Raw genomic sequence first — 144179 nt, 5'->3', positions numbered from 1 at the left:
ATTCTTTTAACTTGCCAGTCCTGGCAGTAGGCTGAGAAGAGGAACACTCTGAACTGACAAAATAATTTTCTTCTTTTTATTATATTTTAAAGACTTAAAAAGCCCTTTTGAATGCAGTAGACTATTCAGAACATATTAGGTTACATGTGTTTGTGGCTGCATATCTGGATATGAACTTGTATATTATATTATTAAATATATCAATCTATATATCAAGTATATAGGATGGGAGTGTACAGCCATACACAACCATATAGTAGCAATTTTATAGAATAAATTTCCTGGAAGCTGAGCACAGTCATTTCTTGAACTCCTTATGTTTGCATGGAAATCTTACAGTACACAGCAGAATATTTTTTAGAGATGCAAAACAAGCATTAGTTAGCAAAAGCACCCATGTGGATATTCAAGTCAGTGTATGACAAACGTATGTGATGGCACTGCATTTTTTATTCTTGTGTATTTCAAATGCAAGTAAAGCCTGTGAACCTCATTCTTCCGCTTCATTGTTTTTGTAAGTAAAATGACCCAACACATACAAAGTTTGCATTTGTAGTTGTTATAGTCCATCCTGGGGTAGTAAAGAGACCTAGGAAGTTTCCTACTCAAAACATGAACTTCACAAATCTGACTTGTGCTTCACACCCTTTTTGCTGTTAGATCTTCAACTTCCACATTTGGAGAGTGGTGTCAAAGACTCTCCTGTCCTGTGACCCCGAGTACCTGGTGTGCAGCATCACAGCTGAGCTACTGCTGGGGATGTGCATGAGCGAGGAGGCTCAAAGTGCCTCTTGAAGGAACCCACTTCTTGGCTTTAGTCTAATGCCCCAGTCCCTCCCATCATGGGCTAAGGTGGTTACCTCCATCGTGCTTCCAGAGATACTGTTGGGATCACATGATCCCAAACAGAGCTGTCTTATGTTTTGGGAAGATAACCTAAAGCTGTGTGCTCTGATAGCTCTATGAAAGACATTATCCCAAGCTATCTTTATGCCAGTGAAGTTCAATGGGAAGACAGCACACCCCAAAATACAAGTTGGATATCATGGACTTCTGGAGTCCCACAGAGTTTGTCAGAGCCCTGAACTTCAACTCTTGCAGTTTGTGGGAAATACCTGCCTATGAAAGGACAAATTTGCAAGATGTCTAGAATTTCTTAAAGAACAGTCCAGTACTTTTTGAACATTTGAAGAACACACACAGTAGCCAATGCCCTCTAGCATTGTGTGGAGGGTGAGGTACACTAGGTTTCTTTCCATACGTGAGATGATACTTTTGTGACAGTATAAATGCTTACTGGCAGCCATTCAAAATATTCTTTGTCCCCCTGTAAGAAATGGAATAATCTTAGTCAAACTTTATTCTCCTTGTAGTGCTACTGTAGGTACATAAACTCCTCTCAGTGTGTTGCCTTCCACTGTACCTATTACAGACATACCGGGAACGTGCTGTTTTAAGAGGAGGGAGTCTGCGTAAGAGCTGGCCACCTTTGACTCCCTTTGTAGTCAGTGGGGAGAAACAGATACCTGCAGGGAGGTTTTCATCTGACTTACTTCATAAGTCCTTAAAATGAAATAAATCCCACCAGAAGTGCCTGTCTGGTGCTGCAGAGAATCCCTAAATCCCTAACCCAGACGCATGTGTCGAGGTGAAGCCCACTCGTGCTGTTGCTCTGTACTGCTCTGTCTCAACTGTTGCCTTTTCTCATGGATGGAGGCTGAAACTCTTTGGAGCGTGAACTCTCCAGAAGCCATGGTGTTGCACAGCGTTGTAGCCAGGAGCAGGCTGTGAGGAGCACCTCTACTCCATGGCTTCTCCCACTTTTGACTTCTACACTTGAATCATTGCTCTTCTGATACCTCTGGCAGCTTGTATAGCTGAGGTCAGAGCCCTTTAACTCCACTTCTGACACAGAGTATGGAAACTAGAACGTTATGTGTTAAAAAATGTGTCCCGGGAGACTGCAGTGATTCATTAGATCTTAACCAGACATTCCCCTTTACTCTGTATTTCATAAATTTTCCCTCCAGTTTTCCAACTTCACTCTTTCTTTGGATGGTCTCCTTACTTTTCCTCCACTTCTTCAGAGTGACTATAATTTTCTCCATCACCATCTTCACTCTCTGTCTTTGTTGCCTTGTCTTCAGCCAGATCGCTATCTCAGTAAATGGAGCAATTCTTCTAATAACTTTTCCTGTAGAAGTGTAAGAGAAGAGGTCTGAGTCTGGCTGAATGAAGGGTTCCAATTAGCCCCACCAAAAGATCAAACTAGGAGGGAGGACAAACTAGGAGGGATGATAGTATCTTCTCCAAATTTTTCACATTGCCCAGACACATGACTAGGGCAAAAAAAAAAAAAAGAATATGCCATAAAAGGACAGCATTTTTTCTGCCGCAGATTAGGAGACTACTTTCTTGATCACAGATTGAAATGGTAAATTAATCTTGCCGTAAAGAACAGGCTGGGGGAAAATCAGTGTTGTAATCAAGTGAGACGAGGAGAGAAAATTCAGAAATTTATCCAGATGTCAGGAGACTAATTGTGACCAGAGACGAATTCAACCCCATCTTCAGCACAAATTGAAAAAAACTCAGCAGTTGCACAAACCATCCCTTTTTCTTCCTGAGAGATTTCAACCAAACTTTCAGTTGTTCTTTTTTCATACCCAAGCTTGGATCAAATATTGAAATAATTTATTTCATGGTTAAAAACAGCTGGAAAGGGACTGGAAGCAGGGAGGGTGTCAGAACCCTCCACACTCAAGCTGGCCTTTGCTGTGTTCACTTAATGTGTGCTCAACAGCACCTAGGAGGTCTTTGCTAGATAGTATCCTGGCCAGGTCGCTTAAGGAAAAGCAGGGGACTCTCTGTAGGTGGAACGTAGCTATTATGGCAGTGTCTGAAGGGTAAAACTAAGGCCAATACATGTCCTCCAGCTGTTTTGTCGTTAAAATAGCCACAGCTCAAACATCTTGGCAAATGCTCACCAATGTTGTCATCACATGGCACCCTCCCCTGCCACCCCTGGGCCTGGCAGGAGGGATGCAGTGCAGAGCCCTCTCTGCAGCCTTGCTGGTACCCACAAAGACTCTTCAGCACTGGTGAAGGCAGAGCAAGGAAAAGTGGCAGTAAACATCCTACCTGTGTTTTCAGTTTTGCCCCCTTTAACAGATGAGCTGTCCTACAGCAAGAAAAATAGACTGGAGCACATCTGTCACAAATTTCTGTCTTATTCCTCCAGTGGGCACTCACTGTCTTTCATTTAATCAAATCCCTTCCTTTCCAGCAGTATAATCAACCTCCTGTCAGGAAAGATCCTCCTCCCTTCAGAAGGGATGGGAGTTTTTTTACCACCGATGGCCTTAAAACTGCATCTTCCATTTTGGAGCTGAGACAGTGCAGGAAGGCTCCGGAGCCCAATTCACTTTGCTGTTCTGGGCAGGATCCTGCAGCATCTCTCAGTATAGGAAGCACCTTGCTCTTAAGTAAAGGTCACAGCACTTTGGAGGAGTTTGTGTCCAGCCTGGGTACGGCTGGGCTTCTCTCTTTGGTGCAGCAGTCATTTTGGTAGCTGTAGCTCACAAGTCTTGGCCTTACCATCATCCTCTTCATGAAGCTGCAGTGGCCTCTCTTCCATTTGCCCGGGGTACTTGCCTGGGCTGATCTGTTTTAGGATACCAGCTTTTTCATCTGCTGGTCCATCTGCGCTTTGGTCAGAGTGCTATTTTTGGTCTAGGAAAGCTCGGCTTCTCTCAGCAGAGATAACAACCAAATCATCTGCAACCCTGAGTGCTTCCACAGGGAGAAAGCAATCCTACAGCCCTCCCTTATTTTAGACATTTTGGGGCAGCTAATTTTAGGCTTGATTACTAATCATTTTGCTTGCACATACCTTTTGGCTTTACTATGGTACTTAATGTGAAAAGCTACTTTAACATACAGGATTAGCAGAACTTCCATGAGGCACAGCTGTTCAGCATCCCATTAGGTACAGTTCATGGCTTTTATAATTTTTTATATACACACAGAGATACAGAGGCAGAGAGTGAATACAAATATGTGTCTGCAAAGCTTCAGGACTCATTTCTCACAGGCTTTGGGGCTTAGGTTCTGCTTCCCAGGCGTGTCAGGACTGGAGAGGACCTGCAGGTGAATCCAGCTGCAGGCTGTCACTCCCCTGGACAGGGGACATGGCCTCCTGGGGCTCTGGAACCCACGTTGTCCCTGCTCCAGGGCCACCACTCCTGCTTCTGCACAGCCCGGGGTGGCTGGGTTAGCCCTCCTTTTGCAAGCTCATCAAAGTTGGATTTTAAAAGCAAGAGGAAGTATCTGACAGGTTTACCCTGTGTTATTTAAGCAATAGATTCATCAGGGCAGAGATGTGTTTCTTAGGGGAAATGAAAAAGGGTCAGGAAGGAAGAGGACAGCACTATCATAAGGAGGCGCAAGTGCAGGCCTTCTGCTGTCCTGTGCCATGCTGTTGCATGAGAGAGTGGACTGGTTGTTCACTTCCCTGGTGGGGTGGGTGACCCAGCAGAAACACATTTTTCTGAAGGATCTGACTGTCCCCTTTTTGGAAACATGAGTTTTCTTTCAGGGTCTGGGGCTGTGGCCCGTGGGGAGGGCAGTGCACAGCTCGGTGGGACCATCCGAGGGCTCATCATGGTCAGCAGGCAGCAGAGGGGCCCCATCCCAGCCTGGGGTCCCCAGAGCTGAGCAGCCCCATGGCCAGGCTCCCTCCCACACGGGCCAGACAGGATACCATGCCCACAGTGGCTGGAGAGGACTCCGGGAGTCCCTGCCGCCTTTTCCCAAGCCATCTCTGGAGGGATCAGCAATCCCAGAGCCAAGGCCGGGGTCAGAGTCGCTTGTTTCTCCCCAGCAAGTTTGCAAAGAACAAGCATTGTGCATGGTGTCCCCCCCGGCCCCGCGCTCGGCTGGGGGGTGCAGCCCTCTCGTTGCCCCTTGGCCTCTCCTGCTGACCTTTTCAGTGCACACAGGGGTTTTTGTGTGTGGCTGTGAAAGGGGGCTGCCTGTTGGTCCCATGGCCATTGCCATGCTGCACATGCCAAAAAGAGCTGTGGCAAGGTGAGGGCATCACTCGGGGACAGTCCCAGTGGCTTTGCCGTGCTTGCCAGCTGTGTTTTGGCCATAGCCGGGAGCCCTCAAGCTCAGAGTCCGTGGTGGCAACAGCTCCACAACTTCTGTGTTGCTGCGCATTTCAGAAAGGGTCCTCTGCCTCCTCATAGAGTAACACAGCTCAGATCAACATTAAAATCTCCCTATGAAGGCAGGAGACCTTAGAGCGGATTATTGTATTGGTTGCACGTGGTAGGGAAAAAGAGCACAAGAGTGTGTGTGTGTCTGTGCCTGTATTCAGGCCTGTCCCAAGCTTGACTGTAAGTGAGATGCTCCTTTGAGGCAGGTGTTTGCAATCTAAATTAGATGTCAAAAATACTTTGCAGCCATGACAGTTTCTCAAACGGAAAGCATGTCCAGAAATAGACTGAATACCTGGTGAAGGATGTTAATAGAGACAAAGTCATGACAAACGTTTCCCTCTCCCTGAAAAACAAAGTCAAAGAAATACCAAAGATGCCTGTAAAACATTTAAAAAAATCCAAACCACAAACACACATGCTGAAAGATGCAATGCCTGAAGATGAAAATCACCATTGTGGGCCTCGTGAAGCCTATCAGCATGCAGAATATAATTCAGATCTTATATTATTTCAGATTATTTGTCAGGGGTGAATACAACACTCAAGTGCTCTTCTGAGACCGACTCATTCTGCAGACCCCTGGTTGCTCCAGAAGCTGCTGTCGGTGGGCTCTACCTGGGAAGCATTGCGGGTCCTGTCCCACCTCTACCACAGCTTGTCGTTTAGCTCTCCTCCCTCCTCATACATTACTAGGATCATGAAATAAATCTTGTCTGGTCTGCATTTCTGACACTGATCCTCGTGTCCTGTGAGTTGAATTTTTCAGATTTTTATTCACACTGATGCATATGATGAGGACTACAAAGAGGTAGTGAAGCTATGTAGGGAAAAAATCAGGAGGGCCAAAGCCCAGCTAGAACTAAACCTGGCTTCTGTTGTCAAGGACAACAAAAAAAGTTTCTATAAATATATTAGCAATAGGAAGAGGACTAAGGATTATCTCTGTCCTCTAGTAGATGGGGCCAGCAACATAGTGACCAAGGATGAGGAAAAGGCTGAGGTACTTAATGAAGTCTTTGCCTCAGTCTTCAGCAGTAGAACCAGTTGTTCCCTGAGTACCCAGCCCCCTGAACTAGAAGACAGGGATGGGGAGCAGAATGAAGCCCCTGTAATACAAAGCCCCTGTAATACCCTGAAACGGTGAGGGACCTGCTTCAGCACCTGGAGGTGCACAAATCTATGGGGCTGGATGGGATCCACCCAAGGGTATTGAAAGAGCTGGCAGAAGTGCTCGCCAGGCCACTTTGCATCATTTCTGAGCAGTCCTGGACAACCGGGGAGGTCCCAGCTGACTGGAGGTTAGCAAATGTGACACCCATCCACAAGAAGGGCCGGAAGGAGGATCTGGGGAACTACAGGCCAGTCAGTCTGATCTCGGTGCCTGGGAAGGTCATGGAACAGATCCTCCTCAGTGCCATTACACGGCACATGTAGGAGAACAGGGTGATCAGGCCCAGTCAGCATGGGTTTGTGAAGGGCAGGTCATGCCTATCAAACCTAATATCCTTCTATGATAAGGTGACCCACTTAGTGGATGAGGGAAAAGCTGTGGATGTTATCTACTTGGATTTTTGCAAAGCTTTTGACACTGTTTCCCACAGCATTCTCCTGGAGAAACTGGCTGCTCATGGCCTGGACAGGTGTACTCTTCGCTGGGTAAAAAACTGGCTGGATGGCCGTGCCCAGAGAGTGGTGGTAAATGGAGTTAAATCCAGTTGGTGTCCAGTCACAAGTGGTGTCCCCCAGGGTTCGGTGCTGGGGCCGGCTCTCTTTAATATCTTTATCAATGATCTGGATGAAGGGATCGAATGCACCCTCAGTAAGTTCGCAAATGACACTAAACTGGGCGGGCGTGTTGATCTGCTTGAGGGGAGGTTGGCTCTGCAGAGGGATCTGGACAGGCTGGACCGATGGGCTGAGACCAATGGTATGAGGTTCAACAAGGCCAAGTGCCGGGTCCTGCACTTGGGACACAACAACCCCATGCAGCGCTACTGGATTGGGGCAGAGTGGCTTGAAAGCAGCCCGACAGAAAAGGACTTGGGAGTGTTGGTTGACAGCCGGCTGAATATGAGCCAGCAGTGTGCCCAGGTGGCCAAGAAGGCCAACAGCATCCTAGCCTGTATCAGGAACAGTGTGGTGAGCCGGACTAGGGAAGTGATCATCCCCCTGTACTCGGCACTGGTGAGGCCCCACCTCGAGTACTGTGTTCAGTTTTGGGCCCCTCGCTACAGGAGGGACATTGAGGTGTTGGAGCGTGTCCAGAGAAGGGCTACAAAGCTGGTGAGGGGCCTGGAGGACAAACCTTGTGAAGAACGACTGAGGGAGCTGGGGTTGTTTAGCCTGGAGAAGAGGAGGCTGAGGGGAGACCTTATCACCCTCTACAACTACCTGAAAGCAGGTTGTAGAGAGATGGGGGCTGACCTCTTCTCCCTGGTGACAAGTGATAGGACGAGGGGAAACGGGTTCAAGTTACGTCAGGGGAGGTTTAGATTGGATATTAGGAGACATTTTTTCACTGAAAGGGTTATTAAACATTGGAATAGGCTGCCCAGGGAGGTGGTGGATTCACCATCTCTGGAGGTGTTTAAAAAAAGGGTAGATGGGGCACTTAGGGACATGGTTTAGAAGTGGCTTTTGTGAGGGTAGGTTAAAGGTTGGACTCGATGATCTTAAAGGTCCCTTCCAACCTCAGCAATTCTATGATTCTATGATTCTATATTTAACAGAAGAAGAGGTGCAGTGTTTTAGAATCATAGAATCACAGAATGGTTCGGGTTGGAAGGGACCTTAAAGACCATTTAGTTCCAACCCCCTGCCATGGGCAGGGACACCTCCCACTAGACCAGGTTGCTCAAAGCCCCATCCAGCCTGGCCTTGAACACTTCGAGGGATGGGGCATCCACAACTTTTCTGCGCGAAAAAAAAGAAAGATGCTCAAATAGTGACTGATATCTATAGCAGCTGATAAAGGCATTTTTTCAGAAAAATCTATGTGGAAAGTTTGCTGAGGATTTGAAGAATAGTTTGTTGTTGTCTGTGTTTCTTTTACATTCAGATCTTATTTCTCCTGGTTATATGGGCTTGTTCAACACAGGCGATGGGGGCAAAGCAGCAGAAGTTCAACACCTCTTGCACATGTCCCTTTGGTGTCCTCTCCAGCTACACTCACAAGTGAGAAACAAGGGAGTGTTACCTCTGCTGCAGCTCCCATGAGAGGGGGGGAAGGCAGCCAAGATGTGAGTGTGGGCAAAGGGAAGAGCTCTGCCACCACCACACCAGGGCATGTGTGACACTGGGTGGGGGAGACCAAATAGGGAAAGAAAAAGACCAGTTGCTCTCCTTTCCCTCAGTACCCAGGTAAAACCATGCTTGCATAAACCCCCATTAAAATCCCACTAAGCTGGCTGGGTGCACACAGCTATTGTCCCATCCGCCTCCCCTACACATTCCTCCCCACCACCAGCTGCTTTCTAACAAGTTCCTCGGCTCTGCATTTTCAGCATGTGATTTTTACAGGGTAATGCCCATTTCTGCTGAAAAGCACCTCAAATTCGTGTTGAGTACCATGAGGAATAGTGTAGGGTACTCGAGTGGGGTATCTCCCTAGGTTTAAAAGTGTAAAATTCTCATCTGTCTGCTCCTTAACTAACATGTACCAGAAGGCTAAAGTGTTGAGTATTGCAATGCCAAAGAAACCTGCTCAATGGCAGCACAGCGCGGTGGGGTTCAGACACGTACCAGCAGCAATAGCACACTGCAGACTTGCTGTGCTGGTTTCACTTGGCCAAGTTACATATTGTCACACTTGGAATTAAGAGACTTGGAACAGACCCTCCTCAGGAAACAGCAGTGTTGTGTGCATGGGTTTGAGTTGATTTTTTTGTTGTTTCGCTGTTGACTTGGCCACCCGGAAAGCCGTGTCTGAGGACAAGGCTGAGTTTGCACCTCCCTCCTGCGCAGACAGAGCTCACTCAACGAGGTTGCTGGAGCAGTAAATGAAAAGGAAGGGAAAGCCACCTTTATGGTATTGCTAGCTGGATGGCGAGAAAAACGTATGTTTAACTCTGCCCAAATTAGATGTGAAAACTGTTTCCCAGTCTTGAAACTTCACCTCTGCTCACGCACACGTGTGTGTTTGCAGGTGTTTTGGTACCATAACAATGTCAATTTAAACTTTTCCCTGAAGTCATGGAGTTACGAAAAAGCGGTGTGAGACATAAGTGAGACCCTCAGAATACATTTATTTTCCTATTACTTCCTGCTGTTTAAGTCCCTGAAGTGTTGAACCATGTAAATAAAAATGCCACTAATAAAGTTTTGACTTTTCTTGGAGCACGGGGTTCTTTATGTACCGTTTCACCACTAGTAGCAGCCTAGTTCACATTTTTGGTCAAAACAAGCAGAGAAAAGTGTGTAATGCCACAACATTTTGAAATGCAACCCCTCCTGCATGCACACTGCCCTTCAGTCTGTGGTTCAATGTGCATCCTCAGGCTCATCCTTAGGCTCCTCAGGGCACCTTCGGACTGAGTGTTTGTACAGCACCAGGCTCCCCCATGGTCAGCCCCCAAAGCCTTCTATTTCCATAAGCTGACCCCAAACCAAGGGTGCGGAAGCCCAAGCTGTCAGAGTGACACATCATCACAGCATTTTGCAGCTCTTCTTTCCTGTTCAGTGATCCTGGAGCAGCTCAGACATCATATGTAAATCAAAGTGGAGATAGTGTTACTATTCTCCAGCCTAGAGGAGGGGAGAAATTAGGTCCTTCCTGAAATGCCATTCAAAAAGAGTGTTTTTTTTCAATCCAGCATCCTTCCTTTCTGCAGATTGGAGAGATGAGTCCAAGAAAAGCACATATTTGCATTATTTTGTGCACTCTGTCTTAATTCAGAATGACGGAGACTGAGACGTTTTTAGCTTTGAATGCTTGTGGCAGCATTTTAGACATTAAGGCAAATGATTCCTCCTACATGGGAAGCTTGTTTGAAGCAACTTATCTGTTATGTCATGATCTCTCACATATTTTAGTACACGCTTGCTCAGAAATATACTTATGGTAGAGATACGAAATACAGCAAATTAGGAAGAAGCAAAAGCCACAGAAAGGTGTTCTGGTTAGCATGGGATCCAAAAAAATTATAAAATGAATAGTGAAGAGGATGGAGAACACCAAAACAGATAGAGCAATTCTTTTACCATAAGATACTTAGGTGTGTTAAAATACAAGGTAAAAATATGGAGCTCGGGGGATCAGAGGAGAAGCCTGACTCCTTTTGGTTGCGTTAGTCTCAAATCTCTGAGTGCGCCCGTGTCACCTGTCCCTAGGAAGGTGGCAATGCAGCTCCACTCATCACTTTTAGCATCTTGCTAAAGGCACCATGGTGTGAGAGCTGGAAGAATACGGTCAAAGCAAGGCTTTAGGAGACACGCTGCTGCACTCTAAATTATTGGGTTTTCACTTCAGTGCTGAAGGTCTTCACCCCAGCACCCCCCTAGACCAGCTGAAGGCAGACTGTGCTGTTGAGCGGTCTGAGGTGGGACAGTCCCCTGTAAATGGGATATTTCCAGTGGAGAGATACTTGAAGTCACAGTAAAACTGTTAGAAAACTAGAAAGCTCACTGCAAGAAAAAATAGGAATCTCTGGTGTTTGCAAAAGTAACAGTGAACGTATCCTTGTTAGTGCTGGGGGCTGGACAGAAGTGGTTGGTGGCCGAATGTTTCATGTATCACTATCTCACTGTTCTTCCCCTCATGGCAATGAAGAAAAGAAGGAAAAAGCAGCTCCTCCGTGCCCCTGCGAGGGACAAGCACAGACGCTGTGTAAAGGTGGGCGGAGGGAATGGGTGAGCAATGCCATTCCGGAGGATGTGTGTACCTGCCTGCCTGAGCACAACTGCTCCCTGCTGAGTCACCTGCAGGATGGGTTGAGGTCCCAGGTGGTGGCTTTCTTGGCACTTTAAGAAAAAGAGAGCTTGAGACTCCACCAATTCACTTCATGGCAACATTTGGTCAGTAAGATATTAGCTCATAAGCTCATAAAGCTCATAAAAATTAGGGACTAGCAAAATCAGGAGGTCAGTACTGGGCGCGTTCCTGTGCAAACTGCTCTAGGTGAACCTGCTTTGGCAGCGGGGTTGGACTCAGAGGCCCCTTCCAACCCCTACCTTTCTGTGATTCTGTGATTCTGTACTACTAATGGAAATGTAACACGGAAACCAAACGCCATATATTTCTGAGGCTTCCCTCGTAGTTTTTCATTGCTTCAAGTCGGCAGTGTTAGACAGCTTCACAACTAGAAGGGAAAACTGCCAAAGGTTGTTTTTCTAGTGTTTTCATGTCTTAAAGTTTCTTTTTCAGTATACCTTTACAATATCGCACCGCAAAAAAAAAACACCACCCAACCAATACAAACCTCCCTTTTTCAAGCTGGCCTTTGCTTACCAGCATTCTCTACGTGCTCATCATCGCTTTCAAATGAAAACCGGCACCTCTGTAAATTGGACAGAGTGAGCAAAGAACAACTGTCAGTTTTATCCAGTTGTCATTTACGGATTATGCTCTCCTGCAGAAAAAACCCCAACTTCTGAAGAGTTTAGTGGCATCTGAAAATCCTAGATATTTAAATTATCATGTTGTCCACAGTTTCAACAAATACTATTTTTACTATTTAAAATTTTCCGGTAAAAATGAAGTCGTAATCAAGAGAAATTCTCCCTTAGTCATGGAAAAATGTCCCCCCAAGAATAGCTCAGGAGAGAGAGGCAGATCTTTCATTAGAATTAAAAACTAACAAAGGACACAGAAACACGAGAAACATGAAACAAAAACATAACCCTTCATTTGATGTTTTTTAAAAATGGTGAATCTGGAAAAAAGTGAAAAGTTTTCATAAAAATATTGCTGTTCACAATACATATCCTTTTTTTTTTTTTATTTTATCAGACCAACATATTGTACCTGCTCTTACACTGCTCTTCTCTGTTGCTTCACATCAGGCTCTGGGCAGTTGGGCACGGTGGATGGCTCCTGGCATTTGTCCACTCCTTGGCATCCAAACGGGACCAGTGCTGAGAGACTGGGGTGCTTACAAGGGGAAAAACCACTACATCTGTGCTTTTTTGCCTCAAATTAAACTTCATTTCTTAAATATTGCCACACCTTCAGGTTCCTGGTCAAATGTGCTTTGAAGTCAATGGAAGAACGGCCATTGCTTCCAATGGCTTCTGAATAACTATCACCTTGGAATGCTTTCCTATGTTTGTTGTTGTCCACTTTTCAATGGATTTGTTTCGTGCTGTTTTCCACACCAGCAGGATGAGTAAGGCTCAGAAGTCTCTGATCCTCCCTCCCCTTCCTGATTTATCTTCACAAAGCTTTATTTCCCATTCTGACATCTGGGGGTCCCTGAAGCACGGTCCAGCCATCCTACCCACTTCCTGAAGGTGCCAATAGCAACAGCAGCAGCTGCTGAGCACTGTAGGTGGCCTCTGGACAAGGGGAATTCTTGTGTGACTAAACCCAAGGTAGGAGCTCATGTCAGGCAATATTTTACATCAGCTCTTTCGTGGGGAGCAATAGCATGATTTTGAAGCGACTCCACAACCATCTCTTCATACCACACTTGCGTTTGGTCCACAGAACAGTTTGAGCGTGTGTGAACCAGGTGCTTTCTGTAGAAAAGCAAAATGGGAAGCTCTGTCCAAGAGGCACATCAAGTGGGGTCCAACCCATAAATGTAGACATGAGGGTCTGAACCAATTACTGGCCCCTCAAGAAGCAACAAATCAGAGGCACAGTGGAAATGTTTGATCCGGGGGACCACTTCAAAGCTCATTCAGAAGATAGTTCCTCATCTGGAAATGAAAGTAGAAGAAGCGATTACAGCACTGGAGGCTTCAGGCTATACACCTGCCCCTGCTGCACTGTGCTGCTGCTGGGGTGGATGCAGCCCCAGAAGGTGAAGGGCACCCACCCATGGCGACAATCGTCTCCCTTGCCAGGCCATCCAAATTCACCATGCTGAGTCTGTGACTTTGTTTCCAAGTTATCAAGTGGATGGAAAACTGAGCTACAATGGACAAACAGTACATCTAAAACTGTTTTTTCTACTCCTAATGACTGTTCAGGTTTTGATGATTTTGATGAAGAAATAACAAGGATTCGGCATCATAAACTCAGCTTTCTCATGCTGGGAAATCACCGATAATCATGAGTGTGACTTGCACAATTCACACATCAGTCCTGGAGCAAAGGAAGCCACCGTTGGTGTTCTCCACTCATGGTCTGTCCCTCTCTGTCTCCATTTCTGTGGCTATTTCTCAGAAGGTCACTTTTCTGAAGATTCATCTCCAGAAAAAGAGCGTGCAGCAGAGTACACGCTGGCTGCTATTTGCCACAGCTTCTCCTAGAGGACAATTGCCCCACAAGCTGCGCACAATAGAGTGTTTCTTCCAACACAGGAGGCTAAATCCAACCTGAGTCACATTCACTACCCCTCATCCATGAGAGAGCAGTGCACCCAGAAGTAGGAAAGCACTGAAGAACAAGGGTGTTAAAGCACGGAAACAACTGAAGACCCATTTCCATGTTAAGTCCAGTACAACACATCCATCTTACTATACAGACTTGGTAACAACCAATGGTATTTTTACATGTGACGACACTAGGAGTAGGAGACATGAATTTACATATCTTACATTGTCTGACACTTCTAACCATTTTACAGGTTTTGCTTATTAGTATTAACGTCACAATAAAATGAACAGATTTGTGAGAGGTAAGGAGATAAGTGCAATGCAATGAATTAATGCAATTAATAAAAGGGAAGACACTTGTCTTTCTGTAGCAGAAGAAGAAAACCAGACACAAACATATTCCCCAGCTTTTTTTCTGCTTATAAAACTATTTCAGAGGTTCCTTTGTCCACTTCCTAGATTGCTCGTAGAAATGCTTTTCTCAAGCAGCGATTATTCATGGTTTCACAATGGACATGGAGGTCACTGTTAGAATCAAAAAATTAAAACCTCCAAATTTTTCTTTTACCATTAACTTCAAATATGGAACAAAACCAGTCTTTATTTCGATCAATAATAGATAAGGGTCAAAGGCTACACATTAAAATCCCCTCCATTAGGCACAGTCAATTGAATTTTGAAGTTTGGTTTTCTATTCTGGAGTCTTGGTTGGGAACTAAATGTAAGAAGAAGTCACATTTCCTGGAAAAAGAAAAAAGGTTGAGGACAAAGGGACCTGCTGATGAGTGTTCACACGACTCTGGGCTATGGCAGCAATACAGACCAGGTTCTGACTCCCAGCTCTAAGGAGGCAGTGATGGATGATGTCCCAGTGTGAAGGCTGAGCAATGATAAATGAGGCAGCCACGCTGAGCACACTCAGGGTAGCATGGTAGTTTTACAACACATCATAAAACAACACTGGCTGCTGCTTTGATGGATAAAACTTGTGGAGACTGGAGAGGAAATATCAGCTGTCTGTGATAAGGCATTGGGAAGGTCTGGCTGGCAACCAAACACAAACAAGAGCACCTTTGCTGGTGCCTCTGCTGGGAGAGCAAGAACAGCCATTTGGTGGGTAAATACAGCTCATGCCTTTGCTCTGTGGATGGCCATTGAGGGGCCAACATTGAGTGAGCAACAAGGGAAAGAAAGCCCCTGAGGTATTTTGAGCTTTGGTCTCAGACACACAGGTACGGTGGGACATTTGAGACCTTGCTCCTGGACTTTGGAAAGAGACAGGTGTCAAAACTGGGTGGTACAAAATTCAGAGAGATTAACTGAGTCTGGGTTCATGTCTGCATTGGTCCTTTGAGTGGATTTTCCATATTGAAGATGTGGCCTCTAAATCCTGGGTGAGAGGAGAGTGTCCAACCGGCACATCTCTGGTCACAGGGGACCCGTCTCTGCAACCTGCAGGTCTGCAAAAGCAACCAGGGCTGGAGCTGGGTCTTGCTGAGATGGGGGAGGTGATGCAGGTAGTGGAGGGGGAGAGAGATGTTGAAGAGCATTGAGGTGAAATCAAAGCAACAGCCCTTTGCTAATGTCCATTCCATTGTCTCAGCTGTTGGCCATGGATGGCACAGAGTGGCGGGGTAAGTGAGGGTGCAGTGAAAGCACCTCAGTGAGTGGGAGTTCAAGGCACAGGCCTAGCAGAACAAACGCTGACTAGGTTTGTGGTGGACTATAACGCCAAACATGCAACCTCCAACACACAGAGACTGGAAAGGGGAAGCGGGAGGAAGGGGAAGGCTGGCTGGCCCTCACTGCCAAGTGGGAACCAGCAGGGGTAGATACCCTTTGAAGGTGGCCCAAGCCATTCCCTAGAAGTACAGGTGCATTCCCCTCTGCCTGACAGCTACATAAACACAGCAGGTTCCAGACCTCCTCCACAGGCCTCCAGAACCCCCTGGTGCGCTCACTGACTACCTGAGGATGAGAGTCATCACATCCACCCTTGGCTGCCGAAAATGTTCGAGTCAAGAGGAAGCGAGTCAGATGGGCTCCTGCTGCAGCTCATGGAGGGAGGTGGGCATCTCCAGCTGGCAACTCATCCCCTGGCAGGGCAACCTCATTTCCCTAGGACCCCACCCCAAAACTCAACCACATATATCGTCTGTCAGAGTCACACTCCACCTCTGTAACCTCTCTGCAGTTACATTACCCAAGGCTGCAGACTCTCCTGTACATGCCTGGCTTTCCGTATGTGAGCAGTCCCTTTGAAAGAAGTGAATTCAAGAACATGCATCAGGTTCTGCATTATCAATGACTAAACTGATAATACGGATCCTGAATTATTAGTACAGATCCTATATAAAAATATGGAAATAAATAGGTTCATGCAATACTAAGGCCGTATGCTGAACACTAACAAAATCTTAAGCTGATTCATTTTTGTATTAACAGAATTATTTTTAAAATTTTGGTACCCATGACAATTTGCATACATTGCACAATCCAGCGGGTAGGCCCTATACCATCTTCAGATTGTGAGTAAATGTGTGGATCAGTGAAACCAACAAAATGGGCCAAGTTTGGAGGAGGAGAGAAATAAAACTTATTTGTTTATAAATGTTTGTTCATTTTATTTGATCCAGAATTGCCAATTCAGCAGCAGTTCTCAGTGGGAAGACCGAAGACAGAGTCTATAAGGCGACTTCCAGTTCCTTGTGCCCTCCACAGTGTCAGAGTGCCTTTAAAAAGGACTCATCCTTTATTCAATTGAATTATTCAGTTTCTCTTATATGATTAAATTTATCCTGTGTGATGGGCTAGATAGATGACCTACAGTATCCCTAGAATATTGGCTTTTTTTTTTAATCCCTAATTTCCTTGATTCTGTAAATGTATGTATCATTGGTGTCCAGGTCCAACCTGAAAACAGCAAATAGCTCAACTGAAATGCAAAGATCTTCACCAAAAGAAGTAAATGCCATGGGACGCCGAGCTCATGGGGAGATACCCACATGGAGATATCTGACCCTCCTGTCCAGTCCTACTCAGCCACCTACAGCAGTGTGGTTTTATGAAATGTATAGAAAGATTATGAAGTCAGATCATAAATGGGAGAAAACACAGTGGTGAAATGTATTACAAACCCAACAGATTAAAATAAGTGTGCTGTCCTGTACGCAGTCTGCAGTGCCTGATAGCAGGAAGGTTCACAGGCAGGCATGTCCACATGGCAGATTGCTTGGCACCTCTCCTTTGAGAACCCCTGATCCCAGCTCTTGTCAACCCGCTGCCCTGTAACCCTGAAGTTTGGACTATGCCGTCAAGGTGCTCCTTGCACAACACATGGTCAGATAATAGCAAGTTAGACATTTCTGAGTAAAATACATCTTTCTGCACACGTTCGATGCAGCATTTTTATTCACTGTGAAGCTGTACCATGTGCTTTGGAGAAAGGACTGGAAATTTGTCACAGAGGAAGAAAAAAAAAGGGGCATTACTATGCCTTTGCTCTTTCTATTTCCCTGGCTCTTAAGGAAAAAATTTTGGACATACTCAGTAGACTTTGCAGGGCTGAACAACTCTTACTTATTGAACTTAATCCATCTCAGGGCCAGACAGGGCCAGACAGGGCCATCCTGAGATACAGGTTCAAAGAGACTCAGTTGTGTCTGTGGACATCCTGCTGCATCCAAAGAGGACCAGGTGGAGAATGGATGGGGTAAGAGCTGGGCAGGAGGGGACGGCTGGGAGGAGTACGCAGGGCCAGCGATGCCAAGGAGGTAGGACTGGGTGTACAGTGGAGATGTGAGGGCTGTGAGATGGTACATGGGACTGCGCGGGCAGTGACAGAGTCTGGGTCAGAGTCCAGGACTTAGCCAGCAAGGCTGGAGAAAAGCCTGTGACAGAAACACCATCACTGGCCTGTGACAATGACTGACAAGAGGCTTGAAAGGAGAGAAAATGGGAAAAAAATGGGAGAAATATGAATTGTGGTGGTAAGGAGAAATGGAATGAGGAGGATGGTCAGAAAGAGTCAGACAAGGGCAGAAGAGCTGTAACATAATACCACAGAAGGGAATTTGTGCCTAAGGCACACATTGAAGGGTAAAGCTTCCACGAGCTCTGAGCATGGCCTGATACCCTGCATTGCAGAGCACTCTGTGCAAAGCAAGGGAAAAAAGGGAAAAAGAAGCACACTTCAGATCCATGAATTGCTAAATTGCAATTCATTGCGAATGTTGCCCTACGGCTGCCAAAGCTGAATGCAGAGGAATAAGAAAACTGGACCCCGTCCCAGTCAGGGTATGTTTCGTCTGATGCAAACAAACATGTTTGCATTGATCTGGACTTCAAAAACACAGCAGGAAATAAAAACAGTTCCCAAGCACGAGGACGTTAGCCCTCCCGATTCAAGACCAAGATGTAAGAAATGCCATTGAGGCATTTATAGCAACAGCTTTGCAAGGCCACAGGACCTCAGAGCTGCTGCTGTTGGCCACTGCCTGTACCCCATTCTGCTGTGGATGTCTCGACCTGCCTCTACTGCTGCTCTGTGTGGCTCTACAATGTCCTCCATCAAGCTGGGTGTTGTTCCCCAGGATACTCAAAGACTGGCTTTGTAGTTTTCCTTTGGTTTTCCCTCAGATTTTGAGAGGCATTAAGGTCTTCTCTTGCATGTTTCCTTTTGATCGCTGCAGTGATGTATACACCTGCAAACTCCCTTTTTTGTATTCTGGGGAGTTAATTCAGGTTTCCTGACAAGACAGTGTCTGACGGTTCAGGATGCTCTTCGGGTTCAGAATGAGGGTAGAAATCATTGCTGCATCTCATCTCCAAGATAAGCAATATAGAGAGCTCCGGACCTTCGTGAATAACATGTCCAGCTCCCAGAAATTATGTCTGTAGTAATAAATCTAACTTTGTCTTTGTTGTTTCTGCTCTGTTTAGCCAGTAGCAGCCACCTTTTCAAACTCTTCTCTACAATTAGGACACGATGCAACATGTTATGGTAGTTTCTTAGCCCAAGCTGAGAACATCATAGAACTTAGAACTGTAGGAACTGGGACTGATTAAAAATAGAAATCATGAGATGTTCATCAAAACTCCTAAACTTGGCAAATGATGAATCTCACTGTTCGGGTTTTTTTGCTGCTGCTGTCAGATCAGTCAGTTCCATTTGCTGTGCTGATCTGGCAGAAAGCAGTCCAGATGAGGACCTTCTGTCCCTTTGCAGACTCCCCGTACAGGGCTCTTTCCCCAGTCTTGTGTCTCCAGGTCTTTTCCCTCTCTGCTCCTTTTCATGTGGTCCCTCCGTTCTGTTGGCTTGTACTCAAGGCTTGCGGTCCTACCTGCTTGGCTTCTCATTTACGGGACAAGTCCAGGTGCAACTATCTATCTATCTGAATGAAGTTTAACTTTTCCTCCACTTTTCTTTCTTTACTCTTCATTTTATTTTTACTGCTGGGCTCTAAAAAGTAATATTTGGCTCTTGTTTCATAAAGAAATAAACTGACACATAAAAGACAAAAGCACGACTATCACTGCTTCCACCTTCCCAAGTGAAACAACCCCCAAACTCCCATATTCTGCTGAATGGATAACAGTGACAACTGAACCTGGATGAAAACTCCTAATGACAATTTTCTATCATGAAGACATATTTGTCAAAATCAAAATGTGTCCAAGGAAGATACCAAACCTGAAAAAATTTCATTTAGAATAAGTTGCAGTGGTTTGTCCAGATTTTGTTATTCTATACTAATAACATTGTAAAATATTCCATTTTGATAAAGTCAAAATACAATGTCAATAGAAAGTCAAATATAAAGTCATTAAATACAATTTGATATTTTTATTCCAGTACTGGTGTTACTGTAGCACATATATTTTATCATTACCTAACATTTTACGATAATGCTTTCACTTTATTGAAGTTAAATGAATTGTAAACGGAAAACATTCTGAATTACCAAAGCAAAATGTTTCAAAGATCCTAAATCACACTTTTTTTTAATTCAAATGTGTATTCGGCAGGAAATTTAAAGTGCTGGCTTTGCCTCTGGATATAGTTCAATAGGAAATGCCAACCAGTGAGGTGTATCCACAGCATTCTTCTCCCTTCCTCCAGCTTCCTTGGAACGGAGCAGTCGGCTCCTGGCTGCTCTGAGTCACGGGACTTCTCGTACAGGTAGTGGTTATCATAACTTTTTCTTTAAAAATACACTTCATAAGCTGCCACTAACATTATAGGCCGGCTTTAAAGTTGATGTGGCTGATAACAAAACACATCAAGCACAAACCATGTTATAAGTGTTGATGGAAAAGACACCGGTTCCCAGGAGATTTTAGCTGCTAAAAAAACCATATCAGTTCAAATGAAAACCCAGATGCAAATAAGGTTCACATCAGTGCAGAGTAGGTAAAAAGGTAGTTCTTTGCTTCTTTTTCAAATTCTTTTTACTTCTGAAAAGCAGAATTTCATGAAACTCGCCTAATAAAACACCAAAGCGTTCAAACTCATCTGCTTGCACCAGGGCAGGGTGCACGGAAGGCACTCTCACTACAGCTTAAGCTTTTGGTTTCAATGTAATAACATTGATTCCTCATAAACTGCAGTTAAAATGGGATGTGCATTTAAAACAATCAAGGATGTTCACAAGGCCTTCCCACCAGTTTGACAAAACCAGTTCAAACTCCCAATTTCAGGCAAGCCTTAGCCATGTTCTGCCACTGATCAGGCTGAAGTAATACATGGAAGGGAGATGTCTCCAAGAGCCCACAAAGCTGAAACAGGAGTGGTCAAAAGAGACCATGCTCCCACTGCTCTGCTGCATGTTCATCTTCTTGACTTTCAGGTAGAAGCCTTTAAAGTCAAGCCTTTGTTTGCGTGCCCCTAATCGAAGAACATTCTTGAAGAACACATATGGGAGTGACCATACACTTGAGCAGTTTTCATCTATCCTGCAAAACACTTACCTGGAGCAACAGGGAAGCCAAGTGCTGAGATGTTTGTTCAGTTGGTGTCTACCACCTCATGTGGAGCTGTGGCAACAGTAAAATAAGCCAAACTAACAAGGAATATAATCAAAACCCTATGGAAATTAAGACAATATCTCTGACTTCAATAAGAGTATGAGAAATGGTCCAAAATATCATTTTAATATTCAGAATAGCTTGTGGCTCAGTGGTAAGATGTTAATGTACCACAAGCTTTAAAAAATGAATTTTCCTGCATAAGCATTGCATGTCACTTCTTAGATCAAGGCAGCACTTGTCCAAGTCTGTGTGTATGAAACAAAGTGAACTCATTACCTGATGAGGAGGAAAGACTAGGGAGGAGCCATAGGCAAATTACTGTTGAATTTCTTCTTCATCAGACAACCAAACAGAGATCACCTTCAATATTCTCTGCTCTCTGTGACCTTTGAATGGAGTAGTGATGATGTAATATTTTTACTGTCTTTTTTTTCTCACAGCCTGCAATAACAGTCTGTGTTCTGCACTGACTTTGCCTTTTAACCCTGCACAGGTATAAACCACTTCGATGAGATGCTCACAGCCCTGTAATCTCTTCTTGCGACCTCATCCAAAGACTCCATTTCTGATTGACTTCCCGACGTTTGCTCACCTGTATCTGTCTTGGCACAGTGGAAGAGAAAAAAACTCTTTTCCATAACAAAAAAAGTGCACATCCTCTCCTTCCCAATGAAATCTTAAAATACCTTGTAGGAGTCTTGGCAGTGGTCCAGTGAATGCTCTCCTGTCCTCTTTCTCCAGTCCAGCTACCATGAGCAGAAATAGTTGAAACTGAGGCGTTGACTCCAGGGGTGCACCGCTGTCAGGGTTGGACCCTCCCTGACTCTTGTTTGCAGTTTGGGAGCCCCATAAGAGAGCTGTTAGTCTTTACTGTGCACACCCTGAAGACCCATATGGTAGAGAGAGCATGAGCATTTGGCTTTTCCTTTCCAAAAACTGCAGTAGCTGTTATTCCTTTCCATGCCTCCTGGAAACAGCCCGTCTACTTTAGTTCCCACCTGGCCTTCAAGCATTTCAGCAGAGAAAACGCGCTGCCCACCAGAGCTGCCCACCCTAGAGCTTTAGCAGCAGTGTCTTCTCTATGCAATCGCTGTCATCCAACTAGGATGCTAGTTATGGTGCTTAAGACAAAGATGAAAGGATCATCATCATTATTATGCTCATTTCCACCAGGCTTTGGTTCCGCAGTATTTCCCTTTCTTCAATGTAGAGCTGTGACGAGACATGAAATAGTGGGCAGCTGGAAGGTGTATTTCTCTCCGTTGTCCAGCTGTGACTCTCAGAGCACTATAAATTGCTGAAGATGTTGCCTTCTTGAGTCTTATATCCTTCTCCTTGCTGATGGATGTGAGGATAAGTATAATACCCCGTTGTCTGCAGTCCTACGTGATACAGGCACTCGCTTGCTACTGTACTCTGTCTGGATTGTCTCCTCACATGCAGGAGTTTAATATACAGTGACATCATCAGAACTAAACTTGTGTATACTTTTAACATTTTAAACTACTAAGTTGTTAAAACCTTTGGGTTTTAGGTTTTTTAATGGAACTTAAACTTGTGAATCTAACATTTTTGGAGAAAGCTCAGATTGTTAAGGAATCAGCAGGACACATCACCGAGCTACAATAGGTTCACTTTCATGTGGATGCTGTAGCAGGCAAGCCTTCATGGAAAAACTCTGAATGTGAATTTAGCTAGTTTTGGATAAAGACGCCTTTCAGCGTCAATAAACACCATGAATGCAGCCACGGTAGAGTTACAACTTAATGAGATGAGGGGAAGTGCACAGGGTCAGGCCTCATCTCCCGGCCTCTGTCATGCTAATCAGCTGGGCAGCCTGCAGCTGAAAAACTGCTGGAATTTTTATTTGCATTTCATTTAGTTGGAAGGAAATTGACCCAGATGGTCCACAAAGGCAATAGAAGGCTGGCAAGCAGTCTAGTGCTGCACACTTTTCGGAGGGGCTGCACTTGTCCGCCCGTCCCTCTTGGAGCCCAAAACATAAAAGATTAAAACAGCGTAAGGGAATTGATTTCATGATTTTTAGATAATTTCCCTAAGATTTCAGAAAAGACCTAAAAAACCTAATTTAATCAGCCAGGAGCTCAATAGTAATTAAAGGGAAGAAAAGCTGAGATAATGAAAGAGGTGGTGGGGATTTTTGCTGTTGCTGGTGGGAACCTTTCTTAATTAGAAAAAGTCTAAAATCTAAACGATGTTAATGGCGACAAGCATGAACATTTATTGCAAAGACACAGTATCCTTGATCAACTTAGATGATTGATTTCCAAATCTGATAAACTTCCTTAGAAAAAGCTAAAATGATTTGCTATGCATTTGTCCAAGTCCCGTATTTCCATGTGTTTGCTCAAATGCACAATATCGGTGCCACTGTTATTCGTTTGGACAAAGCTTAAATATTTGTGCAAGTGATGTGTGCACACCATCTGCTCGTGGTTTCACCTATTTTGCTTTGAAATCTTCGTTGAAACTCTAATAAAAATAAGGGTACTTCAGATTCCACCTACTTTTGCATTGCAATATGAGAGACTGCAACATTTCAGAGCAAGTGCAGCAGCCTCATGGAGGGCCAGCTGATGGCAAATCTACTTAATTTGATGATATAAAACATAACTGTAATCACATTACATAAAGTATTTCATAAGGACAAACTTTCAGCCATAAATTGTCATGACAGCCCACAAGTGCATGGAACTGAAGGAAATGTCTGGGAATCACTTATTTTCCAGCTTCACCAGTGGAGGTGCTGCCTTTACCTCCACCCTGCCCTGAAAGGGTGGAACCGACTGGTCTTTTGTTTCTACCAGCATTACTCTAGTCAGGGTAAATCTTCATCTCCTTGTACAAGCTGTCTTTTAGATGGGTATGTTGCCTCAAACAGCAGTGTATTAGCCCCTCTGGTCTGGATGGTTACTGAATGCTTGCAAAGGAGTCTTCCCAGTGCAAGTTCTGGCTAATCAAACCCAGCAGCTTCAATGGAATTACTTCTGATTTCCACCTGTATAAAAGTGTGTGTAAATCTGGACTAACTCTCTTGGGTTACTGGGCTCACACAGGCTTTTGTTTTCATCCTGTCTTTGGGGAAATATGATAAAAAGACCTTGAGGTAGCAACAAAACCATGTGATGGTGTGAACAATGTGACAGCTCATGCAGGAACAGAAAAATCTGGGATTTTTCAGCTCCTTCTGGTTCTCTGGGGATTTACAGTTGGTTCAACTTGTGGCAGCTCAACTGTTAAGCAGCTGCATGAGTGCACCACCAAGGTGACCTGAACATACTGCCTGCTACGAGCCAGACAGAGACCTGGTCTTTGTCTTCCAAGGCATCAGTGTCTCAGCCATGAGTTATCTCAAGGACTGTTCCTTCCCGTGGTTATGGCAGTCACACTTGAGCTTTTGATTTTATAAAGCTTACATAAAGCACTTCTTCATGGCCGTCTATGGGAGGCATGTTGGGATAATTTACATTTCCAGCACAGTCAGAAGTCCCAAACTGCTCCTAATGTCCCTGTTAACAGTTCAGTAGCTAAGAAAGAATGGAAGAACAATAGGAGGTTATTAGCTCCATTTCTTGATCTGCCAGTGGCCTCTTTAATAATCCAGGACAATTTATAGGGCAAATATTTATAAGGGAGCCAAGATTTATGTGGTTCTGAAGACCAAATACTCAAGATATAACACCTTAAAATCATACCCGAGAACCATAAGGCAGCATGCACAGTTGCTGTTCACACCGCAGGTGGATGAAAGAGCTTCTGGCACTGCAAGTCCTTGAATCATCATCTCTGAAAGACAGGAAGAGATCAGTACTTTCGATGTAGCTTCCAATACACCAGTTTGTCCTCCACTGTAGAAGGGAAGGATGCTGACTGTGGGCAATGTCTGTCTCACAGGGGCTGAGCACACTATGTAGGAGTGGTCTTGACTTGCTTGAATGAACAAGCTGGTGAAGAAACATTTTTATTTGCATGATCCTCCTATCTGCTTAGGACCCTGGAAGTGAGAGGACTTGACAGAAAATATGGAAGGCTGAAGCACTAATTGCATTAACCCTAAAGCACATGAGAGGCCCCTGAGGAAGTTTAAAACAGCTCTTCCCAGTAAGGGTAGCAATGGCTTCACTGCAGGATGCTCCCCTGGAAATAGCCATGGGCTCAGAAATGAAGCAGAGTGAAGGACTTAGAAAGGTCTGGATGGACCTTTAACATCACTTGGACAAACTTACTCGGAGACATCGATGTTTCTGTCTCCTCTGGAGTCTTTTCAGTGCAGATACAATCCAACTTTGCAGCTGAATAGGGGCTCAGTGCTAGAACTGAGCGTGGCAGGCCCCGGTGCCAAGGCAGTGCTTGAGCTACATTTTGACTGGTGCCTGAAACCCAGATGTAAAACCAAAATTGCCTCCTCTTCATACTTACAAGGCAGAAGAAAAAAGTTTGAGGTAAACTTGGAGCTTTTTAATTGTAGCTGTACTATTGCTGACCCCGGGCTGTCCCACCTGCAGCGTGGGTGAGATGCTCACTGCCAAGTGCCTGTTTCACATTTTGACGTTGTATGAAATCACCCTGTTGTTCGCAACTGTCTGGGGTAGCTGTTGCATGTAGAGGGACGGAATTCAACGTACCATACGTGAGGGCAGCAGCAACCTGGGCCTTGTGAATCCCACTCATAAACCCTGCAGGATGCCCACAGACACATCAGGGCAGATGATGGACACAGCTTGCCTGTCTGGCCCATCGTGCTTATGAAGCTCATGCTAAATGAGTTTGGATGAATAGAGTGGAAATGGAAGTTAAAATCTGATAAAAATGAAGACACCTGTGAAAACCAGAATTTCAGAGTGATAGGGTGAGGGGTAACGGTTTTAAACTGAAAGAGGGGAGATTTAGATTAGATATTAGGAATAAATTCTTTCCTGTGAGGGTGGTGAGGCACTGGAACAGGTTGCCCAGAGAAGCTGTGGATGCCCCATCCCTGGAAGTGTTCAAGGCCAGGCTGGATGGGGCTTTGAGCAGCCTGGTCTAGTGGGAGGTGTCCCTGCCCATGGCAGGGGGTTGGAACTGGATGATCTTTAAGGTCCCTTCCAACTCTAACCATTCTATGATTCTATGATTATTTAGTATGGTTAAAGAGGCTCGCCGTCTCCTTGGCATGCTCTTCAGCAGCTATCACTAACAAAGTTCACCAGAGCACAAGCCGTAGCTGCCAGAGGAAATGGAAAGACTCAGTTCAAAGTATGAAGTGTGGCCATCAGAAGAACAGATAGGAATAAAACTAAAAGCTGTCAAATAAACTAAATGCCATTCTGGGACTGGTGCGTCCAGTCGGCTCTCACTGCGGGACCCTGAGCACTGCTGGTTTCTCAGATAGTTTGTTTCAAAGCTTTTTAGTGTCTTCACCACATTTCCCTTGAAGACTGCAAAAGTCAAAATTTGTTGTTTATGCTGAAATCCTGAGAAGGTCTCAGGCAAAGCAGGGAATGTTTATTCAAACTTCTGGCGAGGAGACCTACAGGCTGAACTGGACCCTGGCTAACTCTCCTGCCCTGCTTAGTGCTGCGCCGGGACTCAGTTGGGGACCTGCACGTCTGGGGAGCTGCAGGCAAAAGAGAGAGCCCAGAGGGAGGATGAGGAGAGTGACACTAAGTCCAGAGAGTGGGATAAACAGTGAAAGAACTGGGGTTGCTCTACTGTATGCCAGGGATTTCATGATAATATTTTTTGAATATGCCAAGAGCTGCTGCAAAGGAGTGAAATCCTCTTTGTGCACATATAGGACAAGAAATTATATACTTAGGTGCAGCGAGGAGGTTCCAGTAAGACACTAGGAACTTTTGCTAATGGTATGGATAATGAAGGAGTGAAGTTGTGCTGGAGAGGCGTGTGCTGTCCATCACAGGAAATCTTTAAGAACAGCTTGGACAAACTTCCATCTGAAAGGTTAAGGGTGATTGTGTCTTGTGGCAATGGTCAGGACTAAAGGACTGCTTGAAAACCCTTCCAGCATTATTCTGAGATGGCTTTTTTCTCATCTTTTAGAGTGAATTTACTTTGATCACTTCAGCTCTCTGGATACTTTTGGTTTGATTATGCAGAGTCACCTTACACCGTGCATAAGGATGTCTGCACTGGTTCATCTCTAAAAAACAAAATAATGTCAAATACAGGGCTACAGTACATGGATACAACTCAGCTAAATATAACAGGCTTACAAATTCTTGTCCTGAGTCTGAATTTGATCTCTGTGAACCCAATAGGAAAAGTGTCATAGAACTAGTATATTAAAGGGAAATAATTACAAAAAGCTAAATGATTTTAACAGAAATTGTGCTACAGAATTCCGTAGATTAGTTTAAAATTCAACAGAAAGTTAATTAATTAGTAAAGTCACTCAAGCTTGACTAATAACAGTCTGAGCCAGAAAATCTAGCAATTTAGAGTAAACCTTTAGTCGCCAGCATAACTTGATGCATATGATGCCAGCTGCAGAAATTGCCATTTCAAACCTCGCTCTGGTTGGCACAATGGGAACAAATAGCTCTCAGCTGCAGGTGAAGCCTACCAGACCTTTCTCCTCAATCTTTGTATAGTGTCAGTTCTTCTTAAAAAACAGCCATTAAATTATCACCATTGTCTTGGGGGAATGGTGATTGATGCCTCTTCTTTTATGCTAACTCGGCTTGTCTCTCTGCTCTAAATGGGCTTGTCTTTGGCGTGGATGTTGGTAGTACATCATTAGGTTTTGGTACGCTTCGTGCCTCTCGCTCGCTCACTCGCAGCTTGGCAAACGGGGCTGTCAGACGACGTGGCCGTTCAGTGGATTAATACAACTCTCCTGAACCCCTCAATACAAAAAAGCCACAGGCCTCCACCTGTTGGGGCTCTTTGCGGGGAGCTCCTTCCCCTTGTGAATGCTGAGGTGACAAGGTAAAATAACCCGGCTCTGCGTGTGGCTGGTATCTGTTGGGCTCCATCCCAGCTGCCGCAGGCGGCCTGGGAGGATGCGCACGGGGGAGCGGAGCTGCGGGAACCCCCTACAATGGCAGCAGAGCCCAAAACAACCCTCTCAGGTGCTTATGTTCGCATTCAAGCACAGTTGCTTTGTTGTTGCGCTGCAAATGTGAGATACTCCCTCATGTGTTGGTACACGGCAGAGGAGGGCTCATTTTGTACACAGCCCATTGCTGTTTGTAAAAATACAGCCATATACCTTTGAAGAGGGACCAAAAAGAGAAATGAAACCAAGGAGAAAGAGAAAGCTCTAAGGGTCTGTAAAGAGCTAAAAGTCTGTTCTGCTAACACCAGTACAAGCCCACAGCAGACCCAGAGTCACTGGCAGGGCAGTTATTGCTGTGACTGCGGCCACTACGGCCCTGTGTGCTGCTTGGCATGCCGGGTCCCCTGGGAAGAGCAGAGGGGTGGCTGCTGTGGCCAAGAGCCACTTCCCTGCTGCAGCACCATGCTGGCCTGCACTGGGACGGTGACTGACCCCGGTGAGCCAGGAATTGGATCTGACAGCGCTGCATTTTTGGATGAAGGGGGTCAGCAGTCTGCACTATGCTTCCCCCCGAGAGAGTCGTTTCGTTGGGTGTTTCTGCAGAGCGGGAATAAGAGCTGTGGGATGCTCACCAGGTGACTTCTGAGAGCAAATGAGCATTTCTGAAAAGCTGTGAGACACTTTGACAAGGAGATCAATGGGACAAGGAGGAAAAAGGTAGGAGTGTTTGAAGATACTGTTCCTGTGTGAAAAACCTTTCTTCTCAAGACTATAAACCTGGAAAGAAAAGAGCCAGGTTTTACATCTTTCTGGTCCCCCCATGTAGCATCACCCTTCACCTCGCTAGTCCTGTTCCCCCTCTTCCTCCCTTGCCCATTTTATTTGCAAGTTCTTCGAGCACGGAAAGTTTCCTGCCACATGTTTGAATCAACACAACATGCCTCTAGTGCTGACTGTGGTTTGTCAGAGCAAAATGAACCTTAAATGCTTTATTTTTCCCTTTCTGCCCCTCGAACAGCCATAGTTTGAATTAGCTGTAATCTTCACAGCCTGTAGACTTCAAACTTCCAAATAAAGACAGCGAGCACTAAAATAAATAGACACAGCAAAATTGCTATCTTAAATGGATAAAAAAGCTTAGCCTATCAGCTATACATCCTACCTGGGGAGTGTGAGAGGCTTACTCAGGCATCTCTACTTCAGCGGTGGGCAACCTGAGCTCAGCGGTTGTTATTCAGGGTCACATATTTAAGCAGCCTCTGCCTCAGGAGGGGGCCTATGTGTGCTGCAGCCACCAGAACACCTGGCAGACTTCACATGGACAACATCTCTCCCACGGGGAACCTGGTTTGAACCAAGGCTACTCACAGGACACTAGTGAGATTACTACCATGTTCATGGTATAACATAATCCTCTTTAATAAGTGCACAATGTGGTTTACATTTAACTCAAGTTTTGCATTCTTTTTTTTTGTATTGTTTTTAGAGTGAAGGGAAGCCAAAACCCTTATTTCTCCCATACGTTGAGCATGGGGTGCATTTCGGGCCTCTGCATCTCAAGAAGGTTGCAGTGAAGTCAGAAGATATAGAAAAAGACAATGAAAACTACTGGGGGGTGGAGTGTCCACTTTATGTGGAGAGACTGAAAACACTCCTTAGTTTAGAGGAGAGAAGGCTGAGGAGATATGTACAAAGTTCACAAAACCGTGAAGGGGATGGGTAAGGTGAACATGGAGCTGCTGTTTGCTAAATCCCTTTGTGCAAGCACCAGAGAGCGCTCAGGGAAACTCGGGGAGATCCGTTTAAAACAGGCACAGACCAGCACATGGCTGGTAGCAAACGTCTGGAAATCATGTCCATAGAAGGCCGCAAACGTGAATGGTATCAGCAGGTTCACAAGGGGATTAAACACAGCTGTGGACAGCAGGTCCATGAGATGGTACTCAGAAGCCTATGCAGGTACCTCCCACTAACACCCCATCACCTCTGGGGCTGGGGGCTACCAGCAGTGCAAATGGACCATAGCAAGCGGTGAAACTCTTGTGCTCTCCCTCAGAGCAACCACTGCCACCAACAGAGACAGAGTAGAGGGGTAGGGGACCACTGCTCTGACCCAGCAGGGTGTTTCTCAAGCTCACCTTCTGCAGTGTCTCCTCCAACTGCTTCTTGCTCTCCCCAGAGCCCAAAGAAAGCTCTCACTACAAAGGGACCACCATGGGCTGGCAGGAAGGGGGAGCGTGCCATGGACTAGATGGTTCCCACACCTCTGAATGTGGTCCTGGAGTTACTTTTATTCTGCTTTGGTGGCCGGGAACAATATCCCTTTAGTAGAGACACTTTAAGAGTGACTCTGTTTACAGCCGACTCCAAACAGATTTTTGCAAATGTTTTCACAAATACAAAATAATCAGTCTGCTTTGGTGGCATTCAACTCCTTCCTCATCTCATTCCTTTCCAGAGATGTGAGGGGAATATGGTTTGCTAGGATGTTCATGGACATAGACCCTCTGGCAAACATGCTCCTCCACGAAGAGTCACAGTAGGAAAGGGTCATCTGGTAAATCTTCAAAGCTCCAGGAATTGCCCAATTGGACATCAGAATAAAAAGTGTCTCTAACTTAACAATTATGGCCCAGTCACAAAATATAAAAAAAAGCATCTTAGGAATGCACAAAGCAATAGACAAAGAGTCTGCAGACAACCCAGAGACTGCCCAAATGCTGAGCAAATCACTACAGGTGAATAATAAGACAAACAAAATCCTTATACAGATAATTTTGCAAACACGAAAATGTCAAATAAACTAGCCTTGCTTTGGAGTCCTGTTCTAGCTTTTAGAATCTTGATTTTGTACAAAATTGGAATCACAGAAAATAATGGCTCAAAGGGCCGTTTTAGATCTGGGTTGGGTTTTTTCCTTAAGTTTGCAATTGTTTCTTTTGAATGAACATTACGCCCTTGTAAGACTGACCTTTCTGGGAAGTAGAAAATTCACCCAAAAGCTAAAGAAACCTTTATTTCCCCCATTTTTCCAGCCAGTTGACATCCTGCCACTACCCAACACCAAAGGTTTTCCATATGTTGTTTCTGCTGCTTCCTTTCCTCTACATCTTTCAGGTGGTGAGATCTGTAAAACCATAATTACGTGAACCTAGAAATAGAAGTAGAATTTACTCTTTTAGAGACCTACTGCTAGATGAAGAGGATTTTATTTGTTCCTGGACTTTCTTTTGAACATTTAAACTCATCAGCGACCCCCATGTGAGCTGCCATGTTTACTGAGTTCATTTGTTTTAATGGATTAAAGCACTCTGTCCTGGTTCTGCATCAGCTCAGAGCTGGATGCAGTCTGCTGGAAGCACCTCAGAAAGCATTTTAACCATTTCAAAGCTCCTGAGAGCATTGCTGCTCCAAGGGGACTGAGAGCTGCCAGCTGTGTTTGGGAAGGAAGAGGAAAAAGGGTGGGATGGACAAACTTTTGCTGAGCAGGAATCCAGACATAGCACTGGCCCACACCTCTCCTCTCCACTTATTCCTTCTGCTGTCTTCCTGCCGCCGCATCTCTGGACTCTGCACTGCCTTAGCATCTCTTAAATTCATAGTTGCTCATGCCTGTAAACAGCTCTCAAGATTCAAGCGGGTGAGACGTGAAAAATGAATGGTCAAGTCTCTGGAAAAGAACACCAGCTTCTCCTCCAGATCCTGCAGAGACATACTCCGAGCGCCACCCTCTTCAGGCTCCCGCTGATTTCTTCAGCAGTAAGGATGACCCACGTTTCTGCGAGGCGTTCATGCCATGCCCACCCTGCCTGTAAGTCACTCTGTGTGCAGGGTGCTGTGCGAGCTGGATGTGTGAGCCACCCTGGCTCCCAGGAGCGGAAATGTCGGCGAAACACTCGACCGGCTGCAAGGAGGAGATTTGCATCCAGCATTTGGCATAACACTCAGGTAGCTAAAAGGCTTTATCCAGGTGCCTAACTCCGGTGTGTAGGAGTATCTGGGAGGCCGCCGCAGTTGCTAGCACAAGTGGGGCTCACAGCTCTGCTCTGGTTGCTGGTGCTCAGGCCTCCATGCACACTCAGGCACACAAAGCCCCTGTGCACAGGAAAGTAGCTAGAAAGGGAGTTTAATGAGAAGATGAGACAGCCCGTGGTGATCAGGCACATGACAGCCAGTAGCTTCATTACACACAATCATCCCTTTTTACTCTCCCTTTGTTTTCCCACACTTGTTTCCCCAAAGCACCTTCATCCCTTTCTGTCCCCACCTTTAGTCTTTCCCTTACAGGTCTTGCAGCAAGTTTTGTACAATCCCAAAATGTTCTTTCCCTTCTTCCCATACTGAGTCCCACACTCCCATAGGCACTAACCCCCTCGGTCTGTAAGGCGAGCAGGGAGCCTCTCACTCAGGGGCTGGTACCCCCAGACCATGGGGCTGCTGTCTTGTCTGCGACAGCCCTGGGAAGGGCAGGTTTCTCAATTAGACTATCTTGGTTTTTTCCAATTAGGTTATGGGGGTTCCTGCTCTGTCATCTCTGTTCCTCTGGCCTTCTTTGTGATCACGGAGACAAGCCTTTAGTCAAATAACCTAACATCTCTAGGCAACTGAATCCCACTCCTAATGTCAGTCATGAAAATACTAGTTTCTGTAAAGCTGTACCAAATACTTGGATGATGCATGACCCTTTTTATTGAAATTATAAGCTTGCAGATCTTCTCAAGGCAAGTTGTTGTTTTTGAAGGTCTGTGGGGCCTGTCATTTGGCTGAGGTTTACTTTCATATTTGTAATTTATTTTTCTTTCATGCCAGTCTTCCTGGTGTAAATAAGCCATGAATCTCAGCTGTAGGTGTTTGCAAGACAAGGTGACCAGCCCACTCCAGCCTTGCGCAAGTGCACCCAAGAGGCCAGCCAGGGCCCTTGGTGTCTCCTGTTGTTCACATCCCCACAGGGCAGAACCTGCATCCCTGGTCAACCTGGACCGCCCCTGTCAGTTTACAAGCAACCTCTTCCTTCTCAGACCCACAACATCGGCTGGGTCAGCCACATGCAGAAACATCTCTTGGTCCAAGGCTCTACTCTGTACTAGGGACGAATGAAAGCCCCAGGTTTCACGCTTTTTGATGTTTGAGTCCTAGCTGAAAAATAAATTAAGACTTAAACCTATGCTTTCTCTCTAAAGGCCTTGGGTTTTATGTTGTATTCCCAGGAAGAGTAAATACTAGTTCTGACATTTGGCCTCCAAACACAGATGAGGGTTTATTTCTTGACATGTAAAAGCTGATCTCTTCTTTTTACCTGATAGTGCAGTTGACCATGAGCATGTCAAGAGTCTAATGTAAAGTGACAAACCTCTTCCCTGCCTGTCCGTGTGCTAAAGAGATTTAAATAATATTTATCTACCCCTGAACTTTGCTATGCCCTGTTGAACAGATGACTCGGAGCAAGAGAAAACCGTCAGTGGGACTGTCTGCAAGCTTCAACTTTTTTGTCCTCATTTAAGAGAGAGAAAGCTCTGATGAATCCCTTCAATGCTCTTGAAAAAAGTGGACAAAACTGCCACTCCAGCTATAGCCCACACTTCAAATGGCCGTGAGATGGCCTTTTTTGAATGTTACATAGTTCAAGGAGGCAGTGAAGTGCTCGGTGGAAGATTTTGTATGGGAACTTTAACTTCCCATTCCATTTGACTTTTGGTCTTTAAAATACAGGTCAAATCAATGAATTTAATGAAGGCCGTGGAACACAAAGGCTTTGCCTTGCATTTTGACCTAGATAAAGGAGAGTCAGTCCAGGTCAAAAGGCTTTAGCAGCACTTTAAGTGGTTAGTACACAAATGTGACAGAGTGTTTAGACTCTCGGAGACTTGCAAGACCCAGTGACAAGCCGTTAAAAGTATTTGAAATAGCTGCTTGAATGAACTTTGATAAGGTACTGCTATTGTCTTCTATTGTCTCTTTCTTTTCATACCAAAACACCCCCAAAAGAACAAGAGTCAATGAATGTATAATGCAGTCCCACTTTTACTGGATTTGGGGCTTCTTTCGGCCCTTTGGACTTTTTTTTGTGAACTGTTTATGCCATTTTCATTCATTTCCCCACATTAAGCCTTTCTCAGCCTCTAGTGATTAATGTGACTTGTCAGTAGGAGCTTTTAAAGTGCAATGATACTTTCAGAATCTATAACATGTCAATCGAACCTAAGATTAAGAACAAATTAAGAGTAAATTTACTCTTCTGAATCTTCTTGCGAGATGGACCCAACGTACGTGGAGGTGGTGGTGGCACTTTCCAGCTCCCACACCACAGATCCAGGCGTCTGAGGCAAAACTAGCAGCGAGCAGCAGACCTGGATACTAAATTCTGGATTCATACCTTTCTTCTCGCTGGGATTAAATAGCCCAGTGAGACCATCAGGCACTAACACACGTTCACATACTCTATGCAGGCATCTAAATTAGACAGTTGAAATCAGCTTGTTGGTAAAGGTAAGTTTTTATTATTAACAATAAATATATTTTAATAGTGAAAGCGTACTATCAGAAAGCACACGATCGTAAGATCTGCCAGAAAGCAAATCTCCATTTAAATACATAATTATTCTCCATTACTAGAAAGCATTTGTCCAAGGAAAACTGGTAAAATGTGTAACAGTTCATTATGCAGGACCAAATTTGTCTAGAAAGACCAAAATCCTAGTTAATTTGTCTAAAGCAGAAAGGTTCGGTTTTGTTTTGCTTTTCAATTTTGTTGTAAAAAGTCTGCTTCTTGAAAGCTTTCCAGGCCAGAGATCAGGTTCCCCCTTTATAATGGGAGCTATTAATGCCTCAAATGGGCCGCTCTAAAGAACCACATGTCCGTTTCACATGGTTTGATAGCTCCAAGATTTTGCTCACTGTGCTTTTGGGACTTTTCTCAGTATTCTCTATAGCAAGATTTTTATTGTATTTTACTCTTTTGTCTGGTTTTTGTGTTCGAAAATTTTCCCTTATTCATTGACCAGCAACTTTCTGTCACCCATCTTTGACTTTTCTTCTTACATCTGCATTAAAGCTGTCATTTACTTCTGCTTTTTCCCCTCTCTCCATATTTGACAGCAAAAGCCTTCATCAGCTTTTATCCCTTTTTGTTCACATTATGACATAACCTGCGCAAAGTGGCACAGCTCCCCAATTCTTGTATATAAAATTTGCAACATTTTTTGAGACGGGTCAATGCCCATTTTTGGGATCCTTTTCTTTATCTGAGTACCGTGTTAAAACTTTTTGCAGATGTGAGCTATTCAGGAGCAGCCTGCGGCTGCATGCAGAGATGGGGAAAAGAAGAAAAGGCCTTCCTATTTTGCGATTGCCATAGTAACTCAAACATTGCCAGGGTGTTTGTCGGTTTGGTAGGGCACAGCCAGGGAATTTTATTTCCTGTGCAATCAAGCCCTCTACTGGAGATCATGGCTTGTATGACACAGGGTTACAGAGAGGACAGTGGGCTTGTTAGGCCTGGGATTAAGCATTTCGCTTTAAAATAATACCCATTTGTATCCATTTTGTTCAACATAACAACAGCTGCTGGCCTTGGGATGACAGGCTTGCCTTTTTAACCAAAGTCTCGTATGACATTTATGAATGAGGCAGACTCCATTCATTTTCGCTTTGAATTCACACTGGTTATTTTTGGTCATTTCATTCTTTTTTTTTAAGCTTGTGGTGATAGTTAACGTTGCTCCTGCAATTATATTCATGGTTTATGAGAGGGGAAAATTCAGCTTTATTTGGGATTTCAGATCATTACTTTCATTTGGGGGCAAACAGGTTAAAAAAGAAAGGAGAAAGACGCAAAAAAAGCATCTTACGTCAGTATAGTGGAAGCTTGTTATTAGACCCTTAGATAGAGATGAAGTAACAAACTTTCAGGTGTAGGAGCTTTTCTTCAGACCTGAAACAGGAGCCAAAACCTTCAGGTTGAGAAGGTTTCTGCCTCCTTTACAGGTCAGAAGAGCTTCCTGTATTTCCAGGCTGTGGCAGACACCACCTCTCCCTGCAAACAGTGCTTTCCAGGCACAGCCCCAGGCCATCCCTTAGCCATGGCTGCTGTTGCTCCAAAGCACCCCAGCTTTCACTTGCCCGTGGCTTAACTGAGCAGCAATGACTCTGCTGCCCTCGGCTCCTGGCCACCTGCTGCGAACAGGTCCTAGCAGAGGACTGGAGACAGATGCACTGACGCAGTCATGAGAAGGGAATTAATAGCTTATGTGGAAGGTCCTCAATTTATCCATTTCAAAGGGAGTTCAGAGTTCTGCTAGTTTACAGTCATGCTTTCTGCTAACCTCAGGGCTACAGTGAAAGGACCGAACCACCCGAGCAATAGTGATGAGACTGAGAGACACCCTTCATCCCTCATTCCTTCATCCCCCCAAAAAGGGCTTGCTGTATTAGTTCTCATTTTTAACCTAAAGCAAGTAAAAATGTGAGGACTGTGTGGACCCTGGCAGCAAGTTTTCCACCTGGAGGATGTGGGGAGCTCTGCAGCTGCGGGTCTCGTGGCCTTTGGCCCTGGTGAGCCTTCACGCTGGTGTCAGGTAAGCACAGGACATTGCTGGTTGAGTCAGGCAACAGCTGCGTTCCTGCCTGAGATAATGCAAAAGAGCAAGGCCAGTGTGAATTGTGCCCGAAACTGCAGTTTGCCACGAGCGTTAGCTCTCCTTTCCCATCCCCACCATCACACAGCCAGTCCCAAGGCCAGGGCTGCCCTGAAGACTCCGAGGAACTTGGGACACAAGTCCTACCAGCTCCCCTCCCGACTTCCTTGCTTCTGCAGCAGGGCTGCAAGAGATTCCTGGACTTTTCTTGACGCACCCCTCCAACCTAGGACTCCACATTCACTAAAGACTTTCAGCTCCATTTAAACACCAGCCAAAGTACTTAAAATCTGGCACATTGGGAAGGCTGTAAGAGAAGCCTCCCTTCTATGAAGCCAGAAGTGAAATGGCTTTTTTTCCCCCTGAAATATTTCCTAGAAGAGACAGTCACCCTGATCTTTCACTCCCACAAAAACTCACGTTCATGAGCTTCCCCAACCCAGGACAGCAGCATGGAACAGTTTGGTGGATCCTTCTCATGGGTGCAGGTGATCTTCTGTAGTGCCTCACAGCTGCCTGCAGAAGCAAGATGGGGCAGGAGGAAGGAGAGTGCTCCTGGCAATACTGGCACAGAAAAGACCTGGAGCTTGGTACCAGATCCCGACTGAGGGAGAGAAGCTACCTTGTGCAATATCAGATGATTAAAAAAACTCCCTTCCTCCCTCCCAGCGAGGTCCAGGCTTTTAATACCTACATTATAAAGAAGGCTTCAAGTTAGAGAGGACTCAAAAGCTTCCTTCAGTGCTAGTGACTGAGGGAACAAAGAGGAGAACTACTTGGGATACCAGAGAGGCTACAGTCTGACTTAGACACATGAACTACTGGGAAACATTTAATTAATTGTGCATTCCACCTTGTAAACCTGCCATTTGTATAAACCAGAGCTTCCTCAGTCCTGTGTCCTAATATCTTCAGGCTCCAATTCCTGGCTTACCAGTGAGGTGTAGGAAAAGCCGATGAAGACTGCAGTTATCTTTCTACCAACTTTGGAAATGAAATAAAATTATTTGCTTTCATAAAGACCATGAAGCAATGATATAATACCCAAAAGCACCATTAACCAGTTCTGGTGGCTCAAAGTGGGATTTTTCCTGCAATTGGTATGTTGTTAAGAGATTTGGAATCCATTTTGTTTTGCTTTTCCGTTCCAGAGTGGATTCACAGCTGTGAGACTGGTGGGTATGTCCCATACTGCCACATGGATTCAGCCTTAACCAGGCTGGAGTGCAACCACAGCCATGACCCATTTGAGCTGTTTGGCCACAGAAATGGCTGGACTGAGCTGGTGTTGCTCACCAGCTGACGGCCTCTGTGGTTAATTACCCAGCCAAGCCCCGGGAAAGGCAGTGCCCTGTGCCAGGGGAGCTCGCCAGCTCACCCCGTGATCCTACCCTTCTCCTCACAGGCACGTCCAAGTTGCACCACTAAGAACCAGAATGAGGATTAGGATCACTGGCCACACAGAGTTCATAGATAAGACATTGGAAAAATCTCTTCAGTTGCATTTACTGCAGAATTAGCCTTTTTTTGGTCTCAAAAATAAATTAATTAAGCTGATGTACAGTGAAAAGGAAATAATGTACATTTGGATGGATCTTCTTAAGTCTCTATTTTCCATGAAGCATCTGCTTTCAGATTGAAAAGGCTAAGTTTAATATTCAGCTATCTCCCTGAAGCAAACAAGATTGTAGCCCATGACGACTTCTTTAAATATGCTTAAGAACCTGGACCCAGATCACTGAGGCCACAATGGGAGAAAAGCCTAGGAGAAGCCTGAACATGTACATGACTCCTTAACCCAAGGAAGATCTTCCTTAAGGCCACCTCTCCTCTGTACCACCCCCTCACTTTGTGCACAGAGGTGTAAATTTTAATGGGGGGACTTCTGAAGAGGCTGCCCAACATGTGCCCCTCTTCTGTATGTGCTACCCACCTGGTGGGTGGCACTGCACAAAGCCATGTTTGGGTTGGATTGCAGCAGCCCTGCATCCCTTGCCTACTGCACAGGAAGGCTCGCTTGAGACTCAAATCTGGCAAATGAATGTAGAAATGAAACACAACACAGAATAAGCTTCAGATGTGAATCACATCCTCCATGTGAGAGCACTTCTGCCATGCACAGGCAGCTGGCTTGGAGCAGGCATGGCCGGTGACTCTGCTCTGGGACTGGACGGGACTGCAGTCCACGACCTGCCACCTCAGTGCCCACAGCCATATAAACCAATTGCGTCCCAACTGGTACCTAAGAGAATCACACACAATGAGGCAGAAGCATCTGGAAATACCACCAGGCTCACCACTCTGACTGAGGACAGGATCTACCCATTCTAAAATAAAAATTCTGCCCTGAGATAAATTCAGCGATATCAAAAAGTCTCATATGCAACCCAGAGGAAGACTTTCCTCATTAACGCAAAGCTGTCTACATCTTGCATTCTTGTGACCTCTCTACTTTGCCAGTAAATCCATCTTCCCTTTTCATCTCTCCCTTCCCTTGCCCCAAACACAGAGCCCCATTAGGAGCGCCACTATTTAGAAAATAAACTTCATCATGCTACCATAGTTGACATTACTGTATTCTTTAAGTATTTCCCTGTTTCCACTACCAGCAATTCTTCCTCTCCCCTTACAGCAGGTAAAAAACTTTAGGGGGTTGGCATGCTTTTATGGTGTCCATTGTCTACATACAGTCAAATCAATCCTATTGTTATCAATAGAAGTTGCACCTATAATAAATCATCACAATATGATAATGTAACGCTAGGATGCTTGGAGATACTCATAACTCCTTGGAGATATTCAGAAACCATTTGGACACGGTCCTGGGCAACCAGCTGTAGGTGGCCCTACTTGAGCAGGAAGGTTGGACCAGGTGGTCTCCAGAGGTGCCTTCCAACTTCAACCCCTCTGTGATGCTAGGTCGAATGCTGGCTGTTATAATATTGCTAAAAACTCGTTATGACATTGGTACACTACTGTACACAGTTTTCAGAGAGTAAAGATAGCAAGAATCAACAAAGGACGTTGCACTTTAAAGATACGAGAGACTATGAAACAGCTTCACTTCTAATTTTCACCAGCACAAATTCACGGTAACTCTTCTGATGTCCATGGATTTGCACAGATGTAAGAAGGGAATCTTTCCCAAGTCCCACGGTTCTGAAATAGGAATATTTTTTAGGTCAGTCAAGTAAAGCGATGCATGAAAACCCATTGTTGTAGAAGACTTTACTTGCAAGCCATATCACATCATGCCTACTTATATTATTTGCGTAAGAATTTAACTTTTTTTTTTTTTTCCATGTGGCAGTTACTTAATTTATAAGTTTTACAAGCCCAAGCAATTCAAACTGTTGTATCTGAATGCAGCTGTTCTCATCATGTTGGACCTATAAACAGAGCTCAGGTTTGGTGGGATCGTTATCTTTTTTGCAAGTGAGTCGGGATTCACTGGGCAGCAATGGATGCTGGGCCCTGGCCTCACACTTCTTCCACTGTAAGAATTAGAATGATAAGGGTATACGTTTGCCTTTAGGTTAGAAATATTAAAATCCAGAGGGTGGTGACCTTTGAAATAGGGAGGGAATATGTCTGTTATATATATTTCCAAATTTACTCTGAAATTTTATATAAATTCCCAAATTTACTCTCCCAAATAAACTCCCAAATTTACTTATTTACAAAATACCTCCACGCAGTTCCCAGAACTGAGCGATAGGAAAAACATGTCAAAATAGGGCACCTCATGCTGTAATCCGCTTCTAGGGAGAGCACTGATGTGGCTCAGAGCTTGTCTTCAAGATCTGCACATCTAAAACGCCGGTGGAATCTCAGTCTTCTTCCCTACAGCTGTCATATGAAGATTATTATGGGGCACCTAAAACACACAGCTGTACAGGGAAAATCAGCTCTGTTAAATTCAAAATTTGTTCTGCTAAGTGAAAAATTTTTGTGACGAAATAGCAGTCTACTGTTATTTCGTCTGACAAATTTTGAGCTTAACAGAGCTTAGAAGCTACTTCCATCATTTTATCCTTTCCAGAGAGGAGGCTGCAGTGGGACTTAACTGAACCTCAGTACAATTCTTCGCTGTGTTATTGCCCCGCCAAGTACTTTAACATGATATAAGCACCAGGAAAGCCAAATAAAACCTGCAGCCAGCTCCTCCTCAGCAAGGAACATAGTGTACAGCTCCGTTGCCCCCGCTGATGAAGAAAGATGCTCAGGCCAGATGCCTAACGGCACTGGAGAGAGGAGAAAAGGGCCTGCACTAGCCATGGCACGTCTGGAGCTGGCTCAGGCCCGGGAAGGGTTAAACACTTTGTGGTGAGGTGGGACAAACTTCACTTAAACTCAATTCTGTGGCCAGCCTGATTGTTTTGACACCTGCACTATGCGAGGGATGGCATGGTCTCCTTTGTGGCGCATAATGGCACATCTTCATTATTGTTCTAATACTCTGCAAAAAAAAAAAAAAAAAAAAAAAATCCCTAATCTTTCTGTGGTGCCAGTGACTGTAACAATGCCGGGACGTTTTATTTTCCTCCTTGCTCTCTCTTTCCCTTAACCCGCTATTGTTGCCATAGCCACGATGGTGCAGTACTGCTGGTTCGGGGAAGTTTCTGTACTGTACCGCCCTGAGCTTATTGTTTAAATCTTTATTATTCAACTGTTCTGAAGATTTACATTTTTAATGGCTCATTTATGTAATCCCATAAATAAAGTAGCAGAAAAGCATCCCACACAAATGAGTGAATTGGGGTTTGAAAAAAGCTGCTGAAGCAGGTCACTCAGGGTCTCAGCTGCGGGGCCTTGATTGGTATCAGCGATATAGCCACTGTGGCAATGGACTTAAGACCACCCAGTCAGCCCCAAAATGGTGCATTACCAGGGAATAGTGGAATGGTGCTATAGTTCAATCTCCCCTATTTAGCAGGGAGCAGAGTTCTGCTGCAAAAACCATTTCAGCCTCAGACTCATTTACCTTATTGCTTTGACAGCTGCACCTCTCCCGCAGTAAAGTTTAGATGATTAGCTTTTCCCTCCTAGCAGCTGATGGCGATAGTGGTTTTTTTTTTTTTTTTCCTTAACCAGTATATTCCTGGGGCTGATAAATTCCCTCTAAAGAGGCTGTGAATTCAAGCACCTGCCCGAAGAATTTGTTTTATAAACTGAGCGCTGAGATGGAGATATGTTCTAACAATTCACTTCTAAGCTTCTCCCCAGTGCTCTCCTCGCCAGCTCCCTCCCCACACACAAATCCTTCGTGAAGTGTAAATCCTTTGAGCAGGGCGAGTGTATCCGTAGCTGCAACCGTGCTAATGAAAGACAGGGAAGATATTTTGTTTCCAGTCAGTTCTCACCCTTCCAAGTCGATTTTTAGCTGCTGTCTCATCCCGGGGACTCTGTCTGGGGGCATCCACCGCATCTCCTGAAGCATCCTGCTCTCGAGGATGGGTACCAGCAGCCAGCTGAGTGTCCCACACCTCACACCTTTATGCTACTCCTCTGATTCAGCGGGAGAAGTTCACCTAACTCCAGTCTTGAGTCTTTGGCACCACCTTTGGTCAGTGCCACCCCGCGCACATCTTTGGCCCCACCAGCTAGCATCACCCCGGAGGATGCCTGGGCTCAGCGTGGGCAGCTTGCCTGGGGCTGCTCTGCTTAGGGGACTGCAGACAGACAGACATGAGCCGGCAGCCCCGGGGCTGGAGGACCACACAGGTGTAACTATGGAGAGCTGGTCCTCAGCATGAGCCCTCGTCACCTGGACAGCTTGGAGCTCCATGGGCACCTGGGTCACGGTAAGATGGGGTAGCTGGGGCAGAGGGACAAGCTGGTGCTGCCTGAGAAAGGGATGTAGGACTGGCCACTCCTCTTCCTCACCCCCAGGAGCTCTTGTGGGGACTCCCTTTGGCGTAGCATGTTTGGAGAACAGTTTGCCCTCCTATAAAATGGGACGTGGACTCCCCTGCAGCTGCAGAGGGGCAGGTTGGTGGCAGCATGAACTGAGACCCCATCATCGCGGTGAGCATCTACTCTTGGGGGCCAGCAGTGGCTCATCCCCACCAGTTCCCACCTCCCAGCTTGTGCTGACGGGTAACAACGGGCACCAGCCTGTCCCCACCACAGGACAGCCAGGCCAGGTCCTCGCAGGACTTGTCCTGGAGAGCTGCAGGAGCGCATGGCTGTGAAGTCAGCCCCATCCATCCTCCCCAGCTCTTCCCAAGGCTGCCAGGACCAGCGCCAGCCAGGGCACGGACCACCGGACAGACAACAACCACACAGTTGAAACGATATGACCTGCGCCCAGCACCCAACCCGTGACGCGTGGTCTGCCATTACCGAGACACATCAGTCCTGCCTTCCCCATGCACAAGTATTTTAAGTGCAAAGAAATGACGCCTTTTCCCCTAATTAAAAAGCAAAGCAGAGGTACGCCCACGTGAAGCTCTGCCAGCAGATAAACAGCAGCGGTCCACAGGCGAGGGGTGGCCGGACAATAGCCCTTCCTCAGTTTACCTGCTGGATCTCGTTCTGCCCGGCTGCGTGGAGCGGAGTCAAAGGAAGCTGCTCGGAGGCAGGGAGCGGGCAGCGAAACAAAAGGCAGGGAGAATACCAGCCAGCCCAAAGGAACAGTGGGGAAGCTGGTAATTGGGCCGTGTGTGTTTGGCTTTCGCCAGGCTAGCAGGTTTGTTTTTCCCAGGCTGGAGCCTAGGCTGAAAGAGACACGAAATTATTAAAGACCTCAACCTAGAAAGGAGAGAAAAGGAAAAAAAGTTGGCAGCGGCGGCTGGAGGTGAATCTCGAGTAATGAGAGCGCGGTGGGGGCTCGCTGCTCCCTCCCGAGGGCGGAAGTGCCTGGGAAATTATTTTCAACAGGCAAAGAAAAATGAAGTGTAGGTAAAATTCATTCCTGTGGACTTTTACTGCTAGTTTAACTCATTTCTCAGACCGCCGAGAACCTACTGGGCAGGATGCAACAGGTCCTGCTACGGAAAGGTAGAGCTGTGTCTTCCTAGTCCCTTCCTTGTTGGAAGCAGATCCCTGCAGGGATCCAAGTCCATATGGGACCCATTGGTGAGGCAGACCCAGAACCACCATGGTGAAGGATTCTCCTGTGGTAGGGCTGATGTTTGGTCCTTTCACCAGGCAGAGGTCGCAAGGAGCTGTATGTCTACCTGCAGGTCTGTAGTGGTCCTTGCAGGCAGGATGTGCGCAGGAGCTCGGGGCAGAGCCGAACCCGCACCAGTGCAGCACCAAACCTGAGCTGCTTCACCCTGCTCGTGCCAGGAGTACCTCTGGAGCACTATGAGGACAGGCTGAGAGAGTTGGGGTTGTCCAGCCTGGAGAAGAGAAGCTCCGGGGAGACCTTATAGACCCTTCCAGTACCCAATGGGGTCCTACAGGAAAGGTGGGGAGGGACTCTTTATAAGAGTATGTAGCGATAAGACAAGGGGTAACAGTTTTAAACTGAAAGAGGGGAAATTTAAATTAGATATTAGGAAGAAATTCTTTACTGTGAGGGTGGTGAGGCACTGGAACAGGTTGCCCCGAGAAGCTGTGGATGCCCCATCCCTGGAAGTGTTCAAGGCCAGGCTGGATGGGGCTTTGAGCAGCCTGGTCTGGTGGGAGGTGTCCCTGCCCATGGCAGGGGGGCTGGAACTAGATGAGCTTTAAGGTCCCTTCCAACCCGAACCAGTCTATGATTCTATAAAATCCTGATGCTGGACAGGCAGTCATGAGGGCTGGGGGAAGCACTACCAAAATCACAATCCCCAGAAAAAAAAAACAGGACAGGTAGGAGTTGCTGGTGATCCTACACTGCTCTTCTGGCTTCCCTCCCCCTTTAACCCACATGTCAGTGCCTCAATGAAGACAGAGCGAGGTGCTTAGCTGGAGCAAACCAGCCCAGCTCTGCTGACGGCAGCACAACTTCACTGGTTCGTACCAGATGAGGATTTACTTACTGATTCGTTGTCATCTGCTTTCCTAGGAACCTACACTTTCTTCCAGAGATTTATTTAACCAGAATGATCTGCAGTGTTTGACGTGAAAGGTGTCCTTGGGGCAGCCATGCCCCACACAGCACCCTGCCGGGTCCTCAGGGAGGGAAGCGTGGGACCAGACCATGGGAAACTCCATCCCCTTCTCCTCTGGGCATCCCCCAGCTCAGCAAATTGAGACCAGGAGAGAAAGAAGGAGGTGACGCTCAAACTCCGGACAAAACATATTCCCTCCTCCGAGGACTTTGGAAGTGCCTTCTCTGCATGGAGGGGTTCAGAGAGGCACTAACCCCACTGTACTGGAGGAGGAGCACTAGAAACTGACCGAGCAATGCCAGGAAATCCCAGCAACACCTCTCTGCTGCTTTAGCAACGCAGGGGATTAGGCTGAAGAGCCATGTTTTAATTTAGGGGTCTGCTGTGGGCAGAGTTGCCCAAGTTTCGACATCCAGATTGTCAACGCCAACTATTTTGCTTACCTTCCTTTTGGCTTTTGCTATTACTCTGATGTCTGCTAATATGGTAGAGAGAGAAGACTGCGTTTGAATATAATATACACAACTAAGACAAAGCAATAGCTCACACAGAGCCTTGGCTTCCTTCATGTGTTATACTCCTTTCTTAATATTCTTAACTTAAACAACAGCTCATTACCAGGAATTCCAGTAATGTTCCTCATGGATTAGCTGTTTGCTGGCATTTTTCTCTCTCTGAGACATTTTGAATGACTAGCATTGGGCAAACTTTCAACCCTCACGGGACGTTTTAAAAGACACAGGCAGTTCCTCTCCAGGAAAAGCTGGAGAATTCAGAAGACACAGAGTCTCAAGCAGAACGCCCACCCACGTTTCCCAAAACCAGACTTTGGTTGTGTTTACACAATTGCTGTTAAGCTGCGTGTAATATTGCTCCTGTAGCACTTTCTGGAGTCTTTCCCCGTTCCTGTCCATGCGCCCCAGGAAAGCACAGACGGCCTGGGCGGGCCGTGGGTTTCCCGGCGAGCAGAAGACCAGGGACACGCCTGGCTGGGGGTGACTGTGTGTGCTCCCACCAGCGCAGGTGGGAGGATGGCAGAGAGCCGCAGGATTTCCGCTCTGCTCACTAGCAAGAATCTCTGGGCTCTCTGGGGTTGTACTTTCACACTTACGGTACAATTACATCAGTTACACCAGTTTTCTACTGTACTCTAGACAGCCTTTTCTCGCCTACACCATTAAAGATGCCATTGCCTTCACTTTCTGACAAAGCTTTGAATTTTACCTTTGTGACTGTAGTCCAACACTGCTTTTGTGACCATATCCCATCCTCCCCCTCTACTCTGCACTGGTGAGGCCACACCTGGAGTACTGTGTCCAGTTCTGGGCTCCCCGGTTCAAGAGGGACAGGGAACTGCTGGAGAGGGTACAGCAAAGGGCTACCAAGATGATTAGGGGACTGGAACACCTCCCTTATGAAGAAAGGCTGGGGGATTTGGGTCTCTTCAGTCTGGAAAAAAGACGACTGAGGGGGGACCTTATCAACACTTATAAATACTTAAAGGGTGGGTGTCAGGAGGATGGGGCCAGGATCTTTGCAGTGGTGCCCAGTAACAGGACAAGAGGTAACGGGCACAACCTCAAACATAGGAAGCTCCACCTAAACATGAGGAGGAACTTCTTTACCCTGAGGGTGGCAGAGCACTGGCACAGGCTGCCCAGAGAGGTGGTGGAGTCTCCGTCTCTGGAGACATTCAAAACCCGCCTGGACGCGTTCCTGTGCAACCTGCTCTGGGTGACCCTGCTCTGGCAGGGGGGTTGGACTAGGTGATCTCCAGAAGTCCCTTCCAACCCTATGATTCTGTGATCCCACTATGACACTGAAGCAGCAGAACATGAGCCTGTTTGTCATGCTGTACTCCAGACCCTAACAGTGCTTCACAGGTGATACAGAGCATCTGAGGTTATCCACAGGAGGCTGTGATGCGATTTTCTCAAAGCATCCCTATGTATCTATGCTGGGTATTCCTACATCTCAAATCCCTATTTATAGAGAAGAAACTAAGTCCCAGTTCTGACCTGCTCACTGCCAAGCCAAGGTGGATGAGAAACACAGCCTATGGTGCTTATGACCATGCAAAATCTACTCTTTATGTTACAGACATATCCAGAGCAATGAGCAAACCTGCCTAAGATCCTACAAGGAAGCTGTAGATGGGGAACTGAACTCTTCTCCAGGGACCTACACCAACATTAGAGGGCACTGCATCCCCCCTCCAGGGCACCACGCCACTTCCCACACCAGGCTTCTGCAGTTAGTCCTGTGCAATCACAATACAAAAGACACAGGATGCTCTTGGGAGAACTACGCAGAACTTGCACCGTTCCTTAGCCTGAAGTATTTGGCCCAACATTCCAGTCGTAATGCAAGGCTCATCATTTTGGGTAGAGGTGAATATTGTATGAACAGCAATTTTGTGTAAAAATAGCATATTCTTCTTGCTTTCCCTTACAAACAAAAGTTTATTCTTGTTGCATACAGATGAAGATTCAATATTTTGAGATTCAATATAGACACAGCCTTCTAGAAGCATTTTATAAGATGGGAGGGTAACGGCCTGAGAGTTACTAAAACCATATTTAGTAAATTTACAGTCTACGCAATACTGAACTGATGCAAAATTAAAAAGGAAGGAACACATCCACAGTGTTCATTGGAGACTCTGAGAGGCTGCTAAATATTTGGCATAAAAGCAGTTATTTGGCATAAAAGTATTTGAGGTTTTTTTCTGTCTTAGGACTATCGTATCTGGAAATGATGATGTGAATATATACAGTTTGCAAAATTTTTAGGGCTTTTTTTTATTTATTTAATTGGAGCTATGCCGCCTAACATTTACTCTTGACTATTTTCTATTGACAGTGATTAAAACAAAGAGCGTATATTAATGCAGACGAGAGTTTCATTCATAGACAGTGAGCTACAACAGGATTATTTGCAAGTGCAAAGATCACTCACATGAATAAAGATTCAGTGGATCCGTGACCCTACTGATAAAATGAATAAAATCCGGCTCCAAACACAATCCAAATATGTTTTCTCGCTACTTATCCAAGCAAGTCTACTTTTGTGTTGTTCCAGTTTAATTAACTGAAAACACATAATTATTAATGAGAGCTCCGATAGGGCAGGAGAGGAAACATGCTTCTCAGTGGTCAACTTGCAGCCACAACACAAAACCCGGTTCTGTTTGTGCAGGAAAAGCAACCCCCTCCTGCTACATTATTCCATTGATCTACAAACATTTACATCTCCTTTGTTAACTAGTTTTCTGTAGAAATTTCATAATCACTAAGGAACGCTCTTACAACTGCACCTCAAGAAACATCTGTGAAGTAAACTTGGATCAGTCTGAAAAACAGGGTCTATTTTTGCCTAAGTCGTGTTATACATCAAATCTGCCAGGCTTTTCTTGGACGTTCATGATTCATTGTAAATAATTCAAACCGGATTTACAAAAGAGAAGAGGCTGTACAATGAACCTAAGAACTGCATGGTACTATATCCCTGACAGTCAAAACTAATAGAAGTATTTCACAAAGCCCAATCATTAAATGTTTTCTCCTCCTCCTCCACATTGTTTCGTGATCTACATTCAGTAGCAGGTTGATGAAAATGAACCTTTTGAGGATTTCTGTCCAATGTAATCTAATTAACAAGTTCTTGTGGCTATGGCAAGAGAACACCCTCACCTGATTAATCTCTGTTACCCATCCGTGCAACATGCACTGAAACTAAACACAGACATCAGTAGCTCACAGATAAACAAGAAACACCTTTGCAGCATCATTGCACAACACTGACTCCCATGTCCGTAATTAGGCTGTAATGTACTGCTAGAGGAAGCCGAGACCAAGATCACACCTTTTAGTTATTTATGTATTTATTTATTGTAAGGACTAGGCACGTTACGAGTAACGAGTGTTCTGAGTTGCAGCAGCTAATAACACATTTTGAAAAGTCATGCTCAGCTTTGAGCTTCAGGGTTTAAATCCTATCTTTAAGATACCTTATAAATGTGATGCTGGTGCTGCACAATGCAAGCAACTGCAGACGCAATACAAACCTGGCTTTTTGCACACCATTTTTTATTTAAAAAGCGCTCAGGAGGTGAAGATTTGCCTTAAGAACAGTTAATGAGCAGCAGTTTTCTGTTTTTATGTACGCTTATGAAAGACAGCACCAAAATACGGAATCAACCAATGAAAGATTAATAATTCACATATGTTCTGTAAGTCAGAAAAAAAGTGGAATTAGATCTGAACCTACCACCACCGATGAAGACAGGCTTTCTCCAGCTCTCTGGTTTAGGTCACATCAGATCCTCTAGTCGAGCATTGCTGGTACGGAAGCGCTCTCTATCAACAACCCACTCGTTTTGAAAGCATACTCTCATCACTTTCCCTACCTGAAAGCCTGTCTTAAACTGATGTAGAATCAATAGCAGCACTTATCCTAAAGGGGTGTTTGAAGGCCAGAGCGTGGAAAGCTCTTAGGACACCATATTGTCACCGCCAGCCAGACAAGCAAGAATTCACAGGGATTTGTCCTGTGGAACATCTCCAGCCCCAATCCTGACCAACGGCAAGGTGAATTCTCTGACGCAAAGCCACATCCATCCAGCACCGCTGCTGCATCCCGGCTGGTATCGTGGGTCTTATCCTTCCAAAAAGGATTATTAGGGAGAATACAACCAGTGTCCAGCAAAATAAGGAACACAAACAACATCTGTTTATTTAAACCAAAGAGACTCCTACATTCTCCAAAGATACTACTTTTTCATTGATTCCACTTAAATCATAGGAAATTTTCTGAAAGGTTGGGACTTCTAGTGCTGTGGTTCCTGCAGGGAAACAGAGAAACTATCCATAGCTCCTCAGTGGAAATGTAAAAGCACCCCACTTTGTTGGATACGCTGACCCAAGCGGCCACCGACGGGCTCAATGCCTGCTTAACTACCTTCCCATTCCTCAGAAGAGTAATTCCCAGCTCGTGCATCAAAATGCAGCCAAAGCAGATTTCCACTTCGGTCTCCCCATCTCCTAGCTAACATCATCTTTCCAAGAGAGACAGGCCAGCACAGCAAGACGAGCTATAGATAAGCCTATAGGTGGCACCCTTGGCCTGACACAACACTGAAGGACCACGAAGCGCTAGTCCTCCTCTCCCTTAGAGCAGAGAGGCCCACGTCAGTTAAGAAACCCGTTAAAATCACTAATTCCACAAAGCATTTTCAATGAACATTTTCGATTTTATTGTCAACACACTTAAAAACGGAAACCTATGTTCAAAACAATCATTTCTGAGAATACTGAAATACAAAATATTTCACACAGTTTGTTATTGTAACACAAACAGAACCGAGACGTAGAATGTGCCGATGTGTGTTACGTGTGCTCCAAGTCACAAGTTTAAGAACTGTACCACTACAGAATTGTCACACAGGCTTGGAAAGTGAGCACTTGACTGTTTTTAAGTATCACCTTTGCATTTCTAGTATTACACATTTACTTGGAAACTTCTTAGCAGTGGACAGAGAACATGATGATTTTGTCTTCAAGGTTTGTTTTGAAAGCACCATGACAACAGACTGTTCAAACTACTTCCGTACAGAGGGAAGTCTAAACAGAGACAATTATTGCAGTTATGGCTTTTTAGGGGTAATGTTTACTATTATCTATGACAGGTTTGTGAATATACAATAACAAGCAAAATCAGTATTTCCGGGTAGTTCCTCCTGGAAAGCAAAACCAGTGTTGCCCATTTTAAATTTGTTCCTTTTATACTAAAGAAAGCAAACTCTTATATTCTATACAAAATGTACGTGCTTGGCCAGGCACTGACCAGCATCCCCTTCTTCTAGACTCTGCAAAACTAAACTAACCCAAACACACGAAACTTCCTTAGTGGTTAGCAGCAAAGAAGTTCTGCCAACTTTACACAATAAATAGATTTCTGCTTAATTTAAATTTATTTCCAAAAGAGTGACATGACTAAATGAGTTGTATCGGACAGTGACACACATATCACGCTCCATCACCAAGACCCTAAGCTTAGTCAGAGAGGGAGAGAGGAATGGAGCAAAGGGAGAGGAATGTCTGTTCTAAAACGACTGAAAGATTTATGCTGCACTTTGCTTTTCTCTTAAAGGTCCCAAAGAAAAGTCTTCTAAAGCTACCTCAAGGTTACTTCTCACACAAGCGACTCGGTTCAAAATTCAATTCCGAACAGCATCTTTTCCTGAAAAACTGAGACATCCCTGCAGTCCGACACTTGATGACATTCCTGCCTTGTAACACCACATCTTTGCCACTCTCCTCCCCTCATCGTTTGCTTGATCGCTTTTCATGCTTATCCTTTGTGTGCTGGTTCCTGTTTCGGTGTCTTGGAGGAGAGTAGCTGACTCTCCTCCTGGACTGAAAGCTGGGTGTATATGGGTGAATTCTGCGTTTCTTTGGTTTTTCTTCTTTCCTGCTTTTGTTTGGCTCAGGCTCCTTACCGTCTTCCTTTTGCTCACGTTCTTGGTCTTGTTCTTTTTGAGACGGTAATGTGTTTTTGATGGTATTAATAAGAAATCTTTTATTTGTACCAGCAAGAGGACATTTCAACCTGTAAAGACATTGGAAAGTGATCAAAAGACAAGATAAAAACATCCTGAGACAAGTCTGAGATTTTACCTTCAATACTTTTAAGACAGGTTTGTGCTTTTGGCTTTCCTTGCATGCCACCTAGTGTAAACTCTCAGTACAGAAAGATATGCTCAAGGTTGTCTTCATTCTCCTTTTATCTTACTCTTTATAGGATGAAAATTATTTTACTTCAATACAGTGAAAATCCACATGATTTTCACAAGGTAGCGTGTGCAGGGGGAAGCAGAGGATGCCAATATATTTTAAGGTTGACAGCACTTAACTCAGGTATTCAGGAATCAAATATTTAGTAACATATTCTAAGTTAAATTGGAATGGTTTACAAGATCACAAGCTACTAAAGTCAGTGTTATTTAATGAACCAGGATATTTTGAAAGTAAAAGATACACTTGCATGAACTCAAACAGCTGCAGTAATAAAACAGACACGAGGCATATGGATTTTAATTTATATTTGGCAACCATCAAACAAAGTATTTTATTTGTTTTTCTTAAACAGAAAGGATACTTATCCAACTCTCTTCCATTGCTTCTGACTTTCTCCTCTTGCAGCTTAACATTTTTGCACATAATTTATCAGATAGTTTTAGTAAACCAGTACTCTACATTTTACTTATCTTGTTGGTATTAGTTGTACGCTACTTACTCCCGATTTATCATCTCTTAAAGAATGGTATGAGAAAAAAACAAGTTCGAATATATTTCTGCAATTTATCCTGACAACATTTTTGAGTCCGCGTGCTAACGGAGAAGTTACGGGATTACTCTGAAAAAGCAGAGCTGCTGGAGATCACAGTGCCAATTACTGACTCAATTATGGAGTCAAAGAATCCTAACACCACGACGTTAAGATCATCTATTCTACCTGAATATTTTGTGTGAGTGTAGAAACTACTCTGACCATTTAAAAACCTTTGACACCTCTGAATAATCAGAGGTATCAGAACAAGAAAACTGTAACGAAGATTGTGTCTGATTACTTCACACGCTCCATGGCTTTTAACTGGACATAGCATTTACTGTGGTGTTTGCTTCAGGTCTGCCTACTAAGCATTACTGATAATTGTTCTTGTCCGCAATTCTCAAAAGAACTTATCAGAATCATTTTAGAATTATACATTAAACAGCCACATTGTTTATTTCCACCGGGCATTTCTTGACACATTTCTACAGCACCGCTAGTTTTAGAGTTTTCTAAACTTTCTGCATATAAATCTACACTGTTTTGTTCAAACCTTGGTTCAAAAAAAAAATTAAAAAAAGAGGTTTAGATCTATAGCTGTTTCGTAAACTAGGGAGACAGTATTTATCCATTAACTTTATTACTGAATAAAAATACATGGGTAATATATGTCAGTAGAATAGGGTTTCTACTTCAAGCTACATCAGCTATGAACATGGTGAACACACCATGGCACAGGTTACACTCAAGATGTAACACAAACCAGCCAACATTTAAGTCCTCTGTATGTCTTACGCCAGCATTAAACTGTTGCACCTCAACATTTCCTGCCAAGGAGGGCAGCTTTCTCTAGGCTGCATCCAGGCAAAAACTATTTCACATTTTTCTCCTTCCTCTTGCTTTTTTGCAAGAGCTAATGCATTGATTAAGCACTAATATATATAGCACCAGAATGAGACAATCCACCCTACATAAATTCACCTTGATGAAGTATTTCTTTCTTTTTGGCACTATGAGTGCTGCCTGAGCTATACTAAGAAAGAAAACTGATGAAAAATGCAGGGCTTCAGCGTCAGCTAAGAGATACCATTAGTCGACCATCATACAGTGATAAAAGCGAGCCACCGGGCTTTCACGGAGCAGTAGTAAGTTAAAGCCCTGAAAAGAAACCTCAGTCCTTAGTTTTAGTGACCTCAGACTTCAAAAAAAGCAAATTCTGCCTTAAAGTCTTAAAGGAAATGAGAGGTATGGCACATGCTACATTACACATGCGCACACACATGCCGTAATATTTGCGTACATCCATGGTATATATGGAACTGAACTGTGAAGATGAATCATGAACTGTATTAATCCACTGATAAAGATCCTTGAGAGCATTCCTAATGGTGAGAAAACTGTAGAATACTTCTACAGCTGACCTCCCTGAAGACAAGCCTTTGGCTTGCTGTAGGTCTGATCCCACAATGCTCAATTCAACGACAGCTTTCCCCTCAATGGAAGTTCTGAAGGGCTGGGAGGGAAGCTCAGACTGTGCAAGGTGGAACACAATACTGGTTTGTTGGTGCTTTTTCAAAAAGAAAACCAAAACGTGTTAAAAGAACATTAAAGTTCCGAACTGTAGCATGCCTGCAGGCATGACCAAAGCAAGCACACAACATGCAATTCTGGAGCAGTCTTGTCTACAAAACAGACTCCAGTTCCATAGCAATGCATTCACTCAGTGTAAGTGTTCACTTTTTTGCTTTGCATGCTCCAATAAGCTAAACCAAGCTATTCTTAGCTGCAGAACCTCATCGCCCTCCACAGATAAGTCCCGCCCACCCCAAAATCTCTCCACTATGCAAGGACAAAGTGTCAACCCTGCATTTCGAGCAAGAAAAACAGATTAAATCAGTTATTGCAAACATAGGTCAAATCTTAACTCTACTTTTGACATTTAAAGGCAACTTCCGTGCAATAACACAGAATTTCTAGCCAATACCTGTCATCAAGTAGCAGCGCAGTTCAGTACAGAAGTGTACCATACGAGCTCTTAACAGTAAAACAAGCTGACACCATTTAAGACACAAGGGTACAGTGCCATGTGCCACAGTCTTTTCTTCGCTGCGTAACTGGACACATCACACAGGCTTGGCACAGCCAGCCTCAGCATACAGCGCAAATCCGATCTTTCCAGGAAACAGAGTTCATTATGCATGAACTTACAAGTTCATTCCTACCACTTCCAAACTGGCATGGAAAATACAGTACTTAACAGAAGGGTGACTGAAGAAGGAAAAAAAAAAAAAAAAAAAAAGAAAAAGGCAGCTAGAGGTTGTTTTGCCACACCAACTAATCCAGGCTGCTGTCCTTGCACAGGAGATCTCACAAAAGAGGGTTCCTGGGATGACACCGCAAACTTTTATGTATGGTCTTGGCAGCTACCAGGACTTTGGATGGGAACCTGTGCTCCGATGACAAGATTTTAACACAGTTCCTCTGCAACTTCTGTCTGTACCCTGTTTCTCCTTCTCATCACACTCAAATGAAAGCGATATAGTGGGATCACATTGCAGTGCTTCTGCACAGTCATGCAAACTCATTCAAAGACAAGATGTGATACATTTCGCAGTTCCAGGGCACTCAAACTCTTTGGCCTCATCTTCATTATTTTGTATTCTGCAGTACTTCTGACTAAGAGATTTGATATTGAGCAGAAAGTTATATATAGGAATGAAAGCAATTTTAGGATTGCTTTACAATAGGGCTAAAAATAATTTAATGCTTCCAACATTTATCTGCTTTTTGCAATTTCATCTGCTCTTACAATGCAGAGCTGAACAAACCATCTCAAAATATCTTGTTTTCCGTATCTTATTTTAGGTAAGCTTCTAAAATAAGCCAAGAAGATTACACTCAGTTCAGCGTCAGCTCACTTGCTACCAGCATCTTTGAAGGCCAGATCTATACACTGCAGAAAAAAGAAACAGCCTCCAGAACTTGTCCACACAGTGGCTTTTGTGGCATTTTAACTGTCTTTCTCAATTAAAGCAGAACAACCTCTTAAAAAAGGACCTAACTCCACTCCTATAAGAAGCTTACAAACTATGTACATAGGACCAACAAAACCGCTTAAGCAAGGCTGAGCTTTTAGCTTGATCTTACCTAGACACACAATGGAAATCCCAATACCTTACAGCTTTATTCCATCTGATGAATCCAATAGTTTCAAATGTTCTTACACTATTTGTCCACAACTTCCCACCCTGGAGCTATGTGGCCCTTCAAGCGTTAACTTTACTACAGCTGCTCTGATGTCTTTTCTCATCTCAGAAGTTCCAACATCACAGCAGCATCACTGAGATTTAGCCACAGATTTTGCTCTCTTTTGCTCAATGTTTCTGGGATTAAGATGCCTTCAGAAGAGGATCCTCCATTACTCTTCTCTCACACATTTTCTTACTTGTGATTGGCTCCACTAATGCTTGAACCAGACACATCAGCGCCAGAATCTACATCATGTGGTATCATAAGGATGTAGGTAACCCACAACAAGAATCACTATGGCCAGAGTATTTACAAAAGGAGCACTGCAGTAACGAGAAATACTGCAGTGTTGAGAGCAAGAATCCTGAGGACATCCAAGGAACAAGTCAATACCTGAGAGCAAAAAATGCAAGATCTACAAATACAAATATTCAGTATTTTATGAATTAATTTGCCATGGACCTAGATACTGCCAATCTAAGCAGTCCTGAGGGCATGGAGGCCAATGAACTTAGACTCTTTACCAAGTAAGAGCTCATGCAGCCCATTGGCAATACCGACAGTTGCTCCATATCCAAAGTGTCTTGGGTAATTTTCCTTCCTGCATACACTGCCAACTGCCGTATTTGGGACAAGCCTTTCTTCTACTAGTATCTAATCCCTACAGGTTGCAGCACCTACCCATGTCATCCACAGCAAACTCGTAAGACAGCGTAACACTGGCAAAACATTCCCAAACTGGACAAAATACTAACACCACTGTCCCCTATTCCAAGGCTGAGTCTTCATATCAGAGACTGGGGGGCTAAAGGATGACTGCTTGGTACCTGCCAGCTATGCTAGCTTGGATGTTTGCAACTTAGGCTCAAATAGCTACTGACTATCCATCTCAGACAGCAAAAAGTTAGGTAGGGGTACTTGCGGAACTTCTTCAAGCAGCGCACTTGAGTTACAGAGAACTAAGCACTCCGGACAGTAACGGACCAGTGGCTTGGAAACTGAAAGCAATCCCAAAACCCTGTGCAGGGGCTTACTGGCTAAGGTTTTGCTGCCATCAACACACACCAGGAGACACTACTCCTTTGTAATGGTATGCACGATATGGTTCCCTGGGAATACCACCTCCCCGCACACCTCCCTTTAACCATTTCCTGTCAAATGCTATGGACTCCAGAAATGTATTTCCCAGTATCCATCTGGAATCAATGAAGTACGAGCAGTAGCAGTCTCTGCTTCTCCTTACCCAAGGACAGGTGGCAGAACAAATCTTTTCTTCATAGGCCGAGTTGCTTCAACTATCCAGTGCCAATGCAGGACTGATGGCCTTACACTAGATGTCTCCAGGGTTTGTGCATCTCTTCTCCAGGACTCCTCTGACAAAGGGCTGAGGAAATCCCAGAAGTCCTCATGAAACACACCTGTAAGTATTTTGAGTTTGGCAAGGAAGGAAGGTTTTGCATTTTACCTGTTAAGACTGTGCTTTTAGACAAGTTGGTGATGACCTTGTCTCTTTGCTTCTACCAGTTACACTCTCCTGGATTTGGTCTACCAATACACATTTTCATGAGCTAACTTTTCTGCTCATTTAATTTGGTAACCACAAAGCTCAGAGCAGCAGTTACCTTCGTCTCAGTAGTTTACAGTTGCAAGGTTACTCATCAGTCCTAGGTCTAATAAGTCCTTCAGGATTTACTCCATTTTGCTGGAGTGTGATACTCAACTGAGCATAGTTAAGTTTCCTTCCAAATATCTTACTGGTGATCTCGTCTCCCAGGTCTATACGCAATACCCAGTTGTTGGGACAGTTCAGAAGGACCAAACCAGCACAATGGGGTATGAAAAATATTAAAGGGATGGCAGCAGCAGCTGTTTTGTCTCTTGTGTTTGCACAACTAGACACTAAAGACTTATTGACAGTCTACCTACAGGGGGCTTTATAGTTTCTTTACGGCCACACACACCAGCTGTACGCTAGCCTATGCCAAACTCTATGGCAGCAGATTTGTGATAAACTGGATTACTACCAGTCTCTTCAAGGATAAATTCAGAGAAGGAAGAGAATACCCAAAGATGGGATAGTACCTTGAGGACGTACTGCTGCTTTCTTGTACTTTTCTTCCTCCATTTCTGAGGTACTGGGTATTGGCCACTGATGGAGATAGGGCACTGCAGAGATGGATCCTTTGTGTGACCCAGTATAGCTACTCTCATGTTTCTCTGCAGTTGAAAGGATCCTTATTTCAACAGTCTCAATTCAGGATATCACCACACCAATTCCTATGACGACAACAGTCTTCCTCTGTCTGAAGCCTTCTTGACAATCCTCTCCTCCTACACCTTTAACACAACCCTGGCCCAGCCAGACACTATTTCACTCTGTTGCAATCTGCAGCTGTTCTGAAGAACAGGTCACCCTTGGATATCCCCTCCAGGATCTTGGGCATCAGGCTTTGGCAAACTGCGTGTTACCCCGAGCTGATCATCATGGCCAGCTGAGCAGGACCACTGCTATTTTACAGACAAGGAATAAGAATAGCCAGAGCCAGCAGTAGAAGCCCATACATGCTCCTGGCAGGTATTCCAGACTGCACAGACGGCAGCAAAGTTGCACAGCGACACTTGGTTATCTCCCAACAGAAATCTTTAGTTTACACACCTGGAATTAACTTGCAAATTCACGGTAACTGGATGCACGCAACACTTCACAGTGCTAATTATCTGTGCTGGTTTACTTGGCCATTTGGCAAGGCTGACAGGGTAAAGGCATGCTGTATCAGTATAGCTATAACCACTCTACAGGATTAAACCAATTAAACGATTTTAACATAAAGGGTATAAACTGCATCCCTAGCAGAAATACTGAGTAAAATATATAAAACACTCCCCAAACTTGTTTAAAAAATATAAGATGTTAACTTTTTTAAGCAAGACCCTATTTTAATCTCTTCAGAGCTACCAAAACAAGCATGGACAAGAAATCAGCTGAGAACTTCATTAACCGCACAGGCTTATCTTTTTACTACTGTTGGTGGAGGAAGCCAAACTTTATCTACAAATGAGTTTAACCCAGTCAACTGGTGCACTACTTGTGTGAACATCCCTAGATCCAATAGCTTCTTATCAAAGTCATACACATTATTTTAAGATTAAGAACCATTCTCAGCATGTTATTACTTCTTTAATTACAATTACACGCATTACAGCCCATGATAATCTAGCTGTAAAAACTGAGATACTGCATTGAAGAATTAATACTGTATTTCACTTAATATTTAAATACTGTGATTCTTTTCCCTTGCTATACACTTTCACTTGCTATACAAATTAGCCCCTGGTGTTTAGGGTTTTTTTTTTAGTATTAAAAAATACCTCCTTCCAAAATTGGATTATACTTTGAGTTCATTTTTGGCTGTAATTTACACATGGATGCTCTACTAGAGGATCATTTAATATTTTTATTGTTTTAAGGGCTTAGGTTTCTTTGTCAGGCTATGAATTCTTTTAACTTAAACAGAATCTAACCCAGTAACATCTGGCCAGTATGTAAGTACACGCACACTGAAGCTATCCAGTATTTTAAAGATTCACGAGGTTCCAATCCAAACTTTGCAATTCCATCTGTTATAAGGAAACACTATTACAGAAGCTACTGCCAGTTTTCCAGTTGCTTTGACTTCAACACATTCGGTCAAGCAATCTCAGGCAGGGAGAATTTACTTCAACTTCTTTCTTATCTTGACTCAAAATTTTGCCGAGACAAATTAATACCTGGATGAAGACAAATTATTTAAACGTGAAGCAAATTAAAAGGCAGAGAATTCTGTCACACATTACATGTAAAATTTATTTTGGCATCTGTCATAGCATTCATTTCCTCTTGGCACAACTTACCAACCCATAGCTCCCATTGTTTCAGCTCTGGTTCTCCCACGTTTTGCCTCTTTAAGTAACTCTTCCACAGCCTTCCTAAACATGAGGAAAAGAAAAAAGTTACCCCTTGCAGAACACAAGAACTTGCCACTTTATGCACTTATGTAAAGAAAGTAGGGAGCTTCTTCACTGTAATGAATTAAACAATAAAGAGACTACCAAAATCACCTTGACTTTTTTGTTAAGATAATTCAGATTCCTATGGACCAACATTAAAAGAAACTTTTTGACATATTAAAGGAATTAACTGTTGCAAATACAACAATTGCAATACTAATTGAAGAGTAGAAATAAAGCATGCAAAACTGGTATACTACACTGAAATGTCCCTTGGAAATGTTCTTCCCTGCTGTCACTTCAGTTAGATTGTTCCTAAAGTCTTTCAACCACAGCAGACTTATTTTGAGCACAGTTAAACAACACCAGTAAAATAGCAAGTCAGATGACAGTGAAAACTGCAACTATCAGTTATCAAACTGCACTAGCTTTGTGTAACAGTGGAAAAAAGAGCTCATCTTTGTGACTATAATCCACAACCGTCCAAAATTATCAACGTTTACCTTATCAGCATCTTCTAGCACAAACTGGCCAGACTAACACTAAAGCAATTAAGTAACTATGCTCATGTAAAAAGTCATTTGAGAGTGTAAATTACGCAAACTATAGATAACTCCTGCAATGTCAATCTTTCAGTTATCTTTAAAAATTACTTTCAATCTCAAATAAAATTTAAGTAACCACACTACACTACATGGTTGAAGTTAATAGGAAAACCAGTGAACGGATGATGTGAGCCATTTATTATATACATTGAATGCATAAACCAACAATTTGGTTAGTTAAGTGTAAGCAACTATAGATGTCAACCAAAACCAACTGCAAGACCGAAAAGGAAAGCTGTGGACCTGGCTGTAATACACAATCGTCATCTTGATAGTACAAATGTGTTTGTAGACTGTGCAAAAAAGGTAACTGCCAACGACTTCAACTCAAACTTCAAGGAAGCCACGTCCCATCATGTTGTTATGGTATTATCAGCATAGCAGGATTTTGCTGCTTTGCCACAGATTAAAAAAAGCCTGAGTATCAATTTTGTTGACAAGCCAAAGTTGAGACTAGAGAAGTCAAGAGTCGTCATCTAATAGCAGAAGCAGGTCTGAAGAAAAGCAAACAATTTATATGGCAGGCCCATGTGAAGATCTCACAAGTTAATGCTGGGCTCTAAACATCTAACAGAGCGGTTTATTACCATTTAGGTTATTAAAGTCTAATAGACAACACAAGAGGTCTTAGCTTTAAATGAATAAACTTCATGTGCGCAAGAGGGAATGAAAATAAGCAGTACAGGATTTCCTTCAGCAGCTAATGAGAAAACCTTATTCAGTTACACAGCAGCCTAAACCTGTCAGTCTAGATCTAACCTTCTTCCATTTGTTATGGTCTTAACATAAGCCTTTACCAGCTCCCTGCACATTTGTGATCGTGGATTCATTCATTCATTAGGATAGGCTGGTGACATTTTATAAACACAGACACGCTTTTTCTTCTGTCTGTATTGCTTTTGGACACGCTTTGGTTTCCCTGACAACAGAAGACAAACTGGCACTAAATAAGCACAAGTGTAATGTACGCCAAGGTGTACCTACTCTTTCTACAGTTATTCTGCAATTCTGCTTGAATATAGTTTTCATATTTTATACTTACGAACAGCTATCATGGAACTACTTCCTCACTTTACAGTCATTTTCAGCAAGCAATACTTTAGCTAAAGATTCCTAAACGAGCCTCCAGAATCGGTCACAGTTCTCAAACAACATATAAACAATCCCTTATCAACCTTTTTTAAAAAATAAATATATATATATCGGTCCCTTCTCCCAAGTAACAGGCGATAGGACAAGAGGAAACGGCCTCAAGTTGTGCTAGGGCAGGTTTAGATTGGGTATCAGGAAAAACTTCTTCACCGAAAGGGTTGTCAAGCATTGGAACAGGCTGCCCGGGGAAGCAGTTGAGGCACCATCCCTGGAGATTTTTAAAAGACGGGTAGACATAGCCCTTAGAGATATGGTTTAGTGATAGTTTTTGTCAGAGTTGGGTTGATGGTTGGACTAGATGATCTGAAAGGTCCCTTCCAGCCTAGGCAATTCTATGATTCTATCCCTTTGTTCCCAGGGGAAACCACTCCATCCAGCAAAAGCTGAGGCCTGTGCCAGACAGACATGCAAATACTCACAGGTCATAACTTTTTCCTTTGAGAGTTCGTATTTGAAAGGCTTTGCAAAGGAAAGCATCCAAAACTTCCACGGAAACAATAGTAGAGAAATGGACCAAAAATTGTAGTATTGCTTCTCCATGCACTAATCTATTAATGGCACATTGGTTTCAGGTTCTTCACAGAAGTCTCTCTCTCTCTCTTATATAGTTATTAGTATGATCTCAGTAGCAGCTGGGCTTGGGGTACTTCAGATCCTTTTTTAAGCATACATCTGATGGAGAGGACATGTTGCATATCCACCCATAGCATGGGCATTAGTGGAAAATGAGTCCAAGTAAGCCGTCACCTGCTGGAGTTGCCTGCACCCAGATGCTAAGTACAGCGTCTGCAGCCTCGCCAGCTGCTGCTGCTGCCTTCCCAGGTGGGAGCAGTGGGATGTATGGGGCAGCTACTGCCAAAGAACAAAAAAATAAGGGTGAGAAACACAGGCTCTGCCACTGGAACATGGGAGATGTTGCACACACAGATCTTCAGGAAGTTAGGCCAAAATTTATTTTTTGTCCAGACATAGAATTTGCTATTTGAGCAGCCCGAGCTAGTTTATACTGATGACAGCAGGAACATGCGGCCTTTATGAAAGCTTGTCCTGAGCCTTCAAACTGCAATGTCAGGGGAAGGGGAGGAAAGAGGAAAAAAAAAAAAAAAAAAAAGCATCTGACTTTTACTTACCACAATTAACCAAATTTAGTGATTCTGTTTTGAGAAACCTGACTAGGAAGCAGATTAAAAGCCACTATATCTGTCATTGTTTTATGATTAGAATCAAAACCTAAGGTACCTGAGCTACAAAGCACTAATAAAATACACACACATACATATCTTAAACAGCTATGATTCAGTTTTAGGGGAAACATCACAACAAATCAATATGGTGACACCAGTTCTATTAACTTAAGTAGGAATTATAAGCCAATAAGTATTTGAGACTTTTTTTTTTCTCTCTGGTTATATCAAAGATCAGACTGACTTGGCACCCATCTTAGCAGCCTTCTAAGTTGACATCTTCCTTTCTTATCAAACATCGTTTCCTAATATTGGTCTTTCAGCATCACCCTTATTCACTGCACCTTTACAAAACCCTTTTGACTTGCACAGACAAATGAAAAAATGCTCAGATCCTCTTTGAAATCATGTGTTTCCACTCACTGAACTTACATCCTCCACACAAGGAAACCAAAAGCTTAAAAGCTATGCAAACAAGGTTTTTACATTTGTTTTTAGAGGCCTCTTGGGACTCCACATTCCTCACTTTCGTCATTTTTACAGCTTGGTTACAATACAAACAGTCCTGTGGCTGCCAGCTTCAACTTCAAGAGCAGCAGCACAAGCAAAGGGAACACAGCACGCAGTTTTCACATGAGAACCACCCAAATACTGGGGGACTGATAGGAGGGAAAATTAAGGACAGGGGCATATTTAAGAACACTGGCATCTTTTATAGAAAGCACCCCTTAAAACTTGCTGTGGCAATCCTTTCTGAGCAATCAAGCTTAGCTGCAGAATTACAGTAACATGAAGATATAACCAGTGTTTTTATCTTCAAGAGTATGGTCCAAGACCTATTTACATTTCTGAAGGATTAGACTCTTCCCTCTGTATTTCAAGGTTACAGGCAAAGCTCCTGCTGCAAAAATCCCAACAACTTGCATCACGAACACACATGCCCAAAGAGGGGACAATGTTAAAGGCTCCGAAGTCAGGGAAAACCAGAGATATCTTCTATTCTTTGCTCAGGGAAAGAGCTTCATCATTTTTTCTGAATAGAGAGACTGAAAAATGAATAATCGGTAATAAAGAGGTATGTCTGATACAGTTACAGGCAATGAAAACACCATATCATTACAGAGACCACCCAACGTTTGTAATTATAGACCACTCTGTTAGGAGCAGACAGGCTGTATCTGACAGCCAAGAGGCCAGGCAGCCACAGCTCCATGCCCAGGTCCAACCAGTAGTAAAGCTGGAAATCTACTCCCAGCAGGCAGATGCACACACCACATATACGCACCACTGGCCACACCGATGACAGACAGACACACAGAGTGCTCACCCCAACAGCTTCATCCTGCTGTTCTCTCTGGCTGCGTGTAGGAGCCCCAGGGCTTCAGCCCAACTCCAGTTGCTGGTACAGACCACCACACACAGCTGGCTGGGACTCCCCGGTTCCCCAGTACCCAACCCCACTGCAGTCTTGCCTGTAGAGACACACAGGCACACATATGTGTCTCACCCATAGAAGCCCCTCACCCTACAGCCTCTCCAGCAGGACTCCCTGCTGCCTCCGACAGCTAGCTCCTCCTGGGGTCTTGCTCTTAGAGATACATGCTCACCTTCCAGCTCCCACCTTATTCACCCACTCACCAGCTGATACAGTTTGATCTTCACTAGCAGCCACATGCTCTCACGCTTGCTCCGGTACTGCAGCAGAGATAAACAAGTCCCCTGTCCCACCTCAGTGCCTGACACTTGGTTTTACTCACTCCATAAAGTGCCTCTAATGCGTTCCACACCCCTGGGCAGCAACTCCCTTAAGTCCCAAAGGCATTGACTCATCTTGATGGGTGCCATGCCTGGAGGCCAAGGCTGTCTCCTGGGAACCAGCCCTGGGAGGGGCCCAGAGATGATGTTCATTCCTCAGTCCTTATTGTGGGTTCCCACCTGCTACTGTGTCCCTGTGCTCCTCTGGGCTCCTGGAGATGGACCTCTGATGGGCTGGTGGCTCCCAGCATGGGCCTGGGAGAAGCCAGGGCTGGGCACTATTTGGGCTCCCCCACCCACCATGGGCTCTCTTGAGTCCTCTGTGGGTGTGCCTGGCAGTTTTTGGCACATAATCTAACAAACTCTGCCATCTCCACCCACGCCATCATCTCATTAAAGATCCCAATGAGAACGCTAATGAAAATAAATCTACTGGAATTGCTTCAAAGCACGCAATCGGCTACAGTAGTGCACAGGCCTGGAGAAGGAGGGCAGCGTTCCTATTCAACATCTCCCAGAGTCAGAGAAGTGACTTCTTTATCAAACATATCTTCATAAAAGACCTTCACAGCATCACTAACTGCTTGCAGTCTATACCACTACTATTTAAGCTCAAAGGCCAGGCTGCTTGGCTACTGTGATCCCCAAAATCACGCTCAAACCTACCTCCTGAGGCACTCTAGGTCCTGACAGCAAGCTGCAAGCTTTGGGAAAAAAATTAGCAGCTTTTAAAATCCATTCTCTCAAAGTAGCTTTATGCTGACTGTAGAACTTATTTTTAACCTCAAAGTAGCTTTATGCTGACTGTAGAACTCATTTTTAACCATGCATGGGACTGGAAACAGAAGTGGACGTTGGTATTCTGATTACATCTGAATAATTAATATCAAGACCTTCGGTCAAGTAAAGGACTAAAGATACTGCTTTCTACAATAAAGGAATGGTAATGAAGGCCAGCTTTACTTATAATTAACTCCTGTGAGCTGATCTGTCCTATCTGCTCACACTAAGAAAACCGATGAAAAGGAATTAAGCCGAAGCCAAACCATAAAGAGCAGGAATGAAAAACAATGTAAAAACATGCCACAAACTTTCCAAAGTTTGTTCAAAGGCTCCACAACAGGCACATGAATGCTCTTGTTCTTTGTAGATCACGTTTTGTACTTACTTAAATATTCTATTTGTCAGACCTGTGAGTGCTATTCACAGCACATTTCTGTGCTGATATTCTCACCAGCTTGAGTAGTGAGCATACCACTCCGTTTCAAACAGATTTTAGCTTGCAGATCACTTTTTGCCATAAATATGAGAAAGAATGGCATAGTGAACCCTGAAACTTTTATTTCAACCATTAAAAATAACAGTAAGAACTATCAATTAATTTCTCAAGGGCATAAAGCTTACTCATTAAAAAGTATAATTGGGATGTCTGTGCAGCAAAAATATTAGACGATCGATTCTCCACTCAACTACAGCCATCTTGTTACAGAATTATAGTGTTCCTCGTGATTCAGAGCAGCATCTCCTTAGGAAATACTTAATTCCAAGTAAATGATGCTCCAAACGAGCTTGGTAGGCACTTCTAACAAGGTATGGTAACCAAGCTAAAGTATTTATTGCTGTTGAAAGACAGAAGGGATTATAGAAGAATTTGTGAACACAGTATAACAAAGCTACCTCCTTTATATTCTCAGAGAAGCAACGTATTTTCTGTGCTTCAAGCATACAGAACAACCATGAGGACAATTTAAGAAGGGGATGAGGAAAAAAATTTTTTTTTTTGCATAAGGATGAAAATGGTGATCCCCCGTAATATCCCAAAGGGTATTTAGTTGAAATTAAATAGGAAAAGCAGGTACGCGTGCTTGCAGGGGAAACAAACTAATCAGTTCCTAGTAGATGATGTATAACCTTTTTTTCTTGCCTACTCACTCTTGGATCCTGTTTTCACAATACCATTAATTATATATCAACAGAATTTAGCCTAGAATTTTCTTAGAATCACACCTTATCTCAAGACTCTGGGTCTTCACTGACATATTGGCAAGACCACAGGAAAAAAAAACATGAGTTCATACTTCCAACAGAGGTTATCGGATGAGATGGAGCAGAGGAAGTAATTCGGAAGAATGCAGCAAACATTACTATTTCACACACCTCTGGTATTCACAGCTTTTAGAGTTTTAAAATCTAGAGTACGGGACAGTCACATGGTAACTTGCGAGTTAGTATTCAGCTTCGGTAGCAACTATCACTTCCTCTTAAAGCAACGAAAACATCCAACACAAGGTCAAACGACAGTCAGACACAGTAAAACTGAAAAATAATAGCAGGTAAATGTGTCAGTAATGATGAAATAAAACAAGCAAGATGAAGAGACCTCTCCTTAGATAATAACAAAAAAAAAATAGGATGACTGACTTGTCTTAACAGATCATTGTTTGGAATGCTGGGACACAGAATTCGCTTCAGATCTGAAAAAAACTGCATAAAAATAGTTACACTTCTTTCCCCCCCGCCACGATAAATTAAATAAAACACACACATACAAAAACCTTAAGCTGTTATTTAAGACTTGTGCATTGCAAGACAAGCCTGAATTCAGAGACAGACTACTGAAAATATTCCAAATAAACCCATTTTTAAACTCAAAAATAGTTACCACTGTGGCTACAGAACAGAAATGCCATTATTTATATGATAAAGCCACATTATAAAAAACATAAAAATTATAAACCCTAACTACCATCACTGTACTACTCACAAGAGAGTACGATCAACACATCATTGAATATGAAACTAAGGAGTAATGTCTGTAACCCAAAGGATAAAGAAAGGTCTGTATCTTTAAGACTTTACAGGGAAGCATGTTTAGAATAAGAAACACCGAAGTATGACATCTAAATGCATACAGCACGAACTGAATTCAGGGTGCTACTAGCAAAGCACGCCGTTAAGAAAGCTGAGGGTATGAAAAAGTAATTAATGACAGGTGGATCCAGGACAGAGAGTGATAATCATCAAGTATGCTATATTGTAGTTATAATGTGTTCAGAGCTGATTAAACACATATGGAGGTGAACAGTAGCATGGACTGAAGACACCAGACAGCTAAACCCTACTGTGCACCACTGGGTAAGTAACACCAAGCTTCATCCTCATTATCTACCACGCTGCCACGGAAAAGAAATAGCAAATCCCAACTCAGATTGAAGCTATGAGGCTGGATAAAACTTCCAATCTGGTTCCTGGGAAGGAGAGCGCCAGGAGGAGCCTGCGGAGCAGACAGCTATAGTTGGTGAGTGCGTGGCGGTGCCCTGAACTGCCCAGGGGACCCCAAGTCCCCAGCATGACAATAGCAGCCATAAGACAGACAGCATGGCAGGGTTCAACTCACTATGAATGAAAAAGGTTTAAGTTTGCAACAGCACTAGTAAAAATAACATTCACACATCTATAGAAAGACGCTTTAATTATTAAACTGATGATCCGAGAGCAGAAGTAGCTTATCGAGCATTAAAGGCCTCTTAGAAAGCATTATGCTCTCCAGCCCTTCCACCACCCCGGCACTATCACTTTTGTCCCATTTAAAATACTTGCCAGATATAAGCAGAAACAAGTTATTTTCTATAAGCGCTCTCAAACACAGTTTCTTAGAAGCTGAGGGAGAGAACCATGAGGAGAACAGTTCAGAAAGCCTCTGGCCATCACTTCACTGTAATAGGTTTTTTCAACATCCGTAAGAAAACTGCAGTTACTCACAAATAAGCTTGCAAAAAAACAACAACCCACTAACTATAAATAGATCACCCCAAAAATCTGTGATCTATACACCTAAAGTCTATTTCTAAAGCAAAAGTAAGAAAAGCCTGCTGTGACTGAGTATCCAAATACAGAAATCTGCATTTTAACCCTCAACTTCTGCTTGGGAACACTGTAACTCAGTCCCAACGAAAGGCAAAGCAGAAGTAGAAAGTTTATTTTTTGACAAAAACAGCTGTCAAGCATTCTGTATTACTCCATGCAAGGAACAGGACAATCTTCACAATTAGTCAAGGGGCACACCTCCAATGCTGAAAAAGCACATTTGTAAGAAGAGAAGTTTTATCTTTTTGTTTTAAATTTTACCAAGCACACCTAATCACCAAATTATAGCCGACGCTTTTCCATCTTGTTTCTAAATGGTACCAGTACACATCACTAGAAGAGTTGATTTTTTTAAATTATTTTTTTAAAGGAATGGATTTTCCTATCACGTAGGCAGATCTTCTGTATTTTCTACCGCAACCCCCTCAGTGAGGGCCCCAAAGTTCTGTCCCGCCCCAGGCCGCGCTCCCCTCGGGGTGACCCTCCCGGCAGCCGGGAGGGCCGCGGGCCGGGCTCAGGGCCCTCCTCTCCACCGGGGACCACCGCCGCCGCCTCCCGCCGAGCCCCACCGCCGGGAGGGCCCGTCCCACGGCCGGAGCCCGCTCCAGGGCGCAGCGCCAGACCCCGGCCGCCCGCGTAGGGCCCCGCACACTCCGGACCGGCGCTGCCCGGGCCTTGCGGGGCGGGAGGCGACGCCGGGCCCTGCTCGGCGGAGAGGCCCCGCCAAGGCCGTAAGCTCCCACGGCCGCTCAGCGCCCCCCCCTCCCCGCCTCTCACCTCTCCAGCTCCGGGTCCTCCTCCATGGCGGCGCTCGCTCTCTCCCCCCCCACTGCGTCCCGGTTCCTCAGGCGAAGGCCGGCGCCATGCCCCACTCACTGCCTGGCTCGGGGCGGAGCGCAGCGCCGGGGCAGGCGCAGAGGACGGCGAGGACCCCGGCGGGGAGGAGCCGGGGCGGTACGAACCGAGCCGCCGCCACACCCCGCCGGGCACCTGCGGCCACCGGTGTCCGCCCCCCCCGGGGGGAGAGTGGGGGCGACAGCTGGGCCCCGCATGGCGGCGGGACCCACCGTAAACCTCCGCCCCAGCGGCGGGAGCGCTGCGGGCCCCACGCCGGGGAAAGAGAGCGTGGGGCAGCCACCGCCCGTGGCTGAGGGGGACCGGGCTCGACGCCAGCACCAGGGAGGCGGGAGCGGGGCTCGGCCACCACCCCTCAGCGGCGGGGCCCCCCGGGGTTCGCCCCCAGGCAGGGCCGCGGGGTTCGGGCGGGCGGGGACAGGTCTCCGGGCAGGGCTGGCCCCTCCTCCGCTGCGATCAGGCGAGTGGCGGGGACACCCCGGCCCGGGGCTCCTCCGCGGCCCGCCCCGGCCCCGCTCCCATAGGCTGCGGCGCGCCCCGGGGCTGCCGCCGGAGTGGCGGAGCGCGGCTGTCACTTGGGCCGCGCCGCTGCCCGGCGGCGGCGAGAGGGGGGTGAGAAGGGGGGACGGGGGCGGGAGCACCGGCCCGGCCCAGACGCGCTCCGCCAAGTGCTGCCCGGAGTTTGCCTCCCGCCGGGCTCGGCTGAGGGGCGGCGGCGGCTGCTGCTGAGGAGAGCGCGGCGCGGAGCCGAGCCGGTGGCGGTGAGTAACTTCCCCGCCGCGGCGCCGGGGTGGCTTCAGCTTCCCCTCAGCTACCGGCGGGCAGGGCGGGGGTCGGGCCTGGTGCGGACGCCGGGTTGGGCCGCCCTTTGCTGGGGGCAACAAGTAGGGAAGAGGGGCCGGGACCCGCCGTGAGGGGCTGAGGGTCGGTGAGCGGGGTCCCCTTGCCCTCGGCCGGGGGAGACCGGCAGGAACCGGAGATGGCGAGGGCTCCGCCTGTCCCCTCAGCGCGTCCCCACGAAGGTGATCTGCGGGCTCCGGTGCTGGGGGACCTGCCCCGAAGATGGCTGGTTGTTTTTTGTTTTTTTTTTTTTGGGGGGGGGGGTGGGTGTCCCTAAATTACACCTGTCCTACTATGGTGTAGCTTTTATTCAAGGAGCTGCTAGCTGGAAAAAAAAAAAAAAAAAAAGAGTGGAATTCCCGCCTGCGGGGGAGGCAGAAGAACAGCTGCAGGAGCGCGGTTTCAGGTTATGTGTTTTATACAGAGGGAACTCGGGGCTGTGTGTAAAATAATACAATAATAATAATAAAAAAATAGTACTAAAACTGTCGTTGGCAGCTATTTCAGTGTTCAGTCTCGCCCTCGGTGCTCTGACCCAGGCGCTCCCATTCCCCCCCCCCCCCCCCATTTGCTCTTATCACTGAAAATGTGGTTTAAAAACTTAAAACCTCGTGTCTTTTAAGCTTTATCAAGGCATACTTTATCAGCACTCTTGACAGAATATTAGTACTCGGTCAACTAATTGAGAAAGCAATTGCTGGAGCTGTGCTAGTGACAAATCTGACAGTCCCTTGTGACTTTTCTTACCATGTTCCTAATGCATAGCGCTGATTGTTTACTTCTGTAGAAATCCACTATTAAGTACTCCTGAGCTTCATTTAATTCCTTTTTTAATTCCTTTTTTAATTACATGATATTGTGGGTTTGTTTTTTGCCTCTGTGCGAAGTAAAAAATGTCTGTTAGGGATTAGCTTTGGTGTACATTTGAATAGTCTCTGGAAATAAATTTTGAATCATAAAAGCAATTGAGCTTCTGTTCAAGAGAGAAACTGTTCTGAGCTAGGCTCTCATTAAATAAACACTTTGAATCACCATTATTTTTTTTTATTTCTCTACCCAATTCCGTTTGGCTTCGCGATGCTTTATTCTAAGCTGCAATCCAGCAGCAGATCAAGGAGGCTTAGGAAGAAACATCAGATGGTTTCGGTTAGTGTCCCTACCACTTGGAAAATAAACATGTTAGTACCATATGCTGCCCTGAATTTATTAAAAAAATTTTCTCAAAGTGGAAACAAGGTATGTCAGTGTACTTGCTAGAACCATAAGACTTAATAAGGGCCCTTTATCATTTACTGTTTTCTTTTAAACGATCAGCTCACTGAGGGAGGAATCATCCTTCCTGAACACAATGCTATATAAAGTGATTAACTCCAAATTCATCAGGCTGCAAAGAAAATCATTGTTCCCAGTTAGATTTTTTTTTTTTTAAATAAAAGAGTATGTAATGTTATGTTTTAAGGTGCTTCTATTATTACAATTCTAAAATCTCTGGATATTGGAAAAAAAAAAGACGTTATTTTAAAACGAGAGTTTTTAGTAATGAATTTCTAACTCTACTGACCCTTAGCTCTGCCTAGTGACTTCAGCAAGAGGTAGCCCAGGGCCTTGGACTCAGGTCTGTGATTTGCAAACACGGAATGATTTCCTAACACAGGACTTGAAACTTCTATTTAAATTAAAAAAAAAAATATCTACAAATTTAGGGGCAAAACTTTGCAAGAGGAATGTAAGCCGGTGATTGGATGGAAAAGTACTGTTCTCTTGAGACAGTTAGGTTAGTTTAAAAAATAAGCTTACTAAAACCTGTCATTTGTAATTCCGAAAACGTCGGCGTTGACATTGCAAGCTTTGGCATTTGTTTGGATTCTGCTCTCATGGAAGCACTGATGACCTCAGTGAAACTTTGTTTTTTTTGTAAGGCTTTACCTGCACTGAACAGCCAGTCACTCTTGATCTTGGTGTATATTTATGGGCCTGTATCACTAAAAACCAGCAGAAGTTGGTTAGCTTCTAGTTAAAACTGTCTACTTGAAAATACTTCAAAATATTCTCCTCTTTTTTAATCCCATTTTGCTGTACTCTTTAAAAATGTCTTAATGTATGTGAAAGCAACTGTGAAGTGATACCAGCAATATCAAAGTGAAATGTCTAAGGATATGATGTGTAACTAGACATTGGATTAATATAAATTAATGTCATAAATCAGCAAGATGGTGCTTATTTAAAGAGCTATTAGATATTAAGAGCTGTAACTAATAAGAAAACAGCCTTCATTCCATGTTAAAGTGCTCCCTGGTGTAAAAGGCACCAGAGGAAACTGGTTGTCTATTTGATACAGCAGTGGTTTGTCTCTGATATTTGAAAATTCTTTGCTGATTTGCTTTGCAGAAGCAATTTTAATGTGACCCCATTGAATTGCATGCTGCTTAATTGCATTATTAGGTCAATGGAGTTTGTTTAGAAATTGTAATGCCTTTCGAAGATGAAAATTCTTTTAAATATAAGTATTAAATTATGTAATCAGGGGGTCATGATGTCTACGGAGCAATAAAAAATAATAATGTTGCGGTGTGTTTTTTTTGTTTTTTATGGCCCCAATTCTGTAGATGTTTGCGCTTACATATGTTTACTTTTAAACACCCAAGTATTTATTTTGGAATTAGTAGGTCTGTTCTTAGGCTTAATGTTAAGCCTGCATGTAAATGTTTTCAGGGTCAGGATTTATGTTCACAAAGTTCATAGGATAAACCTGTCATGTGTTTTCATAGTGGCTGTTCTGTGTTCTGCCTGAGATAATGTAGGTACCTGACTTCTGCTTTGGAACTGGGGGCTGGTTTGTCTACTGACATGTAAAGGATGCTCCCAGCCCTGCTGCTGCGTTAGAGTGCTGTACCGGAGCTGACTTCATCCTTGCAATGTGCTTTGCAATACTACAGGCGTCTCTTTTTATTCCTAAAGTATTGTTACTGATATAAATGTGCATAGAAGTCAATCCTTTACACTCTTGTAGATGCTTATTTCAATTGATGTTAGTTTTACAAGTAATTTGGGAGCTGGAAGACGAGGGAGGTCTCTTGCTGAGCCTCACACAGAGCTGTGCACTAGATGGTGAAAAGGAAAGCTTGAGTATGCAGTTTTTTGGTATAAAAACAGGTAACTTGTGAACATGCAAGATTTTTAATTGTTTTGCATGTCTGCAATTTTTCCACCCAGTTACTCAGAGCTATTTTTCTTTAAAAAATGGAACCTTGGGGGAATGTAGCTCAATATTTGCAGCCTCACTTCTGTTTTAAGTAAGCAAGTTGTGATGTTGCTCTGGGGTTGTGGTATTTTTGTTAAGAATGTCTAGAATTTTCTTGCTGTCATCGCAGCAAAACAGGCCAAATTGGGTAAAAAAGTAATTGTGAGGTTATAAATGTGTCAGCTCAATATAGACGTTACATTTTGCCCAGGCAGAGTTGGTTTACTTTGGGATGGAGTGATAGATGGTTGCCTCATTTTGCCTGGCTGTTTTTCCTTCATTCCACAGAGCAGAATGTGCTTTTATATTTCATTGGAGAGATTTGCCACGCTTAGCCACTGTTTGATGGGGTGTACAGAATTTTTATGAAGAACCCTTGTTTGTGGAGCAAAATGCAAGGAGCAAAATGGAAGGAGTATATCCAATATAGGAACTGATCAGGTTTTAAAATGTTTGAATGGTAGTAATAAGCAGTTATAGATCACGAAGAATAAGGAACTATGACTTATTTGTCTTTTTTCTAGCAACAGAGCACAAAGGAAAGTGATGTGTATTAAAGGAGAACCCGTATGTGTCTGGGCAAAGGGAGAAACCCAGTAGCTGTAGAAAGGCAGCTGAGCTTTTGGATCAGGTTGCCTGGAGTGATGTAGTGCTGTTAGATATTATTCAGCACAGTGGGAAAAATGAACAACAAGTTGCCTTGCATTGGTATGTTTTTTGCAGTGGGAGTGATTTTGAAGTGTGTTATAGGCTGTTCTCCCCATCCCAATGCCTGAGATGGCACGGCCACTGCGTGTTCCCATGGGCTTCTCCAAAGAGGTTGCACAAGCCCAGTGGAAGGTGTCAGGATGCTGGCGTCATGCATTCCTGATGGCTGGCTGGTTAGAAAGCCATTGGGAATAGACACAGTTTATGATTGGGTTCGAGTCAGTGTTATACCTTGACACCTTTATCAGGTCTTGCGTTTGTACTTATTGTGAGATTATTTTTTTTCTTTGCATGCAATTTTTGCTTGAGCCTGAGCTCTCCTCCACAGCCAACCCTCTCAATGCAGTCACTTCCAAAATTTTGGCTCTGAAAGGCCAAAGAATATTAGTAATAGAGGGTTTTAAGTCCTCACCTTCCTGTGGCTTTCTTTGTTCTTCAGATTGGTGCTAATCCTCATTTCTGAGTTCATATGTAGGAAAAAGAAAGCGGGTGCAGCAGAGGCTTTTGGCACAACAGAAGCAAATGGAAATTCAAGCAAAGCTAACGGAGGTAAAATGTCGCTGACTTGTGTGCTGAAAACAGTTCGTGGAAAGCGGTTTTCAGTGGTTGCTATATTGTGCTCGGATAAGGCGTCGTGTTCTACCACAGGAATGTTGTGTTAGCTTTGAAAGGACCAACCCATGGGGTTTTTTTTCTGACATAAAGCAGTATTTCAGAATCTAGGCGTGTCGTGATTTTTCTGGCTATCAAGTTTTGGTTGGCATTCCTGAACAAAGTCTTCATTCAAAAAAAAGAAGCCTGGCTGGTATCGGCAAGCATTCTTTGTTGATGCATTTTACTTTGTCATAATATGAACGTTCTTTTAGCTGTGTACCTTGTATTAGTCTCCAGAGAACGAGCTGTATCAGCAACGTACACACATGGCAGTAGAGTAGAGCCTATGCTGGGGTTTTCTGTGGGTATAGCAATGTCATCCAAATCATCCCCCTAATTGACATCGCTACCTGCTACACCAGCAAAAACAAAAGAAAAAGAAAACCCACAATCCCCACGGGGCTCTTAAACTAACCATATTTTGACTTCAACACCTTGGGTCCTTCCATCACCTTCAGTAACAGGCTGTGCAGAACAATTCAAAGTCCATCTCATGGCTGGGTAGCCTATACCTAGGGCAAGTCACCTTTCAAGGAGGACACTGGAGATGTTGGTATCTGTATGTGCCTCATGGATAGCGCACTGAATATCTGCAATAGGTTAAATACTTAAATATGGACCATATTAAGTTGCTTCTACACGTTTGGAGGTTAAAAGTTATAGAAAAAAATAATCAGTAACAGCTATTGCCACTTCATGCAGAGGAAGATGCCTTATTGTTACTTCCAGGTTGATCCATTTATTTATCGATAGCCTACCCTTCCTTGTGTTCTTGCCTCTTTTTATTAGATCTGTTACCCTGCCCCATATCACAATTTTCTCCTATATTTTTTTTTAAATCAAGTTGTTTAAAATTTGTGTGTAAGCAGACTGAAATAACTGTAAGTGAAAGCTGATCGATACATCACAAGACCATATAGATCCTAATGCGTTGTATAAACTTTCTGGTCATGTTCAAAGAGTTTGCTATAAACCCCATTCTGATCCTACAGCTGTAACTGTACCCTTGGTACATACAGTATGTGTGCACCACAGCTATCACCCAAACCCCCGCTGCTCCCTCGGGCTGCCCCGACTGCTAACTGAGGTTAACTTATTTTTTAAACTTTTTAAAAAAACTTTCTCAGTTAAGCTTCTTCCGGAGCAGGCTGATGAGAATTTCCTTCTGTCTGGCCTCTTTTTCCTGTCTTTATGTCTTGTTTGCTATAGAGGGGTTTTTTGAGCTGTTTATTGTTACTGACAGAAGCTAATGAAAGCTCACCCATTGAATTAGTAAAATAGTTCCATGTCTGTGCTAGATCTTGCATTTATGTTAATTGGAAATTAGTACAACTCAATTCCTGGATTGTTTTTACATTACTAAGCTGTCATTGCTGCTTCTAATGAAGATTGAAGCTTTAAAAATCACAATTTGAAAATCACTGCCGTATACTAAACCTGTATAAAATGCTATTCAGTCAGTATCAAATGCCTTCAGAATTTGGGTTTGCTTCATGACTATTTTAATTCCTTTTAAATGCTAAAGGTAAAGCTAATCTCGCCCAGGTTATATTAGGCTAAAATACAGATATGTTTGTGTACTTGTGGATCTGTCACACATTTCATCTGAGTGTCTTAAAAAGGTATGTAAGTTAGATCTTTACATACATATTACAAAGCTTCATAAGAATTCAGCGACAACCACCAAATGTGTTTCTTTTTTGAATCGCCAGTGAAAAAAAGGTATCTTTCTGCTTCATCTGGCAAAATAACCACTCTTCATTCCTGTTATCTGGGGGATGGCTCAGCATGGCTGTTCAGTGCTGATACTTTTATATTCTATAGCTTCTGATACGTGTCTGTCTATAGCTGGAAGTGACACGAGCTGCATTAGGCTTCACCGCATGTACAGCAGCAAATATGCCTCTCGTGGTGTATTTATACAGCGTGGGCATGATCCTACATACATAATACTTGCAATTTTAGTTCTGGGGAGGTTTTTTCCTCACTTTGAAATCCAATTCGACTGATAGCAGCTGACTTATCTATTGGCTGTGGCTCTCCTGCTTTCTGCAGGGAAAATAACTTTCCGGTGAAGCAAAAGTGAAGGTGATTCAGTGGTGGTAAAAAGAAGAATCAGCAGCACAGCTTCTCTGTGCACTTGACCTGAGCTGTCTTGCCATGTAAGCAGAAAAAGAGAATCTATGGGAAAATTAACACTAAAGTGAGAGGTAATGCAGAATTTTGAGTTACTAGAGTGTGAAATGAAACTGTTAACAGTTCTCTCTTTTGCAGTAAGGGATGTGTGCCACCGACTAGAGGAATGCTGTAGAAGTGTAATGCTTTCCTAAGTCATATTTTGAAAAGTTTGAAAAGCTGTGAAGCCAGGAAATGTTCATAGCTAAGAGTCATGCCATTATGAAGTGGAGGATACTTGATGAAGAACTTTTGGGTAACAGCTTGACATGGTTACCTCCTACAAATGATCAGAACCACATGGATTTCACAACAGGTATCATTTGTCTTTAAGTCTCAAGTTTATAGTGAAGGCAACTTATTTCACAGAGTAATACCAATATTGTGCTGTGATTATTTTTTTTTTTTTTGCCTCAAAGGGTCAAAGAGGAAAGATTTCTGTTTTAGCTGTGATACTGACTTTGAGGATAAAAATGGTTTGTTCTTAAGTGTTGATGTAGGTGAGGCCGCGTATACCTGAAAACCTGCAGAGCAGGTTAAGTTGAAATGCAGGAGAGAAGGAACTGTACTGCAATGCACCCACACGTGTTAGGAGCAATTGCTATCCCATATATGCTATTTTTCATGTGATGTATCACATGCTGAGTCCTACTTAGCCATCCCTACAGCTTGCCTGTACAATTGAATCCACAGCAGTGACTCCATGGGGTCCTTTGTGGGCATGAGAGTCCTTCTGCCTGCTTCTGCTCCCAAGGAAGTCCCTGAATTCACCACAGCTGTGATGATGTGGTTATAGCAAAGCATCCCTTAGGGGATTTCTTTGCTGGGGCTCAATTGCTGCTGGTGCAAATCTGGTTAGCATTCTGCTTGTCATTGAACTTACTTTACATATATGTGTGTATATATATAAAATGAATTTCTATATATAAATAAATCAAGCAGTATGAAAAGGAAAAACCCAAAGCCTGTACTTAGTCTTTTCTTTCAACAGTTTTTTTTCTCTCTCTCTTTCTTTCCTTTCATATCTTAACTTAGAAATCCTTCCAAATTTAGCTCTAACATTAAGCATTTTTTATGGAAGAATGAAGTGAAATACGCTAGGTAAGGCATTACAGAAATCTAATCCAATATGTTTTTACCAACTTGATTGTTGTTCAGTTCTGTAGTTTTTGCTTTTACTTTGAAGTTGTGGAGTAACTTTTTTCTTCTGGTGCTGTCAGCAGTTATAGCAATGAGGGGCTTCAATAATGTGTTGTTTAAATAGAAGATCTGTATAAATATTATTGAATGCCAACATTGATTATAGAAAATTTAATGATTCATATATGGGTTTTATTGGGGGGATTTTCACATAAATTGCCACAATAAAAGTTTGTAACACAGTAAATGAGTGCTGGAAAAATAATAACTTTTGTAAGACAGAAGGGGTTATTAGGTATTTTTTTAATACTTAATAATAATTAAGTTATTAAGAAGTAAATTAAGAAAATAACTTTCCATCTGATGAGTAGATGCATATAAAAAGACAGACATCAGAATGCTTTTGCTGTCATGATATATTTTTCTGTAGTCCAGAGGTTAAGTTCTGTCCTAATTTAATAATTAACATATTCAGTTTTCTGACTTAAAATTGGCCTGCTTCTCAAATTTGAAATAAAATGGAAGCAATCAAAAAAGGTGCAATAACCAATCATTTAATCAGATACTAAAACTATATTTAAAGATATTTAATATTTATTTATTTATAAAATTGTATTTAAGTAGATTGATAAAAGTCTTTATTGGAAAAATGCTCTGCCTTAACATGAATTGAAGAGGATTAGGTTCTAATAAAACGAATTACTGTTTTCTGTTTGAGGGGGGAAAGTATTTTCCCCCAAGGTTTTGCTTTTAAAACTACCATCTTTCTTCCCAGATGCTCTCGAATACATTCTGCATTGTTTTAAAACAACTCTAATTTATAATACAATTATCTGTAAACTTCCTTTGTTTACTGAGGGATTTTTTCAGATTATCAAATCACTTTATATACAAATCTTCCTTTTCTTGGTGCATGCTGTGTCTCCATTGTGTGCCCGAGGCAGTGCCCCAAATGAAGCCGACTGACATCAATTATTGATGATTATTCTCTGCACGCTGGCAAGTGAAATTGAGTCTCCGGCCTCGATTCATGGTTCGTTTCCAACACAGGGTAATGAGAGCAGGTGCAGGGAGACACCGGAGGCCGTGCATTGATTTGCAGCGTACGCATAGACAAGTTACTTAAGAGTATATGGGACTGAGAAGAGAAAATGGTTGGAGCTGAAGTTGTCACGTGCTTCTAAAGAACTTGGTCAGTACGTTTTCCCGGTACCTGTACACCGAAATGAGAGGAGCTTAGTTCTCTCATTGTGGTGGTGATATTTCATTACGCTGGAGTTTCGGGATGCCCCTCCATCCCACTTCTCCGTCCCGCCGAAGTGTGGCCTGATGTGATATGCTCTGACTCCCTCAGACTTCACAAGCTAAAATTGTACTCTGTATTTCTCACGCACCAATAACTTTCCTTCAGTGGGTTTTTTTAAGTGTGAAATCAGGCAATCTAACATTAGAAATGTGCTTGTTGAGTCCCTCATGCTACTCCCTTTTGTGTCCGCCCTTTGCATGGGACTGGGCTGCTGGGGAAAAAGCACCTGAACAGAAACCAGCAACTGGGTTACAGCACAGGTTCAGGAGGGGTGGGGAAAGCTGAAAGGCAGAGGGTAAGCAAAAAAGTGGTGTTTCTTAATTTTGTAAATTAGCTTGCAACCTGAATCATCATGTTTTAACATTGCTACGTATAATTGTTGAGATTGTCTTTTTAAATGACTGCAGCCGTTGCAGCAACAACATCATTAGTAAAATCCTTACTGCTTATGAGGTTTAGAAGGAGGTGGCAATACTGCCTGAGCTACAAGACAGCTTAGAGACAGGAGAAAACTTTATTGTCCTATAGAGGAGAAGTAGCCTGCTTGTTTTTTTCTGGAGGACAAAGTGATCGGTGAGGATTTGGGTCCAGCCAGGTTTCCCCCACCACAAGTTCTTTCCAACGCTGGCAGCATCTCGCGGCTCCGGCTGCCTGGGCTTCCCTGCAGAGAGTTCACTCTTGGGAATTATTTTGGCAAGCTGTCTTCAGATTTTCTGAAGAACAGAGAAAAGAAGGGAAATAAAAATTTTCTTCAAAACCCAATGTGGAATTTCTTGTGAGAGAGCAAGCTGTGCAGGCATGTGAGGATTTTTCATGTTTGAAGCTGTCAGAATCTGTTGTTGGGAAGAAGGTTGGATGTGAATCCAGGAGCCCGATGCTTCTCTGCCAGGACTGCCCCTCCGTCCTCTGGATGCAGGAGTTCAAACGCCAAATGTAGCAGGGGGAAGTAAGAAGCATGCAAAAGAAGATGCATCTTCGAAGGACGAATCTGTGTGGTGAGAGCTTCCCTTGCTGGCAAAATCCTGAGTAAGCAGGTGGGGCTGGCAGCGTGCCCTGAAGGTTAATGTAGTCAGAGGAGGGGGCGAAGCCCTCCCTTCTGCCAGGGTTCTCAAGAAAGATGCTCTGAGAAGGCTTCTGGCCGCTGCCTCTCATTTCACCTTGGGTGCCAGGAGAAAGAAACGGTAGCTCGAAACGAGACAATGCAAGGCTAAAAAAAAATAATCAATGTATATAGTATCGGTGGCATTTAGAACCGCATCAGTTTCTCTGGTGGCCTCAGAGCCGCAGCAGGACCCGTGTTTCATTTCTTCTGCAGCTCAGCTGCCCCAGCGGGCTTGGAGGCTGCCGTCCGCCCTCCCAATCACCCGAGCTGCCCGCTGCAATAGCTGAGGTTTTATGGTGCCGCTGAGGCTATTCCTGGATGTCAAGTCTATATTGGAGAAATACTGCCGAATTTTTTTTAGCACTAATGCAGGAGAGGTCTAGCTGAGCACCGAGACAGTGATATTGTTAATTTTCCAGGCTGTTGCTATCTTACTCTCAGCTGTCCCTAGACATCCTCACCATTTTATGTTTCCTCTCTAATGGCGTGAGCCCGAATGTCATAATATCCAAAATCAAATGTACCAGAAAATATAATAAATTAGAGTCTGGCTAGCAGAGCAATTGAAGAATAAACTGAATTTTAAACAACACAAGATTACGTTATGAACTGATTGCTATGCACAAAATGCACCAGAGGAGTGCGACTTCATGTAGATTTACTATTGATGGCAGCATTTCCTAGATTGCTACTGGTAATAAAGAAATGAAAATGGTTTGAACTTTTGAGTTAGTACCACAAAATAATATTGCAGTGAAGGAGAAGTACCATTCTAGTTATGCTACAAAGTAATTCTGGAAGAAAAATTTTCTCAGTGCTTTAGTTATTTGTTTATTTAAGAGGTTTACACATATTTAGGAATTCTGGAGTTTATAAAGCCTCAAAGTGAATGCAGGGTTTGGCATGGAAAGAAGTAAATTTGTCCTCAACTCCTAATTCAGTTCCTCTATAAGAAATTGCTTAGCGAATGTATCAGTAGAATAGATTCCTCTCAATTCAGAAAACTGAGTTTAAGGACATTTGGTGAACTTAAGGAATTCTCAGGTTGTTTGCCAGGTCAGTTTTACAGCAGATAGTCTGTATATTTTATTTGAATAATTTACTTGTATTTTTTATTTCGTTAAAAACAGGTAACGCACATGCATGAGACATTTTAAACAATAACCCTCTAGCTGTGATGCTAGTAGAGATGTAGGGAGATGGTAAAAGAAGTTCTGGTTTTGTGAGATAGAAGTTAGCTCATCTGAGCCCTGGAAGCTGAGCATCCGTGTTCTCCTGATCTGTTGAAACGTGAAAGGAGACAGTGCTAGTGAAAGCCACCCTCAAGGTTGCTCTTAGCACCAGAAACTATGGGAAAGGCTGTGAAATGCAAATAGTGAATAGCAGGTGTTTGCTAAAAGATAAGAAATGTTGTTTGAGCTGCTGGGTTGAAGAATCTGAGCGGGCTTGTCTCAAACCAGGACAGGGCTGTATGAAAGTGGATCCTGTGCGGGGACACTGGTGTTGAGGTAGTCGAGCTGCTCCTGTGCAGAGAAACATGAAAAACGGTGTTGACTGTACTTTATTTTCTATTCATTCTAATTTTGACAATGCAAAGGAAATTTTGGAAGGATGAGATTTTTGGCGGCAATAATTCAAGCTCAAGGCAAGACTCTGCCACTTCCAAAATTATGTTCTGCAGTGAAATACCAGTGAATGGAAGGACTGTTCAGTGGGTACTAGTCGAACATAAGCTGTCTTTGGTGGCAGGAGGGGCAGGAGAGAAAAAACCCCAATATTACTGCACTGAAAGAATCTAATTTTGTAGTGATAAGCAGCATGATTTGTTTAAGTGAATACTTCTAAGTTTAAAAGTTTAAGTTGTATTTAAACATGAAATGGTATTGTTTATTTTCATTATTCTTGTAAAATTTAAATAAGGTTCTCTACCAGGAATGCTAATGAAATACATTAGGTTTTGAAACTAATTTTATAAGCTGGTGAAAAAAGGTAGTTCTTGTGAATTAAATACTTGAATATATACAGTAAGCTTTAGCATTATTAAACTAATTCAAAATGCTGTAAATCCCTTGATTTAAATTACTTCACTGTGTCACGACCTAATGGAATCAGAAATTAATCTAGAAGATGCAATTAATAAACTGCTTACATCCCCCATGTAATATTTAAAACAAATTATTTTTCTGTGTGTATTTTGATCACTTAATAACTTATCTCCTGACATCCATTCTGTGTCTTCGCAGAAGTGGGCTCAGGGATCACCGGGAGGCAGGAGGGAAGATGCCCGGCTGCCTGGGGAGAGGGTAAGGGCCAGTTTCATAAACAAGCCACAGACCACCACAGCTCTTGTTCTTCAAATTTGTGTAGCAGAAAACTTGGGAGAATTGTGTTAAAAAGGGAAAAGTAATCTTCCTGTCAATAGGGGAAAATAGGCAGCATTTAACCCATTTAAAAAGAAACAAACTTGAGCAGTACAGGAATTCCTACAGGCAGGTTTTGAGGAAGGTCATCTTCACGATCTGATATTTCTGCTCTTCAGTGGCAAGTTCTGATATTCTGTGAAAAAGTCAGAGCTCTTCTGTGCTACTGAGGGGCTCCCTGTTCCTTTTCCCCTGTCCTCCATCCCAGATGACTTTCGGTGAGTTACACAAACACCGTTTATCTTTGAAAGCTTTCCCCAGCAGGACGTGACATTTGTAACAAATACTTGTATGATTAAGCCTTTCTTTAGCAGTGGTCAGTCTCTTTTCTAATGCTTGTTACCTAGTTATCCTAGCATGTGAAATCAGTGTACTATGGATGTGCTCTTAGTGCAGGCAAGACCACTTGGGAAACCTCGAGCACAGCTGTTAGGGAGGAGTGTGATGGGCAAATGGAGTTCTTTCAAGGAGTCGTGGAGCATTGTTTTCTTTCAAAATATATTAGTGGCATGGAAGAAGGTGAACGTTTCTGATAAAGTTTATTGCAATAGTAAATGTTAGAAAAAAGTCAGCAATATTGAGCAGTCCAGATTGTTTTGGAAGCTGCAGGCAGTTGAATGATATATTACAATTTAAGCAATATATTTTCTATAACATTTAGAAGCAGAAAATCTAAACCGTTTTCACAGGGTGAATGCATCCTGGAAACATGCAGCAGTTATCATGATTAATCCTTGGAAAACAGCTCCATGTTCAGTCGTGCGGGAAGATGCCTAAGAATTCTTCGAAGAAGGATACGTAAGGGAGTATTAACAAGGAACCCAAAGGTGCTGTTGCTGGGAAATGGGGCACAGGCAGTACCTGGCACCTGCCAGTTTCTGATGTGAATGCTCTTAAAGAGTTAACACATGTAAACTGGGAAGACTTTTTTTTTTTTTTTTTTAAAAAAGAGTTACAGAAATTATTAGAGGCTGCTTTATGATATTTATTCAAGAACCCTTCTTTCCTCATGTAATCGGTAAATAAACCATAGTGCATAAAAGTAATGGGAGGTTTCATCATTTTAAAGAGATGTTTACATATCTGGTGACATCGCTGACAGGCAGCTAATACAGCTAGGTAGGCTTGGTAATGGTTTGCTACAGACTAAGTAAATATCATAAACAGTTAAGGATGGGAAACCCTCAGGAACAATAAACATGGCCAGCTAATACCAGTAAGTAGAGATTTCACTGTTGGATGCAAAATTGCAGAAATGTGTATTTAATGTGTACACGCAAACTAATCATTTCAGCTGGACACATCGTACAGCGGTGCTGTTGGGATCAGCACTTAATGGTACAATTTCTATTAAGGAATGCTTTTCCTGGAGTAGGTGGGCAGGGAGCCAATGCTATGTAAAGTCACTGATGTCAGCCCAGCCCTGCTGATAGCGGGGAGAGGTGGGACCAGAGAGCCTGAGGCTGATGTACAAGGCAGCCCCATCCATCCATCCATCCATCCATCCATCCATCCATCCATCCATCCATCCATCCATCCATCCATCCATCCTTCCTTGTGTGCCACTGCTGCTGTGTGTTGGACCGCTGAGGTTCATTTTATGGTATATTGTTCAGTCCTTTAAGGAAAATCTTTTAGTCTAGCAGTCAGCTTTCCAGTGGAGACTCTGCTATGCTTGAAGAATCTCATCAGTCTGTTATTTTAAATTATGTATGCCCCAAAGCAGGTATAAATGAACACTCCTAGTGTGTCCATTAGACAGGGAGATGGACAGCTCATAAATTCAGATGTTGCTCTGTTTCATGTTCAGTCAAATAGACTTTGATGGTTGTAATGTAGCAGCACAAAGGCATTTTGAGTTCTGTGAATGCAAGGAGGAATATTAATTCAGTTCGGCTTTATCCCTGAAAAGTCCAATGAAAAAAATGAGGAAGAGCCTTTCACATATTTCGTTATGTTCTTTTCCCACCTTGGTAAAAGCTGCTTCTCTTCAGCTTTAATAAAAGATGTAGTAGCTGAAAGGAAGCTCTTCCCACGTGAAGGAAAAGGGTGAGAAATTGCAAAATGAGTTTACAAGATCATCAACAGAAGTATTTCATGGGGCTTACAGAGGATTCCTTTGTATGAAAGTGGGAGAACTACTGAGTCCCTCCATGAGACAATAGTTTGTTTGAAGTGGCATACCAATAAAATTGCTTCTTTCCTCTTAGCTTTTCTGTGTTTTTGAAGAGGGCATGGAAAAAGCCCATCAAAAGAGTTCATAAAGGTTAAGACCTTTATGGTTGTCCGTAACTTTGAGGTTCTTGGGTAAAGACATTAAGTAAGTGGAGCGTACTGTGACTGTATCACGGGCAGTACGTTGTTCTGTCACACCTTACAAAGTTAAAATGTGATGAGTTCAAAATATGTTTCCTCGTATTTATGCACAACATGGAACAGCACAATTGCTCAACTAACTAAACAGGACATTTTCAATTATAAGGTGCCATTACCTTTGTGTGTTCTTGTCATTTATGAAATCAGCAGGTGGTTAATTAAATTGCTCCTTTGGACTCTTCTGAAGTCTGTGTATTAATTATATTTTAGTGGTGGTGTGCACATTTCTCAACTTTTTAATGAGGGTAAAAGTTGTTTACCTCTTCCTTCGGAAATACATCTTTTTTTTCTTGAGGTTAGTGTAATATGGGGTTTTGCGGTGAGTTTTTCTTTCTTTCCAATAAGTCTCATTATTCAGCTGCTCATAGCAATCATTTGGCATGCTTAGTTGAAATAAAATCTTAAAATCTTAATTTTCCTGCTGCAAAGGCACTGCAAAAACTGCGGACTTTGTGCGTTAAAGCCTGTGTTGATGGAGGGAATAGGTTCATGACTCAGGAGGAGAACATGCTTCCTTCGGCCATTCAAGTCTTTTGAAGGCATGGCTCCTGAAGGCAGTTTTGGGGCCCAAACCCAGAATTTCAGTTCAGCCCATTGGCTGAGCAGGCAGATCCTGGCTGTCACAGAATCACAGAATGGTTTGGGTTGGAAGGGACCTTAAAGATCATCTAGTTCATGACAGGCCATGGGCAGGGACACCTCCCACTAGACCAGGCTGCTCAAAGCCCCATCCAGCCTGGCCTTGAACACTTCCAGGGATGGGGCATCCACAGCTTCCCTGGGCAACCTGTTCCAGTGCCTCACCACCCTCACAGTAAAGAATTTCTTCCTGATATCCAATCTAAATCTCCCCTCTTTCAGTTTGAGGCCGTTACCCTGTGTCCTATCATAACACTCCCTGATAAAGTCCCTCCCCATCCTTCCTGTAGGTCCCCTTTAGGTACTGCTGCTATAAGGTCTCCCTGGAGCCTTCTCTTCTCCTGGCTGAACAACTCCAACTCTCTCAGCCTGTCCCCACAGCAGAGGTGCTCCAGCCCTCTCATCATCTTTGTGGGCCTCCACTGGACCCGTTCCAACAGGTCCATGTCCTTCTTGTGCTGAGGACTCCTGAGCTGGATGCACTACTCCAGATGGGGTCTCACCAGAGCAGAGTAGAGGGGCAGTCCACCTCCACTGGCAGTGAGAGCAGTGCGGGTGCTTGGGGGTTTGGAGGGAACCTTGCAGCGGCGGGGCTGGGCTGGGGAACAGCTTTCATGCTCTGCTTTTACCCCTTTCCTTTGCCATGTGGCGTTTCACCACGCTGTTTCACAGTACAGCTAAGATCCCCACGATAAAAATCTTGGTATCTTAGCAAATGCCATTTCTAGCCATGACTTACTTTGAATTAATGACAGTTGTGTGCTAGAGGAAGCCCATGTAGGTGTTGTTGACAGAGGTGTGTTGACAGAGGAACGCTGTAGCCAGGATTGATTTATATTGGTTCTCCAGATGAAATGGTGTATTACAGGCAAATGCTCAAACACCTCTAGTCTAGCATAAACAGTATCGACGTCGTCATTTTAGTGCTGTTGGAAATGTCTCTAGCAGAGGTCAAAAGTTTCCATAGAGCTCTCTGGGTCTTTGAAATACCATTGCAGGTTTTATTTCATGGGAAGGAGCAGAATGGGCCTCGCTTCCAATTAGACAATTTAACTGCTCTGGTGGCCTCACCAGGGGTGATGTCTTGTCTAGGCCATGCAGCTGTCCTATGAACCAGAAGGACATTGGTCCTCTTCGTTACGCTGTTTATCCAAGCGTGTTTGTTTAAGACCATGCCAAGCCAAAAAGAGTCAAGAAAAACAGTTTTGGTACTTTTTCAGACGGGTAATTTACTTCGCAATCGTCATGTTTTCTCAAGTGGAGGGTGGTATAAAGACCACCCTGAAGTTTTCTGAAGCATCCACTGAGACCTCAAACTGAACCCTTGGCCACTGGAGCATACTCGTCTCCTGCTGATTTATGGTGGTGTTTGTAGGTTTAGGGTTTTTATTTCGTCCGCTTCATGGAACTAAGTAAGCAAAAGGAGAGGACGATGTCTTGAGGGATATGGTGGTTATCGCATTTAGCTGGCTGTAGACTCTCCTGCATGTCATTTGTATTACGTCCAGTATAATGGAAAAATAATACTTAAGTATTCAATTTGAAAGTGGAGTTATTGAAGTCCAATATACTGGACTTTATAAAAGCTGCTGTGGAAGACAGTGGTTTGTGAGTCTGCAAATATGCAGTACATCTAGTACTTGAAAAGACAGGAAGTTAGCTAATTTGAAAGAAAAACAGAATACTCTTTTTTTTTCTTCATTTTTAATTGACAAAAGCAGAGTAATTTCAGGATGTAAAACTGACTTCCTGCACTGAATACTCCTCTAGTATTGAGATACTGAATTATAAAACTACACAGAAATTGAGACTTTTTCAGAAAGTATGTGCAGTTTTGAGAACACTTTCAACATTGCATTTTAATTTCCTTTTTTAAAAAAACAGAGTTTTCTGAAATAGAGGGAGGGGAGGAAAGAAAAATAACATTATATAATTGAATCCGTTGTTTTTCTTGCAAACATTGATTTGCTTTACGTAACATTCATAGCACATGGAGAGAGCATGACAGAAATTTGAAATGTCCTGTCTGTGTTGTAAAGCCACTATAATATACGTGGAGTTATTGTAAGTGTTCCTGCGCGTGTGATACCCGCACATGCTCCCCGGGCGTGCTTACAAAACTGTGGTGCGCTAGGTGTAGTAGCCCCGTTTCATTATGCATTCATGAGAAATTGCTGGCGACATTTTAGCCTGCGGTTAATTTTAATGTTAGGTTTTTAGGATTTGAAAAGGACACGGTGTAAGAGAGCGCCCGCGGATCTTTTACGCTGGCTTCTGCTCTGGTTAGTATTTACCGAGCCGCAGCTCTCGGGGCTTCCCTCCTATTCGTCCGAGGTTGGGTGATGAGATGAATTTACTGCTTTAAGTAAATCAAACCCCGAGAGCTGCTTAGTGGTTATAGGAGGGGCTGGCCCTGTTTTAATTACCCACCAGTGAATTAATTTGTGTATACCGGCATGCCGACAACCTTTTTCCTTGAAGTTCCCTGTTGTCATGTGATATCCCCTCCTCCGGGAGAACAACAGTATATTGTTTCTTCTTTTCCTTTATGTTGGGCAGGTACGCTGTGCTCCCTCCTTTCCGCCGCTGGGATGGAAGGGTAAGAAACATAGACTAAAAAGGTGATGATGGGAATGGGCTGTCGTGCTCTGTGTTGCAGGTTTTGTAACAGATCCTCGGTGCCGGCTGCTGAGGAATTGTACCTGGCTGTTTCCAGGGCTCCGCTCGGCATTTTAAAGATGCTCTTCTTCGGAGGCTGGGCACCGAGTGCTTAATTGCAGGTTAGACCTCGTGATGAGAATTACAAACAAGAAACGAAGGGAATGCTTTCTGTTCGGCTTGTTTCAGATGCATGGGGTATTCTAACCCGAAGTGGAAAGTGAGTCTCTCTTGAATTAGCTTGTTTGTGCTTCTTGTTTAATTTTATTTTTTTTTTTATTTTTGCATTTCTCTTTCTGAGGCTTTTTTCCTAAATTATGTGGTTCTCTGATATGTTGTATTTAACAGGTTGATGCTTTGCGAAATGATGTGATCAGGAATCTAAATTTCACTTGCATGAATACAAAGGCTCTTTCTGGTGATTTGCATCTATGTATATGAATTTTTAAAGATTTAAAATTTATAGCTTTGCTCAGTTGTAAAATTCAAGTTTAAAAACACATTTCATGAATTACTTTGAGATTTCTGACATCTTTGTAGTCAGAAGGTGAGAAAGAAGTGAAATAAAATGAAACACACTGATATAAGCAGAGGTCAGCGTACGTTCTGGCTGAAATTAAACCAACGTCCTCCTTTCTCACAGCTATTTGTATTATGTATAAATGCATGAGATGTGTATCGAGAGGGTGGCTGGGAAATAAGCTCTTAAATGCGAAAGCTCTTTGGTCTCCTAGGATACGTATGTAGAAATACTTGTACAGTTATCCATAAGGTTTTCCAATAGGCATCCTAGAAACCCTGGTAAACTTCCAGGTAGCCTTTATAACCACCTTGCAAAAAAAAGGCTTCTCATTTCGTTGTGCAGTGCATGCAGACTTTAAGTAATACAAGTCCTCTGCTTAAGACTTTTTTTAAAAAACAAAAAGGGATGATATATTTCTAAAAAACAGAACGAGAAACACAAGATCATTCATGCATTTTTTCCTTTTTTTTGCTAAATCTGTTTGCTTTCAGGAGTTCTTGGTAGAAAAACAAACGTTAAGGTCTCTCATTTGTAAGTATTCTGAAGTAACTGTACTTCAGATTTTCAAGTGGAAGTGTCTGTCCCAGAAGAATAGTTCCTGTTTCACTGTTTTTTCAGGATTTGGGGAGGGGAAGGAGGGAGAGAGAAAAATGTGAGAGCAAGTAAGATGTCAGGTCTGGCTCTTACGAGGTTTTTTAATTGAAGATTTGAAATTGTTGGTGTGGTTCAGCAGTTTTGTTTGTGTAATTTTCTTACCCTAAGCGTGCTGTGTACCAATGGTTACAATAATTATTTGGGACAGGGTTTTATAGCTAGTTCATCGCATGCTTTGAGCCCCAGTTTGCAGCTAAATAGGAATCTCTGAGCCGAAGTGTCCCCTTGGTTGCATTCACAAGTCTGAAGGGAGTTGGGATGGCAGTGGATAACGTGGGTTTCCAGCCAGCTGGAGCCCCAGCAGATGAGTTGTTCTCCAGATGCAGCATCGAAAAAAAAATAATAATCCATCTTCTATTGCATATGGGAAAGGTGCAGTGGTTTACTTTCATGTACTTGGTGAAAAAAACCCAAGACTCCTGGTAAACCCTTTAAGCTTTATATTTACTTCCATTTAGGAGTCAGGATTGGCTGAAGCTAAAGCATCACAGTATGCTTTAACAACAAAATAAGTATCAGGTCAAAATTTAACCTTATTGAAACTTCATGTTCAGTGAAACCAGTCTGTATGGACAAGCAGTAAATCCGAGTTCATATATTTCCAGTTCTGAAGTTTGTAAAGGGAAATGTATGCAAATGACTCCTTTTAGCTAAAGTATGCTATATTATTGTAGTAGCTTTCTAGTGTAACTTAATCTGTTCTGTGAAAGGTTTTACTTTTCCTGTCTTAAAATTGTTCAGCTAGGATGGCCTTTTCAGGACTCTTTCCTTTTCCTTATATGTTTTCTTTGCATTCACTCGATATATGGAAGCAGACTAGTTGCCTGGGATTTTATTTATTGTTTCTGTGTTCTAATCCCATATGACTGATAATAAGAGACAGTGTTGCTTGTAGTTGAGTCTGCTGTTTTTAAAGTAAGATGTCTCCTTTGAATGAAAATCTCATCATGTTCTTGACTGTGCTTCTGATTTTCAGCTGGAAGACAGAAAGGACAGGATGAAGGCTTTTAATTACCCTGTTTGCCAACCTCTTGGTTCATTAAATTGGAATTACTATCTTTTTAACTCTCAAAACCAATGAAAATCAAGGCTGCTTTTTATTGCAGTATTAAAATGTTCTTTACAGAAATGTGAAAAGTTGTTTTTCTGACCCAAATGTCTGTGTCTAGCTGGAAACTAAGAACTATAGAGCAGACTATTTTTTTGTGGGGGTTCCCTCATACTTCTCTATATTACAAACTTGATGCAGAAGGGACCATTTTCAGGATAAAGTGTGCATTCGGGGTATTCCTTAGCTTTTTAGTGACTGTGCCAGGTGAAGATAACTTGTAGCATAGTCTCTTGGACCCATTAGATCCTGTTCCTGTGAGCCGCTGGACTGCTCTGAACTTGATAGTAAGTTTGAGTCATTTCTTACGAGATCTGGATTTTATGAACCAGCGGCTTGCGGGTGAGCTTCTGACTAATTCCTCGAATCCCCATTGTTGCTGATAGGAGCAGAGAAGCTTGGAAATGTTATTTCCAAGTACTCCATCGTATGCTAGTGCCATTGCATCAAGCTAACCTTGCCTTATCAACACAGCTGCTGCTGCTTCTCTACCAAGGGTAGGCAAGTGTCTACAGCAGTGATGGACCTTGTGTAGTATTTCTGGGGTCTCAGTGTCTTGGTGCACCGCACTGCTCCCTTTTTATGAAAAGGAGATATATGCCATGGGAATGTGAGTCTTTATCTCACAGAGACAGCATAATCTTTTGGGTTCATTCGCACGGCTCTCAGCGCAGTAGGAGTGTTGTCTGTGGTGGTTTCTGGCTCTTGGACAATATAGCAATTAAAAAAAGAAAAGATTATAAAGTTTAAAAATGTTTCGTCTAAGTATCTGGCATAAAACATGTGAAAGTGTTTAGCATGGGTTAGGAGTGAAAAAAAAAAAGTATGGAAATAAATGAGAGTTTGAATTTTTTATGTCTGTGAACCAAACCTAACTTGTTGAGAAGTGCTTGGTTTGGGAAAATGAGCATTGTGGTTAGGGAGTGCAAAGAAGATGGGCGCTCCTGAGGCTGAATCGTCTGCCTCTTAAAGACCTTTTTCCAAAAGCAATGCTAATGAAGTAATATCCTTCAAAGCAAGACTGGTATTTTAAGAGCTGGCTCTTAAGGGTTGAATACATAGAATAAATGAGGAAGTGAAAATTGTATCATCCCCCACAGAATCTCAAATGCAAAATTTCAGCCTGCTGAGAAGAGATTGGACAGAGAGGAGGAGGAGGAGAAGGTTGGCTCCTTCCCAACGTAGCATGCTTCTGTCAGCCTCTGTTGCTGGAGCCATTTTGACCACGGGTACAGAAAAGTGGTGCCTGAAGTTAGGAATCTGAACGTCCTACCTGGTGGGGCTCCTCAGCGCATCGCTCCTTTCCCACTCTTCCCAAAATGTGGTGAACCAGAATTCCCTACTGGTGTGAGTAAATGTCTTCTGTATGTTTTGAAAATTCAAGATTAAGTATCTGAGAACTGAAATGCATTTTTCTGTCGTAATTCTAGGCCTTTGTTTTTTTAACAGCTCGGCTTTTGTTCGCTAGATGAGTGTAGCAGTTGGAGCCCTGATGCCTCCCCACCCCACCAAACTTCTCCTAACCCTTGCCCTTGTATGCTTGTAGGACAAGAAGCCTTCTCTGAGCACTTAACCCTCTTGTACTTTTATTGGACAATTCTATTCTAGTTAATTTTTTTATAGTTATAGAAATACATCTGCTATATGTAATTTCTGCATACGGCTGCCAGTTTGGTGTTTTACATAGGTGCCACCACTTAAGTGTCTTTAGTGTCTTTTTTTTTCTTTGATTTTATTTTAATTTGTACTACTCGCTTAGAAGATAACGATTTTCATTTGTCTGCCTTTGTTAGGAATCTTATTTTTTTAAGCAGAGAACCAGATTACCGAGGAAAGTGGCCAGAAATGCTGTTAACAGCAGTTCAGCGCTCACTCCTCCACATTATTCATTCTGCAAGGGGGAAGCAGGAGATTGCTGCTTAATATTTAGCCCCTGTCACTCATTTGAGAACACACATCAGGACCTGTTGGCTTACTGTGTGTTACTGTGCATCTTTGCTAATGTTTTCACTTGAATCTTGAAGGACTTTTTCAACAGTGCTTTAACTGAAGTAATTTCTAAGAGCGCAAACAGGATTCAAGGGGGGACACTGCAGAAGCCAAACTTTGCACCTCGAGCAGATCAGTAACTGCACTGTAAAGGCCTCCCTATCTAATAGGTGCTGAAATTCTATTTTTCAAATATACGTATGTATGTGTAGATTTAACATGCAGTCAGCCAAGCTAATTAATAGGGAAAGTAATTGAAATAACCAGCTGGCAAGCATGGTTAGGGGGACAGAGAAATGTTTTAGGAAAAATTTCGGGGGTGTTTTTTGTTGGTTGTTGGGTTTTTTTCTTCAACGGATGTTGTCTCCACTCTTTCTTGGTGGCTGTGGAATTACAAGGGCTGAAGCGGAGAATACATGATTCCTACAGCTGTACTAAAACACAGTGCCGTCTTTGCTTCCATGTTCTTTGTCTCTGTCAAATCCGTATAACCAGACTTGACTTTACATAGTCAACTCAACGTCCACTTCCCTCTCTGAATCCTGTCTGGGGGCCCCAGATCAAGTACTAGTCTACTGTGTATGTAAAGACCTCTTTACATACAAAATATTTAAATTTTTTTTTATTTAAGATAATATTTGTATATTTAAGACTACAGCTTCTAGATCTAACATGTTCTTGTTATGTAAATTCTGATGGTGTGTGGAGCCATTTATTTTCAGTATTTGTGCACAGAGTACATCTCTCTGAGGTATGGTACAGGTACATAGTGACAGTGTAAGCAGAAGATCTCAATGTAAAGTTTTTATTTTCCTACAAGCATCCTACAAAATAATATGGAGGCATTTTGTATAAACACAAAAGAGCATGAGGACAGGTTGCGCTCTGCCTTTCCTGTGTGCTCAATGCTGGGTCAGGCAGCTGGCTCTGAAAATAACCGTTTTACACGGATCAGAAGGAAAGTGCTCCCTGGAAATTAGGTGGAAAGTAAGTTATGTAGAGCAGCAAAGCGAAATGTCTTCAGCAGAGTTAACAGGGAGAGGCGCAGCCATCACCCTGAAGTGTTAGGAATCAAAGAACTTGCCTTTATTGTGGAGTTAATTCGAGTGTCAGCTAGCGGATGGCATCCTAACGTCATTCCCAGACTCAGGCATGGCAGTGCTTTTGGGACCAGTTACCTTCTTGCCAAGGGGTGTCTGGAGCCAGCACAGCCTTCCCAGTTCCCTGGTCGCACTGGGCTGCAGACCAAGTGGGGTGGTTTTGCAGGTGAACCCATCACTCTGTGTGTGGTACCCTCTACTCGCGAGCAGGTCATGTCTCCTGGCTAATTTGGCCTGCATGTAGGTAGCCCGAGTTAAACACTCTTTTGACTATGGGCTTGAGAAGGCTTTTATTTTCTTCTTCTTTTTTTTTTTTTTTTTTTTTTTTTTTTTTGGAGAGTCCTGATGTGGTGATATTTGTTTTCATTCATTAGTGAGAAAATAAGCAGTCTCTAGGCTGGGCAGACCGGTTTAGGGGATTGCCGTAGCTCTCCAAGTGATGCTTCTGAGCTGCTGGGCTGCTGGTTGGCAGGTTGAGGCTAGAGGCTGAAGCTGCAAACCTTCTGTCTAGACCATCCCCTGCACTCTTTCTCCTGTACTTTCAGGTTTCTTCCTCTGGGCGTAGGTTGTCATGGGTTCCTCGCAGCTGATGGGTGCTCGCTCCTGCAGAGGAGAGGAAGGACAGCACGTGGCTTATCATTTATCTGAGTCGTCTCTAAAGCCTGTCATCTTGGCTCCATCGCACACAGGTCTTAGAAATCCTTGTTTTGAGAGAGATTGTTCTTTTTTTTGTTAGCTTAGTAGGGGGTAGCTTCATTTTTTTTTCATGATGTGGCTGAGTTAAAAAACTGCTTAGTAACAGCATGGTTTACCTTTCAAAATAGCTTTCCACCGTCACTCGGGTTGTAGTTGATGGGGGAAACCAGCTGTAACACGTTAATGCAAGGTGGCATACGCCCGAAGGAAGACATGGGGCTGGTGGTTTTCCCTGAAAATAGTTAGTTCTGCAATTGAACTACCCAGAAAGTTCTTTTATGCTTCTTTCCACCCCCAGCTTCTCTCTGTCATCAAAGCCATTTTGTGATTAATCCAAGTGTTGTCTCCCTGAATTTTCTCCATGCACACCCGTAGGGATGGGGGCTGGTTATACAAAAGAGCAGAAAAAGGGAACATAGCTCACTGCTTCCTTCTTTATTTTCTTTGAATCGCTCCAGCTCTTTAAAACTTGAATTAATCAAATCAAATTGTCTCTGTGCATATCCAGGAACCAGCTACGTTTAATCTAGTTAAGTGTTTTCTGTTCATCCACAAAAGTCCCCGTTTCAGGGCAAAGTGCGCAGGGGAGGGCTTTCCAGAAGGTTTAGCATCTTGATGGACAGCTTTCTGCTGCCTTCATCTCTCCAAACAGAAAGGGTGGCACATATGGCAAGGGCTGGTGGACAGATTGCGCTGCGGAAAATAACCATGGCGGAGAAGCAAATGTTTTACTCTTTCTTGCCTTTTTCCTCTGCTCCATCAGTGAGAAGAAAGCCCCGCTAATAGTCTCTTTGCGGTGGATTTTTGACTGTCGAGGTACTTTTTTTGCTCACACTGGATATAAAAGCCCACCTGTTAGAGCAGCGGTAATGAGATACTGCTTTTGTTATGCTCTTTGCTCTAGGAAGGAAATCTAGTTTTGACTCTACCAGCAGGTAAGTGGGGGTTGTTTTCACTTTCATTTCCCTTTGCTTCTTTTTATTTATTTTTTTTTGCTGCTGCAAAATCCCCAAAGGGTTTTAGGAGCTTGAAGGAGGTTTTGTGAAGCTTTTTTTTTATACATTTGGGCTTAAAAGCTGCGAACCTGCTCCATTGTTGGGAGAACTGGGAGCATCTCAAGCCCACAAGCGCTTGTCCCACACTTGAGGGTTCTTGCAGTGGGGTGGCTTCTGAAACGGAGCAGGGTTAGCCCCCAGAAACAGGCTCTTCTCTTTCCGCTCAGTAGAAAATTGAATGTACCCACAGAAAATAGATCTTCTCGCAGATTGTAAAGGCGGACACCCTCTCTCTTGTGAAACAGGATGACAGAGAAGGGCAAACACTTGTGAGTGAGACTTCAGGTAAGGTGGGCAGCTGTGGCTGCCGTGCCTGTGGAGGAGGAGGTGCAAGTTCAAGTCCTTTTCTCCTCCAGGCGTGTTCAGGCTCCCTGGAGGCCAGGAGGACGGCTCAGCCATCCAAACCTGGGCAGCTCTTGTTTAGCTTGGCTCGTGCATTTTACCTCTTCCTTTTGCAGTGTTCCTCTTGTGCAGTAGGAATATGCAAAGTTTCATCTGTAGATGTGTCGTTGTTAAAGATTCATACTCTTGTCTCCTTTTCTTCTATTCTGAGATGATTTATCTGATGTAGCTCAGCATTTGCTGTAAAGAATGGGTATTTCGTTGCAGACACCTCCATAGGGCCAAAATCCTCATCTTCCTTGTCTTATTCAAGACCCAATTTGACTAAAGTAAAGCTATTTTAATCTCCTGGTCCCAAAATAGAAGCTATTCCGTTTGTGCTTTAGAAAATGGCTGCAGGATGACCTTCGCGTGTTTGAGCAAAACCTTCTGGCCGCTTGTTTAATCTCCGGGCACCGCGTCCATCTCTTTCCTCCACTCATCCCCTGGTGTCGAGCATCCCTGGGTTTGAGGTGCTGGTTTGGGGAGGTGGCTGTCGTCCATCTTCACTCCTGTGGTGGGATGGTCTTGTGCTTTCCCTCTGTTTCCCCGCTCTTTAAATGTTTTCCTTCCCTGCTGTGGTGGTTGCTTGGACCCCCTGCACCTCCACGCCGCAGAGAGGGCAGGCATTTCTCCTCCCCGTTCCCCCACCTGGCAGCATCTCCCGCCACGACGCTCTACTGCGGGGGCCCTTAACGGCGCGGAGGTAATTAAAGCCCTAGCCCCCCGTTGCCATGGAAACGCAGCACTCCACAAATACCAAACACAACTTAACGGTCCTACTAATTTTCCCTAACACTGCTTTTTTGCCAGATTTAAACAGGGTTTTGTTTCGCAACCCAGAAAAATATCCAGGAATACCCAGAGAGGGGAGCACGCGTGCACATCTTTTTTAGGATGGTGTCCCCTGAGGTGGGGAAGGAAAAGCATCGCCTGGGACCTGTTGCCTTTGCAGCGATGATGCCATGTCAACATCTGGTGCAGGGCTGACACCTTGGCTGTGTGGGCATTGCTTTGATGGAGCGAAAAACCCAAACACAGCAGCGAAGAAATAATCAGTGGAGAGATGGTTTTACTGCGAGCCCAACCTTTCCTGGTTGGGGTTCAGTGGAACAAAGTCACCACTCAGGCACGATTTTATTTAGTTTGAATTATAAAAATTCCATTCGTTGTGCTGAACAACTTAAAAAAATGTGGCAAGGGGTTGCTCGTTGGTAAAAAAAATAGGTGTATTGGATAATTGCAGTGACAGTGTGGCTGCAGCATTAGCAGAAATCTGTCCCAGTCTAATTGCTGTGCTCTGCGCATCTCTTGTAGGTTTTTTCCTGACTTTGAACTGCCAGATGACATCTTTTGACAACACTTTCAGTTGTTTGCATTTTCAAAAGAGGAAGAGTCTAACAGGATTACTGTCTCATAAACTTGGACTACAATCGAATTGGGGTTTGGTATTTGAAGACAGTGCAGCCCTCAGATATCGGTATAATTAACATGGATATTGTAAAGTCAATACCAGTTGCTAGTTCTGCTTCACTTGTTTGCTGTATGGCCTTAATATTAAAGCAGAGATTGTATCTAATGAGCTAGGTCACGCTTATTGGAAGATGTGGAATAACACTTTTCCCCTCTAGTGCTGTGTGCCACCTATTTATTCTCATCATGTTTTTTATTACAGTTTCTGCTATCTTTTATTCTTCCACTCGAGCGAGGGTCTGCTTTGAAAACAGTTATGAGTCATCAGCCTGACGCTGTAATTCCTGTGAAGGATACTGGACTGGGAACTAAGAACTCATTTTTAATCGGTTATGGTGTGTTTTTGTAAGCAAAGGATGTAACCACACTAGTTTCTTTCTCCTGGGGCTTGTGTTGATCCACTCCTGGCTGCTAAGAGATGCTGTTCAGAGCCCTGGTGTTTGAACAAGGCAGGGAATTTAGACATCTTGAGATCCTTCCGAGCCATTTGGGGTGCTCAGGTGCCATGGAGAGCAACTTCAGAAATCCTGTGACATTTTTAGATGAAGCCAGAGTGATGGCTGCACTGTTGTTCAGAGTTATCGATCAATATGTAAGAGCAGTTGTGTTGCCTTGCCAAGTACAGATATGACCAAAAAGGGCTGCCTGCCTTCAGGGTCATCCGAAGCCTTCGCCATAGCTGTTATTCCCTTCCATACCCTTCCCTTCCCCAGGGATAAGAAAGGGATATGCTGAGGCATCCTTGTGCTGGCAACAGGCAGCAAAATTTTGAGCCTCATGGGATAAGAAGAAGCTGCCAGCAGCCGGTGGCATCGAACCCACAGGAAATACCGGTGGGCATTTTCTCACCTGCAGTTCGTTTAAAGCGCGCAGTATAAATTAGGCATTAATTCAGTGGTTAGATACATCTCAGTGAGAAGATGTCCATTCTAGCATGGAGCGTTGTTAGCCACAGAACTGGGAGATCCGCATCCCAGCGGTTTTGGCATACAGGGAACACTGGGGTCCAGCAGAGGAACCGGGGCATCACTCACCAAAGGCCTTTGCTTCTGGTTGAGGAAATGGCATACGTTAGTAAACAAAATAGGAAATTGTGGTATATTAAAGATAATTTTTAGAGAGATTGGTTGCTAAGACAGATATTTTCCTTAGTTATTTGCTTCTGGGGTATAGTCAGATTTTTTTGTGAAAATTTGAACAGTCAGTTAATGGGCTCTAAATCGCCAGGATTTTAATAAGAGAATTTAGAAATAGATTACTTAAATCTCTGAGAGCATTCATGGCAAAATACATACTTCCATTAACTTCGAACTGAAACTAGCATTAATCGTTTGTGACTTCTGTAAAAAAAAGACAACCATAGTAAAAGGGCTAAGTTACTGCTACAATTCCAGTTTGCTTGTGGTTTGTTTTTTGGTTTGTTTTTTTTTTTTATAGTGCCCATTCAGACAGAAGGAATAAACATCATGAAATCTGATGTAGGTATAAAGCCTGACATCTTATGCTTTTGTAAAAATGTGTAAAGCTTCTCCAAAGAATGTTAGTTGAATCAATAAGTCAGAACTAGAGGAGGCCTAAGGATAAGGCTGTCCTTTTCAGTCTAAAATCGCTCTCATGCACACTCCACTTAAAAAATTAAAATAAAAATAAAAGTTTGCACAGTTGGATGGCCAGTCTTGCCCAGTTCCCAAGTGGATTGTGATTTAAAACTGAAAGCAGGGCACCACCTGCACTGTTCGGCTGTTGTAATGAAGTCCCGGGAGAATTATTTCCTAGGGAATTATATGACTTGAATAACAGGCCTGGCTGGCTCTTCTACCCTCTTTATATTTTTTATAATTTTGACTGGTTTTCGTGTTTGCAGCTTTCCTGAGCTGATACCGTCCTGTGGAGCTGGTGATCTGCAGTGATAGGAGATACAGGGTATCTATAATATCAGGTATTATAAATGGCAGTGCTCTGGTATTGTGGATTTCACGGGTGCAGTGCTTTACATCAGTGAAGTTGAGACCCTGCCTGCCATCGCAGTTGTGACTCAGACCACAAATACTGTGTTTGTGGACTTTGTAAATCGGTTGATATTTTGCCCTGGGAATAGCCTGTAAAAAGTCTTGCAATTGGTAATCAGGCAGCTGTGGTACATAATCAATACAAATCCTGGTGACTGATTCCTCAGTCATGGAACAGGCTTGCCCCGAATGCAGCACGGCAGTGAAGGAAGCAAATCACGTCAAGGGAGGTGATTCTCCCTGTCTGCTCCGCTCTGGTGAGACCCCATCTGTAGTACTGCAGCCAGCTCTGGAGTCCTCAGCACAAGAAGGACATGGACCTCTTGGAGCAGGTCCAGAGGAGGGCCGTAAAGACGATGAGAGGGCTGGAGAACCTCTGCTGTGAGGACAGGCTGAGAGAGTAGGGGCTGTTCAGCCTGGAGAAGAGAAGGCTCCAGGGAGACCTTATAGCAGCTTTCCAGTACCTAAAGGGGACCTACAGGAAGGGTGAGGAGGGACTTTTTGCAAGGGCATTTAGTGATAGGACGAGGGGTTATGGCTTCAAACTGGAGCAGGGTAGATTTAGATTAGCTATTAGGAAGAAATTCTTTCCTGTGAGGGTGGTGAGGCACTGGAACAGGTTGCCCAGAGAAGCTGTGGATGCCCCATCCCTGGAAGTGTTCAAGGCCAGGCTGGATGGGGCTTTGAGCAGCCTGGTCTAGTGGGAGGTGTCCCTGCCCATGGCAGGGGTGTGGGAACTAGATGGTCTTTAAGGTCCCTTCCAATCTAAAGCATACTATAATCCTATGAAATCTCGATGGGTTTTTTTTGAGTTTTGGGTTTGGTTTTGTGGTTTGTTTTTTTTTTTTTTTTTTTAAACATAATGTTTTAATCCACTATCTATATCTCCCACAGCTCTGCTGGCAGAGAGTTGCGGAAGGGTGGTCACATCAGCTGCAGAAAAGGTGGTGGGGTTAGTTTATATGGGTTTTATCGATTGTTTAAGCTAACAGGGCACTGGCAGCGGCTAGAGGCAATGTCAGCCGCCAGCAGAAACAGCCTGCCCCTGGCCTGAAAGTGTCACCACCGCAGCAAAGCATAGGCAAGGGCACCAGCAGCGTTAAGACACTGGGATGGGGCAGTCTTTGGAACAGGTCTGTCTGCTCACCTCCTTCAGTGGTGTGCAATAGGGAGGTCACTGAGGACAAACTCTTGTGGTTTCAGTAAATAGAGCTTGTCTCTGGATATACCTTTCCTAAGAAAGAAGGCTTGTCATGGTAATTTAAAACATGACAGTGAAAGTCTTGTCTCTCAGTAACTTTTCTTATTTTACTTTTCAATCAAATTTTATAGTAAGCTATTTTAAAAAGTTTTTAACACACAAAAGGATTTAATTACAACCTTCCAAAAGAGGGGTGCATGTATCTTTGGCCATAGCAAGTATATGGCCAAAGTATCTCACAGGTATATTTGCTGTATGACACTGCCTGGTGCCCTGTAGCAGACAGCCATGCGTCGCGTAGACTTCAAAGCACAGAAATGGCTAGAAGCCTTCAAGCAGGTGAATTTGGGATGCTCACTGTCAGGGGTCCATAACCGGAGCTCCATAACTGCAGTGCACAGAATGGTCCCTGGGTGTTTCCATAACCGTGCTGATGTGGGACTTGCTCCTTCCTGGGGACCTGGGTTACTGGGAACAGGAGCAGGTCTAGCAGTTGGGCTACACGCTCTTAAAATGACTTTCTCTGCCCGTTCTGCATGTCCCATTCCCCTGCCCTGCCTGCAGGTGTTGCAGGTACGCACAAGTGCAATACAACACGTGCCGTGTATTCCTCTCCTAGTGCCCTACGGAGCAAAATAATTTGGTAAAGTCGCAAATCAATGCAGTGTTTTTCTAGAACGTTTATCTGATTTATTTTGCGTTACATAAAGGACAGCCATTAGAGGAGTCTCATCCCCTCTGCATTAATCCAGTAGCATGAAGGCAGAGCGAGAGAGCTGCGCTCGGAGCACGAGGGCCCCGTGTGCGGCTCTCCTTATCTGCTTTCCAATCTTTCAAGTCTTACATAATACATTTAAGACTGTTTTTTGAGTAATCTCTTTTGGGGTCTCATTTCGCATTCTTAGTCTCCAGTAACAAAGAACGGCTGTGCTCTTCCCTCGTGAAATCCTTTCCAGAAGGTGCACATTATCTACTACAAGGCAGGGCAATGATGAGCATCAATTTCCACGGCAGAATAGAAGCCTGGATTACAAATTACTATTTAATCCTTTTTGCGTCAAAGGATATAATAATCCTTGTAAAATGTGCTCTAAGTCTTGTGCTTGGCTGTGTGGGGTTAAGGGGCAAAAACCAAAACAGGGATCCTTTTAAAAAGAAAGACATGGTGAAATGCGTGTGTTCCACATGAATTTCAGAATATATTTATGACTACATTTCCGCAGCTAAAAATAAAGAAGATGGGCTTGTACCTAGACTAGCAGTTTTTATTTCTCCGTATGCTTGCTGCTACTCTGCTAGAATACAGCAAGTGTCTGTCATGAGTGTTGCTTGCTGAATTGCGGTAAAGAATTTAGGTACAAAGTAAGCGTTGCTCAAATTTGATCTTTTTTTTCCCCCCACTGATGAGAACATTTACCAAAACTAATGAATGAGGAGGTCTCATTTAAGAATGCGAGAAAATTTGTTTTATTTTCTAAATCATCCCATTACGAGTGTCAAGCAATGTGATTTTGTAAGAGAGAGAAGGGTACATAAGGTTGGGAGGGGTAAGGATTTAGTGTTTGGAATTGCAGACTGATGGCTGCACAGTTTCCTGACCAGGCAGCTATTTTAAGAGAGGCAAAGTTTAATAACATACAAAGTTTAGAAAATAAATCCCACAGTGACAGACTTACAGTCCTTTGACTGACATGACTATCGTCACATTGAGTGTGCTGTAATTTTTTTAGATAAAAAGCAAAACAGGTTAGTTGTTTGGAACCAATGGCTTTGTATGATTAGTTTATTCCATATTTTTATTACTAGCCCCTGTACTAAATCAAATGTGGCATATTGAATAGAATCAGTCCTTCTTATCGTGTAGCAACCCACAGAGAAAACCTGAAGGTAAGCGGTGACATATATGCAATATTACTAATGGAAAGAAACAGGGTAAGCGGTTTGTTGCTGTTATTTTTAATGCAATGTATTTAGACCTGTAATGTGTAATATTCTACATTAATAGTCAAAATCCAAAAAAGAGAGTAGGACCAGATTAAAATCATAATCTCGTACTAAAGAATGCATTTAATTACTTGGTCATATAACCATTGTTCCACAGTAGGGTGTTTTTGTGCTAGACGCTAATTGCATGCTTCTTGTGTGACATTGCATAATGCGGTGTCCTTGCTGTCACAAACTGGTCATCTTGCAGGGGAAAACTGTGCAGTGCAGCAGCTGTTATGAAGCCTTAAAATGTTTGTGTTGTAAAAGGAATCGTACGTACAGATTTTTTTTTTTTTTGTTGCTGTCTTCTATGACAAATTTACAGAAAACAGGAATATTCTCTTAATCTGGCTAGTGGTTGTGTTTTGGTAAACCCAGAAGACGTCAAAAGTTCTGACCAGAACTTTCATAATTCTTGCAAAATGAGTAATTTTTATTTCTTTATTTGTTGCAGAAAATGACACTTGACTGAAGGGCGTAAGTCACCCTGGAAGAAGTTGCTTTCCTCCAAGCTTTCCGTGAGTAACCCCATCCTATGAGGGGGAGGAGGAGGAAGATCTGTCAGCCTTCTTAGCTGTACAATGGGGACTACCGGTGACGACATGGCTTCGGTGGAGCAGAATGCCTCCTTGAACCCTCTGTGCTTCGAGTGTGGCCAGCAGCACTGGACAAGGGAGAACCACCTCTACAACTACCAGAATGAAGTGGACGACGATTTGGTCTGCCACATTTGCCTTCAGCCCTTGTTGCAGCCGTTGGACACTCCCTGTGGACACACTTTCTGCTACAAGTGCCTAAGGAACTTTCTGCAGGAGAAGGATTTCTGCCCGCTGGATCGAAAAAGACTGCATTTTAAACTCTGCAAAAAATCCAGCATTCTTGTTCATAAACTGTTAGACAAGCTGTTCGTTTTGTGCCCCTTCTCTTCTGTGTGTCAGGAAGTCATGCAGCGATGTGACCTGGCGGCACATCTCAAAAACAGGTGAGTGGTGTTAGATGCTTGCGTTGCATGTTCCTTACACACTTGGTGGGCCAGTTTGTGTAGAAACTTGGGGTAGGAGCTGGGGAGGGGGTTGGTGGTGGTTTTTAAATTCACAGTAGAAGACAGTAGGAAATAGTCAGTCTGTAACTGTGCGCAACTGGAGCACTGTGTCCCGTTTTGGACATCACACCAGAAATAGTGAAGAACGCTTGTAGAGAGTCATGGGGAGAATGACATGATTCATTAGAGTTCTCAAAAACATGATTTAGCAGAAAAGTTAAAGAAAATGGGGTTTGTTTATGGTAGGGAAAAAAAGGCTGAAGGAGGGGAAAAAGAGATGTGAAAACTCTGTCTGCAAAGAGGAAGGAAATAGTGCAATAGGAACAAAGGAGGTTTAGTTCAGATTTTAGGGGAAAAAAGGCTTTATAATGGTCCGGCACTGGCATAGATTGCTTGGGTGGTGATTGTATATTCCCCACTTTGAGAAGTATTTATGAACATGTTAAACCAACCTTTATCAGGAACAGTTGCGGCAGAACTGATTTTGCTTTGAGGTAAGCAGATGGACAGGGTCTCAAGACTCCTGCAAGACCTATTTTTCTCTGTTTTAAAAAAATAAATCTGTTTACTGAACAGGTTGATGGTATGTCGTGCATGATGTAGTTTCTAGGATTTTTTGTTGGTTTGTTTTGATTGCTTATAGAACACTTCCAACACCCTGTTAATTTGGTAGAAACTCATCACTTCACACCTGTGGGAAGCTGTGGTGCAGCTTTCATGAGTGGTTTTGTGTCAGAGATACACATCGCATTACCTGCATCTAAATGTTTAGGACCTTATTTTAAACTGTTAATAATTTTATAGTAGTTCTGCTTTATGCTGTCCTACCCTAAATATTTAAATATTGAAAGGAGGCCATGATAGAAAGAGAGAAATAAGATTATTATAAGGTTGAACCAGATGATCCTTGTGGTACCTTCCAACCTGGTGTGCTCTGATTCTATGATTGTCAAATTCGGATAGAATGATACTTCATATTGTGCAGACTAGTGCACTTTGCTCTTCCAGCAAAGGAATTACCTCTGTACCGTGTGTGCAGTACCCTGCTACGTGAAGATATTTCATTCTTCTCTGTAAGGCAATGTCATTTTTCTAATGGGAAAATGTTAGACTTATTTTGAGGGGTACGTTTGACTGACTTTGTTTCCTCTATAGGTTGGTTAGTATTTTCAGTAAATAAACAAATAAAGTTTTTTTTAACCATTAGCTATTTCATTGCATGAGTCATGAACAAAAACATGGACATACCATTTATGTTAAAGCTAAAATACGGTGGAATTAATGAGTCAGAGCTAAAAAAAGTATTATGCATATCTATACCAACTAACTTTACACTGTTTAGAGATTTATGAAATTATAAGAGGAGTATAGTGAGGAATTACATAGAGAAGGAAATTATGTGTTCAAAGGAAATGCATCTGACTTCAAAGGATCCAGTTCAGGTAAATTGTATCTGCTACCAGAAAATATTCCCTGTGTACAACTCAATTCTGTTTGAAAACCTATGTTCATTTTACAGAGAGAGGTTTCAGAAGAGTATGTAACTGTCCCTGCAAAAAAGCATCAAAGCCAGAAGAATAAGCGTTGTGCATACCCACTGTACATAGACAAAAGGCACTAGGGAGATACAATTCAATATGTGAGCATTTTTGTCGTCAGCATTCGTAAAAACAAGCATATGGTCTGGCGACTCTTCACAAAAACGGATGGTACAAGTCCGAACTCTTCTGGTCTCCTTGGTCACAGGCTGAGATGAGATCCTTCCATTTGCATGACTTCATCATGGGCTTTGTTCTTACCTGCTTTGCTTTCTTTCAGTTTGATACTCTGTCTTTCTGTCTGTGTTTGTCTTTCTGTCTTTCCTGCGTCAACTTGAGCAGTTGTCCATTTAATGAGGGCGTTTCATGGTTCAGTAGTCTTATCTGTGCCAGCTCTTTGGGCAAAGAGCCCTCCACATTGGGATTGAAAGCCCCGGGCCCAGATGGAGGGATAGCAGTGGCTGTGGCAGGACACGGAGGGATTTCCTTTCCTGTTGCCCTCCCCAAAAGGAGGGTGGTATTAACTGTGTGCCTCCTCCCCCTGCCCTCGGTCCAGTCCAGTGACAGCGGTGGCCACCTGGATGGAAAGGTTTATTTGAGAGGTGCGTGGATTTACCCAATGAACTTCTTTCCAAGTCTTGGTCTTTGTCCATTTAGGGACTCTTGAAGACCATCTTTGGGTGAAGGGTGATGTTGTGGACGAGGTTGCTTGGCAGGCAGGTGTGGTGTGGGTGTGCGTGTAGGCAAGTGCTCTGCAGAGAAGGGGAGGAGAGCAGCCACCATCTGCCTTGGGAACAGCTTGTTCACGTGCGTATTTACAGCGTGCCCTCTTCCTTCTTCCTCATATCCTGACGGCTTCCGGGGATTCAGAGCCTGGGAGGACCTTGGGCATGCAGGACATGCAGCAACCCTACGGACTGTGGTGAGCCTGGCGTTGCCTGGGTTTTGTTGTTCATTGTGCCCACAGCATGGATGTACCCATGTGCCGTGTCCATCTCAGGGAAGTGCGGGGACTAATGAGGAGCCTTTCTCTGTAGGTTTTTTCCTTTTTTTATTTCTGCGCATGGTGTCCATGTTAGCCTAGGCTCTCGCTTATTTCCTCCAGGCAAGTAATTTCTGATCTATATGATGACTTGAGGGTGGTGAGGAAGCCTAACTGTTTGTTCAATGTATAATCCTAATATTAAACTGATTTGATTTTAATAAAAGGCAAAGTGCTGGCCAGACTGCTGCTACATATTTGGTTTGTCTTCTGGTTTCCCACTGTCGTATCCCTTACCTCTTCAGCCCATTTTCCTTGGTTGGCATCTTTTTGAATTGTATTAGGGCCGTTTACAACAGGACCACATAATTTATCTGTACATGGAACCCTGTTTATGCTCTCTTTTGGTATATATGAAATATTCATTTACTTAATGCACAAGGTTATTATGAAATCCAAGTGAGCTGAGTCACTAGCTTTTCCTGTTTGTCAGCCGGAAAAAAGCTTTCAGTCACAGAAGGCTGCTCATTTTCAATTCCTTCTGTTGTCTTGGGATGCCGATACGCATTTTGAGTATATGGTGATTTACAGTTTTCAATTAAGTTTGTTTGCAAACCTCTGAACACCTGTAAATTATCATTGCTGACATAAACAATGGCAGCAACTGCATAGTTTGATTTTATATGGATTAGTGAATCCAGTAAAACTCTACTACTGATCATTAAATGTCGGAAAGAAATATAAAATTCAGCATGATTATAATTTTCAGCATAGATTAATATAAACCCGTCTCAACAAGCCCTTACATGAGCTAGTTTGTATTTCTAAGAAATGCGGTATGGTTGGTTAGTTTTCACTGTCTAAAAACATTCACACTTAGATTTTCCAGTGTTGTTTTAATCTGCTGCATTTGAGCATAAAAGCTGGGAGAAAATGTCATCGTATCCAGCAGGCACCTCGGAGCGTGAGGTGACTGCATGCTGCTCCAGCAAGGAGATGAGAAGCACAAGACACAAACTCGATTACTTCATGCTCATTAATTGCACTCCATGATACCTCACTGCAGAAAGGAAAATATTCTTGATTTATCAGTTTTCAGTTTCATCACATTCACTGGAAAACTGTGGTTTTCAAAGTTAAACACAACGCACGTAATCTTGATTTAAAGGGAAAAAGTATACAAGTAATGCTGAGTTGTACTGCTTTTCCCAGTCACTTCCTGTAGAAAATTCGTTAATGCTTAGTAAAGTAGGTGCCAATTCCACTTCTAAATATCAAAGGTAAATTTATTAGAAGGAAATCCAACAAAAAATTATTGAGCTTCTCCGTGTATGATTTTAATTCAGTTAATTCTTATGGATTATTCAGACCTGAAGAAACTCTACAAAAACATACTCTGAAATTCATACAACTTTTTAATGAGAGTGTAAGGCATTGTGTTTATGTATTGCTTTTGAGTTGGGCTTCAGTTTTCCCCTCTTAAATTGTCCTATGATAGTTTAAGTTATCATTTTGAATGGAGACATTTTTCCAAATGTTGAGGTCAACATTCAAGCCAATTTTATGTCAAGTTAAGTTTGAAATTATTATAGGATTGTATTTTCTGGAGTTGAAGTAACTATATAGCTATTCCTTGTGTGTCAGTCAGCATCCTTAATGTATGGATTTAAATTAACAAGATCCACAGGAAAATTAGTTTTATAAATACAGAATTTTTTCATTCAAAATCTTGGCAATCCCAGTTATTTTGGTGTTTGTGGTAGTGCTGCTGAGTCAGGACTCTGTTCTTCCCACCCGGTCCCACGTTAGCTGCAAGCCCTGTCCCTACCCAGCTCCTTGTAGCACCAGCAGAGGTGAAGAGGATCTGTAGGATTTAACCTTTTTTTGGCAGGTCATTTCTCACACCTGAGTACATGGATCGGCCACAGATTCAGAGTTTCTCCATGCCCTACGGACTCTTTCCATTGCTGGAAAGGTGAAGGAACTTTCTGTGGTGGTTTTTTGCTCCAAAGCCACCTGGCTCTTTGTAGGCTCCTCAGATCATTGGGTGGGAGAGGGAAATGTGCACCAAAGGCCCTTTTCCTTTTTATTCTTTTTTTCTTTTTCCTGAGCCTTCTCTAATTCCCAAATCTAGGTACCTTCTAGGGCCTCCTTTTCTCCCCACCCACCCCCCCCGCCTTTTTTTTTTTTTTCTGGCAAAAGAAAAACCAAGACCCAAACACTGAACTTTCCGAAGCAGCACCGTGTTTTACTGTGAATTGCAGCTGTAAATCTTGCCAGAATGACCGTTTAAGGTCACTTTGCTGGCAAAGTTTTATGAGCAATAGCAAAGGCATTTGGGTTGCTTCTTTGCCGTCTTTGCTTAAATTCAGCTCCTCCTTGGAAAACGATTTAGTGCAACTGGTTTGAGGCTATTTGGTGTGTTTGCTTTTATCAAACCTCTAGACTGGGCTGGAGCTGATGGTGTAAGTTACAACGAAATCTTTCTTTTCAGTAGTCAGTGAGCAACTGTGTTTTTTGAGCCCCTACTGTTATTCCATGGAATACACTGTAAACTACATCTTAATTTTGTATGAAAGCTCTTTTTATCTGCAGAGAGGGATTGCTGCTAGTGTTCCAAGAAGGCAGCTTTTAAATGAGAAACCCAGCAGACTTGTCTGTGAAAAAAAACACCTAAACTTTTCTTCTCCATCAGATATGGAGTAAGAGAAGTTGAAGGTAAAAGCCTTTGTCACCATCCAGAATGGCGCAAAAGCTGGTGCTGAAGGGAGGAGAGGAGGGAGTCGAAGAGTATCAGCAGAAGCTCATTTTACATCCCAAATAACCACTGCCCTTCGAGTTTGCCGATAAGTAACGTCACTCAGTTGCTTTTGCTGGTTGTTTCGGTATCTCTACTCTTGAGCAGCCTGATTCATGAAAGAAATTAAATAATTTCTGGAAATTCTCAAAAACATTCCTGCCTTTTTTCTCGCTCCTAGCCAAGGAGGTAGATATGGCCTTGCAGGCCTTGCAGGTAGATATGAAATGCCGTTCCTGTAAGACACATTTCAGTCTCATTTCAGCCCTTATTTATGCAATTTGTTGTATGAGAATAGATTCCTGTACCCATAAAAACAATCTTCAGTGCTCGTTTTAATCCCGAGATGCCCATCTGTGTACATAACTTGTTTAGGAGATTTAGTCCAAAATGCTCTTTATCCCAGATATTTGGCAAAGACAGTATTCATGAAGGTGTGCACCTTTAGAGATTTATTGCCACTTGTTAACTGTTACAACTGCTGTATGGTTTTGCTGTTTGTGAATAATAGATTCCTACTGCCAATAAAAATCATTTTACGTTGCAAGTGGAAATGAAAAATCTCCTTATAGATGTGCTTGAATACCAATACTGGGCTTTGCTGCTTGGTAGGTGGCACATTGTGTATAAAAACCTAGGAACTGGCATCCCATTAATTAATGTCTTCACCAGACAGCTACTTTACTAGCAATGCAGTTCTACTAAAGCAGGCTGAAAGTCATAATCTGTTACAATTACTGGTTTAATTTGGGGAAAAACCTGGGTATTTTTCCTTTTTTGCCTTGTAGAGTGCTGTACAAAAGGCATTCCACTGAGCTGAGTAGGTGTGCTCAGGAGGCTGTTTACAATTCTTGATATTAGCCTTTGTAATGATAATTAAATATCATTGGCAAAAATAAACCTCAAATCTATTTATATTTTGCGCGACGACTTTCATCAGCTGCCAGGTAGCGATGGGGGAATGCGCTCTCTGAAGGAGGGTGGAGGAGGACCTGGCTGTGGTTTGGAAGGCTTTGACAGAAATAGGACACTTCCAGGGTTGATTTTTTGTTCTGTCCCGATTTGATACAGTTTAAAAAAAAAAATTAAAAGATTAATAATTTCCAAGGTGTGCTTTGCTATCTACACCAGCTCCTTTGGGATCCACGGGTCTTGTGAGCTGGCTCAGTAAGAGTCAACAGCACAGTGATTTGGTAGAAGATACCAAAGGAAGTGTCTGGTTCATAAAATAGTCCTGTAAGGCTAGATGGACTCTGTGTCCCAAGCTTGGTGGGACTGAAGTGTCGTCCTCTGACAGTGTCCATTTTGAGCTATTCATTCACTTCTCTGCGGAAAACCTGCACCCCTATAACAAAGCGGTTCAGGGACACAAGGACATGCAGCTTGGGGTGGCTTTGTCCTAAACTCATGGGCATCATTGTGGGACAGCACATCTGTCAGAGCTCCTGGTAGGCAAGAGGTTTCCTCTGCAAGAGCATTTACCACTTGCTGTGTTGCTGCAGAAGTGAGTGATGTCGGAGGTTGGTCCTCTATTTTTTCCTGTTGCCAGCAGTAAGATTTGGGGAATTGTAGGGCTAACCCACCAAGCTAAAGTATTTTAGAGATTTTGAGGGAAGGGATTGTATCTTTCCTTTTCTTGGCCTGTTGGGATTCTTGTTTTGAGGTTGACATGGTGAAATGATGAACGATAAAAGCTTCCGGCTGAGTTTCACCAGTAACTGGGTCTCTGGCCACCAGAACAAATTGAGAACAGCCAGATTTCTTAGCCGGTCAGTCCCACTGTGCCAGTGATCTTATGTAGTAAATATTACTTGGGCAAAACCAAGAAGTAGGGTCCTGTTCCATCATTAAAATCAGAGGAACTTTTTCACAAAGTGAAAACCTTTCAAGTAATTTTCGTCTTTTGAGCTTGCACTTGCTTAACTTTGAAGACGAGATGACCATCAGGTGTAAAACATGTCGTCTTGGGGAAAGCCCCAAGAAGTGATTTCTTAAGTGTATCATTTCATAATCTGAACCGTCTCTAATGTATGTATTCATGCATATTTCACAGCACACTTATGCTATTCTTCTAAACATATATATAAGGATTTTTTAATAGATATATATAGTTTTATGTAGGTATAACACTACTGGGGGTCACAAAAGCTGTACAGATGTCTTTATCAACATTCTTTGTTAACAATTCTTCAAAATCCCTCACACAAAACCAGTGTAACCATATAATTATCAAATCCCTTTCACAGAATGTCAGAACGTAATTGTGATTCTCAAAACATTCCGGTTTAACAAGTTAAGACATCGTTAGACTTCTGCTGTATTTTACTCTCTTAAGACATTTCTTCTCCTGTTGCAAAAATAAAGTGTTTCTCTTTTTGTTATAACAGTCTGTCAAGTTCCCAAACAGGGCGTCCTTTCAGGACCATTGTTCCTTTTTTCTGACACTTGCTACAGCATGAGTATCTTTAGGTGGTCAGCAGCTCCAGGAGCTTTAAGAAGGACATCAAATACTGTAAGAAGTGAAATAACAGACGCTGGCAAAACTGTCACGCAGGCAGATGTAAGATTGATGTCCACATCCAATTATCTACACGTAAATGTAAGACCAGTCAATAAATGAAGGCTCTTTCTGTGAATTTCCAACATTGCAGCCCTTCTTTGCAATAAACTATTGTAGGATTTTAAACATAAGCAAAAAAATTATTGCATTAAGAATAATGGGAACTCACGAAAATAAGTTTATAGTGTAAAGCGCCAAATGCTGATGGAGCATTCTTACATGAGGGAGGGCAAAAAATGGCACCTCCTGTGTGAAGTCAGGAAGAAAAAAGGGGAGGCAGGAGGAAGATGAAACGCCTTCTACTGATTCAAGAGGAGAAGATGAGCAGAGTTGTTACTTTTGCTACCTTTTCATACAAACTCCTAGACAAGCATATTTTTTTTTCAGTCTTTTAACACTTAGATTGCAATATAGGTAAAATTTTCATCTCTTTCCTCCCTAGAATGACCCCAGGAAAATACTATGCTTCCTTCTCTTGGCTTACTAAGGTGAAAGGAGATTGCTTCAGTGGGTCTCCAAATGTGTCTTTGAAAGGGGCTTCAATTCTGTGGAATTTTATGGCAGTCCTGTTTAATCTTTTCAACAAGGTTTTCTTCCAGAAACTGGAATGTGCATAGCAGAATAAGTTCACATTCAGAAGGAGTTACGGCACATTCAGTTCATGGCCGAAAAATTACATAGTAGAAGTTTTGTGAAGAAGGCGGTATTGTTTTGGAGTTCTGCCCACTAAAACATATTTTGGCCTTAAAATCCAATGTGTTTAATATTTTTTATGATTAGTTTGAAGCTGTGGCTTTGAAGAGGACTGATTTAATTTGGTGTAGTACTTGGGCATTTTGTGCTACAAACATTGCTGCAAACTCGAAGCATGGTGTCAACGTTGTCTTCGCAGGTGTCCTGGGGCTTCTCATCGAAGGGTTGCTCTGGAGAGAAGGAAAACGAGCAAGCTGCAAGCCGAAGCAGAGGGCGAGAGCGGTCCTGGTGGGACAGAGCAGCCTACCAGTTTATCTCCAGACGCAGATCAGGGAATAGTGCCAGCTGAGCAGAGCTTCACCTCGCCCGCCCTTCCCGTGTGGACAGAAGAGCCCGGCATCGACAATCCGCCTTTAGAGGAGAACACAGTAGCAGACAGTATGTCATCACTTATCTTCTCAAGTCTCTTTTATCAGATGTGGAAACATTTGTGGTGTCAGAGCTTGTCTCTTACCAACCATGAATGCGCATCTTCATCTTGGGCTCTTTTCTTTTGCAGTTCCTGGAGAAATATTAGTGGGTTTTGGTTACGTGCAAGCATACAACGGGGATAAGGTCACAGTTAGGAAGGAAAGAAATATCTCAGGGTGTGTGCCAAATGCCATGGTGCTGTATCATCATTTATCATATCATGGCGCAGTAGGTCATATTACTCTGCTAGTAGCACTGGCCTTGCAGCGAGTCGGAAGGAGTGTGTTTTCTGTAAAATTACAAAAATTGTTTTCTAAGATGAGATTTCTTTTCCCCTGTTCCCCTTTCCCCCCGCCCGGATCAGCAGCCTTCCCACACACGGAGTGCTGTCCTGCTCGAGCGAAAAGGCAGCTGAGTAACTCCTGCATCTATCTGCACCGAACGAGCAGTAACATCTGTAGCATCTGGGATCTTAGAGAGGAAGCGCTGAGCCTTACCACAGAGGAAGGTGGTCCTGTCCCCTTCCTTCTCCTCTGTATTTGCCATCCTTTAGCATCCCCCCTTTTCCTTTTCAGTCGTTTCCATGTTTGCTTCAGAAATGGGCTCCATTCTCTTGGCTTGGTAACTCATTGGCAGCTCCTAGTGCGGTTGTGAGACCATCTAACGAAGAGGCATGACCAAGTCATGCACCGTGGGGTAATGCCTAAAACACATTTTTATCATCATCACCAAATGTGAATACACAACTGACCCCACTGGAAATGAAATATATGAAAATTATTATAAAGGATAGGATCGAAAGGGTCCAGAATACCCTTTCCGATCCAAATGACCCCATTTCAGGAAGCATGGATGCTACCAAGTCATTAGAGAGCTGTTTCTAATGAGCTAGGTGTTCCAACAACTAGTGGAACTAATCCAATTGTGCTTGTTTAGTTTGTTGTTAAACCATTGTGGTCTGGCTTGTCTACATTGTCCTTTGGTGATTTGCTTTATTGAAAGTGAATGAGGTATAAAGGATATTAATCATCTTTCTTTTTAAAAATAATTGGCAGCAAATCAACAGCCACCTACCTTGCCTGAAGGAGAGATCACTACTATTGAAATTCATCGGTCCAATCCTTATATTGAATTAGGAATTAGCATAGTGGGTGGCAACGAAACACCTTTGATCAACATTGTCATTCAAGAGGTTTATCGAGATGGGATCATTGCCAGAGATGGAAGACTTCTTGCTGGAGACCAAATACTTCAAGTACGGAACCTAATTACGTATTCTGTCTGCTTGCTTTCCATTCACTCCTTGCAGAACTGCCTGTTAAATGAGATGGGAGATTTTCCTTGTCAGACCATGTTGTGTAAATGTTAGCTTTGCAATTATCAGTTGGAAGGCAAATTAATATTCAGAGCAGAGCCTGTTGTCCTGGCACTTTTGGCTGTCATGCTTTATGTTGTTAGTCGGACCAGCCCCTGGAATTATTTTTCCTTCTTAGCATCTCTTATCAATGTTTAAAATTGATGTTTAAAATAGAGTTTATTTTGGTGTTTTTAAATGTTGCGGGACTTGATTTTTATTTCAACTTGATGCATGCTTTCCGAAGGAAGCCAAGGTTACTTCTGGCTAACAAGTGGCCATAGTTTGTCCTATGTAAAAAACATTATGTGGATTGTAAGGCCAGCTTCATCTAAACTGTTATTTTATTCTGGCTTCACTTCCAATAGCTTAGGCAGTTGGCCTGCATCTTTCAATATGTGTAAAGGAGTCAGTGATACTCTTCATCGGCATGATTTGAAGCAAGGTATTCTAAATATTTTTCAAAAAAAGTAACCAACTTAAATTTAAATTGTTTGTTTATGATTGAGTTTGTATTTTTGTTATGGTTTTAAGTAATAAGCCACAGTAAAAAGATCAAGTTCTATTAATTTTGGAGTTTTAATTTTATATTAGCGGAAGGGGTTGTTTATAGGACTCTTAAGAATGGCAGTATCTGAGTTCTACATAAACAGGACAGTCCTCCAGGTTTTTTTTTTTTCTATTTTTAATCATTCCACTTGAAAAAAATATATTACCATCATTTCAAAATGACTTCAGTAACAACATTTGCTTTTGATCTGTTAGCCTAAGATCAGTCCAAAAGTAGTATCAGCCTTTTTCATTTCACTTTTTTTGAAATCAAGCTGTTAGAAGTAGCTTAAATATTGTAGTTACCCTTGGAATTAAATTAGTTTGCACTTCAGAAAATAAAGTTCCTTTTGAGAAGCGTGCCTTTTTCCTCTCACAGAGTGTTAGCATAGTAGCTGGCCAAGAAAGCAACCCAAGAGGTTTCCAAAATGTTGCCTTTTAAACAAGCAGTTGCAGACATTGATTGAATGCTGCCTAATTTATTTCGATACTCAAGGGCTCTCCTTGCTTGCCAGAATAGGGAGCTTGAGCTCCAGTGAAGCTTTGGAAATTCTTGCTGTTTGGGCAGGTGTCAATTATAGTTTCCAAAGCCCTAAGTGGCAATAAATTGACTATGAATAGGATTTATAAGCTGCAGTGGGTCTTCCCTATCAATGGGAGGTGCTGGCGCTGGGGCTGTCAGATGCTGGGGGGTGTCCATGAGAGTCCTGCTGCCAAGGGAAGAGGTACAGAAGGTAAAAGCCAAAATTTTTGGAAGATACAATATCTTTATTGCTTTGAATTTACCTGTGTAGGTGCTGAGCTGTTGTATTAAAATGACCAGGCTCAGTCTCTGCCGGCTGTAATTAAGTGCAGTTTGATGCAGCTCAGCGTGCACCCTTCAGTCGCGTATTTCCGAAAATGTCTTCAAAGGCTTTTATGAGCGGTAAAGGACTAAAAGAAAGCCAGAAAGGACTGCGAGGTGAAACTCAGCATTTTCTTGCCCAGTCAAACAAGAAATATTAACCTTTCAAGATCTGAGGGAACAGCATTTAGTAACAGCTACATAAAAGCGTATGTTGTCTGCAAGGTATAGATAGGTGCCTAACATTTTCCAAGTGCTCTACAAATTGTTCCTTTTTTGTGCTGGACTGTGACTGTAACTCATGTAAAACATGACCTAATGAGAATCTCTTTCCCCAAGAAATGCTAAGGCTGTTTAATTCTGAAATTGTGAACTGCCTTGTAGAAAGAATTACTACATTTTATTGCATATATTCTTCTGTGCCCTTTGAGCGCTTCCATATTTTATGTATTTACTTTAGCTAGCGACAGCTAAAAATAAAACTAGATTTAATTTAAGGGCTCTGACAGATGAGCGCTAGTGGGTTTTGCTGGTGGCAGCTCTAAATGTTACTTCTCCTAGCTGCGCCTCCTGTCCCTCTGCCCAAGGTTACAGCCTGTCTCGGGGCAGTAGCAGACCAGGACACGGCCGTGGTTCGGTGCTGCTGGGAGCGGTGGCTTTGTACTGGGCATGGGGCTGGAGATGGAGGTGGCTTAGCAAGGGTACGGCCACCCCTTTGCCCTGTGGAAAGCAAGTTTGGCATCAAGTGGTTTGGCATTGACCTCTCGGAGCCCCTCAGCTCAGATGCGTGATGTAAATGTGACCTCTGTCATACATAGATTTCTAAGTCTTTTCTCTTCCTATTTTTTCTTAAGTGTTAATATTTCTATTAGATGGTGGGAAGCTGCAAATGTATATTTTTACTTAGGTTGCAACGGCGACCATCAAAGGCTTAGGTAAGGTAGGTCAGTATAGCCCAATGGGTGTTAATTTCTATCTGCTGAAATGGGTTCCTCCATCAGGGCATAATGGTACGTGCAAAGGATGAAGTTTTAGTGTTGACTTTGAACCTCTTCCTACAGAACAAGGCAAATACAGCTTTCGTGCAGGTTTTTGTGGTGCTCCTGTTTTCTGCCAAATCCCATTGCACCGTCAATTTTTATCTTAGCTTGATAGCGCAAGAAATGACTGAAGATTACTGACCAGTGGGCCACATAACACATGCAGTTCTTATTTATAGAGAGTAAAAGTTTAATCTGTTTTTCATTTACAAACTGAATTTTGAGTGATGAAAGTTGTAAGTCTGAAACTGACCTAGTTGCAATTGGAGGAAAATCTCCTAAGTTGATGCGAAGACTTGGGAGCTAGTACAACCACCTGTTTCTACTATTATAATGAACGATTTTCATTATTCTGGATCTCAAAGGTTTTTTAAATTTTTCACATCATGGAAGTACTGCATATTGTTAGACATAAGCTTTCTTCAGAGATTTGGATGTATTCTTTTTATAGCTATTATTTTATAGTTTTAAATGATGCTGGGCTTGACACTGAAAGCACGCGCAAAGTTCTTGTCCTGGAGAACAAACAATGTTAAGATTGAAGGAAGACAAGCATAGGAGACCAGGAGAACAAAAGCCCTGGACTATAATGACAGAGGGTGTTCACTCTTAGAGAGATGTTGTCACCTTTGTGGGAAGAGGCCTCAGGTTGCACCAGGGGAGGTTTAGATTGGATATTAGGAAAAAATACTTCACTGAAGGGGTTGTCCAGCACTGGAACAGGCTGCCCAGGGAAGTGGTTGAGTCCCATCCCAGAGATATTCAAAAGATGTGTAGATGTGGTACTTCAGGACACGGTTTAGTGGTGGAGTTGGCAGTGTTAGATTAACAGTTGGACATGATGATCTTAAGAGTCTTTTCCACCCTAAAAATAGGTTTGTAGATTGAGCAGCCAAAATGGGTTTGCAGGAGAGGATGGAAGGATGAGAGAAGAAGCCTGGTAGGGTCGGATACGTAGGTTGCTCCAAGGTTGGTTTTGCAGTGAGCTCTGAACTTAGTTTGGAAAGGACTTTATTTCCATAACCAGGAACAATTAAACACGTGAGAATATTCTGATTTTTTTTTTTTTTTTGGTGGTTGTTGTTTTGCAGGTCAATAGCTTTGACATAAGCAACGTGTCTCACAACCATGCTCGAGCTGTGCTCTCCCAGCCTTGCTCGGTGCTGCACCTCACCGTGCTGAGGGAGAGGCGGTTCGGCAGCCGCACACACAACCACGTGGATGCCACCAGCTCCTCGCGGGAGGACAGCTTTCAAGTGACGCTGCACAAGCGCGACTCCAGCGAGCAGCTTGGCATTAAGCTTGTGCGCAGAACAGACGAGCCCGGAGTTTTTATTCTCGACCTTTTGGAAGGGGGGTTGGCTGCTCAAGACGGCAGGCTCTGCAGCAATGACCGCGTACTTGCAATTAATGGACATGACTTGAAGCACGGGACACCTGAGCTTGCTGCTCAGGTTATACAGGTAATTTGCATTCCCTGCCTGAGTCCTTAGCTCAGCTTTATTTCTTGGGCAAAGCCTGGGGCAGAGTCGGTCCCAGAGAGATCAGCTTGTGTAACGCCTAAAAGCCTGCAGCGATGCAATTTGCTGTGATTTATGTTCTGGAAATAATAGCGCAAAACCGGGCTTGCCTTGGCACCTAGCAGGTGAACTTCACCTCCTCAGAAGTGAAAAGTGCATTAGTCTTCCCTGGCGTACAGCCTGAAGGTTAGAAGGCTGCTTGTGTGAGCAAGGAGAGTACCATGTAGCCTCTTGAGGATTATTATTATATTTATATAGGTACTGTAATTTTAATCTCTCGGTAAGCTCTATAAAAGTGGGCTTTGTTTTGTATTGATTTGCTTGTGCATGGAATTGGGGTTAAAACAGGAAAGTGATTTGTTAGACTTTGTAGAGGCAACAGGTAGCAGCTGAGAAGGAAAAAATAGATCTTCCACGAGTCCCATGCGCTAAAATTCATTTTCTGAGCATTCAGGAAAATACTATTCCTTTCCTGAATGTCCCAATGTCTGGCTTTGCTGTGGACAAAAACAGTACCCAAAGCTTGATGCAGTGTGACATATGACCTTTCCCTGTTCCCACAGGAAAACCTTTACCCCATGGCTTTCTCCCAGTCTGTAAGGAAACAGCTGCAGCACATCGCTGCTTCCTGATGGTGGGATGATTTTTTAGGAAAATTGGAATACAGTAATAGTAGGTTCTTGCAGTCTAGTGCAGTCATCTTTGTTTAACTCAGCACCACATAGAGAAAGAACTCCAATACAAATGAGATGAGTAGTAAATACTTGTTTCAGGAATAATTTCGAGAGCTTCCCTTGCAGTTAAAGGAAAACAACAATGATCTTGGGAGTTTTAATTTCTGTTTCCCAGTTTTTGTATACGATGTGTACCCAGTTACACTGGGTAACTTTTCTCTATTGAGGTGTGGGTTTGCGGCAATAGAAAGAGTTGACGTTTTATTTAACATCTGGTAACTGAGTCTCCTGATACTCCCCAAACTCCAGAATTCGACGGTCTGCTCCTATCTAACATCTTTGTTGGAAGCCTCTTTGGGAATTAGCAGAGGTGTTCAGAACTTCTGACGAACATCTGCAGACCCTGGAGTCATCACGTGGGCATTTCTTTCTTTTATTGCTACATGTTGCACAAGTTCGCAGAGGCTGCAAATGGAATTGGGTGATTTTTAATGTTTGAAGCTTCATAACACAAAATGAGAAATGATCCTTTTGGCAGAGGATTTCCAGCTGATGTAAATGTAACATCAGATGCAAAAGAGGAGTGTTAATATCCTCTCTGTTCTGGGGGGAATTGCAGCAAGAAGCAACTAAGGGACTGTGAAGTCCCCCGGTAATTGGAAAACAAGTTCTGCTGTTTTCTTGTTTCATATTTCGTCATATGTTTTCCTTCTTCTCTGCCAATAATCAATATCCTAACAATTTCATTACTCTTTTTTATATATTCGACAGGCTAGTGGGGAGAGAGTGAATTTGATCATCTCTAGACCCCTGAAGTCACAGACAGTCAGTATTATCCGAGACACCGGGACTCACAACAGCAACCCACACCAACACCAGTCCCAGCAGCTGTTTCACAGCAGACCCAACTCACATAAGGTTGGTGTTTCTGATTCTAAGAGGTATAAATGCCATTTTACTCATGTGATGGTATAAGTGTATAGCAAGGCAGGAAGAAAGGGTTATATCTTCTTTCTTACCTACTTAAAAAAAAAAAAAAAGATGATGACATCCAGCTACTCAAGTCCTGTATCATGTCTGGAGTGGGAACAAAAGATATGCAACAAGTTTCAGTATTTTTTTGTTTTTGCTGACTGCAGTGAAAGAAGCAAGTTCTCTGAGCTCATACAGCTGTAGTTGTTAGACCTTGTCTAAGTCAGTGGCTCATGTGTTACTGCTGCGTGGGAGAGCTGTCACTCAAGAACGTTATTTTTTTTGTTGCCGCTGTGCTGGCTGCAACCAGCAAGGACAGGAGATGTGGTACACACCATCCGGCATATAAAGAGCATGCTGGAGGGGTGTGTCATCTCCTCCATGAGCCAGGAGTGCTGGCTCCAAGACTGCTGAGTTCTGCAGAGTCAAGCAGGGAGAGAAAGGCGGAATGAAGAGACTTTCATGAAGCTAGCGTCAAATTATCTGGAAGACCTGCAGAAATAAAGCTTGTGGTTGAGATGTTCTTGTAGTTAGAAAAATATTACTTCTCGCTGTTGAGAAGCTGATTTTGTGAAATAATTGTCACGTTGACCGTGTCAACTGAGCCACCTTTCCTCCTCTCCACTCTGTTGGCATCATTGTTTAACATCGTACTTCTGTTGGGAGGATTTACACGTGTTGATAATATTTTCTTTTAAAAGTTTGTGTAGCTTCAGAAAAGAACAAGTGAGGCTCTAGGAAGCTTGTTTTCTTCCTGAGGGACAAAGGTGAGGCTCCTGAATACAGCTAGCGGCCATTAATACTCACCACAAAGTTAGACCATGTCAGCACAGTGACCAGAGTTCATCTGTATCAGAGCTTGAACCCACTTTCCATCTGCCGGCGTGGGTTGTGTTCATATCCCGGTTCCAAAGCTGATCCGTTGGCTGAGCTGATTTCCCTCACGTATCAATACCATCCCTGGGCTCTTTCAAAGTGGGAAGTCCCACGTAACGGCAAATGGACATTTCCCATGTTTCATACCATTTATCTTTGCCTCTCTCTCATTAACGAACAGCTGGTTTAGAAGCCTTGTGGCTTAAAAAATATTTATATAATTGCATGGCACCGGCCAGTTAGTCCTGAAGCCTGGAGACTTAAGAAGGAGCTGTCTTTATAGGCTATGGTATGTATACTAATCACATATGCGATTAACATGTATATGTGAGGAGCAGAGTCAATCAGAAGGAGCATGTGGCATTGGAAGTCGAATAAAGCAGCGTTGCCATTTTCCAAGAGAAGGCAGAGGAATAAATAGGTATTTGTAGTTGGAAGAATCTCCCAGGTTATTTCTTCTGTTATTTTGGATTCTGTTGATTTAAGATGTGCTGTGCCTTGAATGTGTCACTAAATATCCTGGAGAGATCAAAAGATTTGTTTCTGGTTTGTGCCCACTCTTTTGACCATATGGTTTTGTAGTGCAGTCCTAAAATTTAGCCCATTCTAGTGTAGGATGGTAAGAAAAACTGGAGTGAGATTTTCAAGGTGGGCCTTTCTAAACTTTTTGTCTATATTTCAGTATCTATGTGAGCAACTTTTTTGGCTTTTTTTTTCTGACCTGGAGAAAATCCAGCTGAAGCCATTTTGCACTACTTGGTCCTTTTAAACCATTCTGTTAAAGTGCCAAAGTATAGCGTTGGGGTCTATTTAGTTGTGTTTTGTTCTGGTTTTGGTTTTTTTTTTTCAAGTTTTAACAAAGTTATTTATCTTTGTCAAACAGGATCTCTCCCAGTGTGTTACATGCCAAGAAAAGCACATTACTGTGAAAAAAGAGCCCCATGAATCTCTGGGAATGACAGTGGCGGGAGGCAGAGGCAGCAAAAGTGGTGAACTGCCCATCTTCGTGACAAGTGTGCAGCCTCACGGGTGTTTGGCAAGAGACGGCAGGATTAAACGAGGTGGGGCTTGGTTTTCCCGGTGGCACGGGGGGCCTCTCATTGCTGTTTGATGAGTACGTGCTCCGGGGTCAAGTGACGTCAAAAAAGTCTTTTCACAGATGCAGGGAAGTGCTGATGGATGCTTTTCTTCATGTTTCAATAATGGAAATTCAGTATTTAGTATCGCACTTCCACCTTTTCTAGGAAAGGGATGTTTAGAGAACGATAGCAGGGGAAGCAAATAAGACCCGGAAATGTCTGGTTAAATTCTTTAAAGCTGACGGTAATCCCCTGAGCTGAGGGTCTGCTGCGATGCTTAGTGCACGCATCCTGTTTTTGTGTTTAATGCGGTGGGCTGGGCCCCATCTCTGTCCAAGAAATCTCCGCTACTCACTGTGACATCTGAACAGCAGAGATGCTCCGATGGCAGGCCACAGTGCAACCGTGCTAAGTTTACCCCCGAAGCTGTGTCGGTGTTGACCCTGGTTCCTGAATGCCTTCTTATCCTTTGGGACAGCTTGGGTTTGCTGGTCGTCAGGGGTGCTACAGCACCCGTCCGTGTCCCTCAGATTTGCGGAAGGGCACCGGGAGGTGGAGGTTATGCTCGGTGCAGGTGAAGGCAGTCCTGCCCGATCGATAGCAAAGCATTTGATGATTAAAACGTATCGTGCCGTATGTGAAACAAAGACTGCCTGTGAGATCTCTGTAGTTCAGAGTTCACAGAATTACAGATTGTTTTAGGAAGGAAGTTTAGGGGGGAAAAAAAAACGCTTCACAGATTGCAAATTTAAAAAGAACAGTGTGGGAGCATCTCTATATGCTCCTGAGAGAGGGAGATTTACACCCACATACCAACAGGTATGCTTCTTTTTTCTGTACTACTATGAAAAACACACTTGAGGAAAGAATTGCAATTGCTCTTCCATAGCATAACATTAAAGTAGCCACAGCAGCAACAAAAGTGATTTTAAGTTAAGCTGCACCCCAACTCTAGGTTTCCCTGGAAGGAAAAAGCTCTTAAAAAATGAGTCTCGTTCCAAATGTGACCCAGCTGTTCGCACTTTTCCTTTGTTTTTTCTGGCTTTCATCAGTAAGTGAGACATTGTGTGAAAGAGAAGACTGTCACTGCTTGGACAGTAAATGACATTCTTGTTTTCATCCAGAGGCTTTTTAAAAATATTCTGAAATAAGATAAAAATTGTGGCAACTTTTGTAGTGGCTTTGACTCTTTCCAGATTATCTTTGTAGAGATGCTTTTTCTTTCTTCTAATGGACTGGGTTTTGTACCAACCTTTCCAGTAGTTTTTGGATTCCATTTTGTCTCCCACGTAACAAGTGGGAGGTGTCCCTGCCCATGGCAGGGGGATTGGAACTAGGTGGTCTTTAAGGTCCCTTCCAACCCGAACCATTCTACAATTCTATGATTCTATGAAGTTAGAAAAAGCAGACGACCTAAAACACTCTGTGGAGCCTCACTTACCTGCAAGAGCTGGTTACTGTGTGGTGCCTGTATTGTTCCTTCCATCATTCTTCTTTCCCTTTTAAAGTTAGGGTGGACCTACGATCCACCACTGGAAACGATTATGTAGTGGCATCTGCAATAGCAGTTACAGCCGAGATGGTGAGGTGCTTAGGTAATTTCTGTCTCAAATTTTCAGGGCGATATACCATAGAAGCCACAGCGTTTGATGTGTTACGTGGAAATAAATGATACTGATCCAGCTTAATAGTTCAATACCTTAATGTTTCAAACTGACAGTATAAGGCTTCAGCACGGTTCACATTCCCAGGCTGTTAGTTCAGACCGTCTCAGCTCCAAAAACTACAGTATTAAATGAAACCCTTGGCGCGGGAGGTGCTGTCAGTAGGAACCACTCTGACAGAGTTCTCACTTGCGCCTTTGAACAGGTGATGTGCTGCTGAACATCAACGGCATCGATTTGACAAACCTAAGTCACAGCGAGGCGGTGGCCATGCTGAAAGCTAGTGCTGCCTCGTCAGTAGTCGCCCTGAAAGCCCTGGAAGTCCAGATTGTAGAAGAGCAGCCCCAGGCTAATGAAGAACAGTTGAGTACCATCGGTGAAAATGAATACGATGCCAGCTGGTCACCATCATGGGTCATGTGGCTGGGACTTCCAAGGTACGTAATTAATTGATAAATTAATCAGTTACCCATTTCAAGCTAAATCTGAGAGAGATACAAAAGCAGAGACTTTATTAGTTGCGGCACATCCGCCCTTATTTCTGCCTGCCTGACCATCTCGGCTGTATTCGGTTGGCAGCCTGCTTATGAAGCGGGTTGTGAACAGGAGCAGTGTTTCCTTAGGAAAATGGAAGATGAATAGGCTTGGTTTATCCCTTCAGAAACCGTAGTAACTACCCACGTGGATTCTTCTCATTGAACACGAGTCATTTTTTCTATTGTTTAACCATATCCTAACTTTCTGTAGAATATCTAAAACCAGAGAGGTTATTAATAGAAACACAAAGTATATACCCACATGTCTCTTTGCTAATCTACGACCTAAACATAGGAGGCCAAAAAATAATTTTAGAGCGTTGGACAGACTTGCCATTCTGACAGACTCTTGACACCGGTCTCTTGCACACGTATGATGAGCCTGTAGTTACAAATCCCTGCGGGTTAGTTTTTTTTTTTCTCCAAGAACCCACTGCCATCTCTTACAAACACAAAAACTCTACCAGATTTGCAGCGAGCTCCCTCCCCGTGCCTAATCTGCAGCCTGCTGGACATCGCCGTGTTTCATTTTTACTCTTCTGTTTTTCACTCTCTTGCGGCTACAGCTATAAGCTCATTCCGGCATTGCTTGCTATCAAGAAGAACTCCCACTACGGTGAATAGCTGTTAACCTGCATGCCCTGGCTGAAGTTACTTCCTCTCCCCCTGATAGGGTTACCAGGCTTAGGTCTGTAGTTTAAGCATAAAACCAGAAGAAGAACCAGGTGTACTGGTAGCAGAATGCAGATGAAGATGACAGAACCACGCGTTGGCCCTCCAAAGATTTCACACTTTTTCTGAGTTTTACTATCAATTCATTTCTCTTGCATTAACGAGTTACCTAATCTCAATAAGCAGCTCTGGGATTTGGTAAATGTGCTTCCTTTCCATGCTTCAGCAGTGGTTTATTGCTTATATACACTACAGATGCCCGTGCGTGGACCTTAAAGTTATGCTATGCATTGTGCTGCTGTTCTTTAAAGGAGGGTTGTACATCAGTAAAGAACTTGGCATCTTTTTTACCCAAAAGTTAATTTCTGTCTTGTGGTTTGGTTTTTTTTTTTTACTTACAGTCATTGCCAACTTCATTGGCAAGAATTAATTTTCACAGGGGAGATAACATATACTGGTACAGTTAGAGGAGCATGATCTGAATTATTTACATTCTGTGTAATAAAATGGTTAATCATTTGTATTTTCATTACTGGTGATGCATCAGTTCAGAGGTAGCAAAGATGATGCATGGATTTTTAGATCTTTACTTAAAGTAGAAAAAGCCTAAACCGACTGGGGGTGGAAGAAAAATGCTTGGCATTTTTGACTTGCAAACTGAAGATATCAGGCATCCATTTTCCACCCACGTTCTTGCCACCTGTGAAATCCCTAAAATGCCATTCTGTTACTGTCAGTATAGGTGATTATTCTAGCACTGCATTATTTCTTCCGAAGCACTCTTCTCTCTCAGGATTGTGGGTTTTTTTTGGGAAATCAGTTTGAATATTGCAAAATTACTCTGGGAACAGAAGTCAACTCACCGTCCCTCCCTTGCTCTTCCACAGTGGTAATGATGAGACAGCAGGTGTTGTGCCTACTATAAAAATATCTGTATGTGGTATACGCGTCGTTTTCTCTTGCTATCCTGTGCTTCCATTCCACAGCTGCCTACACAGCTGCCATGACGTAGTACTGCGGCGCAGCAATTTAGGGAGCTGGGGTTTCAGCATCGTCGGTGGCTACGAGGAGAACCACACAAACCAGCCTTTCTTCATCAAAACGATTGTTCTTGGAACTCCCGCGTACTTTGATGGAAGATTAAAGTAAGCTAAAATAATAGTAGTAGTAATAATAATAATAATTATAATCAGCACTTTTAATAGTTACGAGCTGGTGCAACTAATTGCTTAAGGAAATAAGTGCTGGGGGAGATCATGCAGCCCAGTAGTGCTTTGTCTCCCTGATGAGTGTGGTGCGGGGAAGTACAAGGTGTTTCTGTTGGGGAAGGGGTGTCTGTCAGAGGTGGTGCTTGTGCTGGCACCTCTGCCATCTCCCGTCCTCCTCCCCAGCTGCAGTGCTCATGTCACCTTCTGTCTCCATCTCCCTGTTGAACGCTCCTTTAGGCCAAGAGACATTGCAAAATGTGTATGTGCAGAACTGGCTGGTTCGTAACATTTTCGTCTTCCTAGAGAATGGTTAGAAGATTAGAACTTACTTCTGTAAAGTGGGGAAAGCTGCCTTATCCTTTCATGTAGCCTTCTGAAGTCACTGCTGGAAACTCTGGTACTGAAGATGAGTGCTGCTGCTTTAGTGGAAAGGCAAGAAAGTAGTTGAAAAAGTCAGTACCTCAGAAAAGATAGGGAAGGAACCAAGTCCCCATGTCAGTGCCCTAAAAGTCATTAGTTGTCAGGAAGATCACTGATAAATGAGGCGAGTTCAGTGGAGGCCCCCAAGGTGGGGGGAGCTGGAGCACTTGCGCTGCAAGGAGAGGCTGGGGCGGCTGGGCTTGCTCAGCCTGGAGCAGAGATGTCTTCAGGGACACCTAACAGCCCCTTCCAGTACCTACAAAGCGACTATTGAGAAGACAGAGCCCAGGCTTTTCGCAGTGGTGCAGGGCAAGAGGAAGAGAGACTATGGGCACAAGTTGAACAAAAGAGGTCGAGACTGGTTATGAGGAGGAACTGTTTCCCCATGAGGTCAGTCAGGCACGGGTTGCCCAGTCTCTGTCCTTGGAGGTTTCCGAGACCCGATTGGATAAAGCGCTGAGCAACCTGGCCAGGAAGGCCAATGGCATCCTGGGGTGCATCAAGAAGAGTGTGGCCAGCAGGTGGAGGGAGGTCATCCTCCCCCTCTACTCTGCCTTGGTGAGGCCGCACCTGGAGTACTGTGTCCAGTTCTGGGCTCCCCAGTTCAAGAAGGACAGGGAACTGCTGGAGAGGGTGCAGCAGAGAGCTACCGAGATGATTAGGGGACTGGAACCCCTCTCTGATGAAGAAAGGCTGAGGGATTTGGGTCTCTTCAGTCTGGAAAAAAGACGACCGAGGGGGGACGTTATTGAACACTTATAAATACTTAAAGGGTGGGTGTCAGGAGGATGGGGCCAGGCTCTTTTCAGTGGTGCCCAGCAATAGGACAAGAGGTAACGGGCACAAACTTGAGCATAGGAAGTTCCACCTAAACGTGAGGAGGAACTTCTTTACCCTGAGGGTGGCAGAGCACTGGCACAGGCTGCCCAGAGAGGTGGTGGGAGTCTGGTATGTCTTGGAATGTCTCTGGAGACGTTCAAAACCCGCCTGGATGCGTTCCTGTGCAACCTGCTGTGGGTGACCCTGCTCTGGCAGGGGGGTTGGACTAGATGATCTCCAGAGGTCCCTTCCAACCCTATGATTCTGTGATCTCACAGCTGACCTTGCTTTGAGCAGGAGGTGGGACTAGAGACCTCCTGAGGACCCCTCCGACCTTAACTATTATATGATCCTACTTAGACGTTATGTTTGGATGCAACCCTGAGGTCTAATGTGCGTATGTGCATCTTTGCCTCGCATAGAATTAGTTCCAAACTAGGACATACAGTTCCTGTTAAAGGTTCTCTTGTTCATAAACTGATCTTTTGTGAAGGTGGCAGTAAAGAATATGCAACTTGAAGTTTTATGGCATGATTTTAACGTGTAGATTTACTTACAAAGTAACTTAAGAAAAAATGTACTTATGCCTAGAGCCTTGCCAGTAATTGATTTTTCAGTTCAATGACTAAATAAATAAATGAAAAAATAGCTTGGCTGAACACAAAATTACATTTTTTTGGCCAACTATGAAACAGTTTGGATTAAATGAAAGATTCCAGTTCAACCCAAAGTAAATAATTTCAGATTGGGAAAATAATAACTAGAAGTCTTCATACAAATGGAAATTCAAGCGTCATTGCTAAGAAGAGGGGAAGTGTAGTTGTGGTTACACTTACCCCCTTGTAAGGAATGGAAAAGATGTTCTTTTGTGATATTCTGATATGGTACCCCCTGTTCATATGTACTGTCTCACTGAGAATATGGACTTAAAAATGGGCCATCAACAAGGGAGAGCTCCTTAAAACCTGCACCATGAGTTATCCCGCGGCAGGCCTTTTTGAAGCTGTTCTGTTTTGTTTAAATTATCTAAATGTTTTGTTTGGCCAGAGACAAAGGAGGAAAATAACTTCACAGTTGAACAGTTAAGACAGCTTTCTGCCTACATTATCTGTCTGGTATGATTTTATAGAAGGTGAGATGACTTCAGCGGAAAGACCCCGCTTAGTGAACTCTAGCAGTGTGGTTTGGGTGATGGGGTACCTTGGTTCTGGCAGAGAAGTGCTTTTAAATGCAAATTTGATGGATGCTGGTCACACTGCCTCATCTTCCTCTGCTCTGCCCCAGTGGAGGGCACTGGGAGAGCTCAGGAGAGCATCGTTTGTCCATCCATTTTGGTGCCTCCAATAGTTGGGAGGATCAGTTTCAGGAAAAGCCCTGTTTGATCTCCAGAGTCATGTTCGACTGCTCTGGGGGAAGCCAAACACACATGCAAATCACAGAGAAGAGGTACCTGGAGATGGAGCGTGCTCAATGTAGGAAGGACTTAGGTGTTTTTTAGGAAGTTCCTCTTGAGCTTGCAAAAACTGAAACTTAACCCTTCGAGGTCAATTTTCTCAAGGCCGGCAAACAGGACCCTCCCAAATTTCTGTTCCCTGCTTCAAAACGCAGAAAAGCTACAGCTTCTCAGTTGAACCATCTGCTGAGGGAAACTTCAAGCCAAATGGTTACATTTGACAAAATTGTAAGCCATTGAAAACAAGGTTTTCTGTTGGAGTGTGGTGTGTAACCATAAGTATCTTTACTTACACCTCCTACGGTAAAGCCATGTTGGGTGTAAATGTGTTATAATCCACACAAACAAACAGAAATGTTTCTGTCATGCATATGCTATCTCATTATCTTCTCTTGACTCCATTAGATCTTTCCAACTCTCTCTTTTCACGTTTCCCTACAGGTCAGCTCGTAATGCTTAATCTCTGGTATTAGAATTGAAATCTAGCGATTTGGGAATTTCGCAGATGAGTTTCAGTAGTAAACCAGACTTAAAATTGAACCCCTTTGGGTTTTTTAGCTACGCTTCCAACCTGATGCAGACCTATCACCCCAGCAGTGAAGTGCTGTCTGTTGGTGTGTACTAGATACTGCAGGGCAGTACTCATCATTTGTTGGTTTTGTTTTTTTTTTCTTCTTGTGTTTTGTAGGTGTGGTGATATGATTGTTGCTGTAAACGGACTATCCACAGTTGGAATGAGCCATTCTGCACTCGTTCCCATGCTGAAGGAGCAGAGGAACAAAGTGACTTTAACCGTGATTTGCTGGCCTGGAAGCCTCATATAGGTTTTGAATCACTTCGGTTCAAGCAACGTCTTTTTCTAGATAGCTGGCACAAAAATGTCCTCTGTCTTTTTTTCCCTATTGATACAGCTGGTTATAAGCAGGGCCAAAACTGCTGTATTTTCATTTTTTATGGGCCTCTCAGACTTATTCTATATATCTTTCCATCCTGAAATAGCCATTTCTGTTTGCTATATCCGTTGCTGATGCAAATGCGAATATACACATGCTCCCAGAGAAACTCCCGCTCCGATACAGCTGTCATTGAGCTTTCCCCGTCAGGCTTGTACAGTCAGCGGAAGAACTTAGTGGTTCTTCGGGTTTCTCTGCACAGTCCTCAAGTTATATGTGATATATAAACGTAATAGCCATGTGCTCGTTCTTCCCTGCGAAGAGAACGTGTGTCAGTACCGCAATGACACATCTATCTGCTGCTATGAATCCAAATCCGTTTCCAAAGGTACGTCTCTTCATTTCGTAAGCCGTTCCATTTTTGATTCAATATTTCAGACTGATTCAAGTAATCCATCTTACTCATCAGAAATTACTTGGTCCCCCAAATTTTTCTTGCAGGGCATCAGTGTTCATAGAAAAGTAGGACAAAAGCCTGATATTACTGGAATTTTTATAAAGTGCAATAATTGGACTCTTTGTTAGGAAACTTTACTATATTACAGAGTTTGTATCCTATAGTGACAAGAAATATGGAAGTAATTACTGTTGCAACGCTGGCGAGAATACACGTGCCCGAGGTCGCCTTTGAGTGAATGGCTTGCAGTGTGAGACTTTACTTTACAAATGAATGTTTTGCTATGTCAGAGAATTTTGATGAACATTTTTACGAAGATCATTTTTACCGTTTCTATTGTAGTTGTCAGCTCTCTTTATTCATGTGTGGAAACAATACTTTGACTTGTACTTTCCAAATGAGAGAACCATTTCCGGGAAAAAAAAAGCAAGCTGTTCAGAAACCATACGTTATGGTTTACAGGTGGGCAGGCTAGAAGGAAGGCTCTTTGAATTCGAGTCCAACTGCAAAGTAAGCTGCAAAGTTCACTCTTACTCTGTCACCTCCTGACAAATGTGCAAATGCCTTGATATCAAATGCTGAAACGATCTCTCTTGCATTTCAGGATATTATTTTCTTTTTTCCTTTAGAGAGCACCTGCCCTTAAGTTGTCAGTAAGAGTAACGCTGTTTATCTTGGATTGTATTTAGTGTTTTTACAAACCACCCTGTAACTTCTAGACTTTGCCTTTCCGTGGTATTTGCAGGCTAAGCACCCGTTTGTATAAGAAAATAGGGGTGGAGCGCAGAAAGAAATGTGCTGACCTGGAGCTAACCCTGCGTGTTGTCGGTGTTCTGCGTATTTGGAAAAGAGCTTCATTTATAAATCAGGTTCCCGACCTGAACTGATTTTATGAATGACCTCTGTATTGTATTATTAATTACCAGAGAATGTATTTGAGAATCACAGCGTATTTCAATTGTGAAGCATGAACTTTATTTTCAAACTTAGCCGGTATAATATCAGGGCATATTATCGCATGTCATTAATTCCAGTAGCTTTGTTTTAAAAAGAAATAAAGTTACTCTTTTGCAAAAAAAAAAAAATTGTAAAAATCTCATATGAATGAAGTGGTTTTATTCCTCTCTCTAATGTATGCTATTGGTTTAATTTCATAATATTAAAATATGGAAGAATGTCCTCTACAGTATATTACTGTACTGAGAATCTGTTTCTGAAGCAAACACCAAACTTATTTGATACTCGAACTGATTTGAGAACAAGTTTCCTCCCACCCCCAGATGCTGTTTAACTGCATGCTTTGCTCTTAATACAGGTTTTTTTTGTAAAGTACATCTTAGTGTAGCCTTTAGGAAAGATTTTGACATATGTACTAGATTTAATGTTTTTTATTTTAAAAATTACACTTTCCATCCAAAACCCTGCAAAAATCAGATTTTTTGATTTTTTTTTCTTTTATATGTGTATGTAACAAAAGCATGGGTTAGCTTAAACTGTGCGGTTTTGTTTCTGTGTGCTGTAGCTTTTGATCAGAATGTCTAGCGATAAAACCGTTCTGAATTAATTCCCTTCCTGAATAATTTTTCCCCTTTCTCTTGTAGCTGCATAGCTGGGTTTGGTTTTCTGTGCCTTCTGTTTTAAATTATTTCAAGGGTGTTTTTTTTTCCAGATATTGCTATCTAATTGTATGGTATTAATGAAGGATGAATGAAAATAAAAGTTCATTCTACTCATTGTCATAACTCAAAGTATCGTCTCGCTCTTTGCAAAAGATATGGGTAGCTCAATGCAGACTCAGTTTAAAGATATTTCTTTTCTGCTGTGATTTATCATAAATTACGGTTAATGAATGTACCAAAAGAGTCTGAGGGCATGGTCACCGAGCCAGGGTAACGCACCAGCTGTTTAACCAGTAATCCCAGCGCTGAGCAGTGTTTTTAAAGGGGAGGTAAGATCTGTGCCTTGTGGTGCTTCCCCGCAAGCAGCGTTTCCTCTTTTCCCCTCAACGCCAGCTGGTACCGATCCGCTGGAGGATGTTTTCACAGCATAGATTTGATGCAAGGAGACAGTCTTGCTGGAAACCTCCGTTTTAGAGCTGAAACTTGAGCCTCCTGGTAATCAGTTCCCATCTCCATCTCCTGCAGGCAAGTACGCTCTATCTTTAGATGTCTGCGAAGCTGGAATGAGTCTAAAAGCAATTTCTTAATGATTTGCAGTGAAGTTGCCCAGAACCTGGATTCTTATTCCTTGCGGTAGTTAGTGGGTTACGAATAGATGTGTTCCTTTAAAACAAAACTATGCCTATGTACGGAATTGCAGAAGAAACCAGCCGCGTCTGCCAGTGGGTTGTTATCTTTTGTAGGTGTAAGGTAAGAGCCAGACCATGGGAGTTTTGATTTTCAGACAGATGAATGAATTCATTGTTGCAGCTGAAGGTGCGCAGAGCTGTTGGGTGAGGTGGAGGACCTTGTCGTCTGTGTGCAGGAGCTTCGTGAGAGGAACGCCTTCCCCAAACAACCCTAGGGATCTCCAGCGAAGAATGTAAACCAATTTATTCGGCTTCACAGCATGCCAATGAAGTGAAATCTGAAGATATTTCATTTGCTGCTCTAAACTTCCTATTTAGAGTCAGGAACAACTGAGGGGGAAATTCAACATTGCAAAAGAATTAAGAATTAATTTATTTGCAGATTCCCTAATAGATCTGGGGTGGGTATAACAAAAATCTAAGCCTGGTTCTCAGATACAGTGTGACCCAGATAATATCAAAACAAGGCAAGTTCCTTTTAGTTAAGAAACTTGACCGTTCACTTCTGAGGCAATTTTAATGGATCATAAAAATTTGTTAACGAACTGAGGTAGGAGATCCTGATGAGTTAAAAGGATGAGTATGCCAGGCAGGGCAGCAATGGTGGCAAACACGGGGTTAAGGCCACATGTGCCTGATGCCACGCTGGCCGTGAAGATGTTCTAACACCAAGGAAGGTCAGTACACACCCTCATCCCAGTTGTCTCAAGAAAATCCTAAGCAAGTGTACTTACCTAAAAAGTGGATTTCTGCCAACACATAGAAAAAGGAGAGAGAGAAAATGATTTACAACGGCCTCATCACACCTGACATAAATCCGTGCAGCTAGTGAAGAACAATTCTTAGATAACTTGTTGCCCAGAGGATGGAGAAAGCCTTAGACTTTATGCTTCTGGGACAGTTCAAATAATGTTATCTTGGTAAGAAAGCTTAGTTCTAGCTAAATGTTGACGTTGTCCTTGTGTTTGTTGCCATGTCACGTGGATGGGTGCCCCTGAATATTTGCAGTGCGATATGGATGCGATGCCCATGTCAGTGATGCATCGCGGTTGATAGGATGGCGACAAGCTCCCTTCTGCAGCGTGACTTAGGAAACTTCAGACAACTCAGAAATCAAAGAGGTCTGAGAGTCCAGTCAAAGGTGTGGAGCCTGCTCGGCATCAGCCGTGGCATAAACTGTGCCTGAAGCTGTTTTAGAAGGAGGAGGAATGTTGTTTGGGTTTGGGGGTTGTTTTTGTTGTTAAACTACGCTGGTAAAGGTTGGCTGGAGGCATCCGTGGGCTGCAAGCTCAGCCAAGCAGAAACAGCACGCACCTCAGCGGGGAAAGCCAAGTTTGTCTCGCCAAAGGAGGAATGAGCCAACCGCTCCCCTCACGGGAAGGGGAGGAATTGGGCAAGAGATGGAAGGGGAGAGCCCCTTCTGGAACTCTTTGGGGCAAATATCGCATCTAGGAGGGGCTGCCCCTCTTCACCCTCCTTTCCAAGTAGTAGCAGCTACCTTAAACACCTCAACTCCCCTCCTGCATCTTTCCTACCCTGCTTTAGCCCCAGCAGCCAGCTGTGGAGACCATGGCTTGGGTTTAAAGAGAGGAGACGGTGGCATTGAGGCCATTTTGCATCCCGCAGCAGCCTGCCGTGGTGGCAAATACCACCTTCGGCTACGCTGGAGTCAGCGGTCCTGGTCTCAGTGGTGACTTGTCGTCTTGCAGGGAGGTGGTCTGCAGAACAACCGTCCCCGCTGCTTAAGATGTAGGCTATGGATCCACAGCACACGGAATAACCTCTGCCGTGCAGGGGGTTCATCTAACAGCTCTGCTTTTTCCCCAAAGCCTGCTGTCTGGTGCTGCAAAACCACCATCACGTCAGCAGCTATCTTTGGTCTTCTACAGGTCTTCTGCCATACCAGTGTTGGTAATCATTAGAGGAACAGTTGAAGGAGAGAGGGTAAGTTTTCATAAAACAAGGCTCTTTCTTCATGGTTTTACCTATTTGTGGACTAATCACATTCCCTGCAGCACATTTTCTCTTACTGTGCCTTCAGATTTGTGATAAATTGTGGCATATGAGCACTAAATGGCAATGGAAATTAGAGGTGGACGTGTTCTGTTGCATTCACTAGTTTACCACTAGGCTGGACAAGATACATCACGTAAGAGAGATGGTATCATAAGCAGTGAGAGAATTTAATTACAATGACGAGTTTAATGCTATGATGGGGTTTAGACGTAGCCCTGACATTAGCTACTTGTAGTGACGTCACTGCTTAGCAACCTCGGCACCAGGCAGCAAGACCCAAAATGCCTTTTTTCTGCCCCTAAAGCAGGCAGGTGTTGAGCCTTAACCAGCCTCCGGGCGAGCCCGGGCATCCCACCGGTCCCTTTCTGAGCGAGGAGCTCCACTAAAGCCCAGTGGAGCCGGGTTTGCAGTTTGGACCCAGCTTTGTACGGTAATGAGCGAAGCACGCAATTAAGGAAGCCGTTTGGTATTTCTTTCGATCTGGGACAAACCAGAGTGCTGGTGGCTTTGCTCCCAGGTTTTGCTATAAAGCGATTGCGGGAAGCTACTGAAGAGAAGCATTTTAATCAGATTAGAATAGATAAAGAGTATAACCCCTTGGTTATACAATTGAGCTTTCTAATCATATTAGACTTTAATACCAGCATCAGTGCCATATTGGAACAACAATCGCAAAAAGCTACAAGCATAAAATATTACAGATCCTTAAACATATTACAAAATGTCATCCACTGAAGTTAAAAAAAATGTTACCGTGTTTGGGGAAATGTGCCAGCTAAAAAAAAACCACAAAAACAAGCGGGGGGGCTGCAGTCCTGCTGACATGTGCAGATTAAATGCCGCACAGCAGAGGCAAGGCTTGACCTTTTTGCTTCTTACTTTTGTATTAATTAAATAGCTTCCCAAACAGCTACTTCTGCCGCCACTATTGCCCACCTTAGTCCTCATCCGCCGAGGTGCTAATTACACTCAGCTCTTTTTGCAATCAATTAAAGGGTCCCTCGTTGTGGGACGCAGCCAGAGATGGCTCCTCTTTACTGGTGAAGCCGCCCTGGGAAGAAGCAGCGTCAGCTCTGTCACGCCTCTGCCCTTGCAGCCCCCGCTCAGCGCCCATCAGGGCTTAAAGCAGGAGAGGAGCGAAGCCAAGAGCCGGAGGAGAGGGGCTGCTAACACACATCAAACACCTGACTTAAGCGGGTTGGTCTGGCATCTACGTGTTTCCACTGATTTGGGTTTCCTCTGTGAGTCCGCTTTGTGAGCACAAAGGACCCTGCGTGGAAACAGTGGCCTGGAATCACAGCAGGTGATGGTGGCCGTCCCTCCTCGAGCGAAACGGCCGAGCAACAGTTCAGCCCCAAAGCTTCTCCTTTCTTCTTCCCTCCAGCCGGAGTTTCCTCTTCCCGCAGGCAAGCTGGAGGAGCTGCGCAGTTTGTTTTGAGTGAAGAGAGTCAGGGTAGCAAAGACCTCAAATTCCAACCGCGTGGTGTGAGCGCGGCTGGCAGCTTGGCGTGGGGCGATGACCACGAGGGCAGCCGGGACGGGCCAGGAGCCACCCTCATCCGGGGGCCCTGGGACAGCCGTCTGGCTGTGGCGGGTTCTCCTGGACCCTTGGAGTGAAACTGTGTTCTGCTGAATATTCTGCACCTCGCAGAGTCTTTGTCATCCTTAAACCAAATAGCATTTACCTTCCGATTTCTCTTCCCAAACTTCCTGTCGTTTTTTCTCACCTTTTTGCATGTTCCCTGCCCCCATCCCACTGCCACGATGCTCGGCCACTCCTTTACAACTCTTTAAGTGCTGCTTTTCCCAAGGCATCTTCCAGCCTGCTAATGCTTCCTCCAGGCTCAGGGTCTCTCTGCATCATCCTCTGGCAGGTAGCACACGGTCTGTGCTGAGAAAGCATCACGGCCGGGTCCCGGAGAGGTCCCTCATCTCCATCGCCCACCCCACCACCCGACACGCCGGTGGCCCCAGGGCGCCGGGAGGGAACCACTTTCCAACAGCCCAAGAATTTTGGCTCTTTGTGTGTTTCTTTGTGATTGGCACCCTGGTAATTATGCACCTTACGAAGATATGCGGTGTAATCATACCCTTCTAAAAATGCCTTGGATTAAAAGCTTTTCCTGGGTCTTTAGGTGATGGGTCTGCAATTACAGAAAATGAACTGCATTTTAGCTTTCCATTGAAATTAATAACAGTGGTTCTCCAGTTGACTCCGTGAGTAGTTAATGGAACAAACTGGATGTTTCACTACAATATGGGTTTTAAAGCTATTTGAGAGAGATTTCTGTGTTTCAAATAGGAAAATAATTCACACGATGCAAAACCATTTTGTTCGCATCTTTGTGAAATAATGGCTCTGTGTAGCTTCAAGATGTAACTGTTTATCAATAATTATTTCAATGTGCTCTTCCATCCCTTGCTGCACTTGGGGGGAATGACCTGCAGAGAACTTTGGAAAAAGAAAAACAAGCCAAGGAATTAATGATGCAGAAAAGAGCTCCAGCCTGGCCTGAGCTGCACCAATGGGTTTTACCATAAACCTTGAAAAACAGATTTGTGTGACTTCATGCAGGGGCAGAACAGCAAATATTCCGAGACTTGTTGGATTTCAGTTATGCCATCTCCAACTCGGCTCAGTTAAACTCAAACTGTGATAATCGACAAATTTTGGAGTGCTGCTGGTGGGTTGCAAACCATCTTGGGGGGAGAGCAGCCGGCCCCTCTCCTACATCCCAGTTAACCTGCCCCGTAGGCAGGGGCACAAATAGCTGGCGTGTCTTCTCCTGCATCTGCCTCCTTCCCTAGCTCCTTGCCTGTCGGGCAGAGGTGCGTCTAGGGCATCACTCTCCGGGAGAGCAGAAAAGTGAGGGTCCCTCTTTCCCGGGTGCCTTTTGCATATGAATTGGGCTGAGGATGGACCAGGATCCAACTCTGCACCTCCTACAGGGAAACCAGTCTCGCTGCTCCTCTACACTGGGGATACTGGAGATCCAGAGCAGGTTCAGACCATTTTTCCCGTGGAGCGGGTATATGGCAGAGCCACCCTCTCCGCCATCAGCGCCCGCTGCCACCAGCCTTGCCCACCCCTGCAGTGCCACAGTTTGCCCGAGAAATGTTTCAACACCTTTGGCCCCCAGGCTCAGCATGTCCACTCTCACAGCAGCCATGTGGAGCTGCTCGGCCTTTTCAGTCACTGCTGGTCTCCCATAACTGCGAAGCTTTTCCTGGCACTGGCCTTTGAGGAGGCAGATGCCGAATTGGGTGAGCTGTGTTCGCTTGAGCTGCAGCTGCTGCTTTCCAGCACCGGCCACGGTGTTTTTGGAAACCAGTGACGCTGTCCCTACTCCTCTACGGACACCATGTCAGTTGGTTGGGACACCATAACTAACAGCGCTTCTTTATTCTCTCGTTTGGTTTGTGATGAGGGTGCTGAGGCACTGGAACAGGTTGCCCAGGGAAGCTGTGGATGCCCCATCCCTGGAAGTGTTCAAGGCCAGGCTGGATGGGGCTTTGAGCCGCCTGGCCTAGTGGGAGGTGTCCCTGCCCATGGCAGGGGGTTGGAACTAGATGGTCTTTAAGGGCCCTTCCAACCCAAACCATTCTACGATTCTATGAGTTGTATGAATACTTTTATCTCCCACCGTTTGCACTGGGACGCTAAAGCAGAGCGGGCACCGGGTGTCCCCAGCAGCCTGGCGCCGGGGCTGGCTCCCCGGTCCCGCTTCATTTGGCCAGGCAAGAGCCCCAAGCACAACCCCCTCCTGGCCAAGAAGTCCTCCCTTGGGCTGTCCCCCCTGGGGTGGTGGTTGGTCCTCGCTGCCACCTGCTGCAGACTGAAATATGCATGTAAGTCAATGAAGTGCTTCTCCAGCAGGGACCTTATGAGATGCTTGCTCAGGGTTAAAATTCCAGAGATTTTTCCCTGCTGAATCCTAGATCTCACTCCACTGCCAAGCCACACTCTGTCTGTCTGTCTGTTTTCACCTGTAGTGGAGGTGGCTTCTGAGAATGCCAAGGGTAATTCATCTTCTTTTTTTGTTTTTTTTAAATTGTCAATAGTGGTAGTTCCCAGCTTTTCCCTCCCGCCGTCGGGGGCTGTTCAAGTGTCAGTGTTGCCAGTTTTCCTGCCTTTCCCAGGGATGATAGCACTATCTATGCGAGTTTTAGTACCTTCTCTGACATCAAAAATAGTTGTGTTTCCAGGGCATATCTCTCAGCTGTCCAGAGCAACCAGAGCTGGAATCTAAAGGAACTGTATTTCACAAGGAGCTCCTTGAAAGAAGCACTTGCTCTTATTTTTTTTTTCCTCTCCAAAAGCTGCTACCAGAAATCTAGTGAGACATCAACCATAGAAAAATATTTTTCATCAGCTGAGTCTCGTGGGACTCACACACTCACAGCAAAATATTCCCTCAGTCAATGGCCATGTGCATGAACCTGTGCTGCCACGGCCTCCTCAGGGACCCTCTGGGAGGTTGGGTGGCCCCAATTTCCAACAACGTGCTCCGAAGCCCCTGGCCTGGGGCCAGAGCCACTTGCAACAGCAGCACTTGCACAAGGATGGGGTTTGGTAGCATCCTGCTTCCCAGCTGGTTGGCAAGATTGGATGTGGTCAGGAGCCAGGGTGCATAGTCAATCAAAACCTCAGAACAGGGAAATTGTAAGTAACTTTCTAGCGTATTTTATAGATAATATAATTCTATGATCGATATCTTATGTATTATGCATTTTTTATAATTACCTATATAATTAACTATAACTACCTATATGTTATAGGTAATAAATTATAGATAATTACCTAAAAGTGTGCAGCCTTTGGGGTGGCCTAGCATGGACAAGACTGAATTTCACTTGTTTGTTCTCCTTCCAGCCTCGCAGCTCTTTGAGGAGCTCCTTGAGGAGATCTGCTTCCCTACACAGCTGTAAATCAGTCCTAGCTGAGTTAAAAAAAACCCTCCACACTCATTTTTCTTTTCCTTCTTTCTCTTCTAATTCACCTTCCCCTCACCTTTTATATATTCTATACCTTTCCCAAAGTGCCAAGACCCGGGAAGGACCGACCCCACCACCCCTGGACCAGAAGTGCTGCTGCAAGCTTCACCCAGGGCAGGTGATGCAACCCCAGGGCAGGCTTGGAAGGCGTCCAGCAGCTAGGTTTCTGTCTACCCTTACTTCATTTTATTTCTGTGTTATTTTTTTGTCAGGAGTGGGGTCCATCGAGAAGCGCTGCAGAAATGTCTTTCAGCTGCTGCCGCACACCCGTCTTCCACGAGGCAGAAGAAAACTTGCCCCAGTCTAGTGAGGTCTAATGCATTCATCTGCTTTTAGAAAAGCCTTCCTTTATTGCTAGAATTGGTTAATTCTATTAGCAAATAGATCAACTGCATCTAGGTCTTTGTGTGTATTATGGTCTCATGGGCTGCACGACTACAAGAGGTGTCTGTAATGGTTTGATTTTGCCTGAATTCGTGCTCGATTCATCAGCACAAGAATCATAGAATCATTTAGGTTGGAAAAGACCCTTAAGATCATTGAGTCTAACTGTGAACCTAACACTGCCGAGCCCACCACAGCCCTTCAGCTATTGCTGTTTATCACTGCTGCAGCATTCAAGTAGCTGCTCTTTGAAATGCAATTAAACCAAAAACTTGCTCTCTAAACAAAATCCTCTGTGCAGAGTCCCAGAGCAAAATCAACCTTTTACATATGTGCGTGAAAACCCTCAAAGAGGAGGTTTTAGTGGCAAGGCCGACAGCCCCCTACTTAGAGCCCCTCTGATGGTTGACCCTCCCATCATACTGCTACCTGATACTGGTGGCCTCATGGGGGCCACCAGCTGCCACGGGCAGGCAAGGTCTTCCTGGGCACAGCTACTACTTCATCTAGTAGACTCCAGGTAAAGTCAACTGGAGTGAATAAGATGTGAGGCCTGCGGCTCATTGGAGAATAAGTTTTATGAGGAGCGGGTGATGGAGCTGGGGTTGTTCAGCCTGGAGAAAAGGAGGCTGAGGGGAGACCTTATCGCTCTCTACAACTACCTCAAAGGAGGCTGTAGAGAGGTGGGGGTCGGTCTCTTCTCCCAAGTAACTGGTGGTAAGGCAAGAGGAAACAGCCTCAAGTTGCGCCAGGGGAGGTTTAGGATGGATATTAGGAAAAATTTCTTCACCGAAAGGGTTGTCGAGCATTGGAGCAGGCTGCCCAGGGAAGTGGTTGAGGCACCATCCCTGGGGGTTTTTAAAAGACAGGTAGACGTAGTGCTTAGAGATATGGTTTAGTGACGGTTTTTGTCAGAGTTAGGTTGATGGTTGGACTCAATGATCTGAAAGGTCGCTTCCAACCTCAGCAATTCTATGATTTTATGATTCTATTATTTTACAAATGAACAGCCAGATGGATATCTTCCTTGACTTAGGGTAAATCCTTTATCAGCCATATCCTTCAGAGGCTGCATTGCTCTCCCACTGTCAGCTGTTCACAGCAAAGAATAAAGAGCTGCTCACCTGGGCTCAAGAGTGCTTTTTTACCAGTCATATGGGTTGTGATCCTGAAATGTAAAACCCATTGACGTTATCACGAGGAAGGAAGGCTGAGCACAGAGATGCATCTTTGCGATGCAAATTTCCCCGTTGTTTAGCATGATTTTTCATTGTCAAACAGATAAAAGCTAATCAAGGAGTGGGGAGCAAACCTGGCATGTTGTGACAGACGCTTGCAAACAACAGATAAAATGTGCTCTTTCCAGCTTCAGCCAGGTGTGTCTGACTGTCATTCAGTGAGTCTTTGGAGGCTTTGAATATCAGATATTTTAATTATATTTCTCAGTCAAGTCAATATATTTCTCCGTACAGGAGCAGCAACAGAGAAAAAGGATTTTCTTAAAATTCAGCGTGCACAGTGACATTGCCAGAATTTGAAAATAAGACAAGCACATCTTATTTTTTTTTTCTAAAAAAAAGATTTAAAACTCATATATACAAAACAAGAACGGCAAAATAGACCTTTGTGCAGACTGCAGGTAAGCTTCAGCCCAAACTTGGAAAGAAACACAAGCTTTGGAAGTCCAGAAAGACTTCGTAATGTGTAACTAACGTTGTGTTTCCGTACCTTGAAGTAAAACACGGCTGTAGCTCTGCAGTCTTCGAGCTACCCAGGAGTTTCACGATGGGGGAGAATTTCACCAGACGAGCGTCTCTCCTGCCAATGGTCTGGATGAGAGGCAGGAGGGTAGAGATGCTCTGCCCAGGCACAGACATCCGTCATGTCGATATCTAATGTTTATTACGGGGAGCTTGGTCTCCCTTTCTCCTTAATGGAGAGAAATTGGCACTTTTAGGTGCTGCTCATCTCATCCTAATGTAGTTGTGCAAAATAAATCAGATGACTCACTCTGTGGACATAACTTTTTTTTCTCCCCTGTCTTGAAAGGGAGCAGGGATGAGCAGCCGAGATACCGACTTTTGCACAATAGTGTCTAAAGTTAGGTGAGATGAATCCTACCGTAGACAGAAGGAGGAGTTTTCCAAAGAAGTCGGATGTAAAGCCCCTGAGAGAGGCTGGTTTTGAGAGCAGTCAAGAAAATGTAAGCAACAAAGATTTCAGCTGACCTCCTGTCACGCAGGTGACATTAAGCACACATGGTAAGATACAAAAATGAGGCACCCAAGGAAGTCCCGGGGGTGGGGGCACTCAGGGAAGTCCATGCTTTCACCTCAAGCCACCTACAGTTAGGTGCTCCTGGGTTGGAAATGATGCGTCTCAGGCAAAACCCAGCTCAAAGCTTGTGGTCTGGGGACAGTCAGGGAAATGTGACCTCTTTAGGGGTAACATCGGGTAACCCAGGAACAAGCCACCCCTGGAAAGTGCCTGCGCCCTCACTGGCTGCTGCTGTGATCCAACTGGCTTTAGGGCACTCACCTTTGGGGTCCCCAGTTTCATGGAGGAAAAATGCCCATCCAGCTCATGGGCAGCTGTGGGGAGGGCCCATCTCAGATGATTTCACCCACCTGGAGGCTGAGCATCTCCTGTAATTGTGCCTCCATGAGCAGCAGGGAGGCCAGGAATGAGATCCCTCCATGTACTTAGATGTTTGCCCAAGCGAGGGTGGGAGGCTTTCATGCCCCTTGACCGATGAGGGGGTTAACTGAGGGCCCTCCTGTGTGGCTAAGCCTGGGCGAGGGAGTCCCATCATCACGCTGTCACAAACAAGTGGCAGCGCTGGGAGGTGGAATTAAAGGTAGGACATTTCCACTGGACATATGCAGCGGCTGATTTTTAAAGAGAAGTTTAAAATGACACACTGTTTTGTCTGTCTTACCAATTAATGGTCTCTCAGAGGGACGTGTTGCCTGATGATACACCTAAACTGAAGAACTACCAGCTCCCACCTTGGAGATATCCAGAAGCTGTCTGGACATGGTCCTAAGGAACCAGCTCTAGCTGGCCCTGCTTAAGCAAGGGGGTTGGACCACATGACCTCCAGAGGTCCCTGCCAACCTCAGCCCCTCTGTGATTCTGCAATTCTGTGAACACTACGAATAATGTAAAAATAATACAAAAATGAAAAATGTTCCCGATGAAGCTTTTTCTGAAAAATTACTCTGAGATCTTATAAAATGGCAGTTTTCAAAAATACTTTCATCACTCAGGAGTGTTTTCTCTCTGAAGTTTCATCAAAACAACACGCTTTGGTGGAAGCGCTCCTGTTTCCAGGAGAAAGGGGGTGCCTGCAGGGTCATCCCCCTCCCACCTGGCTGAACAGGGGTTCACCACCACCATTCACCAGCCAGGCACTGGCATGGCTGGAGCAAGGGCATCCCTCCCCAGAGCAAAGCTCCTCTCCCCTCCGGTCCTGCCCCTGCTCCTCTGCCACCTCATGGGGACATGGCCGTGGTGCCAGGCATCCCTCCATAGTCACCCCTTGGCAGCCAGCCTCATGTCTCGCTGCTTCTGCTTGGGTTTTCATATATGCTACGTACATGCTGGTGAGATATGGACAGGGAAACCTCATCCCCTTCCTCCCCTTCCATTGCTTTGCATCTCTGCACCTGGAGGGGAAGAGGATGGCGACGTTAGCTAGACACCAAAGTAAAAAGAAAGAAAAGGAGAAGGCGGCAAAGTAGTTCTTCCCTGATGGAAAGCTCTCCCGTTTGTTCAGATCATTACCATATCAGCAAACCCACATAAAAGTATCGTTAATGTTAATACTTTCCCAAGACTAATTAGGTTTAAATTGGGTAGAAAATATTGTGCAAATAACTAGTCGTGCATAAAATCCTCGGTGAAGTTTAAACAGGAGTGGCAGAAAACAGGGAAAATAGTTTTTATTAATGCATTTACACCTTCTTAGAATTTCCCTGAATTGTGTTTTACCTTGGCTATAAAAATGAAAACATTTAAATTTCTTTAAAATTACATTTGACTTAATTACAGCCAATCCCTAATACCAGCAAACAACCCATTTTACCTACTTTCCAGCATAAATAGCCACCAGCCTCATCATTTCATAAAGAGTTGTTTTTCTACATGATGTTCTCTATGTGCAGAATGTTAATAGCTACTATAGCTGAATATGAATAGGCTTTGTAGCTCCACTTGAAATATAGAAAAATGGCCCAGACATTAAAAAAGATAAAAGGGAAAAGGGCAGTAATGAATTTAGAGGAAAATGAACATTAATGGTACTAGCATTACCTCATGTTCCACATAACAAATTATTGGAAATCTGTCAAGCACACCAAATTATCTACTCATCTGCTGTTGTGGGGCCCTTTGGAGCCATCCAAAACCAGCAAAAGCAAGACAATTTAAGCTAATTTTACTATTTATAACAATAGAACAGACCATTAAGATAAATTAATGTCATTATCAAGTTTCTATGAAAATGACAAATACCGCTATTTCAAGCAGCTTTAGAAGCTGTTGACTATAATGAAATCTGCTGTACAGGTACTAAAAAGAAACACTCCAAGTAATTATTTTCTAGTAGCTTGTTTGTTTCCTTCACATTCATTTACTTTCACCACAATTAGTTCTGTACACAATATATGGTAACTAAACAGTCAACACTACGCAGCATTAGGACTAATTGGGCAATTACGATGCAGTTTTCAGCCTTTTAGGTCCTAAAGAGAGCCAGGAGTAAACATTTTAGAGGCAACAATAGCGGCACCACATCGATTTGCGGGGTTGGAGTTTGAAGGAATACAAAGCAATGCGAGAGATAAAGCCAGGTAAAATGCTTTACACAAAACAGCCCGAAATGAGATGGTTTATTAAATGATCTAATTGCTGAGGCTCCCGGTGTGAGGCTGGACGTGGCCGGCAGAAGCCAGCCGGGGTTAGGATTTTGGAGCAGGAAAGGTCCAGGGTCGGAGGTGGCACTTGGGGCGAGGGCGAAGCCGGGTCAGTGGTGGCAGCCTCCGGCCTTGGATGTGTACAAGCATCTAACCAACAGGCAGTGTTACACCACACAGGGGTGGGAAAACATGTGTGCTGGAAAGTTTGATTCATATTTTGGCAAAAATTGTAGCTCCAGGTGTTTCACATGTACTGTTCCATCCCATCCCTTCCTGACCCCTGGCACTGCTGTGTTAGTCAACAAATTATGCAAAAAAAATCTTGTCTTACTGCCAGTCTTGGTTTTTTGCTTTGGAGGACAAAGAAAACAGAAGCTCCTGGTCCCTTCTTCTCTCTACCACTCATGGTTTACTAGGTGAGGTTGGGAAGAATACGCACGTACTGCAACTGCGGCACGGATGCGTCTTGATATGTGATTAAATTCCAGCCAAAGTGTTGATGTTCAGCTGCATTAACCAAACACCATGGAAGTAGCCATGGAAAGCTAGGTGGAGATATCACCCTTTCTCAGGCCAGCCTGGAGTGTTTTCCCCCCTGCAGC

At 43.7% G+C, this 144179-nt stretch overlaps 2 protein-coding genes across 10 annotated transcripts; one reads left to right on the top strand and one right to left on the bottom strand.

Annotated features, from left to right (window-relative positions):
* Nucleotides 1-49658: 49658 nt before the first annotated feature.
* POLR1D (RNA polymerase I and III subunit D) lies at nt 49659-68485 on the bottom strand. Of its 3 annotated transcripts, XM_063331857.1 has the most exons (4): nt 68331-68485; nt 58895-58965; nt 56247-56421; nt 49659-51031 (listed from the first exon to the last, which is right to left on the bottom strand). In XM_063331857.1, the coding sequence occupies exons 1-4, from the start codon at nt 68354-68356 to the stop codon at nt 50746-50748; spliced, it is 558 nt and encodes a 185-aa protein (XP_063187927.1). In that variant the 5' UTR covers nt 68357-68485; the 3' UTR covers nt 49659-50745. The 3 variants fall into 3 exon arrangements, with proteins under 3 accessions (XP_063187927.1, XP_063187938.1, XP_063187948.1); XM_063331868.1 differs by lacking the exon at nt 56247-56421 and having other exon boundaries at nt 58895-58969; XM_063331878.1 differs by lacking the exon at nt 56247-56421 and having other exon boundaries at nt 68331-68435.
* Nucleotides 68486-69030: 545 nt separating this feature from the next.
* LNX2 (ligand of numb-protein X 2) lies at nt 69031-130656 on the top strand. Of its 7 annotated transcripts, XM_063331795.1 has the most exons (11): nt 69039-69169; nt 76126-76342; nt 102297-102824; nt 111654-111892; nt 112981-113180; nt 116804-117175; nt 118678-118824; nt 120638-120815; nt 122703-122934; nt 124692-124850; nt 128294-130656. In XM_063331795.1, the coding sequence occupies exons 3-11, from the start codon at nt 102424-102426 to the stop codon at nt 128427-128429; spliced, it is 2064 nt and encodes a 687-aa protein (XP_063187865.1). In that variant the 5' UTR covers nt 69039-69169; nt 76126-76342; nt 102297-102423; the 3' UTR covers nt 128430-130656. The 7 variants fall into 7 exon arrangements, with proteins under 7 accessions (XP_063187859.1, XP_063187865.1, XP_063187874.1 ...); XM_063331789.1 differs by lacking the exon at nt 76126-76342 and having other exon boundaries at nt 69031-69169; XM_063331804.1 differs by lacking the exons at nt 69039-69169; nt 76126-76342 and adding an exon at nt 87369-87608.
* Nucleotides 130657-144179: the final 13523 nt, after the last annotated feature.

Source organism: Chroicocephalus ridibundus, chromosome 1, assembly GCF_963924245.1.
Source record: "Chroicocephalus ridibundus chromosome 1, bChrRid1.1, whole genome shotgun sequence".
NCBI classification, from domain to species: domain Eukaryota; kingdom Metazoa; phylum Chordata; class Aves; order Charadriiformes; family Laridae; genus Chroicocephalus; species Chroicocephalus ridibundus.
The sequence above is the reverse complement of the archived record's forward strand: the minus strand, read 5'-3'. Positions and strand labels throughout refer to the sequence as shown.

What these genes read in the sequence shown, in the direction of transcription:
- POLR1D (XM_063331857.1), bottom strand. Translation starts at nt 68,356, where the DNA reads ATGGAGGAGGACCCGGAGCTGGAGAG. An exon ending in GAGGACCCGGAGCTGGAGAG is followed by an intron (nt 58,966 to 68,330) that starts GTGAGAGGCGGG and finishes ATGTTTAGGAAG; the next exon opens with GCTGTGGAAGAGTTACTTAA. An exon ending in GTTCTGCCACCTGTCCTTGG is followed by an intron (nt 51,032 to 56,246) that starts GTAAGGAGAAGC and finishes ATGTCTTTACAG; the next exon opens with GTTGAAATGTCCTCTTGCTG.
- LNX2 (XM_063331789.1), top strand. Translation starts at nt 102,424, where the DNA reads ATGGGGACTACCGGTGACGACATGGCTTCGGTGGAGCAGAATGCCTCC. An exon ending in GCGGCACATCTCAAAAACAG is followed by an intron (nt 102,825 to 111,653) that starts GTGAGTGGTGTT and finishes TTGTCTTCGCAG; the next exon opens with GTGTCCTGGGGCTTCTCATC. An exon ending in CTGGAGACCAAATACTTCAA is followed by an intron (nt 113,181 to 116,803) that starts GTACGGAACCTA and finishes GTTGTTTTGCAG; the next exon opens with GTCAATAGCTTTGACATAAG.